Source organism: Chrysemys picta, chromosome 4 (genome assembly GCF_011386835.1).
Source record: "Chrysemys picta bellii isolate R12L10 chromosome 4, ASM1138683v2, whole genome shotgun sequence".
Lineage (NCBI taxonomy): Eukaryota > Metazoa > Chordata > Testudines > Emydidae > Chrysemys > Chrysemys picta.
In genome coordinates this window covers 26,373,301-26,495,784 of record NC_088794.1, presented here as the reverse complement: position 1 = coordinate 26,495,784, position 122,484 = coordinate 26,373,301, and the positions used below count along the sequence as shown (strand labels likewise).

The window sequence follows — 122,484 nt, the reverse complement described above, 5'->3', positions numbered from 1 at the left end:
ATGATGGCTCCTCCCCTCCTCTGTTCTCTTCCACCCCTTTATATATCTTCTGCATAAGGCGGGAACCCTTTGTCCCTCTGGGTTTCCAAACCCCCCCCCCCCCACTGGAAAAGCACCAGGTTAAAGATGGATTCCAGTTCAGGTGACATGATCACATGTCACTGCAAGACTTCATTACTCACTTGCCAGTACACTGCACAATGTCACATCCACCACTGTGAAGAGGGAGATGTACCTTCTGCGAGCGCCCCTCATTCCTGACGGGGAGCCCCTATTGCTATTCCTGCCTTGCCCCTCCCCATCTCCCTCTGTGCCAACACATCTCACTCCTGATTTGTTTACTTCCAACAGTAACTTGTGAAATGGCTTTCTGGGTGTGAGCCATGCTATCAAATCCTGATGTCTTAAGGAGGGTAGGACTGTTAATTGCTTATCACAGCAGGCCCCATCTATCCCCAGTTGGGCCTGGAGGGTGGTGAGGTCTGGCTCTGTAGCCTAATGACCTGACCTCTGTCCTTCCCTGCAGTTTCCTACTGAGCTATCTGCACTGTAGCGCTCCATCCAAGGGGCCCAGAGGATGCTCATTGGCTGCAATGATTCACACCCACTCATTGGATGTGCCTATCCTTCCATCTAGCACCTTGGAGCTGGCTGGGAGCTGCCCTGTTGCCCAGCGGTTGGTGCTGTGCAGTCCCTGTGTTACTCCAAAAATTGGATTTTGGGGCACTCCTAGAATAGCTTATCGCCCCCTTAATCTCTTCTTCCCGAGGTAAAGGTTTCTGGGATAGTTAAGGTAACATTTAAAGGACATGGATACAACCTTTCAATAAAATGAGTGACACAGGCAGTATTCTTTTCCAAAACCCGATCTTTTTATTAATGTAACTAGTAATCCCTATTGCGATATGATCTAAAATTAAAAATGAGACATGAATTCCCCTATTGCAAGTTAAAGATCATTTAAACCACAAGAGCATGCAGTTTAAATGATTCTAAGTGATGTGCTCTATTGCAGATGGCCAGTCTGCAATAGATCACTGACAGCAGTTCTTCAAATGTACTTTAAATTTTACATATTTAAACCACAATTAACACACTCATACATCCACATACTAATACCATTACTCTATCACTATACTAGCTTATGCCATGCGATACAATCTAACAGGCTTACGGTGATTTAATTGTATTGTCTCTGCCACTGCGGCTGCTTCAACTTTTTTGCCTGCTTGCTTTTCTCCACTCTTCTCCCAACTTTTCTCTCTTACAGCTGGTTCTTCCAATTGATCTTCTCTGTTCTATCTGCCTCAACTGTGTCATCATTTTATATTGTCCTGTCTGAACTTTCTATATGCTTTTTTTAAACTTTACAACTTCATTCATTTTTTTTTTTACTACACATTCATTGATGCTCACTGACACTTGTTTACTTCAGAGTTACTGGCTGCTGAGACATATCATGTGACCCTAAGCTTCCAATCGTATGTGGTCTACAGCTTCCGATGGTGGAGTGACTTTTGCTTATTTAAAAATGTAGGTCAGGAATACAAAATGTAGTCTGGGGAATTTCTGGTATCACCTGCTCTGATTCACGGTCGCTGACTGACAGACCAATTAAGGTCTGAGCCAGCGCCTAGTAAAGACTCCGATTGACTCCAGTGGGCTTTGGATCAGGCTGTTCTTTGCAAAGTCAAGTCCATTTCTTGCAACAACATTTCTTTGACCTGGTTATTGGCTATGCCAAAAATAAGTCTGTCTCTGATTAGTCCATCTGGTACTTGTCCAAATTCACATGACCATGTATTATATAATAGTCAGTGGTTTCAGATGGCCCCTTGTTCTTTGCAGAGAAAATGCATCATTCCCAGTTGACATATTTGTATGAATCACAGTATTCCTGGAATGCCTGATGTGATGTTGCACTCCATAATGTTTTATGGAAATATGCTTATGAGTGTGAATATAATGGAACTGAAATATGCTTGTCACACAAGGTCTCTTGTAAGGTATCATTACAAAGCTTATAATCTACTGAGTGTGGTCATCCTATTTGTATAAATGTATCATTCTTGTATCTGAAACTAGAAATATGAAATATAACTCTGAAGTCCCATTGTAGTTATGCAAAGTGTGGGCCATTAATGGTGGTTTGGAATCTTGATGGCTCCCATCAACTAGGACAGGGGTGTCAAACTCAATTGCACAGGGGGCCAAAACTCAAAACTCGCGGGCCGAACAGTATAACCATTTATTTAACAGACTAAATATTTATGTTTTTTAACCATTAATATGAACCAAAATACAGGATATCATTCCAAAATAAATACATTTCAACTTAAAATATTTTGCTCTTCATAAAAAAATATCCTGTCAATACAATACATTCAAAATCTGTACATGCTGGAATATTAAAAAATCTGAAAATATAAATAAAAAATTGAATTTAAAGCAAAAGTATAATCATAACAAATCATAACATTCCATTTTCTTGTCCTATTTAGTCAGAGCCTGATACTTGGAGTCTTTTCTTTGCAACAAGTTCGTTTATGTTTGGGGTTAGGTTCTGTGTTGTGAAGATTCTCAGGATCGATTGCAGGTGTTCATCAGTGAGGCGACTCCTGTGTGACGTTTTGTTAATTTTCATCACAGAGAACAGCTGCTCGCACAGATATGTGCTGCCAAACATGGACAGGATTCGAGCCGCATGTTGGCGGAGCTGCGGCATCGCTTCAGGAATGAAGCGAGTGAACTGTGCTGGCCCCGCAGTGTCGTACTTTGCCTTCAGTGTCCCGTTACACTGCAGTTCTATCAGCTCCATCTGCATTTCTACAGGTGCGGTTTCCACATCGACTGCAAATGGGTTGCGAAGCAGCTCGAAGTTACTTTTCTGTGCCTCAAAGTCACTGAAGCGCCGTGCGAACTCAGTGCGCAGCGCGCTGAGTTTTTCAGCAAAGGTGGCATTTGGGAAAACTGTGGCACTTTCTTGGTTCCGTATTACTTGGCAACAGGGAAAGTGAGACAAGTTGCATTGGTGCATTTGTGTCTCCCATAAGCGCAGCTTCACTTGAAATGCCTTCACTGCATCATGCATATCGGTTATTATGTGCTCCCGTCCCTGGAGTTGAAGGTTTAAAGCGCTAAGATGCGACGTTATGTCAGCCAGGAACGCCAACTCACATTTCCACTTTTCATCCCGCAGAACTGTGCAGTCTTTCCCCTTACTGTCCATGAACTGGCAGATTTCCTCTCGCAGCTCAAAGTGTCTTTTGAGAACTTTTCCCCGACTTAGCCACCGGACCTCCGTATGATATGGCATATCGCCAAACTCGCTATCTATTTCCCGCAGAAAAGACTGGAATTGGCGGTGATTTAAACCGTGGGCTCTGATAAAGTTGACGGTTTGTGTTACAGTGTTCATCACATGATCCATTTTTAGGACTTTAGCACTCAGCGATTCCTGGTGTATGATGCAGTGATACACTGTCAACTCACCGACACAGTTCTCCTCCCGCATCTTTGAGCGCATCCTTCCCACCAGTCCATTTTTTTCACCACACATAGCAGGTGCGCCATCTGTTGTAAGTCCAACGAGTTTTTCCCACGGCAGTTTCATGTCGGTTACACTTTGAAATACATTTCCAAAGATGTCTTCTCCTTTCGTTGTCCCGTGCATCGATTTAATGTCCAGTATTTCCTCTGTTACGCACAAATTGGAATCCACACCACGGATAAATATCGCCAGCTGTGCAGTGTCAGTCGCGTCAGTAGTTTCATCCACGGCAAGGGAGTATGCAACAAAATCTTTTGCTCTTTCAGTCAACTGTGTTTTCAAATCAGTCGCCATCTCACAAACCCGATTAGCAACAGTGTTTCTGCTGAGGCTTACATTTGCAAACGCTCGCGTTTTATCTGGACAAAGGACGTCGCACACTTTCATCATACAATTCTTTACGAATTCCCCCTCGGTAAACGGCCGTCCTGATTTGGCGATCTCTTCGGCCACAATGAAACTTGCTTTCACAGCAGCTTCACTTTGTGATTTTGCTTTGGTGAAAAACGTCTGCTGGGATGTCAAATTCTTTTTCAACTCCTCTACCTTTTGTAGCTTCTGTCCTGCACTCAGGTTTTTGAATTTGTTCTCATGTTTCGTCTCGTAGTGCCGTCTTAGGTTATACTCCTTCATTACAGCGATATTACTCCCGCAAAGGAGACACACTGGTTTACCTGCAATTTCAGTAAACATATACTCATTCTCCCACCGGCTTTGAAAGCCTCGGTTTTCAGAATCAATTTTTCTCTTGGCCATTGTTGGGGTCTAGCTTTGATTTGATATTAGCGTTGTATACATCAACAGACCGCGAACTTGAACCGCGGCTTGCCGTTGGCGGCAATTGCACTGCATCATGGGATTTGTAGTGTGTGTTATTGGGGCGTCATATCACAGGGCCATTAAAAACAGATATATAAAACGATTTCGCGGGCCGGATATAATTGTATGGCGGGCCGGATGTGGCCCGCGGGCCTTGAGTTTGACACATGTGAACTAGGACAATTGGTTGTAAATGGCTCTGTTTACTTGCAAGCCTTCGTGTGAGTCAGGCCAGGAAGAATGAAGGCTTGGGGGGTCTCACAGGACATGTGACCATGTCACCTGGTACAGGAATCCATCTTAAACCTGGGGCTTTTCCATTTAGGAGGGGTGGGGACCCAGAGAGACAAAAGAGTCCCGCCTTCTGCCAAAGCTATAAAAGGGGATGGAACCAGTAATTAGCTGCCAAAATCTTAACAAACGGTTCCCTCCTCACCCCACAAGGCGGTCGTGGCCCGCCCCCCGGGACTCCTGCCCCATCCAACCCCCCGCGTTCCTTGACGCCCCTCCTGGGAGCCCTGCCCCATCCAACCACCCCTTCTCCCTGTTCCCTGACCACCCCTGGAACTCCTGCCCCTGACTGCCTCCCACTGCCCCATCCAACCCCCCCTCCTTCATGACTGCTTCCCCAGGACCTTTGCCCCTATTCAACCCCCCTGTTCCCCGCCCTCTGACTGCCCCGACCCCTATCCACCTCCCCACCCCCGACCACCCCCTCGAACTCCCCTGCCCTCTATCCAACCCCCGCCCCCGCTCCCTGCCCCCTTACCGCGCTGCCTGGAGGTGGCTGGCGGTGCTACAGCCACGCTGCTTGGCTGGAGCTGGGCCACACCGCCGCCGCGCAGCGCCTGGAGCACGGGGTCAGGCCGAGCTCGCAGCCCCCCTGCTTCCTGCGATCAGCTGTTCGCGCGGGAAACCTGGGAGGGCTCCAGAAGCAAGCGGTGGCTTCGCGCTCAGGCCCAGGGAGGCGGAGGTGAGCTGGGGTGGGGAGCGGTTCCCCTGCGCGCCCCCTGAGTTACCTGCTGTGGCGCGGGCTGCCCCCCCCCCCCCAGCCCCAGCTCACCTCCGCCTCCATAGACCTGAGCATGAAGCTGCCACACCGCTTCTCTGCCCTCCCAGGCTTCCCGCTCAAACAGCTGATTCGCGGGAAGCGGGGGGGAGGGGGAGAAGTGGGACGGAGCGTTCAGGGGAGGAGGAGGAGGCAGAGCGGAGGTGAGCTGGGGCTGGGGGGCGGGACGGGACGGGGAGCTGCTGGTGGGTGCTCTGCACCCACCAAATTTTCCCAGTGGGTGCTCCAGCCCCGGAGCACCCACGGAGTCAGCGCCTAAGGCACCACTTTTGGATAATGTGCTCGGGGGAGCAGCCGCTCCTCCTGCTCCCACCCTAGCTACGCTCCTGGGTCATTTCAACTTACTGGTTGCTAAATTTAGAAGCCCTTTTAGAACCGGTTGTCCCGCGCAGGACAACCGGTTCTAAAATGGCTTCTAAATGTAACAATCGGTTCCCGCGAACCGGTGCGAACTGGCTCCAGCTCACCACTGGGTGGAACAGAACAAAAGAGGCTTCCAGTCATGAGAAACACTTAGTTTCCACCTAAGATGGCTGTTGGAACTAACAAAGACTGTACAGGGGAAAGGATTGGGCCCAGACTAGGAAAGAGTCTAGTCTGTGAAAGAAGTTTATTGGAACATCTCTGAGGGTGAGATTTTACCGCTAATCAGTTTCTTAATGTATTAGGTTTAGACTTGGGTGCTTTTGCTTTATTTTGTTTGGTGACTTACTTTGATTCTGTCTGTTATTACTTGAAACCACTTAAAAACTACTTTTTATACTTAATAAAATCACTCTTATTTATTAGTAAACCCAGAGTAAGTGAACAATACCTGGGGCAGCAAACAGGTGTGCATATCTCTCTATCAGTGTTATTAGAGAGCAGACAATGTATGAGTTTACCCTGTATAAGCTTTATACAGAGTAAAACAGATTTATTTGGGGTTTGGATCCCACTGGGAACTGGGTGTCTAGGAGATAGGTGACCTGCTGAGCAGTTTTTGGTTAAAGTCTGCAGCTTTGGGGGCATGGACCAGACCTTGGTCTGTGTTGCAGCAGGCTAGCATGTTTGGCTCAACAAGACAGGGTTCTGGAGTCCCAAGCTGGCAGGGAAAAGGGGCTCAGAGGTAACTTCAGCACATCAGGTGACAGTCCCAAGGAGAACTCTGTGACTGAACCCATTACACCTGAATAACTTTGTCAACAGTTTACAGTGTCCTTGGTGTTCTCATTTTGGAGATTTTCAATGCCACTGGGCCTGCCATGTAGAGTATTTCACCCTTTCTTGTCAACACCCCTTGCTTTCATGAGAATTTGCTCTTGAAGACAACAGAGTCAGGGGGCTTCATTCACTCCATTTTTGCCAAGGAGTTAACTTGGAGTTAACAAGGAGTTAATATTGGTCTAACACAGCGATTGTGGGAAGAAACTGATCTTTATTTCCTGGCTCATCATATGATCTGGGTTAACCAAGGTTATACATACCATTGTCACATGGTGGAGGTTGATATTCAGTGCCTACAGTGGCTAATGTTATAATTTATTTATATTGCAACAGCATCAAGATGCACCAGTCATGGATCAGGATGCCAATTTTCTAGGCACTTTATACCTATCCCCCCATCACATCTTTATCTAATTCCACCCCTCTAGTTCTATGCCTTCTATATCTTTACTCTCCATCTGCATCTCCATGCTCATTGTGCTTATTTTGCCCCAGGGCAGTCTCCTTTGCTGTTCTTCTTTGTTACTGACAGGACTGGACTTGGCAGGAATGTGTCTGATAGGAATTAGCTTTACTGAGTACAGAGGCATTGAACAAAGATGGGTTAATCAATGCAAGATGAACTGTGTATTGGGATTCACAGGGAGCCTCCTTGTTCTACTGGAAGGTCCCAGCATTGCGGGAAGTCATCCAGCTCTGAAGGGACACCAAAGACAAAAACCTTGCATATACTGGGGTTTTGGCTCAATTTCAGCCACCAGTGTAAAACCCTAGTGTAGACAAGCAAAACTGCTACTTGTACTGATGGAGCTGGAGTGGCTGGGCCTGACAGCTGTACCCAGAGCAAATCCCTACATAGACATTGATGTAAAGAAGGGGAGTGAAGAGAGTGATAGGAAAGCACCGACTGGATCTGCTATTGTTCAATTGTGCAGTGAGTCAGTTAACTGGGGAAGCAATTATATAGTGAATCAATTATGATCTGCAGCAATAACACAAGGAATCAATAATGAAACAATTATGCCGGGAGTCCATTAATGAAAGAGTCAGTTGTACACCAAATCAATTATGCAGAGGGCAGTCAAGGGAATGAGGACAACAGCCAGCTAGTCGGGAACTGATACAACCAAGTCTAGACGATCAGGGAAGGAGTGATGTCAATAGTCAAGTAAAGTTGTAAAGACATGACTACGACTCTGGTGTTGGTTGGGTGCCCGGTTCCTCCAGCCCAGCAGGAGACAGGGAGAAGATAGCACTGGCATGGTGATGCCTGGAAGAAGAGGTAGTGAGGGCCAACAGGGGTCTCATCAGCAACACCTTCATGATTGGGAGCAAAGGGGAAGGTTGGGAAGAATCTGGATTCCATGAAGGCTAAATCCACCAATTCTCCCCTCCCCACAAAAAACAAACAAAAAATCCTAGATAAACATTAAATGAGATCTGAATCCCAGGGTCCCTGTTTCCCTTGATAGTTTCTAACCACTTCTCCCAAAATCTACATGAGGAGGTGGGGATGGAGGCAGAGGTATCGTTCCCAGCTCCCTTTGTTTCTGCGGAGTAAACAGAAAAGGTCTGGGCCCAGGGGCCCGAAGCCTGTTAGCACTGCTGCTGCGCGATCACATCTGGTACTAAGAGTTTCCCAAATAGCCCCTGCCGGGCTAATCCATGTGCGGAAAATGCCTCAGCAGCAATACCGTTGAGTGGGGGTCCTGGCGGCAGCTCGGTGTTGCGTGTGCTATGGTTATCTCAGCATGATGGTGCTTGCTCTAGGTGCCACGGTTGTCTCCGGGTTCACGCCTGCCCACACCAGGCAGGGACTGTCTGGAATCGAATTAACTCTTCCTGTGCCAAGGCTACGCCGTGCCCAGGAGTTAACGAAGCAGGGAGTCAGCTGGGGCCTGGGAGGGTTGTGGCATATGCAGGAACCATGGGCAGGGCCTAGTGCTTGGGGGAAGGGAATGGAGGCGTCTCCCCACCAAACATGCTTGGCCCCTCAGCTCCAGAACCCCGGTGCTCTGCGCCAGGGCCGGATTAACCTTTTGTGGGCCTGGCACCAAACATATTTGTGGGCCCCCATGGTGGCAATGGAGCATGGCACGGGAGGGGTCAGTCCACGGAGCGAGGGGCCGACCTGGTGCCTAGCCTGGGCGGCCCTGCTCCGCCAAGCCCAGTGCAAGGGCACTATTTACAAACCGGCAGTTGCCAGATGCACAGTGGCCCACCCAGCCCTGTGCTGCCAGCATGTCCCTTCCCCATGGGGGTGGGCCCATGCCACACCACAGAGCCCCCCCCCAACACTGGAACAGCCCTCTGATTCCCTATGGCCAGAGCACCCCCAGACCCACTATGCCCAGCACCCCCCCACAAATGCACAGCGCCCTGCACAACACCACACCTGCCTAGCACCCCCTGCCCACAGCCCCACAACTGCCTAGCACCCCACACAGAACCCCCATTCCCTAGTGCCCCAGCACACAGATCTTCCCCACCCCCACACAGCCCAGCAACCCCCACTGCCCATATCCTCCAGACACTCCCTCCGCCACGCCCTGCCTCCTGGCCCTGCTGGGAGGCGACTATCTGCCGGGTTGAGTTGCCAGTGCAGGTCCCGGGGCAGGGAGTAGCTCCGGCCCCTCGGGAGAGGTGCGATCAGCCAGGCCAGGGCTTGCCCCAGCCAGCCTCCCTCAGGATCCAATTGCCTGGAGGGGCCCAGCCAAGACCCCCGCACTGTCATCCCCCCAACTGGCTGAGACTGGCCAAGCTTCTGCACCAGTCCCAAGTGCCTCAGCTCCAAGGAGACAGGTGGGGCCCCAAAGGTGGTGGGAAGCAGAGACTGCCCGGAGCCTGAAGTGCACTGGGGACTGGCCAGAAGGCAGAGAGAAGCCAGCGGGTGGGGCCAGGGGGCGAAGAGGAGCAGGGCCGGCTCTAGGATTTTTGCCACCCCAAGCAAAAAAAATTTTGCCCGCCTCCCCTTTTTTTTCATGCCCTCTGGCCCCGCCCCAAGTCCACCCCTTCTGAACCCCTTCCCCAAATCCCCAGCCCTGCCTCCTCCCCCAGGCGTGCCGCATTTCCCCCCCCCATTGCTTCCTGGGGGCCCCCCGCAACCTCCCACCCTAGCTCACCTCCGCTCCACCTGCTCCCTCGGGTGCGCCGCCCCTCCGCTTCTCCCCCCTCCCTCTCAGGCGAGGGAGAGTGGAGAAGCGGAGCAGCGGCGCATTCAGGGGAGCAGGCAGAGCAGAGGTGAGCTAGGGTGGGGGGGCGCAGGAAGTAACGGGAGGTAGAGGAACCGCTCCCCGCTCCAGCTCACTTCCGCTCCACCACCGCCGCCTCCTCCCCTGAGCGCCAGCCGCTCGGCTTCTCCTCCCTCCCAGCCTTGCTGCATGAAACAGCTGTTTCGCACGTGGCAAGCCTGGGAGGGAGGCGGGAGAAGCGGAACGGCGGCGGCGTGCTCAGGGGAGCAGGTGGAGGCAAGCTGGGGCGGCGGGGGTACTTTTTCCCCATGCCCTGGAGTCGGCACTTATGATGGCCGGAGCCAGAATGTGCTGCCCCAAGCACCTGCTTGTTTTGCTGGTGCCTGGAGTCGGCCCTGAAGAGGATCCAGAGAGGAGCTAGTGGTGGGCAGGGTGGGGAGAGCCAGCGGGCTGATGGGGTCTCAGGGCGCAGTGCAAGCAGCGCAGGCTGGGGCCCCTTCTGAGCATGGACCCGGCTCCATGGCACCACTGGCATAGGGTGACCAGATGTCCTATTTTTAAAGGTATAGTCCCATTTTGGGGACTTTTTCTTATATAGGTGCCTACTACCCCCCACCCCCTGTCCCATTTTTTCACGGTTGCTGTCTGGTCACCCTACACTGGCGCCATTGTAAACCCAGCACTGGCTCTGCCCCCACACGGCTAATGGTGGCAGCCGAGCCCTGGAGGAGTTCGGCCTGTTGTGGCCATGGGTGGTATTAGCCCAGGTCAGAGCTGGGCCAGGTCTAGGATTTACCCTCCCCCCATCCTGCGGGTGCACCGCATCCCACACAGGGCACGGGCTGTCGGGGGCAGGGGCGCTTAGTGACAGCAGCTTGAGGCCCAGTCCCGCCCCCTGGTGTGGGAGAGCGCTCGGATGCCTCCCGCCCCGCCCCTTCCGCAGCCTCACTGTGGAACAAAGATGGCGCGCGGCTGAAAGCGCTCTACACCGGGCCAACTGCCGGAGCGTACCATTCTCCCAGCGGATCATCTTCTTCCCCCCCCCACCTCCACAGCAATGGTAAGGCTCACTTCCGGACGAGGACCGGAACCCGGAAGTGTGTGGCACTGGAGGTTCCCCGGCTGCTCACAGGTGAGTAATTTCTTACTGATTATCGGCTCCTTATCGCTTAACCCCTTCCCGGTCTCGGTCTCGCGAGAACAGTGGGGATTGGCTTTCTTCCTCCCCTGCCCTCAGCTGGCGACAGGGGCGGGAGGCTTGATGGACTGTGCGCTCGACGATGCACCGACGTTCCATGCGCCCCGCCTTCCCCTCTCGCACGCCGATCTCTCTCCCCCTCCCCAGGTGGCGTGGCACGTGCATCAGCCCCAACTGTCCAGCCCAGCACGTGCCCTTCCCGCTCTACGCCGGCGGTAGGGGGAAGGGAGAGGGTGTTACGCTGCGAGGCTCCCTGACTGTCTCTGCCCACACCCCACCCTGCTCTCGCACCAACACCCCCGGGGCAGTGCCATTAGGGTGGGTAACTCGCCCCCGGTGTGCCCAGCGCTGGCCTGTCCTCGTGCGGGTGACTTGCATCAGTGTCCAGTGCAGTCCCCGTGTGGGTGAATTATGCTAACACACCCAGCTGCACCCTGTGTTCACGGCTCACACCATGCTCTGCCCGCCTGGGAGTGGGCTGTACCCAATGTGCCTAACACCAGCCTAAAGTGCCAACACTCCTATTGCTGTGGCCAGGTGAGTGACATGTGCCATTGCACCCAGGGCCCCATGCATGTGACTTGCACAAACCCTCCCAGACCTGGCCTGTGTGGGTGACTCATGCCAACACACTCTGTGAATCTGACCCCATGGGTTGCCCCATAAACCACTTGCTTTCACTATTTCTAATGAATGGCCCTCATCAGCTGAGAAATAATATTGCTACTCAGCAAAGGGCTTAATAAATAGTGCCTCCCCCTCTTCCCCCTCCCCTTCCCTTTCATACTGTGCTCTCCAGGCTTCTGATTCTAGGGCCTCTTCAGCAGAAGCCAGTTCTACCAGTGAACATCCTCTATTGAAATTATTCTGATATAGGTGTGGCCATACCATTAGAATTGCTTTTGTTCTCTAGGAGATTATAGATACACTGAAGCAGGGGGTAGGGTTTCCAGCTGCCCTGGTTCTGACTGCCCTGTCTCATTCTTCTTGTGAGTGTGGCTCGTGGGACAGGTAAGAGCCCTGAGTTTGTTTCAGAGTCTACAGCATGATGGCAAAATTTGCTGATGCACATATGCCTTCTGGTTTTGCAACATGATTATTAGATGGGTTTGGTTGTGAGACTGATGCAACATCTCCAGAGGCAGAATCTATGAGATGTTTCACTTGAACCAGGGGTGGAACAGACAGCCGCAGCTAGTACTAGGTTAAAATCTGCACTAGTTGTCTCATTGGTCCCTTTTCGCACCTCTGCAGGAATGTACCTCTCTTTTTTTTCCCTGTTTAGTTTTTATTTTGTTCACAGTTACTGTGTATAGCACTTTTCTGACAAAGTGTGACCTTACTGTGTAACAAAGCTAAATGGCACAAGACAGCCAGAGCATATATAAATGATGGAAAAGAGTGCTGCAAAGGGTTTATTCCACTGACCTCAGTAGAGTTAATCCTGATTTACAAAGGTGTGAGAGCCCATTGCATGGAAAAGATGAAAGTATTTATTCATAAAGGGAAAAGAAAGGAAAGAGAAATTCAGTGTGACATAGGCAAGAAGATAAAAACTTATTGTCAGACATAATTTGAAAAGGTAGGGAGATACAGGAAGGCTGTTCCAGGTGGCAGGAGTGCCAGAGTGGAAAGCATTTACATCAGGTGATGTGTAGAGGATTAGAATGAAAATGAGCAGGGAAGTGTGTCCAGAGATAGACGATTGGTTTTAAAAATAAAGGGGGATCATATTGAGCAGAATCCTGAAATAAACGGCCAGCTAGTGAAGTTATTTAAGAATTGTGTTGATATAGCCACACTATTTGATATGGCTGAGAAGGTGTTTTTCTCCACTCTTAAATGCCTTTGTCCTGGCACAGAGGAGGAATCACCTCCCTCTTTTGTCCCTGAAATGGAAATGCAATGTTGTTGTAGCCGTGTTTGTCCCAGGATATTAGAGAGACAAGGTAGATGGATAATATCTTTTATTGGACCAACGTCTCTTGGTGAGAGTGACAAGCCTTCGAGCTTACCTCTCTCGCCAACAGACATTGGTCCAAAAAAAGATATTACCTCACTCACCTTGTCTCCCTAAAATGGAAAGACAGTTGCCAAAATCAAAATGTCTAGATCTGCTGTGTTTTCTTTTTCTCTCTATCCTCAGACTCTCCATTGTCTGTAGTGTGACAGAACCCCTCCCCCCACCACTGTTGGTTGACATCATTTATCAAAGCCCCTTGTTAAGTCTGTCATGGGATTAATATCTATATATTGTCAATGTGCAGCTGGCTTTGTGAAACCTAGTAATTGTCCATTTACACTCCTCATCTCTTAGGAATTCACATTCCCCAGTGAAAATGGAGACATTAAGGGACCTATCTGTGAAGGAGCTCCAGGAGCTGCAGGAGAATTCTGAGGAGATCGAGCGTCTGGCACTGGAATCAACAGAGGTAAACATTAACATGCATGTTGCAGGGTGAGGAAAGTGTGTGGATGCAGATAGGAGGTGCTGCTCCTCATTGGCTGTGGCTTTTGATCTCCCCTCTCAGGTCCAGGAACTACAGCTGGAAAGGGAGATGGCCTTGGCCACAAACCGAAGCCTGGCAGAGCAGAACCTGGAGTTCCAGACGCCACTGGAAACTGGCCGCACAAACCTTTCCGACAGTTACCAGAAGCTGCAGAAGCTGGCAGAACAGTACCAGGAGCAGAAGGCAAAACTTGGTACATGTCTCTCAAACTACTCACCCTCCCCAGTGCAGTCAGGTTGTCTGTAACCAGGGCTTCTTCCCCATTCCCCCCCCCCCCGCCCCCCCATTCCTGCTCAGCAGACTGAGGAGCTCCCTTTCTGTACAGGGGGTCTGTATTCTGAATCTATCTTCTCCTGGTGTTTGTTCAGACTGACCTGGACAGAATAGAGGTGATTCCCTAGTCAAAAGAGACTGCACAATGTTGGTTTCTCCTTTGGTTTTCTTCCTATATTCAAACTTCCCAAGGCAGCAAAGGTTCCCACTGTGAATGTGAGGGGTTTAACAGAGTCTTGGTGGCATGGGGCAGGAAGGTGACATAGTTTCTACTTCTTTATGCTTTGCTGGGATCATTAGTCAGAGCATAGAGCTTTGGGATAGGTGCCTAGTATTGTCTCTGAGACAGCTGGAGACATGGTAATTTTGCCTAGTTTCTGTATGTCATGTTTTGATCATCGCATTTTTCCTCCCTAGAGAAATTCTCTGTGGCGATGCAGCCTGGGACCCTGTTAAATCTTCTGCAGGTGGAGGGCCAGAGGATCGAAGAGGAATCTGAGGTGATTCTAAGATTTAAGTCCAAATTAAAATAAAATTGACTAATAGCAATCTCCCTGAAAACTTGAAATTATCCTCCCTAACCAGCACCCTAAATTGGAGATTATCTCCCATAGATTGAAGCCATTGTCCTAAAGATTGGGATTATCACTCCTTTATGGTTGAGTGGTTTAATTGTTTCCATGTGATCTAGGCCATGTCTGAGAACATGGGGTCGGAGCTGGGAGAGAACATTGGAGGGGGCAGCAATGGTGTCAGTGGTGTCTTGTGTTTCAGACTATGGCTGAGAAGTTCCTGGAGGGCGAAGTGCCACTGGAGATATTTCTTGAGCAGTTTTCCTCCATGAGGAAGTTGTCCCACCTGCGACGGGTCAGAGTGGAAAAGCTCCAAGAGATACTGAGGAAGTCTGAAGCTTCACAGGAACCAGCCAGTGACTCTCATTTTAACCACCAGCCTCCTGCTCCTCACATAACTCCTGGGCCTGCTGACGAGCAGCAGCCACAGCCCTTCCTATCAGGAACACCATCCTTCCCTTTGCCCTATAGTCCAGCCCCATGCATGCCTGTAGGCCCTACAGCCCATGGAGCTCTCCAACCTGCTCCTTTCTCTGGAGCACCAGTTATAATGGGACCCCTCACCTCCTCTCAGCCAAGCACCCAACCCACATTTCCCTATAAACCAGCTCCTGGATACCCACCTGGAGGCTCGACACCAGGATACTCCCAGCCTCAGACAAGGGGCTCATCTTCGGCCCCAGGGTACCCTTGGTCTCCATGCAGAGGTCCACCACCTGCCTCAGGTTACCCTCAATCCCAGCCCAGAGCTCCATCTGGACTAGGGTACCCCCAGCCTCCCCAGCCTCAATATTTCCCACCAGGAGGCGGAAGACCACAGTGTCCATACCCCACCCAGCCACCGCTACCTAGTTTCCCAATTCCATCCCAGCCTCCGTATCCCCCAGCTTCACATTCTCCCTTTGGATATCGACCACCTCGAGGCCCTGCTTGGCCTGGATACTAGTCAGTACTTCTGGAGAGCTTGCTTCGTCATCCTCTCCTGTGTCATGGTCTGAGATATCGATACTTGCTGAGAAAAAAGCGAAAGAAGAAAGAGCTGGGAGTGTTGTCCTCAGACCCATACATATATAAGCATTATGTATGATGAGAGGTGTGGTTCTGGCGTCATATACACGCTAGCAGCATGAGATGTAAGACAAAGTGACACTATAACAGCACATCCGAGGATTGCACTATTTTAGGTTTTGGTTAATGAATAATACCGTGTGATGACTGCTGGCAATCTTCAGTGGCCACTTGTACTGATTGGTCATTCGAAGCCGTGTTAGAAAATACAAATAGTGGGCCAGATTCTCTGCTACTATAAATGGGCAAAACATGCACTGATTTACACCAGCTGAGGACCTGTGTGTGAGATGCCTGTGTGTATATGGATATATACCAAAAGAATTCTAAACACACAGGTGTGTGAGAGATGGAGTGAGAATCTCGAACAGTATTTGACCAGAAATGCTCATATTGCTTCCCAGGGAACTCACTTGGAAACTAGATTAGCAGAGTCAGCCAGATTCAGAATCAATGCATAATTTATCTTGTCAATGAGAAGCGAGTAGCTAGCACGTTGGGATAGGTCAGCCCTTGATATGCCCCATGTCACTGTAGCATAACTCCAAAACCAGCTCCAGTCCTGCCATTCCCAGCACATTGCAGGGCCAACGTTTCCTTACCACTACAATTTTACTGCAAAGCAAAGGTCTGTCCATTGCTGCCACTGTCTATCCACTTCAGCTGTTTCCAGCCTACTCGTGGGGAAAGGCCTCTTTAGCACTGGCCCCTTTTAGCTATGAGACAGGCCGAGCCCTCCTTTGCAGGATGTGGATTATCACAGAGAAGGCATCAGGGTCATGAAATATCCCTGGGATTCGATATGTGGAATATCAGTTCTACCATGGAGATAAAATGGGTTGGCGTGATGCTTCTGGAGCTGCTAGTAATTTGGAGGCAAGGCAGCATGTGTCTTGACCTGTAGAAATCTGGGTGACTAAGCCTTATTTGCTGATTGATGGTGGAAAACAACACTACTATCCAAACTATGGTAATGGTTCAGTGAAACACTGAGGCATGTAAGGCCGCCTGCAATGCCTCTTCCTCCTCTCTAGTGACCTGCGGTAGGGTTGAAGGTACACTGGATCACGAAGCATCTAGTATCCCTTGCATTACCCCCGCCCCTTCCTCCTATGTTGACCTGAGGAAACAATGGACCCAACAGAGAGAATGAAGGATTCTGAACATAAATGGTATTTTGCTTTGCTCTGCACTTACCTACCAAATTCTGTTTGCTTGCCTGTAAGTTATTTATAAAGATAGATGACTAATGGACTAGACCAGGTTGAATGCTTTTGGAATTCGATGGAAAAGGTTCTCTATCTGTGATTAATTAGAGTAATAAAACTTGATTAATTGCACACAGGGTTGCAGCTGTGATTGTTTTGGGACATGAAGTGGTGCCTGGTTGAAATTTTTTATTGATTTTGTTTTTTTGCCAACTCAGCATCCTTCCATTGATTTCCCTTTGATCATGTCCATATAATCTTTCCTCTTCTGTCTCTCACTGCCAAATTCTCTATGCATCATCCTTCCTGCCTTTCGGTCTGCAACCTACCCTAGGCGCCCATTTGTGCAATCCTCTTCTCCAGGGGCCAATTGATCTCATGCTTCAGGATCATTTCTCCTTTACCTTCCTCTTCTGTGCACTGTAGTTTCTATCCTCCATTTTCCCTTCCTGCGCCTCATTCCTTTGTCTCATTCCCTTTCTGTCTTGGTTTAATACTGACCTCCTCAACCCTCATTTCTGCAGCTTTGGGTGTCTCAAAGCTGACTTGAACGGACCCTCTCTCTCAGCTTGAATGAGAGGGTAATTCCCTCTCCATGGTTACACACACCCAGTCACAATTACAAACCCAGCAAAGACTATTGCCAAAGTTTAAAAAAATTTTTTTTTTTAAAGGGCGGGTCCTGTCATCTCCGTATTGTTTGGTCTGTTCCATCTACAGCACCAGCTGAGCAGTTCTTTAGCGCCCAGAATGCATGGTGTGACCTTCACTGTGAAGAGCATTCTGTGAAAGAATTAGTCATTGATCTTCTGGTATTGGTTTTGTGAAGTTTTTCTAACTAGTTCCCTAAATTCATGGAAATATAAGTTCTCTGTGTGTTCCCCCTTGCTCACTGTTTCTTTATCTACTGGAAACAGCAACAATAGCACAAACTCATATGTTTCAAACAGATGTAAGGAGTGAGTTTTTTCTTCATTTTGTCTGGGTAAGAAGAGCATAGCTGGGTTTTGTTGTTTATTTCACAAGTAACATCATATGCCTGTCTGTGACATAACAGCTGGCTGCTGAGGAGATAATGAAATTACAGGACAGTGAGTTAAAACAAAGAATGGTTGGATTAACTCAGAATCAGATGTGATAATCTGTTTTCACACAAATGTTCTTTAGTCATAGGGAAGGAGACAGAAACAGAAACCTAGAGTCATAGACCTTAAGGGCAGAAGGGACCATTATGATCGTCTAGTCTGACCTCCTGCACAACGCAGGCCAGAATTGGTTTGGTAAATTTTCTGCATGGTGTCACCATATATTTAATAGCACCACAGTGTGGGGTAGGGTGTGACGTATATTTCAGGAGTAGTCTAAAAAATCTGCAAGTATCTATCTTATTTTTCTAGGAACTTATACTGCATTCATTACAGTGGTCTCTGGATGAGACTGAGTCTCCTTTTAGATTAAATATATTAAAGCATAATTTTGCTGTGATAAGTGACTACATAAAAATGTTACTGCCTTACTCCACAGGCCTGCTCCCTGTGTGTAGTCAGAGTTGGCTCTGTTGATTTCAGTGACAAATAAGGCTTTAGTATTTTTGACTCCTTAGCCCCTATGCAGCTTTGGAAGAGTTACTTAAATTCTATTCTGGGTCTGGCATCATCAGCACACATGTCAGCTAAGTTCCAGGTGCTGAATCTTTATTTATTGTCAGCGTTATGCAAGTCATTAAGATCCCAGCTTAACTGTCAGATAACAGGCTGAGCTTGTGGCACTTAGTAGAAACATCTTTTCTCATGTCATCTGAGAGAACTGATATGAAATTCGCTGTAAGAAATAAGCATGGAGCTCGACAATGCCTTTTTGCCTTGTCACTTCAGAACCAGGTTTTAGGAAAATTTTCTTATTAATTTGTTTTACAATAGTGCCTGAATTGTGCTAGGCACTGGAGATGCACCAAGTAAGAGACAGCCCTGGCTCCAGAGGGCTTACTTCTCTTGTCTATTTATAGAGTATTATCATCCCCATTTTTCAGATGGGGAACTGAGGCCTAGAGAGAATAAGTGGCTAGCCCAGTCACCCAGAGAGTTTGTGGCAGAACCATGATGAAGCCAAGTCTCCTGAACTCCAGTCTAGTGCCTCAGCCTCCCCCGCTCCCCCCGAAGGGTATTGCTCATTCTGTTTTATTGAAAAAAGAAGCATAACTACTAGAAAAAAAGTTTTATTACAACTGTTATTGCTTATTAAATATCTCAGTCATGTTTGTGTTAAACATTAGCTCCTCCCACTCTCATCACACATCCAGCTTGCCTCGATCTTACATATGCCTTCTCTTCACAAACCTAGCCACGCACACCCCCACACATACACACCAGCCCCACTCACATACACATTACCACAGGATATTGTACTCCTGGGGTACTTCAGCCATCTGCTAGCCAAACATGCATCATCATAGCTTCCTAAGTGATGTAAGGAGACAGTTTATTCATAATCTTTTCCATGGTGCTTATTACTCTGGTATCTGAGCACCTCACAGACGTTAATTAAGTTAGCTTCACAATATCCTTAGAAGATAGTGAAGTATTCGACTGATTTAGAGTGGGAGAGCAGGCATGGAGACTCTGCAATCATTCCTCCAGGGACTAAGGCCTAGGGTGACCAGATGTCCTGATTTTATAGGGACAGTCCCGATTTTTGGGTCTTTTTCTTATAAAGGCTCCTATTACCCCCCACCCCCGTCCCGATTTTTCACACTTGCTGTCTGGTCACCCTACTAAGGCCTGGTATACACTTAAAAATTAGATCAACCTAGCTACATTGCTCAGGGCTGAGAAAAATTTTGCACCCCAAACACCATAGTTAGGTTGATCTAACCCCCACTGTAGATGTAGCTAGGTCGATGAAAGAATTCTTCTGTCAACCTAGCTACTGCCTCTGGGAGAGGTGGATTAACTGCATCAATGGAAAAAAACCTTCCATTAATGTTGGAAGGATCTACACTACAGCTTGTTATGTAGACATATCTTAAGTAAACAAATATCACCACTTCACAGCCCAAATGTAAAACACAATTCTTACACTTGCTTGCCCTTAACAAACAACAACAAATCAACTTAAACACACACACAAATTTCCTCCCAGTGAGAGGAATGGAGAAGAAACCACAAGCAATGAATGCTAGATGAATTTGTCATAGGAAGGTGCTCACATACCATAGTGATGGGCATAATACAAGAACCCGAATAGAATAGAATACAGAGGTTAATGACCAACATGTAAAATTAAATCCACTGATCATGGGTGCCCCAAATTTTAGATGCCTAGCATGAAACACACAAGCCCATTGACTTCAGCTGGAGCTGTGAGTGCTCAATACTGCTGAAAATTAGGCCCGGTGGGTCTGAAGCTGTACACCAGAAAATAGAGACATGCACAAATAGGGATGCTTTTGACATGTTGGGCCTAAGTGACTTGCCAAAGGTCACTGGGGGGGAAAAGAAGGCAGGCATCCTGATTCTCTTTGCCCCTATGCATGGAAAGGGATTTGTAATTTGGGGCTGCAGTGACTCCCCCATCTCAGGTCTCTGACAGTGTGGGAAAAGCCTTTACAGCTGCATGTAGTAACACGGAAATGATTCCAGTGCAGGATCGTCTCAGGTATTTTTTTTCTTCTCTTCTGTCAGTTTTTCCAGTTGCCAGATTCCCACCTCTGTCTGCAGGGCAAGAAAACGAACCACGTAGAAAATCACTTAACATCTGCCAGAGTTTGAGAAGGCAAATACAGCAATTGATTCAGCTCTCATGTGTCTCCCCTCCCCTCCTTGGGCTTGATGATGACATGATTTGGGAATGGATCATCCTGGCGATACAGTGCCCAGGTTAGGGAATGGCTTACCTGGGGGAAAGAGGCTAAAGTCGCCGAGCAGAATGCAAGTCATAGTCACTGTCGGAGGAGTTGTCTGGAGGGTTGGAAGATCTGATTGCCCCTTCCAGAGCTGTAAAAGGAAGAAACCATCACTCTCTTCACTACGCAGCCAGAGATCAAGGTGCTAATGACCTCTGTGAGGGGTTCCAGGGATGTAGGAATGAATATCAGGTCCTCCATCCACAGTACCTCTTAAGTCATGCAGAAATCATAAGAGGTAACAACTACATCATGCATTCACATAAGTGCCTTTCAGCCAGCTATCACAAAGGTGGTTATTCCCCCTCATTTACAGATGGGGAAACTGAGGCACGGAGAGTTTAACTGATCTGCCTGAAGCTACAGAGTGGAAGAGCCAGAAGAAGAACCCCTATAGAGTGATTCCCACTCTATTCTAGGGAAACACTGTAGTCCGTCTCTGCAAAGCAGACCTGACTGTCTCCCTTCCCTGCTCCCTTGTTCTTGCCTTTCCGCTTCTTTGTTTGTGCCATACCTGGTCACTATACACTGTGCTGTCTCTTACCTGGATAAGCCGAAAGGTAGGAGTTCTTCTTAGGGGTCTGAGAATAGTCGTTGTCCTCGCCCTGTGCGCCTTGACCTTCCTGACGGGGCCTGAGAGTGACAGTGCTGTTGCGGTGGAATGAAACTAGATGGCAGCACAATGGAGAATTGTTAGTCACTGCATCTTTAAGGTAGAATCATAGCAATGTAAGAATCTACTCCAGTCCCCCCACGCAGAGGCAGGATTAAGTGTACCTAAACCATCCCTACCCCCTCTCCTTTTGAGCTGCAGAATTGTCTTATTGTTTAACCAACATATTGAGTCTTCTTTCAACATTTTCCCCCAAAGCCGTGGTTGAAACTCCTCACCCACATTCGCCAACTGCCGGTAGCACCTCCCAAACCCAGACAGGCCAGCGTTTGTGAGTCAGCGGGGCTGAGTAAGAATGAACCAGTGCGGGAACGCGGTGGATATGTGTACTGTGCCACTGGAATTGGAGTGTGACTCAACTATCCCATCTGAGTCACTAAAGAACCATTGAGTCAGCATGGGCCCAGAATGGGGTGCTGCACTATGCGAAGTGATAGCGGTGAGTCATGCGTGGTGCTAAGAATTACAGTCCTGCAAGAAGTGATCAATAGGGGGCGTTTTTCCTTCTGAGCAAGTATGAAACTGGCCACTAGTCTGGTGACGAGGGGGTGTTGTGCTGCTGGAGGTGCTGCCTTTTGGTTGAGGTATAAAGCCCCAGTCCTGACCATTTGTGGTCATTAACATCCCCATGTCATTTAAGCTGGGTAATGACATTCTCCCTGCCTAAAACTCCCAGCAGTTTCAATGGGAGAGATTATCCTTCACTGCGCCTCCTTAAAGCTGTACAATGCTGCTGTGTTCCACCCCAGAGATGGCTGCATCTCAGAGGTGGGTGTATGATCCTTTTCTATACAGTGTTCTGGGATACTTAGTAACATTTCAAGGGATAGGATCTTTTGTCCCAGAGCCCTGTCACACATGATGTTCCTGAGGCCTCGGCTGTATTTTCCACTTCAGACACGACTTGTACCTGGGCTATTTTCTGGCCCTGCGAGCATTCAGACAGCCTGAATGAAGGTGGTGAAATAGTGGGACCAGAGGGAAACCTCAGCACTAGGGGTGGTTGTTGGCTGTAAACCACTTAACCCTCAGGCTGAACAGTAGCCATCCTGTTGCTGAGCTGCGGAGCCCAGGGGCCTTTGTGCTTGAGATCAAACTGACCGCAGCAGCGCATCAGATGCTTCAGAGGAAGCTGAAGAGATGAGAGTGTTAGGGGTGACCTGCAGAGACCTGCCTCTGTCTTGTGCTTGCTCCTTACCATTTTGCTGTAATCCAGTTGGGCCTATCCACTGGCGCTGCTGCTTCTTGGCGTCTGCAAGGAGAGGGAGAGGAAAGTGGGGTGGAGGAAGGAAGGGTGAAGTTAGATGGGCACAGACCTGTCTGTCATTTTAAATGCATCACAGAATCACAGGGACTAGAAGCTGGAGAGCCCCATTAGATCAGCTTGTCCCAGAGTTGTCCCTACAGTGCATTTTCTAGTGCTTTGTCCGTTTGGATTTCACACAGCTCCAGCAATGGGGATTTCCTTGGAGACTGTTCCCCATCCTGATTGATCTCACTGTCAGGAGCAGAGTTTTCTGGATGTTCTACCTTAATTTCCCTTTTGTCTCCTCCCAGCCACATGAGCCACATCAAATAATCCCTCTGCTTCCTGGCTAAGCACTTGAGGTGCTAGAAATAATTTGGATAAGACAGGGCCTGGCTGATCCTTTGTGTCATCTCCATGTTTAAGCCTCTCAGGAGCCTGTGAAATACACAACACTGGGTGATTCAAGAGGCTTTTCCATTCTGAACTCCTTTCTTATTTTGCCTGCATTGTGTGGACTAAACAGTTATGGATACCGAGGAGAAGCATTTGTGGTGTGTTTCAAAGAGTGGGAAAGGGACAGCTCCAAACCCCTCTGCCTCAGGAACTCACCTTCCAAAAACTGCTGTACAAGATCAACAGGTGCGTGTGTCTCCTGAATCCTCAAAGGGGACAACATATAAAACTCCTTTTATTTAAAAGCAATGCATCAGCCAATGTAGTTCCATGATGCCACCGCTCCAGAGGTGATGGAGTGGGAAAGAGGCCGAAGGAAGGAGAGGACATGGGAAGACAGCCAGCAGCAGAGCAGGAGGAAGAGAGAGAGAGAGACTAGGAGAAAAAGAGGGAGAGAAGAAGATGGGAAATAGACATAGGAGCTAGAGGCAAAGTGACTCCCAGCTGTGTGAGTGAGATGAGAACTTGCCCCAGACTCCTTGGAGGAGTGAAGCTGAGGCAGTCACACATGCTATGGTATAAGGGCAATAGGATCAGTGGTCTCACACCTACAGCAAGAGTTTGTCACGTACATTTCTTCTGTAGTTTCTTGTAGGCGGGAGGTCCACAGATAATGATGAGAACTCCAAGGAGGATCAGAGCCAGGAGGATGCTCACAATGGTTCCTGCTCCCACCCCAGCTGAGCGTGGCTTGAAATTCTGGCCTGGGAAAAGGAGCTGCAGTTACTGATTCGTTCCCATACCTCCAGAGACATGCCAGTGCTTTGGAAAACGTTTGACAGCTTAGCCAGACTCTGGTGATCCCCAGGAGAAGAGTCCCACCTTAAACCCCAATCCCTCCACTCCGCCCCAAAGACTCAATTACAACCCAAAATTCCCATACCAAGCCGTTCCCAAGCTCACAATCTAGATCGCAAACCTCACTCAACTCACATCTTCTGCCCCCCAAACATCACCTTCTACCCAATTTCCAACCCCAGCAATTTGCAAAGCTTGATTGTAGATCAGGCAAATTTCTCTTCCTCCCCATTTCCTTAGTACATCAGCCACATGTGGGTCTTTGTCCCCTTTGAGTGGCTGGTCCATGTAAAAGATTTATGAGTCTGCTACTGCTGCCAGGCTAATGGCATTAGTTCTTTAGCTTAAGAGTAGCAGCTCATGTGAGATCCAGAGATCCTGTGTTCCATCCTCATGGATGACCGAGCCAAAGGGTCACCACCGGCCTGTTTCCTGATGTAAAGAGGTCCCATCCCGTGAGGGACAAGCGCTGCTCTAAAACACAAGAGAACCTGTTGGCTTACACGTGACTCTGGTTTTGAAGCACTTTACTCTTTGGAAAGTGGAACACTCCTGGATGTGCTGCTCACTACAGGACACTCCCAATGTCTCGGCACCCTGGACTTGGACGCTCGAGAAGAAGTTCCCGCACTGCAGCTCTTGGCACACCTGCTGCCCTCTAGATTCCCACAATGAACTGGAATCGCACAGGACTTTCCATTTCCCCTCATGGAACACTTCCATGACCCCTTCGCAGGGGCTCTGGCTGTCTCCAAGCCTTCGCATCATCCTTGGCTGGGAACCTGGGGAGGAGACAAGAAGGGATTGGTGAGACCCCTTGGCGAGTGGATGTCTGAATGACCCAGCTGACTACAGGCAACGTGGCCTAGTGGGTAGAACATTAGCCTGTCACTTGGGAGACCTGGATTCTGTTCCCATCCCTGCCGCTAACCTCGTGGACAAGGTACTTCACTTCCAGGTCCCCTCCCACCATTTGTCCTTTGCAGTGAGAATGGAAGCTCTTGGGGGCAGGAGCTGTCTCTCATCATGTGTCTATACAGTGCCTAGCACAATGGGACCCTGATCTCATATGAGGCCTTCAGGTGCTGCTGTTATACAAATAATTAATAACAATGGGCAGCCTGATGGGGTTCCAGTGCATTTGATACCTAATGTTGCTAGTTAATAGTGTTTTGTGTGGCGTACGTGGCCATGAAAACCACCCCATTCACTGCTGCATTTCACAGCCTGTGGTACTGCACTAAATTCCTATCCATTCCAGTGATGTCATGGTCTGTTGGTTAGACCCCAGCCTGGGGTGGCAGGTGCTCCAAGTTCTAATCCTGACTCATTGTGTGATCCGGGGCAAATCTACAGTTTTGCCTCCTGTAAAATGGGGACAATAATCACGACTCATAGGGAAATTATAAGGATTAATGATTAACGTGTGAACAGTGGTTGGAAATCCTCATTTACAAGCGGCTAGAGAAGTTCAGAGTATTAGTAAAGCAGTATTGTACTGCATCATATGGGATATTAATTGCACTGTATTGTATCATATGGCCTTGCATTGCAATGGATGCTATCTATGGTACTGTGTTTCAATGGCATTGCATTTCCATGTGTTGTGCTGCAGAGTATTTATATTATATTTGCATTGTATTGCATTTTAACCTATAGCATTGCATTTATACAGTGTTGCATTGCATTGGCTTGCACTGTTCTTAACCCAAGAGTCTGAAAATTCTCGGTCAGAAGTAGTTGTTACTAGAAATAAACTCGGTAATAATTTTGACTGACAGTTGGCATTTCTGAGGCTAATGCAGAGGATGCCGTTGTGCGGAAAAGTGATGCCAATCTTGACACTTTTAGATTTGCAGATTAAGGGATGAGGAGGAGAAGAAGAGCTGAGGGTCAAAATTGCTGGCAGTTACAGGCAGCAGAGGCCAGCAGCAGGCGTGGAGATAGAAGAGAGGGGGGTATTTTTGAGGAGTTTCCTTGCTATTCTAGAAATATTGTACAACAACCTCTTACTAGGTTCATGGCCATGCAGGCTGCCAGTGGAGTGAGTCCCCTCTGCTCACCTCGTGTAACAACTGGGCTGCTGGGATGGATTGGCCTCTTTAGAGTGCACAGGAGTAAAGGTGAAATGTGGCAGGAGAGGAAAGCAAAAAGGAACTTGACTTGGCTGTCCTAAGATGGACTCACTCACCGGAGCAGATGACAGAGGCTGGAGTTTTTTTCTGAGAGTTCCTGGTTCTGTTGAAACAGTCTGGGATAGAGGTACTTCTACATGATGCCACCATCTCCCAATGGACTGGTAGATGCTGCTTTTCATTTTTCACCAAGAAAGACCGATTTTTCTGGTCTAAGGCATCACCGCAGCCCATCTTCTGGCAAACCCAACTGTCCAGCTTTGTCTTGTTTTCTGGACTTGATTGGACTGTTCCCCAGTGGCCTCCCATGTAGAGCTCCACAATCCCTGAGCAGTGGAACCTCCCATCTACCAGCCGCATCCTGGGGGGGCCTGGGAGAAGGACAAAGAGAAGGGGATAGTATCAGAGGGGTAGCCGTGTTAGTCTGAATCTGTAAAAAGCAACAGAGGGTCCTGTGGCACCTTTAAGACTAACAGAAGTTAGTCTTAAAGGTGCCACAGGACCCTCTGTTGCTTTTTAGAGAAGGGGATAGTTACAGACAGTGACATCATCATCTCACATAACTCACCGACATTGCCTGAGATAAAGGTCCTGGGATGCCTTTCTGTTACTTTTTTTGGTCACATTGACCAGGGGAGTATTTTGGTGTTTTCTCTCCCTAGTCATTTGATAGGCATACCCTGGTAGACTCCAGCTGTGGGTGATTGTTAGCTCGGGCCTAGTGGGTAAGTGAAATCCCACTGGGGGCACATACCTGCATTGATAGCATATCCCCCCCCACTACCTTCCTTATTCCAGCTTCTCATCTACACCTGACACAATGGGAACAGCTATTGGGGTGTTTTCCAGCCCGCATCTGCTCAGCCTTAGGGGGCTGTTGTGACCCTGTGGGGTAGTTCAGTTCCTGAGCAGCGTTTTCATCAGTAATTGAAATTAAATTACCCAAATGCCCATTACATTGAAACTGTAATGGAACTGTCTATCATCACCATACAGATCTATCTATCTAAATCAGAGTAACATAGGATTTGCCATACTAGATCTAATTACTGCTCCCTCCCCTGCTTTACCATAACAGACCATTGGCCCATTTTGTCTCATATCTCACCCCCTGCCAATGCTATACTAGATTAGACCATTGATCCATGGAGTTCAGTATCCTGCCTCCTGCTGCACCAGTTCAGACAGCTGTCCACCTAGTCCAGTATTGTGTTTCCGCTAGCAGCCTGTACCTGATGCTTCAGGACCAGGTGTAACCCCCATAATCCATCTTGCCCAATGTGAAGTGCTGTTCATTGGGGTGGGAAAGGGGAATTTTATTCCAGCCCCAGGAGGGATCTGTTTATGTCCCTGAAGCATGAGATACAATTACCACATTTTAGCTGGCCTCCCTACAAATGTTATTATCCATCATAAGATCATCTGTCCCTCTTAAAAACCCATACACAGATGGCCTCCTGCAGCAATGAATTCTACAGGTAGATGTCTCACTGTGCAAAGAAGCATTTGCTTTGATTTGCTAGATGTTAATTTCAGTGAGGGACTCCTTTGATTTCTTGCATCATCTCTCCTAATGATCACCTTTAACTGTGGTAACTTGCAACCATTTCTATCAGAAGAGTGAATGTGGATCTGAATGGATTTGGTGAACCTGGATGTGTGGAGTTTCCTTACCGGTGGGTTCTGGTGCAGTTGTTGTTGTTGGTGCAGTGGTGGTTTTTTCTGGTTCTGAAATGATAAGGATGTCCAAAATGTTTTAGTAGGGTGCAGACCCAGCCCCAGGCAAAAGTTCTAAGGGAGGCAGTCAGGAAGGGTGTTATGTTCACTGAATAGACACAGAGAGAAATTAAATAAAAAAGATAAATCCCCTTGCTGGAAGGTTGCAGTGTAATTCTACTTTATTTCTTAGAATTCAGAACAGTAGTACACAAAAACACAAAAACACACAGAGAGAACACAGGCTGCTCCCTAAGGCAGCGAGACACAACTCACCCACCTTGCTTTAAGCTGCCTCTTTCCTGCCTGACGCCGGCTGCAAACAGGACCAAGAACATCTGTTCTTCTGCTCTTAGTGGTAGCTTGTAATTCCAATTCAGTCCTCAATACACCATAAAGGGGAAGATGAGACCTACCTTTGCAAACCACGGTGATATCCTGTGTGCAATTGGATTTCTCCCAGTGGCAGTTCTTCAGGGTAGTCCCATTCCCCTGGCAGTTCGGCTTCATCCTTTCCATGAATTTCTGCTCTGAGTCTAGTTTGAGAACGTCATTGGAGGGGGAGCCACAGCCCAGCTCTGCACAGACCATTTTTGTGACCTTCTGGTTCCAAACACTACTACAAACTCTTGCCAAGCTGCCCCCAGAGTTAACCTCCAGCAGGCCTGAACATCTGCAGCCAGAGCCTGTGAGTCTCATGCTCCACTCTGCTGAGAAAGTAAAACAGCGCGTTAGAGAGAAGAGCAGTGTTTAGGAAATCTCTCCTCTCTCTCCCCTTGTGTCTGTCTCCCTCTCTTTAGCTTTGTCTTCTCTGCCACAAAAAAGTGTGTTTTATGGCAGGATAACTAGTATATGTTAGCTCCCCTGCTGTACAATTCCAGTGGAGACAGGGCACTGTAGTTTTTAAATATGCAAGACAGACTGAGGCTGAGCAAATAATCGATTTTTCAGTTTGTGGGTTGAACTGAAACATTCAGGAAAAAATCAGTTTGGTTTGAACTGAAACCAAATTTTGTTGTTTTTTCTTGCTGAAACGAAACAGCAACAAATCTTTTCAGGTCATTCGAAATATTTTGTTTGACCCCAAATGACATTTGTTTTAGTTTTTGTTTCATTTCAGGTTAAACTAAATGTTGCATTCGATCCCAAATGACATTTTTTTTTAAATTTTCCTTTTTGAGTGTTTTTTACCCTTTGTTTTTAAATTTAGCTAAACTTTGAAATGCAACAAGGGGGAGAGGTAATATCTTTTCTTGGACAATTTTCTGTTGGTGAGAGAGAGAAGTTTTTGAGCTTACACAGAGCTTCAGACTTGAAGAAGAGTTCTGTGTGAGCTCAAACGCTTGTCTCTTTCACCAACACAAGTCGATCCAATAAAAGCGATTACTTCCCCCACTTTGTCTCTCTAATATCCTGGGACCAACACGCCTACAACAACACCGCAAACAATTTGAAATGAAACATCATTTTGAAATGGCTAAAATGGACTGTTTCGACATTTTCAAAAAAAAAATCATTTTTTTCAGCCAGAGCTATTTACCAAATGTGACCCAATTTTGTGAATAGTTCTGGTGCCTCGAAAAATGCACTTTTCTGCAAATTTACTAGTGCTGACCTGACCCTTGTAAAAGCTACGGTGCCTTGTCTCCACTAGGATTTTACAGTAGGCTAGTGAATGCATGTTAATTATCCCTATATAAACCCCCACTTTTTCTGCAGTGAAGTCAGCCTTCAGCTCACTCTGTCTCCTGTTAGTTCCCTTTGCTCCAGTGCTGTCTGAAATATCAGCAGGTGTTTTGTGAAGCAGAGCAGGAAGGAAATGGTGCTCGTTTGTTTGTGTGACTCTCAGATGTGTAGTAGTGCGTGTGTGTGTCTCTGAGTGTGTAGACACACTAGTATGCATGGGGAGATAGCCTGCCTGTCTAGCTGGTCTATACTAGAGCAATGTTGCCGACGCTGTTGCAGCTCCATGATGTTAAAACACTGGGAGCCTTGGGATAGATGGGCTGCCAGGTGGATTAGCCTTGGGCTGATCAGCGATAGAAGACATGATGCTAAAAGCCCCGTGGCAGTTAGCAGTATGTCTGCATTAGAGCTCCCAACATTGCTAACCTCAGTGAAGCTGTTTGCAATGATGGGAAATTTTTTGCAAAACTTCCCTTCTGTAGCTGAGGCTTCTGTGCCCCGGAGGTGTTGAGGGGTAAGTATAGTCATCGGAGCCCAAGTTGCTTGACTCAATCCCCCTGCAAAGAATTCTGAGGCGTCCCAGGGGAGCTGTGCCTGGTTGGCTAACCCTTGCTGCAATGACATCCTGGGGACATGTCCACACCAGGGCTGGGAACCCAGCATAAGTCTCTCTCACGATGCCGCAGAACACTAAACTGGTTGCTGACAAGTTAAGTAACTGACGGCTGCCTGATGGGAATGTATTTATATCCAAGATCAACATGGCTTGAAAGAGGCTTCAATAGATGCACTGACCTGCAGGGTTCTGGCCTTCCCCACCGTGGCAGGAGGTCACTGCAAAGAGAAGAGACTGTCAGGAGAAGTGAGGTGGGCAGGGCAGCCATTACTTCAGTTCAAACCTACTTCTCATTAGGAACCAGGCAGCTAATGCTCCACCATTCCCCTTGGCCAGGGAACCTTGGCACCTGGTTCTAAACTGTGCTCCCACTGAGGGACATTTCCTGCTAGAAGCGTCCTCTGCATCTTCTGTCCATCCCTGCAACATTTTTGGAAGAGACTTCGCTATCCTTCGATAAAACCATCACACCACAAACTATACCCTCTCACAACGGAGCTAAGCACAGACTATCAGGCCTCAGCAAAGGATTTCTTAGGGCCCAATGAGGCCAGTACAGAATTGTTCCCTATATCAAGCCTGTTTTAAATGTCCTGAGTGATAGCTGTCGCTGCTTCCATGTCTGGGGCCTTTTCTGATCCACTGTTTAATTATTATTATTTATATTACAAAAGCACCTCAAGCTCCAATGGAGACTGGGCCCTGTGGTGCATGGTACAAACACATAGTGAGAGACAGTCTCTACCCCTGAAATGCTTACAGTCTAGAGAGACAAGACAGACAAAGTGTGGGAGGGGAAACTGAGGCACGAGAGGGGAAAGGACTTGCCCAAGAACACGCAGCAGGTCAGAGCTGGGGATAGAAGCCAGGTGTGAGGCAGCGACCTCTTGATGCCCACTGGGAGAGCGCTCGGGGTGCATAAGGGCTCCAGGAATCCCCTGGGTCTGGTCTCTACATAATAGTTCATCAAAGGGAGTCATGTAAGGGTTCTGCTGAAAGCTTGTGTCATGCTGATCAGCATCACCACTGTGAAATGTAGGTGTAGATAATACACAAGGTGCTGTGTATATATTCTGAAAATTATGCTCTTCTGGTTTGTGAGTTGGGGCCGGTCACCAAAAGGTGACAAACAATCTTCTTTCCAGCAGGAGACGCTTATCCATCTGGCTACATGCAAATTGGATATTGTTTGCTTCCCAATGAACAGCTATTTACAGTCTGAAACGAATGCTAATCAAGAGATGGCAAAGTCTCCAGGGTTGATTCTAGATAGGAAATAACAAGTAGCAGGGGGGTACCCCATTTACAAGCGAAGACACTGGATTGTTAGAACTTTATCTGGGAGTAGAGAGGTACCCCCCCCCCCCCCCCCCCCGTTATCCATCACCTAGGGGACAAGCCTCCAACATGCATGTTTAGTTGGCCTGGCTATTGGGTGCTGTGAGAAAGACTTTGGGTGAGCTAAACTTCGTGAACCAGAAAAGTGTCTTGTTAGTTAAGTCTAGTCCTGGACAGCAGGAGGTGGTTTTATTTGACATGTAACCAATTGTTTCCAATATTTCTACTTACTTGCTATGACTTGAACCTCTGTTCCTTGTTAAATACACTTATCCTTGATTCCCCTATAAACGTATTGACATGCTGTGAGTTGAGCCCAGGGCCGTCTCCAGAGTTTTTGCCTCCCCAAGCAGAAAAAAAAGCTGCGATCACGATCTGCGGCACTTCAGCGGCAGCTCTACCGCCGCTGCTTCAATCTTCGGCGGCAATTTGGTAGCCGGTCCTTTGCTCCGAGAAGGAGTGAGGGACCCGCCATGGAATTGCTGCCGAAGAGCTGGATGTGCCGCCCCCTCTGTTGGCCGCCCCAAGCACACCTACTTGCTGAGTTGGTGCCTGGAGCCGGCCCTGGTTGAGCCGAGCGGTGATCTGAGGTGTAACTGGGAAGCTATGGGGTACTGTTCCTTTGGGAACAGCAGCTGTGTGAATTCTGTGACTGTCCAGTGGACTGAGGACTGGGCCCTCCAGGGAGATGCTCACAGGACTTTGGGGGTGGATTGTGCCAATTGCTAACCTGCAGAGGGACAGTGGGGCTGTGTAGACTGAGAGGGCAGTGCTTGTGTTGCCTGTGGGTGGTGGAGTCAGGGGGCTGATCCCCGGCAGGCACAGACAAGGCTCCCTCACGCTAAAGTCAGGTTGTGGAGAGGTGCCTCACAGCTCTGGAGACCCCCCAGGAAGTGTCACATCAGTTCTCCTGAGTCCCCGTCTGGGGCCCTATCCACTAGCCCAACCTGCCTCTCAGTGTGTGTGACACATGCCCTGCCAATGGCTGGCCTACAGACCTTTATGAGTCTGGCCCTGCTTCTAGGGGGAGGAGTCACTCCTGCAGCTCCTGTCCTTAGTGCTGCCGGCACCCCAGTGAGATCATGTTCACACCTGTAAACCCCATTTTAAAGGAAATGTGTCCCAGCTTGCTTGAAAGCATTCGGAGTGAGATGGTAGCAGCCCCAGCACCTTCAGCGATCACCAAAGGCTGGGTGCCGGGGCAGCTGAAAGAAGGATGGTGAGGCTCCAGCAAAACTAAATGTGTTCTCTGCCTCACTGTGTGCTATTGAAGCTGTGCAGTGCAGGCGGTTCCTACCCCAAGGGCTCTTTCTGGAAAATCACCAGGAAGCCCTCACCAGCCGTGATCTTGAGGAGGGAGTGGGCAGCGAAGTAAGGACATCTGCAGAGCACACAGACTTCTCTGGGTTAGTACAGCTGGTGGTGGTGCACCAGGAGCTCATGGAAGTGGAGGAAGAGATCAGGCTCGGGGAGAGGAGTCTGACTACATCTAACGCACGACAATGCATGCTGGAAAGAATGGTCAGAGTGACTCACACGTGCGGCTGGGCTCCGGTCTCATGGGCTACTTAGGGGAAAAAGACATGGGGCCAGAGACAGGCTGTGGAATAAGAAGATACAAGTCCACTACTGAGATCAATAGGATGATCTACATCAGCTGGGGATCGGGTGCATTGTCTTGTTGATTCCCATTGAGCTATGGCCAATTTACACCAGCTGGGGATCTGGCCCATTATATCTATATGGTCACTTTTCAGAGTAAACCTGTGCTTTTAAACCCTTATCAAAACCAGCTCTGTATTCTGCAGTGAAGGCCTGACAGCGGCACTGTAACGCCAGGGTAAGCTGTAGCTGTCGGGCCCAGCACGGTAGAATATTGTCATGTATTTTTATAAGCAAATATCATCAAGCTCCTGGCTCTTGTGAAATTGTTGTTGTTATTATGATCCTTGTATACAATCTAGAATTATAATACGATGCAATCAGTGGATTGACAAATAGGGGAGGGATTGGGTAGAGGACAAGATATCAGAAAAAGATGGATCCATGATACAGAATGGCTGTTTGTACCTGATCCACAGCCGGTGTAAATTCGCATTAGTATTTAGGACCGATCGACTGGTTGAATTCACAGCTAATTTCTGTTTGGACACACACTAAAAAATCACTACCAGACCTCACTCCTAATTGCTGTGAGCTAGTCTGTTAGTATTTCAGATTTCTGGAGGAAGGATATGCTTTGATCTCTTGTGCATCCTAGCCTTCCTTTCCCTAGCTTGACTTGTAGCTCAAGATTTTTGCTATTGATATAAAGACTCAGAGCCAAAGCCCTAGATGGTGTAAATCAATGTAGCTCTATTTGATGTTAATGCAGCTACATCAATTTACGCCAGCTGAGCATCTGGCCTTCAGTTTAATTAAATGTGTAACATGCTTAACGGCTTTCCCTGTTGGCACATCAATTAGTCACTCCCCCTTCCCTTGGGTGATGCTAAGTTAAAGCCCCAGTGGAAGACATTGCTGCTAGTATTTAAACTGTGGTTCTAGTCAGTCTGTTCCAAAGAGATCATGGGGCTCCACACAGATTCCCACCTGTGAGTCTACATATGATGTGCTCAATTGGCAAATCCACAGCGGATTTTTCTAACCGCTGTAAGTGCCACAAGCTCCCTGCGGGATCTGGAAATCCAGCTTAGCCTTTCCTGACTCCTGCACCATTGTCATTGCCAGGAATACAGAGTCCAGAGCGGGCAAGCCTGCTGATGTTGCGCCTCCCCCTCCCCCGCTCACTCTCCCACAGCTGTGCAATGCTCACAGGACTAGTGCAAGGACAATCTGTGGTGATTCAAAGACACCGTGAGGAAGGGGCCATGTTTCCATGCACTTTTCCGCTCATGTCTCACCTGAACATTGAATTTTGGGATATTTTTAAATATTTGGACCCAGATCTCCAGCTAGTGCAAATCAGCATAGCTCCATTGGAATCAATGGGCCAGATCCCCAGCTGGTGCAAATCAGCATAATTCCATTGGAATCAATGGGCCAGATCCCCAGCTGGTAGAAATCAGCGTTACTCCAATGGAATCAATGGATCAGATCCCCAGCTGGTAGAAATCAGCATAATTCCATTGGAATCAATGGGCCAGATCCCCAGCTGGTAGAAATCAGCGTTACTCCAATGGAATCAATGGATCAGAACCCCAGCTGGTGTAAATAGGCCCTAGCTCCATTAGAGTCAATGGGGCTACATCAGTTTACCTCAGCTGAAGATCTGGCCTATAGTATCCTTAACACAGAATGTAAATAGGACATGGGGTCTTGGGCAGGCCGTCTGCACTAGCGTGACTTTATAGATTCACTGGTGATCAGTTAGTCTGACCTCCTGTACAACACAGGCCTAGAAAATAATTCCTAGAACAGATCTGTTAGAAAAACATCCAATCTTGATTTAAAAACTCTCAGCGATGGAGAAATCCACCACAACCCTTGGTAAGTTGTTCCACTGGCTAACTACTCTCATCATTAAAAACTGACACCTTATTTCCAGTCTGAATTTGTCTAGCTTCAACTTCCAGCCGTTGGATCGTGTTCTACCTTTCTCTGCTAGACTGAAGAGCCCATTCTCATGCTGGCAGACCAGGTGTCAGTGCTTGCCAAAGCCCCAGGCTTCACTGAACACTTACAAATGCAGAACAGGAAGCTAGGCCGACTCACTTATGTATTAGTATAGATCAAAGTGATTGTTAAATGTATAAGAATGTCTTTGGTGTTTGAACGTCATGAAAACGAATGGGATGCTGCATGCATTGTTATCACTTATCTGTATCCTGTTATAATGCAATGGCAAACATTTACATTTTGTGCATCCATGTAACTAAATAACTAGGACTGTCAAGCGATTGAAAAAATTAATCACGATTAATTGAGTGATTAAAAAAATCACGATTAATAGCACTGTTAAACAATAATAGAATACAATTTATTTAAATATTTTTGGATGTTTTCTACATTTTCAAATGTATTGCTTTCAATTACAACACAGAATACAAAGTGTACAGTGCTCGCTTAATATTTATTTTTGATTATGAATATTTGCACTGTAAAAAAACAAAAGAAATAGTATTTTGCAATTCACTTAATTCAAGTACTGTAGTGCAATCTCTTTATCATGAAAGTTGAACTTACAAATGTAGAAATATGTACAAAATAAACCGCATTCAAAAATAAAATAATGTAAAATTTGAGAATCTGCAAATCCACTCAGTCCTACTTCTTGTTCAGCCAATCGCTCAGACAAACAAGTTTGTTTACATGGGCAGGAGATAATGCTGCCTGCTTTTTGTTTACAATGTCACCTGAGAGTGAGAACAGGCGTTCTCATGGCACTGCCGTAGCCAAGGTCGCAAGATATTTACATGCCAGATATGCTAAAGATTCGTATGTCCCTTCATGCTTCAATCATCATTCTAGGGCACATGTGTCCATGATGATGATGGGTTCTACTCAATAAGAATCCAAAGCAGTGTGGGCTGAGGCATGTTCATTTTCATTATCTGAGTCAGATGCCACCAGCAGAAGGTTGATTTTCTGTTTGGTGGTTCGGGTTCTGTAGTTTCTGCATCGGAGTGTTGCTCTTTTAAGATTTCTGAAAGCATGCTCCACACCCCGTCCTGATCAGATTTTGGAAGGCACTTGAGATTCTTAAATCTTGGGTCGAGTGCTGTAGCTATCTTTAGAAATCTCACATTGGTACCTTCTTTGCATTTTGTCAAATCTGCAGTGAAAGTGTTCTTAAAATGAAACACATGTGCTGGGTCATCATCCGAGACTGCTATAATCTATGGCAGAATGCCGGTAAAGCAGAGCAGGGGACATACAATTTTCCCCTCAAGGAGTTCAATCACAAATTTAATTAATGCATTATTTTTTTAATGAGCGTTATCAGCATGGAAGCATGTCCTCTGCAATGGTGGCTGAAGCACAAAAGGGGCAAACGAATATTTAGCATAGCTGGCATGTAAATACCTTGCAATGCCAGTTACAAAAGTAGGAGCGTTGCCAGCAGATCGAGGGAAGTGATTATTCCCCTCTATTCAGCACTGATGAGGCCACACCTGGAGTGTTGTGTCCAGTTTTGGTCCCTCCACTACAGAAGGGATGTGGATAAATTGGAGAGACTCCAGTGGAGGGCAATGAAAATGATTAGGGAGCTGAAGCACATGACTTATGAGGAGAGGCTGAGGAAACTGGGCTTATTTAGTCTGGAGAAGAGTGTGTGTGTGTGTGGGGGGGGAATTTGATAGCAGCCTTCAACTACCTGAAGGGGGTTTCTAAAGAGACTGGAGGTAGGCAGTTCTCAGTGGTGGCAGATGACAGAACAAGGAGCAATGGTCTCAAGTTGCAGCGAGGGAGCTCTAGGTTGGATATTAGGAAAAACTACTTCACTAGGAGGGTGGTGAAGTACTGGAATGGGTTACCTAGGGAGGTGGTGGAATCTCCATCCTTAGAGGTTTTTAAGGCCCGGCTTGACAAAGCCCTGGCTGAGATGATTTAGTTGGGGTTGGTCCTGCTTTGAGCAGGGGGTTGGACTAGATGACCTCCTGAGGTCTCTTCCAACCCTAATCTTCTATGATTCTAAGAAGAGGGTAGCATTATCTCCTGTAAATGTAAACAAACTTGTTTGTCTTAGCGATTGGCTGAACAAGAAGGACTGAGTGGACTTGTAGGCTCTGAAGTTTTATATTTTTTTGTTTTTGTACACTTTTTTATTTCAGTTACAACACAGAATACAATATATATGAAAATGTAGAAAAACATCCAAAATATTTAATAAATTTCAATTGGTATTCTATTGTTTAACAGTGCGATTAACACTGTGATTAATTGCCATTAATTTTTTTGAGGTAATTGCATGAATTAACTACGATTAATTGACAGTCTTATAAATAATCCTTCAAACGAGAAAGAAGCCTTGTAGAATGCAAATGAAGAACTTTAACAGGAAAGTGCTAATTTCAAAGCAAGTGGTCACTGTATGTGATGATCAGAGATCAAAGACTCTGAGTGCACTCCTCACTCTCCGGCACCAAAGAAAGAGCCCATGTGTCAGCTTGGTTTCTGTGAGAAGCTATAAGTATGGACACAAGGAAAAATTCTTCATCTCTGGACTGTTTAGATTCTAACAGGGCAGAATAACTGAACAAGAAGATGGAGATCCCCAGAGTTATTCTGGGTAGCCCTGAGAGACTTTTGGGAAACTGACAGATTACTACATCTCTGCTACCATTTGGAATTATAGACTGTACAGATATTTTCACCTGCTTTACCCTCTCAGTAACTCTAATTCCTTTTTCTTAGCTAATAAACCTTTAGTTAGTTTACTATAGAATTGGCTACCAGCGCTGTCTTTGATGTGAGATCTAGGACACAAATTGGTCTGGGTGAGTGATTGATCTCTTGGGACTGGAGGTAACCTGGATATTTTGTGATTTATTTATTTATTTATTTATTTTGGTGTAAGGGACCATTTGTCACATAGTCCAGCTTGCCTGGGTGGCAAGACAGACTGGAGAGTCTAAGGGGACTGTCTGTGACTCCATTATAAGACTATTGTAGTACTCTGGTACTGGGTTGGTGAAATCTAATTATAGACCATATCACCAGTTTGGGGTGTCTGCCCTGTTTTTGACAGTTTGCCCTGAACTGAGCACTCATAATCACAAGCTACCCCAAACAACATAACACCCATTATTAAATATTTGTCCCTCATGTAGGTACTTATAGACTGTAATCAACTTACCCCTTAACCTTCTCTTGTTAAGTGAAATAGATTGAGCTCTTTGAGTCTATCACTATAAGGCATGGGTTCTAATTCTTTAATCATTCTTGAGACTTCTCTCTGAACCCTCTCCAATTTATCAACATCTTTTTTGAATTATGGACACAAGAACTGGACATAGGATTCCAGCAGCGATCATGCCAGTGCCAAATACAAGGGTAAAAATAACCTCTCTACTCCTATTTGAGATTCCCAGCTAAGCATCCCAGGATAGCATTACCCTTCTGGCCATCGCATCGCATGGGAGCTCCTATTCAGCTGATTATCCACCATAACCCCCAAATCTGTTTCAGAGTCACTGCTTCCCAGGATAGAGTCCCCCATTCTGTAAGGATGGCCTACTTCCTTTGTTCCCAGGTGTATACATTTACATTTAGCCATTTTAAAACACATATTGTCTGCTTGCCCCCAGTTTACCAAGTGATCCAGATTTCTCTGTATCATTATTTACCACTACTGGATTTTTATGTCATCTGCAAATGTTATCAGTGATGATTTTACATTTTCTTCCAGGTCATTAATAAAAATGTTAGTAGCATAGGGCCAAGAACTGATCCTGTGGGACCCCACTAGAAACATATCCATTTGATGACGATTCCCTGTTTGCAGTTACATTTTGAGACCTATCATTTGCCAGCTTTTAATCCATTTAATGCGTGCCATGTTAATTTTATATCTTTCTAGATTTTTAATCAAAATGTCATATGATACCAAGTCAAATGCCTTACAGAAGTCTAAGTATATTACATCAACCCTATTACTTTTATCAACCAAACTTGTAATCTTGTCAAAAAAAAGATATCAAGCTAGTTTGACAAGATCTGTTTTCCATAAACCCATATTGATTGGTATTAATTATATTACCTCCCTTTAATTCTTTATTAACTGAGTCCTGTATCAGCCCCTCCATTATCTTGCTTGGGATCGACGTCATGCTGACAGGCCTATAATTACTCGGTTCATCCCGTTTATCCTTTTAAAATATTGACACAACATTAGCTTTCTTCCAGTCTTCTGGAACTTTCCCTGTATTCCAAGACCTACTGAAAATCAGCATTAATCATCCAGCAAACTCCTCAGCCAGCTCTTTTAAACTCCTGGATGCAAGTTATTTGGACCTGCTGATTTAAAAATGTCTAACTTTAGGAGCTTTAACCTGAAGAGATCTGTGAATGGGACTATTTCAATGAAGGGCAACTCTGAAATGATTTACTGTTTTTAACTTGGTGGCCAAGATTTTCAGGAGCGACTAGTGATTTTGAGTGGCCAATTTGAGATATCTTAAAGGAACCTTATTTTTGGAAAGGGCTGAGCGCCCATCCTCTTGCAATCGGATCCCTTTTGGTCAGCCAAAAATCAAGGCATCCAAAAATCACTTTGCAAATTTTGTCCAACAAGTTAAATTCCTCTCTGGGAAGCTCTAAGTCAGTGAGGTTCCCGCCCTCACCCCAAGGTTCTGCTGTCTGTTGCCAATATCACACTGGTTTGACTTTATGATTCCTCACCTGATACTTTGTCAATGTCGAGAAAACCCATGGACACAAAGTTTAAGAATAGGAGGCACAGTGAGGAAGACAGAGCATGTTTCAATGACAGTATTGCAGCCATCTGGGGGATAATGTCCAGCTTTAGCTGCTTCATTGTAAGAAAGACAGAGCTGAGGTGGAAAAAGTCCAGAGAAAGCAAAAAAGTTGAACTAGTTTTCGCAGCCCTTTGGAAATACAGAATTAGGGTGACCAGATGAGAGGAAGAAAATATTGGGACACATGGGAGGGGGTTGCCATCAGAGCAAAAAAAAACAATGGAGTGCCGCCGGCAGAGGGGAAAAAAACAACAACACTGGAGTGTGAAATATCTGGACAAATTGCTTCGGTCGGGACGTGGGACAAACGCCTAAATATTGGGACAGTCCCGATTTTATCAGGACGTCTGGTCACCCTACGCAGAATGCTCTGTAAGTGTTAAGTGATAATAGCAATCCCTAGCTCTTATCTAGTGCTTTTTTATCCGTAGCTCTCAAAGTGTTTCACAAAGGAGGTCAGTATCATTATCCCCATTTTACAGATGGGGAAACTGAGGCATGGAGCGGTGACATCCCCTATGTCACTAGCAGACCAGTGGTAGAACTGGGACTAGAACCCAGGTATTTTAATTGCAGCATTATTTATTATTATTTGATTCTATTTATTTATTTCATCATTATCATTAATTTTAAGGTCAGAAGAGGGCCATTATAATCTTCCAATATAACAGAGGCCATGGAATTCACCCAGTGATTCCTGCATCAAGCCCATATCTTGTGGTTGAGCTAGAGTGTAATTTTAAGACAGGCATCCAATCTTGATTTATTATTGTGAGTGTGGCTGCTATAACACTTACAGAGCCCAGTCAGGGATCAAGACCCCATTGTTCTAGGCTCAGTATAAACAATACAAAAGCAGCCATTGCCCCAGAATGCTCACAGTCTAGGATTTAGACAATACTTAACCTTGTCTACACTAGAAAGTTGTATCGCTTTAACAATGCCAGTTTAGTTAAAAGAGGCACAATTCCTCTAGTGTGGACATAGTTATATCAGCATAACTGTGCTTATACCGGCATAGCTTATTTCCTTATGAGAAGGAGAATAAAGTACAAACTGGTATAATGTAACTTGATACTGGTATAGCTGTGTACACACTGCGGGTTGTGCTGGTAAAAATCACACCTCTAAATGAAATAGATAGACCAGTACAAAAGCTGCCTGTAGACCAGGCCTTTAGGCAGGAGCCCTTTGTTTGTTATGCACGTCTGTACAATGCCTAGCACAGCGGTGCCCTGATCCATGACACACAGCAGGAACGTGAACAGACAAGTGGTGGGGAGGACAAAGTGGCCTCCGATGGCCAGGACTGTGTTTTATTAATGGAACTTCGCAGACTTCAACTCTTCCAGCACCAGCGATTGTGGTTTTTATTTTAGTTTTCTGAGGTGAGTCCAATAGAGTTAGATTTCTCTTTCTCATTGCTCAGGGCCGTGAGCAGATTTTGTGCCTGGGTTGGCAAATGTGCCTGGTGGTTTTTTGCAAAGCTGGCTTAGCTACACGATGAGGTTTGGAACCCAAATTGGTTTGCATCACTGGCACACGCAGAGCCCCACTGATCCCTTTGGGCACCTCTAGGGTGAGTAAAGCGGGCAACGTATGGCCCCATGCAAAGAGATTGCTGCCTCCAGGGTAGTTGAGCACCAGTGGGAGAAAAAATTCAGGGGGAGAGGCCTAAGGTGTATCAGATAAATGGGGGCAAGAGGGCAACTGGACTGAGCCCTAGGCTTACTTGGTCCTGCCACAGTGCAGGAGCCTGAAGTCGATGAAGTCTCAATGTCCTTTCCAGCCCTACAGCTCTATGATTCTATGATCCCTCCTTGATCATAGAATCATAGAATCATAGAAGATTAGGGTTGGAAGAGACCTCAGGAGGTCATCTAGTCCAACCCCCTGCTCAAAGCAGGACCAATCCCCAACTAAATCATCCCTGCCAGGGGTTTGTCAAGCTGGGCCTTAAAAACCTCTAAGGAAGGAGATTCCACCAGCTCCCTAGGTAACGCATTCCAGTGCTTCACCACCCTCCTAGTGAAATAGTTTTTCCTAATATCCAACCTAGACCTCCCCACTGCAACTTCAGCCAAGCTCCATCCTCTTTGGAACCCCACTTCAGGTAGTTGAAGGCTGCTATCAAAACCCCCTCACTCTTCTCTTCTGCAGACTAAATAAGACTAGTTCCCTCAGCCTCTCCTCATAAGTCATGTGCCCCAGCCCCCCAACCATTTTCATTGCCTTCCGCTGGATTGTCTCTCTAATTTGTCCCCATCCTTTCTGTAGTGGGGGCCCCCAAACTGGACACAATACTCCAGATGTGGCTTCACCAGTGCCGAATAGAGGGGAATAGTCACTTCCCTCGATCTGCTGGCAATGCTCCTACTAATGCATGCCCTTGTCTACATGGGTTTGACTCCTGCTTCTGGCACAGCCCTTCCTGAGCCATGTCAAGGCCTTTAGATCAGGGGTTCTCAAACTGGGGATTGGGACCCCTCCGGGGGTCATGAGATTTTACATGGGGGGTTGTGAGCTGTCAGCCTCCACCCAAACCCTGCTTTGCCTCCAGCATTTATAATGGTGTTAAATATATAAAAAAGTATTTTTAATGAATGAGGGGGGTCACACTTAGATGCTTGCTGTGTGAAAGGGGTCACCAGTACAAAAGTTTGAGAACCCCTGCTTTAGATCTTGTATTTGGTGCCTAGATGTCATGGTGATTGGCAGACAGATGCATTCGGTAGGGGAAAGCATCTTGCCTTCCTCCCAGGCATTGGGTCTCAGCTGCAGACTGGCTGGGCCAAGAGCCTGGTTCAGTACAGCAGTCTAATTTATCAAGTCCTGTGTCTTCTCCCTTTCCTTGCTCTCCCAGAATCCCTCCTCTGCTTCTTCTTTGGCTGGTGTTGGAGGTGGGGAGGGGGGCTTATTACAGGCCTGAAATTACTATTCAGGCCAAACGCCCATTGAAGTCGATGGGCTACATCCTGACAGGTGCTGTGCTAGCCCAGCAGAAATTTTGCCCAAACAGGGACTAAATAAAGACCTAGAGCCAGGTTGTCTCAGAGAGAGAAGAGATGGAAAAGACCTAGACATTTGCCTCTTCTCAAGTCAGCCTGGGCCAGAGTAGGATTAGTCCCTCAGCTGTTGTTATCAATGAGGAGGTTTGTTATGCATTTGTTAAGCACCGACAGTGCAGCGGGCCCGGCGCAATGCCTCCAGAATATGTGCTTCTTGCCCTAAGGTGCTTACGACCTCAGTTAGACTGACCATGCAATCTGGACCCAAGCCGTGGGCTGTCTGGGGAACGGGGGGGCCGGTTTTCCAGAGGCACTGTGGCGAATACGGCGCGCCCTGTAGCGATTATATATTAACCTGGTTATTGGGATGGTGTTTTCTGCATGGACATTTTGGTCTGAGTGTTTCTTGTGCGGGTCAGGCAGGAAAGAGGAGGTGTCTTGTGATGGTCATTATGGGACAATGCCGAGCAATTAGCTCCAGTGGCTCTCGCTTGATCCCCTTTGAGCCTTCAGGATTGGTTTAGCCAGGAGGGGCCAAAACCCACCAACCCTGGAATAAACCTTCTGAGGAGCAAAAAACCTTGGCAAGGTTTAAAAAAGGGATGTCCGAGGGAACCAGATTGAGACATAGGAGCCTGTGGGGTGTTTGAGGAAACGTGACCTCTTTGGTCACCATGGTGGGATGGCAGAATTTAGGTAAGGGCTTGTCCACACGTGAGAGTTATTCTGGATTAATAAGGTAGGGTGTGAATTTGAGGTGGAATTCCCGATAGCTCCCTGTAAGCCCTAAATTAGACACGCACGAAGGCTGGCTGTTGATTTCAAATCCCTTTTTCTCTCATGCTTTGTTCCAGCTGCTAAATAAAAAATCCCATGTTTAAGGCGGCTGTTGGCCGCTATACCTGGTCATAGGTTTCCCAAGCCCAGTGGGGCCTGCAGGATGGTAAGTGGTTTGTGTAAGCAGAACAGTGTTCCTAGCTCCTGGCCTAAGAGTGGAAGAATTGCGAGATCCCACCCTGGGACGAGGGCAAGTGGTCCAAAACCTGCTGTAGGTGCACTGAGAGAGACCAGACAGGGAGACAGAGGGGGAACCAGCCAGCCCGCCCCTGTGTTTGGGACACGTTCATCAGTACATTCTCAACAGAGCTGGGCGGGAAATTGTTTTCCTGTCCTGCAACAGTGTTTGAGATTTCAAAAAAAGCTCCTGTGATGCACTGGGACAAAGCTGAGGTCTTTTCAAATTTTTTTCAGAAAAAATACAGGGAGAGAGACCTCAGAATAAGCCAGTGGTTAGGGTATTCACCCAGTGTATGAGAGGTGCCGGTTTAAATCCCTGCTCTGCCTTGTTCAGATAAAGGAGTTGAAATCAGCTGTCTGGCATTGCAGGGAAGTGCCCAAACTGGAAGGCTATTGGCTATGCCCTGGTGGGGCTCTATCTCTCACTTTGACCAAAAATTTCATCCTGGACCTGAGCATCCACCCCAAAGAACGTTTCCTTTCCCGCGTAAATATTCGGTTTTGACGAATCAGCATTTTCCGGTGAAAAACCACTTCGGCGAAAATCTCCTGACCAACTGGAGCTTGGCCCATCCAGTTTGAAATGACTCAAGAGGAACTGATGCTGCTTTCCCTTAGTTCGAGTCCTCGCTTGCACCCTCTTTACAGGGCTCACAAAATTACCACTTTGCATGTTGTTATGCTTCTTATTTGTATAGCAGAAGTGGCTACAGGGCCCAGTCAGTGAACAAGGCCTGTTGTATTCAGTGCAGAACAAACAAACAGAGAGAGAGACTAATTCCTGCCCCAGAGAGCTCCTTATCTAGGATTACAACAAGATGCAATTGGTGGATAAATAGACAAACGGGAGGGATGGAGGACCCGGTAGTTGCACAAGACGGAGCCATGGCATAACTGCTTTTTGCACCCGATCCTCAGGCGGTGTAACTTTGCACAGCTCCATTCCAGTCAATGGGCCAGATCCCCAGGTAGTGCTCATCGACTGTAACTCCATTGAAGCCAATGCCCTTTTACACCTGCTGAGGCTCGGCCTCATATTTCTTCATGGTTTAGAGCCCTGCTTTATTTCAAAAGGTGCAGTGCTAAATAGCAGGTTGGTTTCATTTATGGGGCTCTGCTCATTTTATTGGCTGATGTGTTGACCATCTATGTTTGGTTTTTAGTCCTTAATCAGCCTATGTCGAAGAGTAAATCACCAAACACACTTTGGCGCCATGTAAATATGACGTATCGTTATTATGTTAAACCCGCTAAGCACACTGCCCGACCGAGGCAGCAAATACAAAGACACAGCAGAAGTTCTTTGGAACTCCTCATCTGGTGTAAATCAAGCCCAGTGGAGTGAGACAGATTGACCCCAGCTGGGGATCTGGCCCATTGACACCAATGGAGTGATGCCAGTTTACCACAGTTGGGGCTCTAGCCCATTGTTTTAAATTCCTGAAAATCAAAACTAGGACAGGGTGAAATCTACCACACCACCTAGGGGATCTCTGCATTTCTGCACCAGTTCTGTAGGTCCTCATCTATCCTGCCCTGGTTCCCCTGGCTGGACACCTGCCGCGGCAAGAAGATGTGTGATTGCCGCATGCCCTGACTGCAGAGGGAAGGGCGCTCACACACACGGGGACTCCTCTGTAGATCAGGGCAGCCGCGCTGAATCCCTGAATGGCAGAGGCCAGTTCGAGTACTCACCCCACATCCCCACCAAGACCAAGGAGATGAATGCTGGCTGCTGGACTCCCATCGGGCTGGGTCTCTCCCTCCTCCTCCCTGTCTGAATCTGTGAGCTCGGGGCTGAGCGAGCCGGCGTTTGCACCCCAGCCAGCTCTGCTACCTGGCACGGGGAAGGGGAGGGGGCCGGGAGGAAGAGGCTGCTTTTCCTCCCTCTGTGGTTCTCTGCGTCACGGCTCGCTGAGTTGAAGCCCAGCCTGCCAGCTTCCTTGACAGAGCCTGTCGAGCACAAGAGAGGCTCAGAGGTCTCGCAATGAAGTTCATGCTCATGTCTCCTCACAGCCAGTATCCCCAAGGCCCAAGACATGAATTCCCAGGGCCTGGGTGGGGGGGGGAGAGCACTGTGTGTGTCACGAGTGTAGACTGGGTATCTATGGAGCCCACACTCCCCTCTGAGCATCAGGGAAGGGCCCCACAGTAAGGGGCTGGGCTCCCATTGGAGGGGAGCGGGGCACAACACAGCCCAGGGCTGAATAAACCTAGGGGCAGAATCCCCCTCCCACTCTAGGAGATGGGGACTCCTTCCCATGTCAGGGACTGGGGTCCCACTGGAGTGATCAGTGTAGGAGCCCTCAAGACTGAATCACCATGGAGACTGAATTCCTCTCAGAACTGAGGGGCAGTTATGGGATCTCACTTAGCAGGGAATGCAGGGGGTGACCCAGATATGGGGGTGAAGAAGGGGCTGTGGGTGACAGGGGAGACTAAAGATTTAAAAGTGCCAGATCCCCAGCTGGCATCAATCAGCTACAGCTCCATTGGAATCAAAGGGCCAGATCCCCGTCGGGTGTAAATCAGTGTTACTCTATCGGAGTCAGTAAGCCAGCTCCTCAGCTAGTGTAAATCAGCATTGCACTCTCAGAGTCAAAGGGGCAAGCTGGTGTAAATCAGTGTCACCCTATTGGAGTCTATGCTCCACATCTTGCAAAGGTGTAAATCGGCATGGCCCCTGCTAAGCATCTGGCCCTTGTTGTCAGTGGAAGAGCCATTGCTGAGGAGATACTGATGTGGTTTTTACGTAACGCCCAGCCCCGACAGAAATAACCTGATCCATTTCAATAATAACCTCCCCTTGTCCCTGAGGCGGTGTGTTTTTTTCTCCCTGCTATATTTACTCTCTTATCTCCGCCTGTGGTCGCCGTTTGAGGTGAGAAAGTTTTCTGCTCAGTGGCAGGAAATTTGCAGCCAAACGCGCGGTGCAGCAAAAGTCCCAGAGCGGGGAGTGAACGGCGCTCCCACTGCTCAGCGCCGAATCGCTGTTATCTGCACAGCGGAGACACTCGGCGGGGACAGGACCCTGCAGGCACATGCATGAAAACCAGCACCGTTATCTGCACAGGGCCACTGCAGCAACCGACGCACGGCGGCAGTTTAGCTTCATCTTGATGATTTGCGCACCAGTCCCCTCCTCTGTGCACCACCAAAGGTCACTGAGGCGTTGCTCACCTGCGCCGCCTCGACTGGCGCCAGGAACTGGCTTTCAAATGGCAATTACTGAGAAACAGGCATGCAGAATTCCTGCGTTAAATGAGAAGGTGAACCACAGCCAGGCAAGTCGGGCAGTTCCTGGAGACATCCGAGACTCACGCGGAATCCGGTTCATGTGCCCATGATTTCTATAGCCTGGGGCTAAACACAGGGGCCAGGTCCTCGCTGGTGTAAATCCGCATTGACACAAATTGAGCAATGTTGATTTACACCAGCTGAGGCTCTGGCTGTGGACTCCAATGGAGCTATGGCTGATTTACCCCACTGCGGATCTGGCCCATTGATTCAATGTAGAGGTGTTGATTTACCCCCAGCCGGGGATCTGGCCCATTGACTCCAATGAGGCTGTGGCTGATTTACCCCAACTGGGGATCTGGCCCATTGACTCCAATGAGGTTATGGGTGATTTACCCCAGCTGGGGATCTGGCCCTTTGACTGCAATGAGCCTATGGCTGATTTACACCAGCTGGCACCCGTGCTGCCAAGGCCCCCCTTGACCCAGATAGGAGCTCAGTCTCTATGGACTGATCAGCCCTCTGCTTCTCTGAGGTGGTTGCCAACAGCTGGCTTTGGGCTTGATCAAAGGCCGTTGGGGCCAGTGGGATTCTGTCCATTGTCTCTGGCCCATCCTGCCCGCCATGGACCTGCACTGAGTCTCCTGGTTAATTTCACATGGGGTTGTTGTGGGGAATGCACCCTGCAGGTACAAACCTCGGTCTCCTATTCACACTGCGATCCCAGGGGCAGCTGTTCTGACCCGAGCTGTGACATAGGCGCTGGACTGATCCATTCTCCCCAGGGCACAGATCACCCCAGAGACACTCCCCTGAGAAGGGCACAGGCTGCTATTGCCTGTAAGGGGAGTAGAGGGGGGGGGAGGGCGATCAATCATCCCCTAATTAATTTTCTGGAATTCAGCTTAAGTACGTTAATAAAGGAGGTCGTTTCCCATCGACCGGCAGGCACTTCCATTGCGGGGAGAATTGCCCATCCATTCCTGGGTGCTACGGCCACTGGGGTGTGTTCCAGGCTCTCAGAAGGCATCCCTCATTGACTGGCATGGGCATTGCGCCCTGGCTGGAGAGAGCAGGATTTGACCCCAGGCAGTGTCTGTTTTAATTGTCTCCTCTCCTAGCTCCCTTTGCCTTCACACCTCTTGCCCCGCTTCCCTCCGCCCTGATCCTGCTTCCAGTGGAGTCAGCAGGAGCTTGGCCACCGGCTCCAATTCCTTCTCCCCCATGATACAGAGATCTAGGCATGCTGAGCAGGGCTGAAATCAATGCCATTACCACAGGGAAGGAGCGGGCCCAATGGGCCTGATTCTGATCTCGTGTGCACAGATAGGGCCTGATTCTGATTGCACAGCAGCTTTTCTCATGTGCAGGGGACTGGATTTTCACTGGTAAACATGGGATTAAGAATCAAGCATATGGGACCAGATCCTCATCGGGTATAAATGGTTATAACCCCCCCCCCAAGCTTAAATAAGTGACACTTATTTACACCAGCTGCAGATCTGGCCCCTTGAAGGGCACAAGGGTGTACCCACAATCCCCCCACCGCTGTGACATCCTGGTGGCAGTGCAGCAGTACGTGTCCCGGGTGCCCTACTCTCACCACATGCTCCATCCCTTTCGGGCATTTCCTGCAGTCACAACTATTGACAAGCTAAAGATTTTCCATGACACAAGAGGAAGTTTGCTTGCACGGGCCGGGTGTGTGGTACATGCCTGTCAGCCGGCAAGGTCACGAGCTGGGGTTTGGAGGAGGGGGACAGAGAGAGCTTGATATGGAGCTGCAGGAGACACAGCCCTGCTGAGTGCCTCCGGCTCCTGGGGCCAGAGCAGATGGGAAGTGGCACCTTGGAGAGGTTCCAACGAGGTAAATAACATTTTGAGCTTATGCCTCTCTGCTCCTTTCACTTCTCTCCCCTACCCAGATCTCCTCAGAAAGCAGAGCCAGGCCCTGCCACCCCATGGCCTGGGCAAAACCTGCAGGGGTGGGGACGGGAAGGAGATTGTCCGGCCTGGCAGCTGTGTAGGCCCAGAAACATCCTGTTCCCAGGAATGGTAGGGAGTGCTGGCCTGCGGCGTGACCCAGGCTCTCCAGCCCCACAGGTGTCAGAAGCGCCACAGGGGAAATCCCTCGTGGCTCGATTCTTGGGCCATCTGCATAGAGGGCTGGGATACACTGGTGCCGAGGGGCTGTCCCTGTCTAGCACTCCCCCTGCCCTAGTCCCAGGTAGAATGGCTGCAGAGCACCTAAGCCGGATGTTGCTGACTACATCCGCTGCTTCATGACTGCAGGCCGATTCTGGTCTCCCCACCCCACACGTCCTGCGGCTGGGTTGCTTCACTCCAGCATGGAAAGTGTGGCTGAGGTGCAGCTGTGCTCGAGCTATTCCCAACTTCAGCAAGGGCCCTGGGAGCCATGGGCAGCTGGGCATACATTAGAGCAGCCACACTGAGGGCCAGATTGGTGCTTGGCCAGCCAGAGGGTCTACAAAAGGCTGAAATATAAAATCTGAGAGGTAATTTCACATGTGGTGGAAGATCACAGAGAAAGGCCTGTTGCCTTTGTGTCTAGCTCAATGCAGAATGTAACTTTGCTCAGGTTGACATGGATGCTCCGAGTTTAGTCTGGGGAGCTAAAAAGTATCACCGCTATGTGGATGGGAAGCAATTTCCTTTGGTCATGGACCTTCAGCCTCCAGTTTCAATGAACAACCCGCAGAGCACAGCTCGGACGATGGCTGCGGCTCGGTTACAGACAGGGGCGGGGTTCTCGGGTGCTCACTGGTAGGCGGTCAAGTTTGAAAGCACCAGCTGCCAGCCCAGCACCACAGAACAGTCATGACTGAGGGCCAGCTTTTCCAAGCGATTTAGGCCCCTAAAGATGCAGCTGGGTGCCCTGCGGGATTGCCAAAAGCCCCAAAGCAGGGTAGGTGCCTAAGTCCCATTAAAACCCTTTGTAGGGTTTACCAGTCGTGCACTTTAAATCCACCTTTGGCCCCCAGGCTGGGCCTGGGCCGAGGGCAGCTGGGCCGGAGCAGAGAGTCTAGGCCTTATTGCAATGCCACAGAAGCACGAGGCAGAAGGGCGAAGGTTAACGGTGCAGCCTGACCATGCTCTGACTGCAGTTGTTATTGCTGCATGGGACGGACGAGGCGCCTTTAAAAAAGAAACGAGATAAAAAGCAGGCGCTTCCCTCCCTAGGGCTCTGCAGACCGGGCCATCGCACGGGGCAATTCTGCAGCCTAGACACGACGACCTGTGCCCATCCACCTTAGCAGGACCCCTCCCTTCTCCAAGCCGTAGGAGCTGCAGAGCTCCCTCCCTCCTGTGAAACCTCCTGGGTATATTGGGAGCAATCCCCATCCCTTTTTGGCCCTCTGTCAACCTGCCCGTCCCTTCTGTGCATGGCTCACTCTGCACAGCCGTGGGCGACCTCAGCCTCCGGCGCTATCCATGCTGGGAGTTGAGTGAAAAAGCCTGTGCCAAACGCACTGGTTATGAGCAGCATGGAGAGAGAAGGGAGCAGTCGGGAGGTCTGATCCTAGGCTGGGCTCTCTGTAGTGTGAATGACAGGACAAGATAGATCTACCCCTGCTGCCCTCGGACAAGTCAGTTAGGGCTGGTGGTTAGCAGCTAACCCCCTGTCCAGGCAGAGGTTAAAGCAGACTGGAGAGGGAGGGGGAGCTCCTGCCCCACCAGCCCAAGGAGGAGGGTGAGAGTGGAGGCCCAGGGAGAGGACGGGGAGCTGTGTTCCCCTTCACCCCTGTATTTAGGGATCTAAATAAGTGGCCACGTGGTCAGAGGTGCTACAGCCCCAACTGCCCCCACTGGTTTCTATAACCGATTGCACACCCAGCGCTGGCATTCGTTCCAGTCCACCCCCTCCAGAATGAAAGCCCAGGGGCCACGCGCATGTGAGATGGTGTAAGGCAGACCCCCTGCACTCCGCAGTCTCCCCTCAGACCTGGTTGAGATTGTGCGTGAGCTTCCGTGCCAAGGAAACAGACAAAAGTGCAATTGAAAGCAGGGAGGGGGCTGCTCGGCTTTGCCCCCACATGGGAGTGGCTTTCCCTGGGGCACTCCTCTCTCCCAGTCCTTCAGCACCAGCGAGCCCCTGGACTGGGGCGGGGGGGCAGATTGTGAGGTGATACTGTGTCAGAGGGGATGAATCTAAGTGGGATAGGACCAAATCCATCCCTTGGGGTAACTTCCCTGAAGTCAGTGGAGTTACCTTGGGGAGGGTTTTGTCTCAGGGAGTCTAATAACATGATTAGCGATTGTTATTATTTCCTGTAGTACCAAAAACCTCATGAGAAATCCGGGGCCTGTTGTCCTAGGCGCTGCGCACACACATACACACTAAGAGACGATCCCTGCCCTGAAGCGCCGACACTCTAACTGGACAAGACAAAGGGAGCATTGTTATCCCCACATGGAAAATGGAGGCCCGGAGAGACTCAGTGATTTGCCCGGGGTCACACAGGGAGTCTGGGGCAGAGCCAGGAATTGAACCCAAGTCTGATGTGTGTGTGTCACCCACTGTCGCACCTTCTAGGCTGACCTGAGACTTTCTTCAAACTTGCTCTGCGTTCAGCCCAGCGTCTGTATTTCAACGTGTGCTGAAATGGGACAGATCCTGCTCTCACTGCCATGTGAACACAGTAAATCCAGATTAACTGCACTGATGTTAATAGGGTTACTCCTGGTTTACATCAGGGCAATCAAGAACATGATCCACTCCCTCCTGCTTCTGTGTCTATCTCCCTGGAGCTCAGGGCCTTGTTTGAAGTTAAGAGAAAGTCTCAAAACATGTCTAACTCTGTGGAGTCCTACTAAGGTTTATCTACACTACCAGTGCTATGGCGGCACTGCTGTACTTGGAGACACTTGCTTAGAAGGGGATTTTCCATCACTGTAGTAAATCCAGCCCCTTTGAGAGGCAGTAGCTAGGTTGGCAGAAGAATTCTTCCATCAATCTCCCAGTGTCTACACAGGGACTTCGGTCGGCTTCACTATGTTGCTCAGGGTGTGAATTTTTCAAATCCCTGAGCAACGTAGCTAGGTCGCCCTACATTTTAGGTGTAGCCCAGGCCCTAGAGATGGGAACAATCTGTTAGCATCAATTTAATCCCTTGGGGTCTGGTGCAGGCTTGTCTGCCACACTGGGCCAGATCCTTGGGGTCAATGGGTGAAGCTCCATGAAGCCACTGCAATGGGCCGTGGAGACCCAACTCCCCTCTGGCTCCTTATCAGTGGCCCTCCAGAATAGGGCTGAGATCTGCACCTTACTCCCCGGGTGGCCCTGGCTGGCAATCGTTTCACCTCCCTGCCTGTCTGTTTCCCATCATCGTATATGAAGACACAGGCCCTTCCCCTAAGAGTGTACATGCTAAATAGCCAGCAACAGATGAGGGGTGTGAGGAAGGGGATGTAACACACAAGCAAAGTGATCACGGTCTTGTGAAATCGAGCTATCTGTGTTTGTACGTATTCCCATCCATCACCATCATAGCTGTCCGGCAGATGTTGTAATCCATCTTTCTTTCTTCCCTCCTAAGGGACAACACACACCAGAGTGGAAGAATGGTAAAACAATGCCATAGCACCCATGGGCCAAACTCAGATCTGGTGGAAGCAGCTTTGGTGGGGTTTGCATGTAAAGGACAGCAGAATTTGATTCTGTGGGACAGATCCTGAGCTAGTGTAAATCAGTGTCACTCTATTGACATCAGTCAATTTGGATCAACTGGGGATTTGGCCCATTGATCCCAGTGGAGCTATGCTGGATTGACACCAGCTGGGGATCTGGCCTATTGACCCCAGTGGAGCTGCGGCCAATGTAAACGATTTGTGGATCCATCCCTGTACAATTAGTGGCACGTTCCAATGGGATGCAGCGTTGGATCCTTAGAGGGAAGGCAGAGGCTGTTTTCGGCCCTAATGTTCTCACTGCATTGCTCCTATCTCTATGTGATCTGTTGCTGAATTGCCTTTTATGAAGAAACAGAAAACCGTCACAATTGGGCTCAAACTCTTTGATCTCTGCAATGCATGAAGCACCTTAGCCTGCCTGCTGTGTCATTCTCGTCCTTCTCACACACCCCTTTTCCTAATAAATGAAATAGTTAATGACAGCCGCAGAAATCTCCAAACAAATCTTTCACTCCCACTTCCTTGGCTGGGTCTAAATTTAGCAGCAGCTGCAGCCGCTCTAATGAAATCCAGTGGGGTTGCTGGGGTGACGGCTGCTCACAAATCATCCTACCAACAAATCAAATCAGCAAAAATCCAAGACAGCACAACACAGGGCTCGGTGCCACAGCCTGAAGCCCACTGACTTCAGTGGGAAAGGCTGCAGGATTGGGACCCTTTACTCAGCTCTTTTGAAGTTGGGATCTGGCAGTTTCTACACAGCCACAGCTCCATATTTGACCCTTAAGACCTTTGCCTGGCTGCAAGGAGACTGGGGAGCACAGTTAAAACATGGGCTGGTCCCATCAGATGCACATCACGTTGTTAATTGTAGCCAGATCCCTTGACATGGTGGAAATGACCTTATTAGGCTGGGCTTTAGCCTCAGAAAATGGGGAGGAGGTGAAAGTTCTAGCTCTGGGGAATATGAATGGGTTAATTATCCCATGGGGATAATTCCATGGGACGTTAGTCCCAGAAAATCAGGGCCGAAGGAAACTCAAAGAGCTGATACTAAAAGCTGATCCCCAGTGGACATAGAGAAGATGCTTTTTTATTTGGGTCATAGAATATCAGGGTTGGAAGGGACCTCAGGAGGTCATCTAGCCCAACCCCCTGCTCAAAGCAGGACCAACCCCAACTAAATCATCCCAGCCAGGGCTTTGTCAAGCCGGGCCTTAAAAACCTCTAAGGACAGAGATTCCACCACCTCTCTAGGTAACCCATTCCAGTGCTTCACCACCCTCCTAGTGAAATAGTTGTTCCTAATATCCAACCAAGACCTCTCGCCACTGCAACTTGAGACCATTGCTCCTTGTTCTATCATCTGCCACCACTGAGAACAGCCAAGCTCCATCCTGACTTGTTTTTCATGTGATCAGTAGAGACGGATTCATGGGGTGGATCCCCGACTGGTGTAAATCAACATTGAAGTCAAGGGTTTGTACACCAGCCTGACCCATTAAAAGTGAAACGAGAGAAAAGCTCCCACCTTTATATCAGGATCGTATAGAACACTGCGCTGAAGTTAGGGCCCGATCCTGAGAGAGTCAGGGCTTCCTTGACTTTAAAAGCAGGTGCCGGTCATCGACATGTGTTGGGATTGGGCCCTTAGAGCATTAAACAGAGAGGGGTTGTTATTGCACAGCTCTGGCTGCACAGTCATGCCTAAGCTATTCACCTAATGACTGATGGGTGTTAGTAACACCACTGACCCCAAAGGATTTTGCAGCGACAGTGTGCTTCGGGGATGCTGCTGTTTTTGCACGCCTGGGGGGTGGGCGTGCGGGTATTGATTCTTTGCAGCAGCAACTGCTCCGCCGCAGGAAGTGGCTCATGACAAACCCAAGCTGCAAGAGGTTTTTAACGATGCAAAGCCTGCAGAATTGGGGACAGATTTCCCCCCACCCACGCTTGCTCCCCTTTCCTCTCAGCTCTTTCTTCAAGCACGGCTGAGTGACAGAGTCACAGAACTTAAGAGAGACAGGGAATAGATCCTCTGGGGTGATTTTGTCTACCCACCAGAGTCAATGGGTTTGTTCCCGCGCTTGTCCAGTGCTTTGGCGGTTCTAGAATTAAATTACTCTGAAGAGGAAAGTATTTGCTGGAGAAAGAAAAAAAATAGATCCTCAGCAGGTATAAACTGACGCAGCTCTGTGGAAATCCATAGGTGTTACCGGGTAGATGTATATACGGCCAGGCTGGTTTGATACTGCGTTACTTCAGTTGTACACCTGGTAACGCCACCGAAATCAGTGGAGCTGCACCCATTTATACCAGCCAGGGATCTGGCCCACTGACTCCAATGGACTTATGCCAATTTGCACCAGCTGGGGATCTGGCCCTAAATCTATCAGGGCTTTTGTAAGAAGGCAGTTCAGTTCCAGAAATGCTGATGTATCCAAGTGCTCTTCAGAGCCTGATCCAATAACAAAACGGACAGGCACCTAATCACAATGGCTCAATTCTCCTCTTGCCTATTTTGGTGTAAAATTGGAGTAACTGGTGTAAATCCAGAGTAATTTGCACCAATGAGAAGCTGGTGCAAGTGAGTGAACGTCCAGGGCCTGATTTTGCCCTGTGTTCTACCACTTTTACACTGGGGTAACGCCATGGAATCCAGTGTAAAACTGGAGTCATACAATAGACTGCCAGACTCACGCTGTATCTAGCTGCTCTCTGAGAGGCTCTGCTGGCAGCCCTTACTCATGCGAGCAGGCTCAATAAGTTGGACTCTGCTCTCACTTACACCAGTGCAGGTCAGGAGGGCCTGATTCCGAGCTTAGTTATGTAAAGCCAGATTGGCGTGACTGGGTCAACTCCCCAGCTGGTGTAAATCGGCAGAGCCCCATTTAAGTCAACAGAGCGACATGCGACAATGACATACACCAGCTGGGGATCTGGCCCACTGATGCCAACAGCCTTACTCTAGATTTATACCAGTGTAACTGACACATTGGACCCACACATTGGACCCATTGACTTCAATTGGACCCAGTCCAGAATAAGGGTCCTTATTCTTATTTTGATAGCATTATTCTCTCCCCTGCCCCAATATGATTTTCAGGTGTGCTGGTCTGAGCTGCTAACAGGCTGCACGGGTGGTTGATTCACAAATGCTGTTCTCTGAATTTTTACTAGGTTTAGTAAAAGCCTAATCTCAAGATTGGAAGCTTAAATTCATAATTTTGCTGGACACTAAAAATCACAGACACAATCAAGACGCTGGATTTATGGTTCATTATAACAATCTGTAACCCCCTAACCCTGCTTTGTCCTAAAACAGCAGAGGTGTTAACTGCCCACGTCACCTTGAATGATCTCTTACAAGGTTTCAGAGTAGCAGCCGTGTTAGTCTGTATCCGCAAAAAGAAGAACAGGAGGACTTGTGGCACAAGTCCTCCTGTTCTTCCTCTTACAAGGTGTTAACTACTTGTGCTAAACAATCTGTCCCACCTGGTATTTATTAGCTGTGACACGCTGAGTACCTTTCCTAGCCCTGAAGAAGAGCTCAGCATAAGCTCAAAACCGTGTTCTTTTCACCAATAAAAGATATGAGCTCACTCTCCTTGTCTCTGTACTATGTTTAGATCATTTGATCGTTTTAATCTTATTGAGCTGTTACCCTCAGAATTTTGTACTGATTTGGGTACCAGCCCATCAAAGCCAGTGGGAGTTTTGCCTGAGTAAGGACTGCACAACTATATCTTATTTAAAATTCCTTTGCTTATTTGTGCATTGAGGCTATTGGTCCAGATTAGAGCTGGATAAATAATTTGTAACAACTTCTTCAATGATTTTTGCCTATTTTCCTGTTCACAATTTTTCTGCAGACAGATGGTGAAATTCTCAGATGTGTTTGTTAGCTGGAATCTCATTCACAAGTGTCTTCAGCAAACAAGTCTCAGCCTGCAGATTGCAGATGAAATGTGCATTGCAAAGATTCAAAAGGAGTACAACTTACCCCCACTAAAGTGTAGGCATCACCTATGTGAGGGAAAATTAACCCTTTAGCACAAGGCTTATACATCAATGTCCCACTTCAGCCCTGCATAAAGGTGAATTTCACACATTAGATGCCTACATAAACACCTGATCAAAAAATTTCAGCTGAATTTCTCCCTCTTCCCCCATCAGAAAATATGGTTGTGTTGAAATTAACGTGTTCCATGGGAAGATGTCAGTTCAGATGTGATTTTTTTGATTTTCTGATAGAGAAAATCAAAATGAAAGAATTTATTTTGAATCATCATTTCAAGATTAAATGAATTTTTCATTCTGATATGTTGATTCAAACTGAAAAAAATTCATTGTGAAAGGGCAGTTTGACTCAAATTTAGCTGCAATTTAATATGAAGTTTTGCTTCAGTTTTTGGAAAGAGAAAATTTTTGAATAAGGTTATTTTCAATTTTGAGGTTTTCAGGGTTATCCCCCCCCCCTTGTCCCTCTATTTTATCCCAACCTCATTCACCACCACCCCCCCCCCACACACACACACTGTAATAAGGAGTAAAGGGTAAGAATGTGTGTGAAAATGGGGGAAGGTTAATTTTTCACACCTTTTCTTTTTTACTATTTTCCACCTAGAAAAAATTGGAAAACACTAAGAAAGTATGCATCCGAAGAAGTGGGCTGTAGTCCACGAAAGTTTATGCTCTAATAAATTTGTTAGTCTCTAAGGTGCCACAAGTACTCCTGTTCTTCTTTTTGCGGATACAGACTAACACGGCTGCTACTCTGAAACTAAGAAAGTAGGTTTCCCACTACTTTTCATGCTCTTACTATTTTCAATTTTTTCCAGTGGAAAAAAGGGTGAAAAATAAAAAAGGAAAAGAAAAGGGGAAAATATATCCCCAAATCCTCAAATTTGAAATGGAGATAAAAATCTTTCTTTTTCCATAAACAGTAGTTTAAGTCAAAATGAAATGGAAATTTTCATTTGTATTCTAAATGTAAATTCCTGTGGAAAAGCCAAAATATTTTCATTTGAAATGAATTTGAATGATGATTCTTCCTGAGGAAAATTGTTTAGTTTTCTAATTACATAATCAAACCATGTTTATCCTTTCTGATCCCTTATTTGTTAGTTCGGGGTACATTATTAACGACAAAATCCTAAGTAATTCACAATTTAATATATGGAGATATACCTATCTCAGAACTGGAAGGGACCCCAAAAGGTCATTGAGTCCAGCCTTCACTAGCAGGACCAAGTACTGATTTTGGGTCCAGACCCCTACCTTTACTAGCAAGACCATGTACTGATTTCATCCCAGATCCCTAAGTGGCCCCCTCAAGGGCTGAACTCACAACCATGGATTTAGGAGGCCAATGCTCAAAGCACTGAGTTAACCCTCCCCCAATTTGTTCTCTTATTGGATAGTTATATACACTTGGGGTAGATACTTGAAAATTCAAGTGATATGCTCATTTTGTAACTATTTGAGCTAGCAAAGCTCTAACATTTTAATGTTTGATCATACTTTATAATAAGGGGACATTCATAAATAATTTATAAAATTAAATAATTAATAGATCCCATAAGCATATTAGAGATATGAGTAGCATGTGTTAGAGATGGTTATAAGTACATCAGTCACTCTTTATATTATAAGCAATCTATTGAGCTAGAGTGAGCAAATGTTTGCATTAAAAGGTCAAATCGAAATGTCCTTTCAAAGTCATTAATAATTTTCAATGCTAGTCATGTGTAGCATGCCCAGACCAAAAGAATTGCTTGCTTTTTTTCTTGTGCTCCACTCTGCATCAGTGACGCCTGAATTATTGGTTTGCCCTAATTATCATCTAGAAATGCTGGAAACACTTATTTTCTGCATTTATACCCTGTAACTATGGCACTGCCTTTTTATGGACCATCTGAAAGCTGGATCTGTTACAGTTTTCAAGTCAACACTGAAAAGGTTCATGTTCAGTTGTGCAGTTCAAGTAGTTTAAGACCAAAATTCAGCTTTGGTTCAAAATAAGTGTTTTGCAAACCCCTGTATTAATAGCAATGTTCTCATGAGGCAAAAAGAACCCAAAACAAACCACTTCATTGAAAACAGGATATTTTTGCCTTAACTTTCCCCAGCAGTGTTTTCAACCAACCTAAACCGTGTGATGCTAGCTATGCCAAATGCACAGTGAAATCGACAAAAAACTGACGTCCTCTTTTCATTGTACAAAAGAGTGAAAAGCAAAAATTAAACCAACAGACTAAAAGGTGAATAATGAACTGAATATTTTAAATTTCTGTAGTTGGAATAATGCAAGATCCTAGTAAGGAAATGGGCCAGATTTTCAGATGGTGTAACAATCCAGCTCCATTGATTTCCATAGAGTTATGCCAGTTTACACCAGCTGGGGCTCTGGCCCCAAAAGTATTTTAACAACTCATTCTGTAAATGTCTGAGGGGACCTCTGAAACCTGGAATATTTGGAGTTCCACAAACCACTGGAAGTTAGGAGCTTAAATACCTTTGTGGATCTGGGCCCAGGTGAACAAAATTCACTTTGGATATGAATTTCAGAGTTGGAGAGTTAATACGAACGTTAGGTGATCTGAAATCTAGTTAACCAGGGTTTGGATAAGGTTTTACCTTATATGGGTTTGAATGTTACAGTGTCCCTTTCAATTGGGTTTGAAATGCAGATCAGCTTATTTCTTAGGGTGGATGGTATATTTATGTATTATGTGATATTATTATTATATCTTTGTTGAGCCTGATTAGGGTGGATGGTATATTTATGTATTATGTGATATTATTATTATATCTTTGTTGAGCCTGATTCTCATGTACAATAAGGCAACTTTACACTGCTCTTGCCGCATAAAGAGGCCTTAAACCCTTTCAATTGGGTTTGAAATGCAGATCAGCTTACATAACTTCACTCAAAAACAAAACAATGTAAAACTTCAGAGCCTACAAGTCCACTCAGTCCTACTTCTTGTTCAGCCAATCGCTAAGAGAAACAAGTTTGTTTACATTTACATGAGATAATGCTGCCCACTTCTTATTTACAGTCACCTGAAAGTGAGAACAGGCGTTCGCATGGCACTGTTGTAATATAAATTCAGTACTGTACACTATGTATTCTGTGTTGTAATTGAAATCAATATATTTGAAAATGTAGAAAAACATCCAAAAATATTTATAATAAATTTGAATTGGTATTCTATTATTGTTTAACAGTGCAATTAATTGCAACTATTTTTTAAATCTAGTTAATTTGTTTTGCATTAATCACATGAGTTAACTGGGATTAATTGACAACCCTATTATAAACATTTAGCTTTTTGAATCTCAACATCTACTGTCATAAATAATTATTGTGTGACCCCCCCATTGTCTGACTCCCCCATAATTTTCTGTAAGTGTGAAAATTTTAAATTGATAAGTCAGAAAAAATGCTTAGAAATGAACATCGATATCTGTCAGAATTATAAACAAAAAATGGAATTCTGCCACAACTAAATATTGTGTGTTGTTAGTATTTTTTATTATTTGTATATCCATCTGATTCAGCATTTAGCTCCTGATTTATACCACTGTGAATGAGAGGAGAATCAGCCCCATGATCAAAGTTAGGGTTGGGGTTAAGGTTAGGATTACAGTTAGATGACTGTTATGCAGATAGCAAGACAAACGTTACCTGACTGTGTTAGTGTCTGTATGGGATCAACAGCTATTAAATCATCATCCAATAAAATGTACTAACAGGTACAGGATAAAGGTCAGAGCATGGCCCGGGGAGGGAGTTTGCCTCCTATGTTACCAATAAGGTCTCAGCTTCTGTCCTCTAAGCACCTGACAGACTGGGATCTTTCTAAATCTTTGCCACAAATAAGCGCCACAATTTCAAGGGTTTGGGAAGAATTTTGCCATCCATCCATCCCATCTCATCCACCCATCCCACCCCATCCCGTCTATCCCATTTCATGAGACAAGGTGGGGGAGGTAGCTCTTCTTGTAAGCTCAAAAGCTTGTCTCTCTCAACTACAGAAGTTGCTCCAATGAAAGGTATTACCTCACCCACCTTGTCTCTCTAATATCTTGGGACCAACATGGCTACAACATCACTGCATATCCCATTTAATCTCATCCATCCTTCCACCCACCCTCAGCCTATCCAGCAATTCATCCATCCATCCATCCGTTCCACCCCATTTCATTTCATCCACCCATCCCTTCCCAGTCCAGCTGATCATTCCATTTGATCTCATCTGTCCATCCATCCATCCTACCTATTCACCCCATCCACCCTGCCATCTTTCTTTCTTTCTTTCTTTCTTTCTTTCTTTCTTTCTTTCTTTCTTTCTTTCTTTCTTTCTTTCTTTCTTTCTTCACTGCAGGCTGCTTCAGCTTTGTTGTTATTCTGGTGCTTCCTCTAGCTTTGCGGTGTAGGGCAAAATCTCCTTTGTTCTGGGGCTGCCAGACCCTCTTTGCGTTGGTAAACAGCTGAAGGATGTGGCAGAGAGTGAATTTTCCACTAAGGCTTGTTTGAACTAGTCCCGTCAAGGCAGGTCTCCCTCACTCACCCCCCACGTTGCTTCTTCCCCTCCCCCTTCCCCCCCCCCGTCCCCGCCCAGCAGAGCAACCCCAGTGAATGTTAGTGCTTCAAAACAGCTTGACGGGGAGAAGGGTCTAAGCAAGAGGAAATGAACTCCTCTCCCAGCACACACAACAGGGGGATGGTACCACCGGGGAGGGAAATGGAAACCCACAGATGGAGCTGATAAAAGAGCTGAGGGCATGGAAAGGGGAGATCCATATCAGGGCTTAGGTTTCCAGTGGAAACAGCTCCCTTGGCCTACAGCACTGTGATGTATTCTGCTGGGTGTGTAGTCTTATGTGCTCAGGTGCCATAGTGATGGGGCTGGTGGAAAATCCTGGACAGAGAGCGAGCTGGTCATTGATTCTAATGCACTGCATGGTACTTTGCTGTATTGCACTTGGCTGCAGTTCATTAGCATGCACCGCCTTAAGGTGAATATGGTGTTGCTATAACGGGGCATTGCGTGCCACCTGCCATAGTTAAGGCTGCACAACAGTTTCCATTCTAACCCCTAATTAATCCTAACTACTCCGGTACAGTAGATGTCTTCAGTGAGGGCTCCACAGGCGTCAAGGGGGCGTTAATTTATATGCTTTTAAAGAGAGCAGCAAGTGACGCCCGTCCCCCTTAGCAGAAGGGGAGCAGAGAAAGATAGAACATGATCCAATATCTGGAAGCTGAAGCTAGACAAATTCAGACTGCGATTAAGGAATACATTTTAAAGTGGGAGTAATTAGCCACTGGAACAATTTGCTAAGGGTCGGGGTGGATTCTCCATCACTGACAATTTGTAAATGAAAATTGGATGTTTGTCTAAAAGATCTGCTCTAGGGATTATTTTGGGGAAGGTCTGTGTTATACGGGAGGTCAGACTAGATGATCACAACAGTCAGGGCCGGCTTTAGGCCAATTCCACCAATTCCTCCGAATCGAGCCCCGCGCCTAAGAGGGCCCCGCACCCAGTGGCAGGGCTGCCGGGGAGTGGGGGGGAGGGGGAGAAATGGCCGAGAATCCCTTCCCTGGCTAGAGGCTCCTTTTTAATTTTTACTCACCTGGTGGCGCTCCGGGTCTTCGGCAGCACTTCGGCAGCGGGTCCTTCAGTGCCGCTGAAGACCCGGAGTGAGTGAAGGACCCACTGCCGAAGACTAGGAGTGCCGCCCAGTGAGTACAAGCCCCACGAGTTTTTTTACCGGGGCCCCGTCAAAACTGTTCAAATTGGGCCCCGCACTTCCTAAAGCCGGCCCTGACAACAGTCCCTTCTGGCCTTTGAATCTATGCAACTCCACAGCTGCCTGATGTCAACCTGTGTGGAACTTGATGGGAGAAGCACAAGTTGCAGGAGGGAAGAATTTTGGAGGAGACACCAGGAAGTTGGGTCTGCATGCACATGGTTGGAATACTAGCTGCAGTAGCAACATTTCTGGAAGTAGTTCTCTTAATAAAGACTCTCTTTAGTTTTAGAAACAATGAGTCCTCTCCTGTTATTATCCAGCACACGGTACATGAAACACCTGGGACAGCTTTGCTCAGGCGATCACAGAGCTGGGTTGGAGATCTTTCTCCATTCTTCCTTTTAAGGCCTAGTGCAGGGGTTCTCGGGATTGGGACCACCCCACTAGGGTTGTCAACTTTCTAGTCACACAAAACCGAACATCCTAGCCCCGCCCCTTCCCCCAAGGTCCTGCTGCTTCCCTGAGGCCCCGCCCCCGCTCACTACATTCCCCCTCTCTCACTCTCCCCCACCCTCATTCACTGGGCTGGGGTAGAGGGTTGGGGTGTGGGAGGGCGTGAGGTCTCTAACTGGGGCTTTGGGATGGGGCCAGAAATGAGGGGTTCAGGGTATGGGATCGGGTTCTGAGCTGGGGCAGGGAGTTGGGGTGCAGGAGGGGGTGAGGGCTCTGGCTGCCGGTGTGAACGCTGGGGCGGGGTTGGGGATGAGGGGTTTGGGGTCCAGGATGGGGCTCCAGACTGTGAGTTGGGGCCAAGGGATTTGGAGTGCGGGAGGGGGCTGCGGGTTGAGGCAGGAGGTTGGGGTGTGAGACGGGGTGAGGGTTCTGGGGTGGGGGTGCTGGCTCTGGGGTGGGGCTGGGGATGTGGGGTTTGGGGTGCAAGAGGGTGCTCCCGGTTTTGGGGGGTTTGGGGCTGGGGCAGGAGACTGGGGCTCAGGGTTGGAGCGTGGGCTTTCCTTGGGCGGCTCCTGGTCAGCAGCACAGCGGGCGGGATAAGGCAGGCTGCCTGCCTGTCCTAGCACCGCGCTGTGCGTTCCCCGGAAGCAGTCAGCAGGTCCGGGTCCTAGCCGAGCGGGGGAGGGGTGAGGAGGCTCCACCTGCCGCTCTTGTCCGCAGGTACCCTAATCCCACACAATGTGAGAAATAGTCTGTGATCCTGGAAATACAGACCATGCTCTAATGTGGCAGATGCATGGGTGGGGTGGGAGGAGTCAGAGTTAAGATTACACACTCAACCTTAATGTTGGCATAGCTTTGCCATGTAATGCAGTTTTCTGTACTGGATCCTGTATTACAGGGCTCTGTCTTGTAGACAGGGCCGGCTCCTGGCACCAGCTTGGCAAGTAGGTGCTTGGGGCGGCCACTCCGGAGAGGGGCGGCAGGTCCAGCTATTCGGCGGCAATTCGGCGGACAGTCCCTCACTCCCGCTCGGAGTGAAGGACCTTCTGCCGAGTTGCCGCCGCAGATCGCGATCGCGGTTTTTTTTGTTTTTTTTTTCACTGCTTGGGGCGGCCAAAACCCTGGAGCCGGCCCTGCTTGTAGATCAGTGAGTTTGATGGTGTATATGGGAAAACATATACACCATCTGCCCTGGATTAGAACACTAGAATGTGGTGCAATAGAACACATTACTGTGTAACGTATCTTTTCAATGCATTGGCTTGCACTATGCTGCAGTGTATTGCGATGCTTTTGATCATAATCCATTATAATGCAGTACATTAGATGGTGTTAACGTGTATTGTGGCAGCTGTAGTGCACTGCATTGTATTGCAATTCTGCTTTCTTCCCCTGCTAGTAAAGGCTGGAAAGGAATGAGATTAGGTTGCTACAGCTGGGCTGGAAGGATTTTAAACAGCATAGCTACAAGCAGAGGGCTGAGGTTGCACTGCCATATTTCTTACAGCCTCCGCAAGTATCAGGTCAACTGCTGGTCTTTTTACTGCCATGTTCTTCAACCCTGCTTGGGGCAGATAGACAACATGTGGGTAAAGCACTGGCAGATGGGGAGGGGGAGTGGAGCTCACACCTAGCAGAGCAGCAGGGATAGGAAGTTAAGGTTATAATGCCAATCCAGGCTCAACCTTAGTGTGTGAAAGCATAAAAGGGATGTTGCTTTTTCTTAGCTTGGCCTGTAGATGGCAGGAACGGCTGAGGGAATTTCTGACTGTCATGCTTCTTCTGAGAGGCCTTGATCCTAATCCCTTTGAAGTTGATTGGATAGACTCCCATTGAGTTCAGTGTTGCTTTAGATCAGCCCCTAAATTGCTAATTCCACAAATGTGCAGCCAGATCACCTAGGAGCAGGGGAGGAGGGGACTCCTCCAGGGCAGGGCTAGTTCTGTAGAGTCATGGTAGAGCCAGAGTAATGCCAACCAGGGGGTTAACCCTTTGAAGCGCTGAGTGCCCTCAATTCCCATGGGCAGGGCCGGCTCCAGGCACCAGGCAACCAAGCACATGCTTGGGGCGGCACCTGGTAAGGGGCAGCCAATCTTGGGGTGGGGGGGCAGCGCGGCGCAGCATTCCGCGGGGCTGGGGGGCGCTCCGGCGGTGCGGCGCTCGGCAGGGGGGCGGTGGGGGGGGCAGCGCTAAGGGGGGAGGTTCCAGCGGCACGGCGCTCGGCGGGGGGGCGGCGCGGGGCGCGGCGCTCGGGGGGGGGGGTTTCCGGCGGTGCGGCACTCGGCAGGGGGGGCTCGGCGGGGCGGCGCTTTTTTTTGCTGCTTGGGGCAGTAAAAAAGTTAGAGCTGGCCCTGCCCATAGGTCCCAGGGAGAGATGAGAGGGCTCAGCAGCCCATGCACCTTGCTAATTTGGACCCTGGAGGTGCTAATACTGATCAACATGAGAGTCTGGATCTCCTTATTGTCCCTAGTCGGGAACAGACTCAACCAAGCTTCTGCATGGCACAGCACAGCTATTACACACGCTGGCCGGCGGGCGACAGTGAAAGTGGAAACCGCATCCTGTGACGGTTACACAATGACTGGGGAGAGAGGGGGGGCTTCGTGTGTCTATGTGGAGGGGGATAGAGACAAGGTAAAAACTAGCAGTGCACATTTCATCGTCTGCTAAATGTTCAGTGCATCGCTGGTAAAGGTGACTCTGCTGTCTGATGGCCTATGTTTTCCCCTGTAATTCCGCACCTATGCTTTGCATTTAATAAAGGGAAAGGCTAGAAATGGAGCTGTGTGTTGGCAACGAGTCCTTGTTTGTTGAATTGGGACCCATCTTCTGGTTCCTTGCCATTAACACTCATTTTGGTATTACATTTCCGTGGGGTGGGGGGATGGAATTTGAGGAAAAAGAAAACCTTTGCTAAATGCTTGGGAACAACCTGAGTGCTATCAATCAATTTAGCAACAGTCCACCCTGAACAGAGGCCTTCTGTCCTTAACCATGGTATCTTTAACTCAGGCAACCTTTGCTATGCACATACTAGGCCAGATCTCTGGTGATGGCTGAGCTATGCACAGCACTATTGGGTGGGGGAGATGAGAAAAGGTGGCTCTAGTGTAAGCCATCTTTCTGCTCCAGTGATCCTGGGACCAGCTGCTGGTTGTGGGGGGTTGTTTAAGCCCCTTGTGTAGCTTGGAGCAGCCTAAAGGCTGCTCTAAATGACACCAGTAAGCAGGGCTGTCCCTACGGGGGTGCGAGGCCCAGGACATAGGCATCGAGTTTCTATCTGCTGGGGGGTTCTCCCCCAGGCCCCGCCCCCACTCCATCCCTTCCCCCAAGTCCCCACCCCCGCCCCGCCTCTTCCTTGCCCAGTTCCACCTCCTCCCCCGAGTGCACTGTGTCCTTGCTCATCCCCCCCTCAGCACCTCCAGACACCACAAAACAGCTGATTGGTGGTAGGTGCTGGGAGGGAGGGGGAGGTGCTGATTGATGGGGCCAACAGGCAGGCAGGAGGCACTGGGGGAATGGGAGGTTGGTAGGGGGGCTCCTCCTTGCTCCCCTCACTCACCTGCCTGTCTCCCACCTCACCTCCCCGCCCGCCTCCTTACAAAGTGCGGGCCCCCACAAAGCGCAGGGCCCAGGGCAGTTGCCCCGATTTGCCATACCCTAGGGATGGCTCTGCCAGTAAGAATGGTCCTCTACAGAGGCTATTGGTCCCACTGTCTCCTATCCCTATCAAGACCGCTTCGTACCTCTAACATGGGGAACAGGTGGGGAGGAGCTGGCATGGCTGATTCTTTGCCACCTGGGGTTTCCCTTACAGTACATGAATCCCTAGCTCCTCCTTTAAGGCAGGTTTCTGGCTTCTTCGCCTTGTCTGAGCAGGACAAAGGGCCAGGGATCTGGCTCATAGCATTCCAAACTGCTTTAGATAATGGTGCCACCATAAACCAAAAATCTCCAGTAGGAGTAGTGAGGTTATTTAACCTCTGTATTTGGCACTGTGCAACTGTTGCTGGAATAATGGGTCCAGTTCTGGTGCCCACAATTCAATGGATATTGATAAATTGGAGAAGGTGCAGAGACAAGCCACAAGGATGATTAAAGAATTAGAAAACCTGCCTTATAGTGATTGAGGTCCTTGAGTCAATCTATTTAGCTTAACAAAGAGTTAAGGAGTGACTTGATTACAGTCTACAAGTATCTACATGGGGAACTAATATTTAATAATGGCCTCTTCAGTCTAGCAGATAAAAGTATAACATGATCTGATGGCTGGAAGCTGAAGCTGAATAAATTCAGACTGGAAATAAGATGTAAATTTTTAACAATTAGTAATTAACCACTGGAACAATTTAGCAAGGACTGTGGTGGATTCTCCATCACTGACAATTTTAAAATCAAGGTGGCATGTTTTTCTAACAGATCTGCTCTAGAAATCATTTTGGGGAACTTCTATAGCCTGTATTATTCAGGAGGTCAGACTAGATTATCACAATGGTCCTTTCTGGCCTTGGAATCTATGAAAAAGAAAAAGTCCCAAGCAGCTTATCTTTACACTCTCAGAACTTTAAAGCTGCTGATTTCCTTCCAACTTGGATTGTTTTCCTTTCTCCAGTGAGCTCTCTAAAGCAAGCCAAGTTTGAAGCTAGAATAAGTCATTTTTTATTTTTCTAGTAGGAACATCTGGGGAAAATGAATTCCTCCCTTCCACCCCATCAGATAATTTAATGACAGCACACCAATTTTTCCATTAGCTTTCCAGAAATATCAACCTTTGGACTGAGCTCAAACAAAGAAAATGCCGGCCGCAAGGAAATCAGAGTGTGAATGTTTACAAGCAACTCACTGCTTCCTCTGGGGCGGAGGGCAGAGAGGAGGGGGAATCCAGCCCTGCCAAGCTTAATTTGCATCAATGATATCAGCTTACCCATAATTCTACCTGCTGAATGTTGTTGTTTTTTTCGGACTTTGTCTATGTTTTGATGTGTAAATGTGATAATAGAATACTATCAGTATTGTGCTCTTACCTTCTCCCTGGTTGTCGGCATCTCTCTCGGGCTGCAGGCTCCACAGCTCCTGCCCTGGAGCTGTCTCCTCACACAGCTTCTTCCCAGCCAGCTGCTGAGGAGCATCCTCAAGTCCACCTCTCCGGTGACTGGGCTGCACTTCTGGCAGTTATTAGCTCTCTCCTTAGCTCAGAGCTCCTCCAACCTTCCTGCTAGAGCTGGTTTCTCACTGAGGTCAAGTGCAGGCCTTTAGCCAGCTTCTCCTCCAGCTGGCCCTTCTGTCAGCCCTTTCCCCTTCAGGCTTGTGAGGTCCAGCACACCACCCCTCTCCTACCAGTGTCTCCCCTGCTGTATAAGGGAAGAGGCAGCATACATATTGGTCCCCTTCCCAAAGCTCATTCCAATTGACTGGGAGAGAGGGGTGCTATGCCCCGTCTACTCTGAAAGGTCCTGGACCCTTAAAGAAACAGTAACAGGATTTCCTGCTAAAAGGGGTGCTACTTGGCCAGTTTTTGACCAGCCTGGCTGTTTTTTCTACTGCCTTGATGGTTTCTGGTTGTGACAGAATGTATCCCTGTGTCCCACCCTACACACTATTGTAACAATATTCGTACAAAGTATGCCTTATGAGGTATCATTTGAAAACTCATAATTTGCTGGTCATTATTGTCCTCATAAAATGTGTGGGGCAACATTGTACATGAAGTTATAGTATTCCTTTCTATGATGCTCTTAACACATGTTCCAAACAGAGGTTGGCAAACAAGCCTGTCTCAAACAGTGTGCTCTGCTTACTTTGTATTTAAACAGTAACAAGAATAATCAAGCAGGAAGGGAAACAAGACGCTCCAACAGGTGAGGAAAAGCAGCAGGGAACATCCTTCCCTATAGACTCGTTGTCTCCTGAAGCTCAGTTGGAAATGTTTTTTAAAAGCAGGACAGACACTATAAAAAGGAGGGACAAACACCCCAAGACATCCCCCATCTCTCTTCCTGCCCATTGCATTCATGGTACCAGAAGTGACAAAGAAAGCAGCCATTGAACTGGGGAAGGGATCCTGAGAAGTTCCTAAGAAGTTTGGTCAGTAAGACAGCTGAGAGCATGAGGTGAGAAAATTTTACTTTGAATTTAACATAATTTGTTGCGTTAGGCACTAGTTGCATTTCATCTTTATTTTTCTTGTAACCATTTCTGACTTTTATGTCTCATTACTTGTATTCAAAAAATCTCTCTATGTAATTAATAAACTTGTTTTATTGTATTATCTAATCCAGTGTGTTTAAATTGAAGTGTTTGGGAAACTCCATTTGGTGTAACAAGATGTGTGCATATTATTTCTATTAAAGCAATAATGAACCTTATATAAACTTGTATTGTCCAGGAGAGGGTTGGACAGTACAGGACATATAACTGGGGGGAAATCTAAGACTGTGAATGAGTTGGGGGTCGTCCTGCAGTATAACCCAGGCTGGTAAGAGCCAAGGTGTGACTGCAGCACACACACAGCCATAGCTGGAAGTGACTTGCATGAGGGAGACTGTTTGTCAGCAGTCCAAGATGGAGGCTACCGCAGCAAAGCATTGTAACCCCAGGCTAGAGGGCAGGAGTAACACCGCTAATTATTAGTCTGTATTGTATCCTGGTATGTCACACTGGTCAAAAGATCTAATGCGCTGGTTTTCTTGCTGCGTGCATGTGGGCACGTGCTCAGTGGTCTTAACTATTGGCTGCGCATGTCACGGCTGGGGCATGCCCTGGCCCAGCCAGCACCTGGGTCTCATTCTGCGTGTGTGCAGCATGCCAGGCCTCTTGGCATTGGGGACCAGTTGGGAAATGGGACCCAGAGGGCAAGGCTCTCCCTGCTGGTGGAGAGTGTTGTAGAACACAGGGGCTCCTGAGAAGGGATGGTAGGGGGGCTCCCTCAAGGACTGAGGCTCTTGGGAGGGGATGGGTGTAGGGGTTCATGGGCCAGAATGGTCAGACTGCTGGGGAGCAGAGCCTGAGAGGTCAGGCTGGGGAAGTGGGCCAGAGCCAGTGGCCAGTTTTTCTGTGCCTCAGAGGCGGCAACCCTGCCTTCCAAACACTACTTTCTCTCTATCACTATCTCTTAGGTCCTTGTCTGCCTTAGACCTCCCAAAATCTTAAAGGGCCACTCCCTATCATGGGGGTGGAGCAACCCCTAGGCCCCACTACCCATATCACAAGATGTTTGTCAGCCTTTTTGAGTTTTATTTTTTTAAACTGGCTGACTGTACACTGGAAATGCTGTTTCAACACAAAAAGAGTGAAACAAAACATTTCAACGCATCAAAAAAAAAATAATTCCCCATTCGAAACTCTCTGTTGAATTTGAAGAATAGCGTTGGACCCTGAAAAATGCATGTTTGGGCAGAAAAAAAAAACTGGAAAAAAACCCACATCCAATTCTAGTTGTGTGGTGCATTGTTGCACACACATCGTTGTACTTCATTCTGAATAGGAGAGATTCAGATCCTGCCCACACATCAGCTGAACATACTCAACTGGTGGACAGCCCCTTCGGCTGACATTCAGCATAAGTCCTACAAGCAAGAGATGTACTGTACGATATCAGTCTGGCCCCACGTGGACACTCCTCTGGAGCCTGGGCTTTCTCTGCTAGGTGACTTGACGTGCAGTTCTGTTGTAAAGCGATGATATAAAACCGGCACGTTCATATTGACGAGATCTACGACCCATGTGGCAGGATAGCCCATGTTTGTTAAAGCCCCTTTCTCTGGGTCCCCATGCCACATGTCGTTTATACCTGAGGTGAAGTCTCTTCTTACATTTATTTTGCAGAGACTCAACACTGAGAGGAAGGGAGATGGGAGTGAGCTCTGCAAACTGGGTTTGTATCTTGCTTGCAAACATTCCCTGTTCTAGCACATCTGGTAGCTTGGATATTGCCTGTGAAGGGATCATTCTTCCCTGAGGATGCTAAAGCAGTAGATCAAATCAGACAGTTTAGGAAAGGACTTGAACATTTGGCCTCTTTCTCTCTCTCTCTCCAGGGAGAGTTGGCTATACACCCAGGAGGAGTTCAACTGCTGTAGCTCAAACCACTGGGGAGAAATTAACAAGGCCGAGCTGCAATTACCTGAGCTGGCATCTGACCACCTCTAAGTAACAGCTGGTAGCTGTTCTCCAGTGGATATCCCTACAATGTGTATAATGATGAGCAGGACTATTTAATCCTTAACTTTGATAAGCCGAGATCTCCCTCTGGCAGAGAGAGCATGGCCAACCCCAAGTGTTCAGCACATCATGAGGCAGGCTCCAAAAATAATCACAAGATTTTCTTCTTAGATCTCATGATTTTTAAGCTACTCTATTAAATGTTGGCTTCTTTTTCTTTGCCTTCTGCTTTCTGAGCCTTTGGGATTCCTCTAAGGTTTTCTCCACACCCAAGAGGGCCAAAGACCTACTTTTATTTGTAAAGAAAAGCTGAGACACTCCCCAAAATCACATGAGACCAGGAGCTTGGAGGAAAACCCCACACAGGGCCGGCGCAACCCATTAGACAACCTAGGCGGTCGCCTAGGGCACTATGATTTGGGGGGCGGCGACCGCAGCGGTATTTCGGCGGCGGGACCTTCCGCCGCCTCTGTTAAGGGGGGTTGGCATTTTGGGGTGGGACCTTCCGCTGCCTAGGGCGGCAGAAAAGCTGGCGGCGCTCCTGACCCCACATATTGTGAGACTGAGGCTGAAGTCCTGGAAGTTGGTGGCAGTAGTGGGACTGCCTTGGCCTCCATTAGCAGAGAGAAGCTGTGGGCTCTGGTGTTTATTCTAAGCTCAGTATTAACCGATTCACTTCAGAATGACCTTGTTGGTATCAGTCACTGCTGGATTCGCTGTCAGGCAGGGGGTGGTAAGGGAATTAGTGCTTGGGTGAGCTGAAGGGCCTCTTTCAGGGTAACAGTACCTCCTTTCTGTTACCGCCTAGAAGCTATTTTTATGGATCAAGCCCTGTTCCCAATGGGAAGTGGAGTTAGCCCAGAGGATTGGATGGCAAACAAGTGCATCTTCTCTGAGGCAGAACTTACCTGGGCCCAGTCCTGCTCAAACACGGCGCAGCTCAGGAATGAGGGTGTGACATTATTGACATAATATGTAACCGTATAGATCACTGTTGCGACCACAGTTATATATTTGCAGAAAATACTGTATAAAGGTTGTCGTGTAAGGGGTCTATGGAGAGGTTATGATTTCTGGGTATGATTATGCTGTCTATATGTGTGTATCATTTTTGTAGTTGAAGTTATGAATATTGGCTCTATATTGTCTGTATTTGGAATTTAAGCTATGCTTCTGGGTGACACCCCAGACAAGTTGGTGTCAGCTCTGCCTAGCCTGCTTGATGACCTATTAAGGACCATCAGCTATACAATTGACCCATTGAGAGAAGGCAGATACACCTTGTGACTCAGCAAAGTATGCAGGGACTGGCCCATGTGACTCCAAACTCCATTTTGCTGTAATTTTCCACAGTAAGAACAAAGAGGTTTTCTTACACCTGGAAAAGACTATATAAGGTTGATGCCTCATCTCCATCTTGTCTTCAATCCTGCTTCTTACCTCTGGAGGGACTTTGCTACAAACGGAAGCTCTACACAAAGGACTGATGACCCATCCCAGTTGTGGATGTACTCCAGAGACTTGATTTGAGCCTGCAGTTTATTCCATCACTGCTACAAGCCTGAACCAAGACTTTGCCATTACTGTATGTAATTAATTCCATTTAACCAATTCTAGCTCTCATCTCTATCTTTTTCCTTTTATGAATAAACCTTTAGATTTTAGATTCTAAAGGTTTGGCAACAGTGTGATTTGTGGGTAACATCTGATTTGTATATTGACCTGGGTCTGGGGCTTGGTCCTTTGGGATTGAGAGAACCTTTTTTTCTTTTACTGGGGCATTGGTTTTCATAACCAGTTGTCCCCATAACGAGTGGCACTGGTGGTGATACTGGGAAACTGGAGTGTCTAAGGGAATTGCTTGTGTGACTTGTGGTTAGCCAGTGGGGTAAAACCAAAGTCTTCTCTCTTTGACTGGTTTGGTTTGCCTTGGTGTGCATAAAAACCCCAGCCTTGGGCTGTAACTGCCCTGCTTTAAGCAATTTGTCCTGAATTGATGCTCTCAGTTGGGTCCCGCCAGAACCAGCATTGTTACAGTTACATTCTGTGACCCCAGTCCCTGGTGTAATGATCTGACAACCCAACGCAAAGGTGACACAGGTCCAGAGGTCTGACCCAGAGTGAATCTGGGAGGAGCTCCAGGGCCTGGTGCATGGTGATGCCCCTGGGGTATCACAGGCTGACAGGCAGCCTGGCTATAAATTAGGCTTCTCTCTCTCACAAACACACTAAGGGCCAGATCCTCCACTGATGGCAATTAACACTGCCCATGTGGGATCTGGCCCCATGGATTCCAATGACGAGACACCGCTTTACACCAGCTGGGATCTGGCCTGGAATTTTACTCTGACCCCACAGCCACCATTCTTAAAAGCTTAAATAAAAAGATTCTCCTTCCAGCCCCTCTAGTCAAAGCCTTTTAATCTCACAACATGCCTTGCAATGATGCTGCCGCACAGGAGAGCGAGGGAGCGGCCGCACGCGGCAGCCACATGCTGCTCCACTATTTACGCAGTGCTTGTGCTCCCAGATCCTGGAAGATACATTCATTATTGCCATCCTTCCATGCAGCTCTCCTCTCCTCTCCCCCCACCCCGCCCCCACTCCAGGACTGGAGGGGAAGGTTCCAATTCAGGGTCCCAGTCCACGTTGCAGGAAATTGTTAGCTAAATAAAATGCCCCCGCGCAAACCACAGAAGCAGTGTCCCAGGGGGCTGGAGGAACAAGCATAGGGCTAGGAGCTGCAACGGACTTGTTGGGTGTCCTTGATCAAGTCATTTCATCTAGCCGTGCCTTGCTTTCCCCCCGTGAAGAATGGAGATCGGACTCCTCAGCCACCTGGCAGGGCTGTGGGGAGGATCAACAAGTAACTGCAGGGAACCTTTACAGTTCTGGCCGCTCGGGGTTCCCCAGTGAAAGCAACCCAGAGCCTCTCATTCTCACTCTTACAGCTGCTCAGAATTCTCCTGTCAACACGTTTCTTTTGGTGCAAAAAGGGCTTTCCCCCAGCAGAGACCGGTTCTGTTGAAAGGTTTGGGGTTTCGTGAGGGGAAAGATAATGATTCTGTTCAATGAAAACCTAGGAAGATCTCAGAGAAAAATGTTGATGAATTTTTTTTTTCCATTTTCACCTACACTTTCCAAGGGAAAAAAAAATCCCTAAAAGCCTTAGCCCTCCATAGAAGGTTGGAGCCAGCCTCTTCTCTCCAGTGACAGCTTTGGAGGCGGGTACAGCATGGGCAGTAGCTGTGAATCCGCTGGCACTGCCAGCAGCCCCTTGCTTGGGGGAGAGGGAAGAACCATCCTCCATGGCCTCATCCATCACCCACAGTTCTTCAGAGGATATTTTGCCCATTGACAGCACCTTCTATCTCAGGATCTCAACGCTGTTCCATTAATGCAGACTCGCACGGGGCACCATGATCCCCATCTCCAACAGGGAAACTGAGGGATGGGGGCGGTGACTTGGCCGTAGGGTGACCAGCTGTCCCGATTTTATAGGGACAGTCCCGATTTTTGGGTCTTTTTCTTATATAGGCTCATATTACTCCCCACCCTTGTCCTGATTTTTCACACTTGCTGTCTGGTCACCCTACTTGGCCGCACTCCAACAGCGAGGTAGCAGCAAGGCCAGGGATGCAACCAGAGGCTAACAGAGGGAGTTTGCCTGGGAGCTGTCCAAGAGGAGGTACGCTAAGTGCTGCATTAGGGGGGCTGTGTTGGTGAGTATCTGAGTGCCTGCTGCTGGGACAGTTGGTCAGTTTGACCGTGTGCCTGATTGCTTGCTTGTTTGTTTGAAAAGTGTGAATTGGGAGTGCTTTGTTCCAGGTGGGCCTTGAGTGGGCCTGACTGGTATATAAGGGCAGTCAGCAGCGAACCAGCTGAGCGGCGAACAGCAGAGGCTAACAGCAGGGGTTTGCCTGGGAGTTCGCGTGGGGAGAGCGCACTGAGGCTTTCATCTGCAGGTTTCTCTGAGTAGTTCCTGCAACAGCTGAGGAAGCTCTTAAGAGGACGGTGATATGGAAGGTGAGTGATCAGCTGTTGTAACCTGCACAGATTGTGCCATGTTTGTCTTTCTTCCACAGGACAGAAGCGACTTTGTCTGTACAAAGTGCAAGCTGGTCTCCATATTGGAAGAGAAGGTTCGAGGGCTGGAGAAACAAGTATCAACTCTGCGTTGCATAAGGGAAAATGAAGATTTCCTGGACAGACGTCAGGAGATGCTTCTACGGCCACAATGTTCTGAAGATTCAGAGCAGGCGCAGCAGAGACAGAAGGATTGTGAAGAGGTTTGGCAGCATGTGACCTCCAGAAGGAGAAAGAGGAGCGTCCATGCACCAGCAATGGAGATACACGTGAGCAATCGTTTCCATGTTCTCTCTACAGGTACTAATGCGGAGAGTGGACTAGATGACCCATCTGAGGGAAGGGAGCAGAAGGAGACTCCACCGATTGGAAGGCAAAAGATGCACTGTCCTAGGGATGGGGGTTCCACGACCACCACTCCCAAGAGGAGGAGGAGGGTGGTGGTGGTCGGGGACTCCCTCCTCAGGGGGACTGAGTCATCTATCTGCCACCCCGACCGGGAAAACCGAGAGGTCTGCTGCTTGCCAGGAGCTAGGATACACTATGTGACGGAGAGACTGCTGAGACTCATCAAGCCCTTGGATTGCTACCCCTTCCTGCTTCTCCACGTGGGCACCAATGATACTGCCAAGAATGACCTTGAGCGGATCACTGCAGACTACATGGCTCTGGGAAGAAGGATAAAGGAGTTTGAGGCGCAAGTGGTGTTCTCGTCCATCCTCCCTGTGCAAGGAAAAGGCCTGGGTAGAAACCGACGAATCGTGGAAGTCAACGAATGGCTACACAGGTGGTGTCGGAGAGAAGGCTTTGGATTCTTCGACCATGGGATGGTGTTCCAAGAAGGAGGAGTGCTAGGCAGAGACGGGCTCCACCTAACGAAGAGAGGGAAGAGCATCTTCGCCAGCAGGCTGGCTAACCTAGTGAGGAGGGCTTTAAACTAGGTTCACCGGGGGAAGGAGACCAAAGCCCTGAGGTAAGTGGGGAAATGGGATCCTGGGAGGAAGCACAAGCAGGAGAGCGCAAGAGGGGAGGACTCCTGTCTCATGCTGAGAAAGAGGGATGAGTTATCTTAAGTGCCTATACACAAATGCAAGAAGCCTGGGAAACAAGCAGGGAGAACTGGAAGTCCTGGCACAGTCAGGGAACTATGATGCGATTGGAATAACAGAGACTTGGTGCGATAACTCACATGACTGGAGTACTGTCATGGATGGATATAAACTGTTCAGGAAGGACAGGCAGGGCAGAAAAGGTGGGGGAGTTGCGTTGTATGTAAGAGAGGAGTATGACTGCTCAGAGCTCCGGTATGAAACTGCAGAAAAACCTGAGAGTCTCTGGATAAAGTTGAGAAGTGTGAGCAACAAGGGTGATGTCGTGGTTGGAGTCTGCTATAGACCACCAGACCAGGGGGATGAGGTGGACGAGGCTGTCTTCTGGCAACTAGCAGAAGTTGCTAGATCGCAGGTCCTGGTTCTCATGGGAGACTTTAATCACCCAGATATCTGCTGGGAGAGCAATACAGAAGTGCACAGACAATCCAGGAAGTTTTTGGAAAGTGTAGGGGACAATTTCCTGGTGCAAGTGCTGGAGGAACTAACTAGGGGCAGAGCTTTTCTTGACCTGCTGCTCACAAACAGGGAAGAATTAGTAGGGGAAGCAAAAGTGGATGGGAACCTGGGAGGCAGTGACCATGAGATGGTCAAGTTCAGGATCCTGACACAAGGAAGAAAGGAGGGCAGCAGAATACGGACCCTGGACTTCAGAAAAGCAGACTTTGACTCCCTCAGGGAACAGATGGGCAGGATCCCCTGGGAGAATAACATGAAGGGCAAAGAGGTCCAGGAGAGCTGGCTGTATTTTAAAGAATCCTTATTGCGGTTGCAGGAACAAACCATCCCGATGTGTAGAAAGAATAGTAAATATGGCAGGCGACCAGCTTGGCTAAACAGTGAAATCCTTGCTGTTCTTAAACGCAAAAAATAAGCTTACAAGAAGTGGAAGATTGGACAAATGACCAGGGAGGAGTATAAAAATATTGCTCAGGCATGCAGGAGTGAAATCAGGAAGGTCAAATCACACTTGGAGTTGCAGTTAGCAAGAGATGTTAAGAGTAACAAGAAGGGTTCTTCAGGTATGTTAGCAACAAGAAGAAAATCAAGGAAAGTGTGGGCCCCTTACTGAATGAGGGAGGCAACCTAGTGACCGAGGATGTGGAAAAACCTAATGTACTCAATGATTTTTTTGCCTCTGTCTTCACGAACAAGGTCAGCTCCCAGATTGCTGCACTGGGCAGCACAATATGGGGAGAAGGTGACCAGCCCTCTGTGGAGAAAGAAGTGGTTCGGGACTATTTAGAAAAACTGGACATGCACAAGTCCATGGGGCCGAATGCGCTGCATCCGAGGGTGCTAAAGGAGTTGGCGGGTGAGATTGCAGAGCCATTAGCCATTATTTTTGAAAACTCATGGCGATCAGGGGAGGTCCCAGATGACTGGAAAAAGGCTAATGTAGTGCCCATCTTTAAAAAAAGGGAAGAAGGAGGATCCGGGGAACTACAGGCCAGTCAGCCTCACCTCAGTCCCTGGAAAAATCATGGAGCAGGTCCTCAAGGAATCAATTATGAAACATTTAGAGGAGAGGAAAGTGATCAGGAACAGTCAGCATGGATTCACGAAGGGGAAGTCGTGCCTGACTAACCTAATTGCCTTCTATGATGAGATAACTGGCTCTGTGGATGAGGGGAAAGCAGTGGATGTGTTATTCCTTGACTTTAGCAAAGCTTTTGATACGGTCTCCCACAGCATTCTTGCCGCCAAGTTAAAGAAGTATGGGCTGGATGAATGGACTGTAAGGTGGATAGAAAGCTGGCTAGATCGTCGGGCTCAACGTGTAGTGATCAATGGCTCCATGTCTAGTTGGCAGCCGGTTTCAAGCGGAGTGCCCCAAGGGTTGGTCCTGGGGCCGGTTTTGTTTAATATCTTTATTAATGATCTGGAGGATGGTGTGGACTGCACTCTCAGCAAGTTTGCAGATGACACTAAACTAGGAGGCGTGGTAGATACACTAGAGGGTAGGGATCGGATACAGAGGGACCTAGACAAATTAGAGGATTGGGCCCAAAAAAACCTGATGAGGTTCAACAAGTGCAGAGTCCTGCACCTAGGACAGAAGAATCCCATGCACTGCTACAGACTAGGGACCGAATGGCTAGGTAGCAGTTCTGCAGAAAAGGACCTAGGGGTCACAGTGGACGAGAAGCTGGATATGAGTCAACAGTGTGCTCTTGTTGCCAAGAAGGCTAACGGCATTTTGGGCTGTATAAGTAGGGGCATTGCCAGCAGATCGAGGAATGTGATAGTTCCCCTTTATTCGACATTGGTGAGGCCTCATCTGGAATACTGTGTCCAGTTTTGGGCCCCACACTACAAGAAGGATTTGGAAAAATTGGAAAGAGTCCAACGGAGGGCAACAAAAATGATTAGGGGTCTGGAGCACATGACTTATGAGGAGAGGCTGAGGGAACTGGGATTGTTTAGTCTCCAGAAGAGAAGAATGAGGGGGGGATTTGATATCAGCCTTCAACTACCTGAAGGGGGGTTCCAAAGAGGATGGAGCTCGGCTGTTCTCAGTGGTGGCAGATGACAGAACTAGGAGCAATGGTCTCAAGTTCCAGTGCGGGAGGTCCAGGTTGGATATTAGGAAACACTATTTCACTAGGAGGGTGGTGAAACACTGGAATACGTTACCTAGGGAGGTGGTGGAGTCTCCTTCCTTGGAGGTTTTTAAGGCCCGGCTTGACAAAGCCCTGGCTGGGATGATTTAGTTGGGAATTGGTCCTGCTTTGAGCAGGGGGTTGGACTAGATGACCTCTTGAGGTCCCTTCCAACCCTGATATTCTATGATTCTATGAACCCAGCTTTCTTGAGTGTCAGGCACTGCCTCAACCACAGGCTGACCTTCCACTCAAAGCCAGGGGCTTGGATCTCATAGGCTGCTTGGCCTGTGATGTACAGTCTCCCCCGACAGGAAAGAGTCATTGCTGGAACCCAGCTATGGAACATCCCCTCCTAGCTGCTTCTGCCCAGTGGGGATGAAGCCAGAGGCCTGGGGGAGGAGCTACCCCCTGTGCATTGAATCTGAGCACCCCAGTTCCTGTCTGCAGGTTAATCACTGGGGACTGGTTATTGCCATGGGGAATCTATATACCAAGGATTGAACCCAGCCCCATAAGTCACTGTCCGAAAGGGAGCCAAGAAGTCTGGCTGCTCCCCTAGGACTTCTGACCTCCACCTTATCATCCCTAGGGCTCCAGCTAGGTCTCTGTGCTGCGCCCATCACCGTGTGTCCAAGCACCTTTCGCGGCTGGGAATAGAGCCCATGACCCTGGCAGCCATCCTGGAGAGCTTGGCCTGTGTCCTGAGCACTGAGGATGGAGTCCCGGACACTCCCCAGACACCAGGGGTTCACTTATGGCCTGAGTGGTCAGGGCTAGCTGGGCATCAGCAGAGAATGTGGGCTGGGAAGGGGATGTTCTTGGGAAGGACTCCGTGGATTTCTCAGGGTCAGAGCTGTCAGTTGGTAGAGGAGTGCAGCCCCTTCTGGAGCCACAGGGTCTGCACTGGGAAATGCTGGTCAGTCCAGGCCTGGTTCTGGGACCCGCTGACAAACCTTCCCCCCAAGCCTGACCTTGTGCTAATCAAACACATTCAGTGCAGGGATGTGAGGTTCAGTTATCACCCACTGATTTGCTGTCACTGTATTGAAGGCAGGAGGGAGGGCTGGAGGCACAGACTTGCAGTGATGTCCCTTTCCTAGTATGCCAGGCCTTGGACATCATCGTAATCGCTGCCCTCCGAGTCGTTGCTCCCAGGCTCACAGCTCCCCAACGGCTGGGAGAGAGCCGGCCACTCTGAAATAACGGATCCCATCAACTCCCGTAGTTCATCGCTGCCTCCTTCCATCCCCACAGCCACTTCTCCCTCCCTCCTTCCACAGCCACCTCTCATCCCTTCCTCCATCCCCACAGCCATGTCTAATCCCTCCCTCCATCCATCCCCACAGCCACCTCTCATCCCTCCCTCCCTCCATCCCCACAGCCACCCCTTAACCCTCCCTCCCTCCTCACAGCCACCTCTCATCCCTCCCTCCCTCCTCCCCACAGCCGCCTCTCATCCCTCCCTCCCTCCCTCCATCCCCACAGCCACTCTCATCCCTCCCTCCCTCCATCCCCACAGCCACATCTAATCCCTCCCTCCCTCCCCACAGCCACCTCTCATCCCTCCCTCCCTCCATCCCCACAGCCATGTCTAATCCCTCCCTCCATCCATCCCCACAACCACCTCTCATCCCTCCCTCCCTCCATCCCCACAGCCATCTCTCAACCCTTCCTCCCTCCCTCCACCCCCAGTCACCTCTCATCCCTCCCTCCCTCCATCGCCTCAGTCACCTCTCATCCCTCCTTCCCTCCATCCCCTCAGTCACCTCTCATCCCTGCCTCCTTCCATCCCCACAGCCATGTCTAATCCCTGCCTCCATCACTCCCCACAGCCACCTCTTCTCCCTCCCTCCCTCCCCTCCCACAGCCACCTCTCATCCTTCCCTCCCTCCCGCTCTCCCCACAGCCACCTCTTATCCCTCCCTCCCTCCCCTCCCACAGCCACCTCTCATCCTTCCCTCCCTCCCGCTCTCCCCACAGCCACCTCTCATTCCTGCCTCCTTCCATCCCCACAGCCACCTCTCATCCCTGCCTCCCTCCTTCCCCACAGCCACCTCTCATTCCTCCCTCCCTCCCACTCTCCCCACAGCCACCTCTTATCCCTTCCTCCCTCCACCCCCACAGCCACCTCTCATCCTTCCCTCCCTCCCGCTCTCCCCACAGCCACCTCTTATCCTTCCCTCCCTCCACCCCCACAGCCACCGCTCATCCCTGCCTCCCTCCTTCCTCACAGCCACCTCTCATCCCTCCCTCCATCCCCACAGCCACCTCTCATTCCTCCCTCCCTGCATCCCCACAACCACCTCTCATTCTTCCCTCTCTCCCTCCCTCCCCACAGTCACCTGTCAACCCTCCCTCCATCCCCACAGTCATCCATCTGTCCCTCCCTCAGTTACTCACTCTCTCTCTTTCTCCATCCCCCTGTTGATCTCTATCCATTCCCTTTCCTATTCCCCTTTTGCATTCTCTTTCTCTGTCTTTCTGAGTGGACTGTAACCTGATCTGAATCTGGTTATCTCACATGAGCCCCCATAATTAGGCTCAGCGCTGTTGGGAACACAGGGCCACTGCCTGCTCCCCAAGCAGTAGGTCTGCAGCTCCCTTCCCATGCTCCCTCCATCCTCTCCTCACCCGGCATGTTTCCCGGCTGGTCTCCCTGGTGCGCTGTGCTGTGGAAGTTTTCATACCATTCTCCGGATGAGGTGCTGGAGCTGTCTGCTCCATCAGGCCCTGCTGGAGACAACCCCGGACACGCTCACCCTTCTGGTGCAGAGGGTGAGGAGCATTTCCAGGCTTCTGGTAGGGGAATTGGTGTGACTATCTATACTGGGAATCCAGCAGGAAGGGGACAGAGGTTGTCTCCCATCAGCTGTCTCAGTCCAGACCAGGTCATCAGCCCTGATGTCCCCAGAGAAGAGGTTCCCCGACACGCAGGTCAGGGCGTTGTCAGAGACTTAATGGCCAATGGGTGACCTTTTCCTGTCCCACCGATGCACAGAGAAGGGTCTGGAGGGTCCGTGGAGGCCTTTCTTCATGGAGATTGTGAGGGATGGCCAGGGCCCAGTGCACATGGAAGCCCTGCTGGGCAGGTTGGGGTGGAATCATTGCTCCTGGGATGATTTTCCCTTCCATGAACACAAGGGGTTGGATTTTCCAGCCTTGGATCTTGGGCCCAGCCCAGACTTCCCTCCCCTTCCCTCTTCTGGGGCAGGAGAGGACGTGCTGGGACGTTGCTCCTCAAGGGCCAATGCTCAGAGATGGTCCCACTGGCTGTCAGAGCCAGCGGGCGCTGGCCCATCTTTCTAACCTTGGAAGGAGAGCTGGGAGCCACCATTGCTCTGGGCAGGAGGCGCTGGCATTAAGAGGCTGCCGGTGGGAGGAGGGGCCGGGTTGCCCCACTGTTGCTGCTTGGTGGTGCTGCTGTTGTAGTAGTTGTCCTCTGAGGATGAACTGGACTCAGCGGGGGGCTCTGCAAGAGAAGCAGCCTCTCCATTAACGCAGCCTTCCACCGACCAATGCTGGCAGTGCCCGAGCCTGCCCCATCCAGGGGGCTACAAATCTACAGAGAGCCCCTTGGAGCTAGATGGAGGGTTTGCAGCACGGCCCTGTCCACCTAGCCCCAGTGCCCGGGGTGTGGGGAGAGTTGGAAAATGGCCCACCCTTGCTCTGCCCCAGCGAGGGCCCATCAGCATAAACTCCGCTCCACCCCATGCACTGGAATAGACAGACGGATGGGGACTGAGGACAGGCAGATGGAGAGGCGAACACCAGGGGAGCTGGGGCTTTGGGGCCCCTTTCCTGATACTGTGCTTCCCATCTCTATCACTCGCCCAGTCAGCAGCACCAACTCTCACCCTCGCAGGGCCTTTGCTCTGGCTGGCCCCAGGGCTCCGGGCCCTCATTCAGCACCTCCTGGCTAGGTGCCGGGGGGAAGCCGCTCGCAGGGAGAGTCTCGTCCTCTGCTCGGTGACGAAGTGAATCTGCAACCAGAGGCAAAGGGTTCCAGCAAACCTCGCCTGGCCCAGCATCACAGCAGGGTGAGCTGGCAGATCACCACTAACAGTACTCCCTGACCCCCCCCCCAGTTCCCCTTGACCCCAGCCAACCCCATACCCCCTGATCCCTGGATCCCCTCTGAGCCCAATCAACTCCTGTACCCATTGACCCCGCGATCCTCCTGACTCCAACCAACCCCTGTGACCCCTACCCACCCATCCCCAGATCCTTCTGACCCCACCCCAATACATCCCTGTCCCCAATCCCTGTTGGTCAGGATTGAGGGGCTCTAGGGGAGCTGTGGGGTGGGGAGCCCAGGGCTAGGATAGCAGTGGCTGTGGGTCGGGATGGAGGGGTATTGGCAGAGCAGTGGGGTTGGAAGCCCAGGGTTGGGACAGCAGGGATGTGGGTCAGGATGGAGGGGCACTGGCAGAGCTGTGGGGTGGGGAGCCCAGGGCTGGGACAGCAGTGCTGCGGGTCAGGATGGAGGGGCACTGGCAGAGCTGTGGGGTGGGGAGCCCAGGGCTGGGACAGCAGTGCTGCGGGTCAGGATGGAGGGGCACTGGTAGAGATATGGGGTGGGGATCCCAGGGCTGGGATAGCAGGGCTGTGGGTCAGGATGGAGGGGCACTGGCAGAGCTGTGGGGTGGGGATCCCAAGGCTGGGACAGCAGGGGCTGCAGGTCAGGATGGGGAAGCATTGACAGAGCTGGGGGGGTGGGGAGCCCAAGGCTGGAGCAGCGGTGGCTGCAGGTTGGGATGGGGGGCCATTGGCAGAGCTGTGTGTGCAGGGGCAGCCCAGTCTGGTACAGGGCAGTGTGAGGGAAGGCAGGGCCCCATGGGGAGGCAGAAGCCCCAGGCTGCGAAGAGCCCACATGATGCAGGTGGTGTGGGGGGTCGCTCACTGTAGAAGGTGGAGAGCGCGACGGGCGGCTTGCTGCTGAAATCATAGTGTTCATAGTCGGAATCAGAGTCCTCGGAGCCAGGAGCGGGCACGGCCAGCGGCTCTGCTAGGGGGGCATGAAGGAAGCGGTTACTGGGGGACCTGTTTGGACTAGGGCTTGCCAAGTGTGCAGCAGTGCCTGCCGGTCCTCCCAGAACCCCCTGGGGCCACACAGCCATGGCTCCCAGCCCAGGTCCCTCAGTGCCTTCGGGTGAAATGGAGCAACTGGGAATGGTGCTGGGGTGGGGCCGGTGCCATGTGAGCAGTCGGCTCTCCTAGCCCACCAGCAAGTGCCCCATGGACCAAGGACCGGGAGCCTCTGGAGGGGGAGGAGCAGAGAGTATGGAAGGGGCTGCGAGGAGAGGGGAAGGTGGGGTGGGGGCAGAGAGGTAGGGTATGGGGGAGGTGGGGGCAAAGAGGTTGGGTGTGAGGAGGCAGAGTGTGGGAGGCTATGGGGGAGGAGCAGGTTGGTTGTTCAGAGAGGTGGGGTGGGAGGGAGGGGCAGCGGGCGGAGGGGAAGGTGGGAGGGAGAAAGAGATAGGGTGTGGGGGAGGGGCAGTGGGGGCAGGCCAAGCAACAGCTGATACCTTCTGCTTTGGAGGGGGCTTTCCTGTAGTCATTGGCACCCCCTGCGGGCGACTCCGGGCCCTGCGCACTATGATTCACCAGGACCGGGGTGGCTAATGAGGAAGAGGACACGGCGTGGGCTGCAGACGGAGAGGGAGAGAAAGGAGACAGGTTGCTCCATGAGGCCGTACAGGGCCTGGCACAGCCAGGCCAGGGCCCACCCCAGGCTGGGAGGGGGTCCGCACTAGTCCTGCATGCTCCGCGGGTCCCGTCTAGTCCTATGCTCTGGTGCTGGGCTCGCTCCCCCTTTCATGCTGCAGGCTGCCATTGCTCTGGGGAACTGTTCAGCAGAGCATGAGCGACACCCCACGCGCTGCCTGGGCATTCGGGGACAGGACAGAAGCCGCGGCGAAGCAATCCTAAGCCCCTGAGCGGGTAACCAGGGCCAGATCCTGGTGTAGATCAGAACAGCTCCACTGATTCCAATGGAGTTACGGCCAATCGACACCAGTGGGGGATCTGGTCCCGTTTCATGTCACCCCATGGCTGGGTGCTGCCAATGGCCCCACCCTGGACCAGTGCTTTGGCCTGCTGCAGCACCCGTGATGTCACTCCCCCATGCAGAAGGGCCTGTCTGACGGCTCTTCACGGCGGGCCATGGCTCTGCCTGGCCCCCCAAGTGCCCAATCTCACTCTGGCAAAGCCCCAAGCAGCAAAGCTACCGTGTTTCCTCCTCATCCTCAGAAGGGCGGTGGTGAAGGTCAGCACGGTGACCAAGAGGAGAAAGCCCAGGACGACACAGAGGAGGAGGAGAGTCCAGTTCGAGAGGGCCTTGGCTTCCCAGCACAGTGGCGCAGCTGTGCCTGGCAATGGGGTGAGGGGAGAAAGGGAGGGACAGACAGATGGACAGACAGACAGACGGCAAGTCAGAGAGGCGCACGGCACAGGGGAACTGTCACTAGGGCCTGGCATAGGGCCCCATCCCTGCTGATGTCAGGGGTGTTCCCAGCACCGTGCAGGCCCCTAGCTCGGAAGCTCTCTGGGGGCAGGCCATGGGCTGACCCATGAGCCCCTTCCTGGCCCCCCAAACTTGGCATGGGGGAGGTCACAGGAGGGTGGCAGGTCCAGCTCCCTGGAGCTCTCCCTGCAGCCCTGACCCTGCCGGTGGTGCCATAGTGGGGGGAGGCCTGTGAGTGCACGCCATGTAGGGCTGTGCCCGGGGTGGGGGCGCTGGGTGGGGCAGAACGCCTGGCGCGCTGACAGCAGGAACACAGGAGGAGCTCAAAGCCAAGACCTCGGCTCTCGGGGGGGATCCTGCTGAGGGGAGAGGGACCTCTTTGGCTGCCCCCTCTGGAGAATGGGTGCCGCCAGAGGAGAGCTGCCCACGGTGCAGTGACCCTGGAGAGGTTTGCCCTACAGGCAGGGGTGGCAAACATCCCCTCCCGCTCCAGTGGGGGAGGGCTCGTCTCGGATCCGGAGAGAGGCACTGCAGGAAGGAGGGGAGGGTCTGCCCCCCAGACACTCACTTCTGGCATCTGGAGTCATCATCTCCGTGGAGGGCACAGCAGACGTGTTCAGCAAGCCCAGCGAGCCTGGGGAGTGCCACAGACAGAGGAAGAAGAACAGTCAGTGGGGCTGGAGGGACAGACCCATTCTGGGGTGGAGACCCTCCCCTCTCTCACTGCCCCACCTGTCCCCTGAATCGCCTCCCATGTCCGCCTCCTTCCCTCCCCTCTCCTGCCACCCTGCCCATGTCCCCTGGATCACCCCCCACATCCGCCTCTTTTGCCCCGTCCTACCGCCCCATCCATCCCCTCTATCGCCCCTCATGTCTGCCTTCTTCTCCCTCCCACCCCCCGCTGCGCCGCTGGCATATGTATGGACATGTCTCCTTCATGGTCTCAAAGATTACAATGTGATGTTACTCTCTTCTCCCTAGCTCAAGCCTTAGCGGCGTGTGTTTTTTCTCCTGAGAGTTGCAGGTTCGATCCCTGCTCGGGTCTGTCTGGGTGCGGGTTCAGTATGTGACGAGGCAGCGTTACCATTGCAGATCACGCCGGCAGCCTGGGACTGGTGGCACAGGTTAAAGTTGTTGTAGTGCCATCGGCACCAGGACAGTGAGGGCTCAGTCCCTGAGCACTGGTAGTTCATCCTGCCCTCCTGTGTGTGGTTGAAGCTCAGCTTCCGGCCAGAGGGGCTGCACCCCAGCCACTGGCACAGCACGCTCATCTCCTCCTCGTACCAGGTCCCGTCGCACACCGTGTTCCACACACCACGGTAATAAACTTCTACGCGGCCAGCGCAGGCGTCCTTGCCCCCCGACAGGCGCCACTTCTGGTGCTCTGTGTGGGATTGGGGGGCAGCAGGTCAGCAAAGAAGGAACAGCCTCGGGGTCCCCACTCTGATGCAACACAGACATTAAGGAGCTGCCCACGATGGAAGTTTAGATCCTGCTGGAGGCAGGAGGGATTTACCCCTTCCCCAAGCTGCCAGAGTCTAATTTCATTGCCCATCCCAGACAGACAGAGACCGGAACAATCAACCAGACAAATGGACATATAGGAGTGCTCTAGTGGACAGACAGAGAGGAGCTCTCCACTGGATGGACAGACACACAGGAGTACTCTGACAGATGCACAGGAGCTCTCTAATGAACACACAGACAGACAGAAGCATTCTACCATACAGAGAGACAGAGACGAGCTCTCCAATGGATGGACAGACAGACAGGAGCACTCCTTCAGATGGACAAGTGGACAGACAGATGCTCTCCATCAGACAGACAGGAATCCTCCCCTGGACAGAGATGGACAGTAATGTTCCACCAGACAGACAGAAGGACAAGTGCACTCTTCTGGATAGAGGAACAGACCTGAGCACACCACACTGGCATCTTCCTTGTGGCCGCAATCATGGCTCCTCTCAGCTGGACAGTCCCACAGTTGGGATTCATTCCCAGCACAGCTCACCTCATCCAGGTGGATGGGGCCTGTCCCTTTGTGGAAGGAGGAGGCCACTGGAGCCTGGATGGCCCAGCCGCACTTCAGCTGCTGACATACCACCCTGGCGTCATCCAGGTCCCAGGCGTCATCGCACACTGTGCCCCAGACACCGTCCACCTCGATCTCCACACGGCCCTCACAGCAACTGCCCCCGCCAACTAGGCGCACAGAATGGGAACCTGGCAGAGAGGGCAAAGGGGGAGTGAGCACAGCTCAGAGATGGGCTCTGGGAATGGCAGAGAGAGAGACAGGCACAGGGAGGGAGAAAGGGAAAGGATGAATGGATGGATGAAGAGATGTGTATGGGGGGTGGATCTGCTCTCAATGGATGATAGGTTATGTATGGGGATTCATAGATTCATAGATTCCAGGACTGGAAGGGACCTCGAGAGGTCATCGAGTCCAGTCCCCTGCCCACATGGCAGGACCAAATACTGTCTAGACCATCCCTGATAGACATTTATCTAATCTACTCTTAAATATCTCCAGAGATGGAGATTCCACAACCTCCCTAGGCAATTTATTCCAGTGTTTAACCACCCTGACAGTTAGGAACTTTTTCCTAATGTCCAACCTAGACCTCCCTTGTTGCAATTTAAGCCCATTGCTTCTTGTTCTATCCTTAGAGGCTAAGGTGAACAAGTTTTCTCCCTCCTCCTTATGACACCCTTTTAGATGGATGGATGGAGCTGGTGTCGATGGATGGATGAATGGAGCTGGTGTCAATGAATGGGTAGGTGGATGGATGGATCCATGGAGCTGGTTTCAGTGAATGGGTGGATAGATTGGTCTCAGCTCCATCAGCCATTTAATTATCAGGAATGTAGCACGCAGGGGCACTCACCTGGGATGCTGCGATGGAGCTCACAGGCGGAAGGACCTGCTGGCCCCCTCATTTTTCTAACCTGCAAGGTGTGGAGGGGCAAGACTCCCTCATGGGCCAGAAACAGGCAGCTGGGAGGGCTGGGGTTTGGCCAATGGGCAGGGGTAGAGCTGGACTGGCCTCACCATGGAGTACGGATGGCTGATGGGGATAGGGCAGCAGCAGCGAGAGGAGAGCAGCCAGCGTGCATGGATGGTTTCCCATTAGAAGCTGCTGATGGCTAACCTGGGCTCTGCGAGACACGGGATGGATCTGTTTCTTACCTGTGCAGGTGACGCTGGCCGGCTTCCCATTACAGCACAGCTCTGACACATTGCACTGCTTCCATGTGCTCTCCAGACCCACACAGTGGATGTGCAGGAAAGGGCAGAGGTTCTGAGAGGACAGGGTGGCTTCCTTTGTGGGTGTTGACCTAGGCGGGCACACAGGCCTGGGGGTGGGTTCAGCTTCTGTCTCCTTTGCCTCCCCACAGTGCAGCTGTCTGCAGACCACGTGGGAGGCCTCCTTGTCCCACATTTCCTGGCAGATTGGCATCCACCGCCCATCATGATGGACCTCCACGGTACCACTGCAGCGGCTGCTGCCATTCACCAAACGGACAGATCCCTCTCCCAAGAGGCCTGCAGGGCAGCACACGTTATTTCAGAGATAATCCATGGGATGGGCAAGATGGGTCAGAGCCATATGGGATCCTGCATAGCGGGGTGGCTGCCCATAAGGGGTGGGGCAGAGGGCTGGCTGCTCATAAAGGCATGGGTCAGCGCTCGGAGGGGCATAAAGGCTGGGTGTGGGGCCCATAAGGGCCTGGTGTGGGGCAGTGCTGTGGAAGCTGGTGCAGAAATCCCCAGCTCCGGCAGAGGGCGTTGGCTGGGCTAAGCCATGTGACTAACCCCTTGCTCTTTGTGAGCGATGCTGAATTCTTTACAGGTGGGATAGGTGCACCACACGCTGCCGCCCACGCTGCTTCCTTCCTCTTCAACCCAAATGTCACAGACGAGCGCGTGAGCGCCCCACGGTGATCTCAAAAAAACAACTCTGAGCTACGGCTACAGGCCAGCTGGTCTCAGCAGTGAGGAGACCCACCGAGGGACAAGGAGTGCTGGGCGGCTGTCATGCATAACCTGAGCACCCCCACCTCCCCACTCTCCCTTAATATCAGGGGGTCACTGTGCTACTGCACGTCCTAACCTGGGCACCCCCATCTCCCAGTGCTGCTGGAGCCGCTTACCCATCACAGCTTTTGCTCCATCTCCTCGCTATGATGGAGTCAGTAATCCCACCCTTGGCAGACCCAGCCTGGGGCTAGAGATCCAGGAGACTACAGAGTCTTTGTGTCCATCACCTTGATTAAGGACCCACCCTTGGTGTCTTCTGCCCCAAGTCCTGTCCTTTCCATATGGAGAGGGACACACTGAGCACAAGGGGGCTTCCCCCAGCCTGCCCGCTGTGTCCTCACCTGGCTCTGCAGACGTGTTCCTGTGTCCACCATGTGTGATGTTCCAGGGGACGGCAGGAGACGTTGTATTTGCCTGGACTGGAACAAACATGGAAACTGTTAGAATGGGATGAGATCTCTGTCACCGGGGTGACTACTGAGATCCAGAAGAGGAAACCACCCCAAGTAAATGTCTAGGCCTGGGCTGAATGGCTCCATTCTGGAGAAGCATCCACAGACTCTGGAAGCTGATCTTAACGTGGGGCCAGTTCTCCAGGTTACTCAGCGACGCTAGCGATCTCAGGAGACCAAGCAGTCTAGCTGAGAGCTTTCGGGGACCTCTGGCCAATGTAAGATTCCTAGCCATGAAAAGAGCTGAGGGATCTCTGGGCCATGAGCTATGCTAGAGAAATGAGTGAGGTATAAATGCCTGGATAGATGGCTGGACAGACAGAATCAAGTGCAATAGAGTAGATTGCTGCAAATGTGGAGCCAATCTGAGGGTATACACCACCATAGTGCTTTAGCGTAACCACTCACTACGCCAATGGGAGGGGTTCTCCCGTCGCTGTAGTTAATCCACCTACCAGAGAGGTGGTAGCTGGGCTGATGGAAGAATTCTTCCATCGATCTAACGCTGTCTAGCGCTGTCTTAGCTATGTTGATATATGTTTTCAGAGGCCTGTCATTTCTTTCTTGTTCGGTGGGAAGGTCCCACGCAACCAAATGCATCAAGATCCAATAATACTGTGGGGGAACACATCAGTCTGATGAGCCCCAGTTAGCTGAAGGTCTTGGAGGACACCTGAAGCCTTCAGATGATCATGGGACTCAGATCACCTGAAGAGCTCCTAAACTTCATAGAACTATGGATAAGTTCCCAAGCTCACCAGAGCAGAGCTCTCTGAAGCTAATGAACCCAGCCCTGGGCTATTCTTGAGCTTCGTAACAGGAGTTTGCTTGGTTAGGGCTCACCTCTGTGCACGTGTTATAGGGAGCTCGTGAAAAAAACAACAAAGCCCAACTGGGGCTCTGAATTGCTGGGAAAGTCACGGCAGTCGAATGGCACAGCTGTGGTACGGGGAAGTGACATGGCAACCAGCTCCCGGAAAAGACTCAGCCACTAAATGTCTGTCGATGTGGCTTCCCTGAGAAATGCTACAGCGAGCCCTGTGCTGACACAGCCCGCACATCTACACCCCTGCCCTTGCGCTCCAACGGCACCACGCCAGTATAAATCAACGTAGTGCCATTGACTTCACTAGAGCAGTGATGATTCACACCAGGCAAGGACTTGGGCTGGCATCCCTTTCCCTCTGTAGCTCCCTCCAGCTGGGATGGCCTCCTTCTTTCCAATGCACCCAGCAGCCGGGCTCTCCTTCAAATCCCCCTTCCCAGGCCTCTCCCTTCGGCCCTGTCCCGCACTCACCATCCTCCTCACTCCTCTCATCATCCTTCGACTGAGCTCCCGGTGCGATCTCACCATAAACAAGCCTGTTTATGTGAATGGACAATGGGATTCCTCCCTATATCAGCTCTAGCAAGCCTCCTGCCAACCCCCACCATTTGGACCAGACTGTGGTACCCTTTATTCCCACTGAGGCATACCTTGGATGGCCCACTGACAACGTATAGTGACCCAGTGGGAGTAGGGGCATCAGGACCCAACCCTTTGCTTTGATATCCCATCCCTTCATTCCCCCATCCACTCCAACCATTTGAATTTTGTCCATTTCAGTTGTAAGCTTTCTGGAGCCGGGATCATGCCATGTCTGCAAAGGGCCTTGCACAGCAAGAGAACAACGTGAGGAATAACAGCAACTGTCAATGTCTCATCATCATAACAGCCCACTTTACAACGACACAATGACAGACAACCTGGTAGAATCTTTCTTTTTCAGACTAACACGGCTGCTACTCTGAAACCTTTTCAGACTATTTCCTGATCTGCAGAGCGTCTCCTTGTATCTGTTTTTGCTGCCCCCCCTCTGACAGTGTCCACCGGCTCCTGTTTGTACTGCACCTACCACAATGGGCACCTGGTCTACGATTAGGGCCCCTATGTGCTAGGGTAACACAAATAATAATCAAAATAACAATAATTATAGCATGGAGGGAGGGGCCTTCCTAACCAGATCTGGGCAAATAATGGATTTTTTGATTTTCTGGAAATTCTGAATAATTGGACCCCGGGGGGTGGGGTGCGGGTGGGGGCAGGGAGGGAGTTGATTCAGTTTGAACCAAAAACAAAAAAATTCTGCAAATCAAAATATTCACACAGAACTATTTTTCATAGAGTCATAGATTCCAAGGCCAGAGGAGACCACTATGACTATCTAGTCTGACCGCCTGTGTAACATAGGCCAGAGAACTGCCCCAAAATCATTCCTAGAGCATTAAAAAAAAAATCCAATCTTGATTTACACATTGCCAGTTTGGGGTAGAATGAAATGTCTGGATCATTTAAAAATGGTTTTGATGTTGTTTTTTTTTTAAACATAAAATTAAAGGAAAGTTGGAAGAAAAAGTCATTTTGAACCAAAAAATTGAAACGTTTCAATTTTCTCTGAATTTTTAAAGTGTATTTTTTTCCTGACTGAAAACGATTTGGTGAAAATAACATGAACTCATTAAAGGTTTTGGAGTTACTGAATTTTCATTGTGTGCCAGAAAAAGTTGCCAATGAATAATTTCACCCAGTTGTGTTCCTGACCTGTGCTGGTCACCAGTGTATGCCCTGGAGCATGAGGATGGAGACCCACTCCTCAGATCATTTCATCCTAGCAAGCAGCACTGCAGATGCTATTCTAACTCAGACAATCCTTCTGACAAACTGGGGTTAGACTTTAAAGGATGCAAAAGTACCTGGCAGAGACCAGGGAGATGAAGTAGTGGGTGAGCTCTGGGGTTTATAGGAAATAACCCATCTTCACATTGACTGGAAATCCAGTCCGTGCCTTCCTGTTTGGCATCTATTGCTATTACCCTCAGTCTCCTGTGAAGGACTTCTCCCTGATTTCTAGCATTTTAATTATGTTCCTCTACCCCTTTCTCCCATCCCAATGCTCTGGCACCTTGTTTGTTTAAAGATCGGGGCCAAAGTTATCTTCCTTATTTCTAAATTGTATCCACATTGTGCCACTCCATTTCCCTGCTTGTTCTCTCTGTTCTGGATGCCTCACTTTCTTTCCCACAATCTCCGAGTGAGAGCCTTCTCCTTTGCATCTGCTGCCAGCTTTCCTATAACTCTCCACTGAATCATCTCTTAACTGAAAGCGCTTCCTTCCCCTACCATACTAATGATAAAGGCTCTGGGAAACCAGCACTCAGGACACTGAAAACCATTCTAAGGAACAAGGTTATTAGAGAAGAAAGGATGGAATACGGGGATAAAAACCTTCCTTTCCCCATCTGGTCTGTCAGTTCTTCAGGGCCGGAAGTGTCTCTCACTATGGGTTTGTGCAGCACCTAGCACAATGGGGATACAGAACACAAATACTAACAACAACTTATTACACACCTTCCTGGCATCACATAGTGAGTTTCCTGGCAGCAAGGCATGAACTGCATGCGGTCAACAGCCCTGTATAGAACAAGAATCGTTCCTGCACAAATGCAGCCCGAGCCACCCAGGTGGAAATGATCATTTCTGAATCTTTGAGATTCACGACCTCTCTGAGTTGACTCTACAGCATGGAACAGAATCTGCTCCTGCCTCCCCGGAAACATGCTGCACTCAACAGGGGGTTGCGTGCACACATGGCAAGGTAGTGTGAGCACCAATACATCTTTGAGGATTAAAACAAAAGCAGGGCTCTCCCAGTGCCTCGCCTCTTTGCCCTGGGGGGGAAGAGGGACAAAGACAGCAGCGACTCGGGAAATTGTTCTGATTCTGCTGATGAGGAACTGAGACCTCGCGTTGGCTTAGCCTGTCTGTGTCCCTTTGGGCAGAATTCGGAAATAGAGTGCACAACTATTCTTGGCCTTGTTTTCCTCCACACGCCAGGCCTGACGATTCATTGCACACACAAGAATTTCCTGAATCCTCATAGCTGGAAATGACTGATCTCTCTTTTCAGCTCCACTTAGCTTATTCTGGGGGTACTGTGTCTTTCATTTTCTTTCCCTCCTTGTTATTCCCACCCGTAACAAGACTTTCCCTTGCTAGGACTTTCGTCGCCCAAAGATCTTTAAGACCGCAAATGCATAAAGTCCTCCCACACGCTAGGATAAGTGTCATTATCCCCAGGCAGGAGGCCAGGCACAAGAACATAAACTCACTAATTAATTAACTAGTTAATAATTAAGAGGAGCTATAACTGAGTGGTTAAGACGCTTGATTACAACCCTCAAGGACATGGGTTTGAGTATTGCTTGATCTCACTCTGAGAGGCCACCTCCAGTTCATCAAGCTGCAAAATGGGTAGCTAGCCCATTGGGTTAAGGCAGCCAAAGGCAATTGGACATGATCACTCCTTTGTGTGTGAAACTGACATGCTTTAACTGCGTCAGCCTGATGAGCCATTGACTCAGGGGAACTTTGACTGTGCCGTGAAAACAAGCCTGGAGAGGTTAAAGGCCTGTTCCAAAGTTCACTACAGTCAGTGGGAGCCTTTCCATTGACTCCAGCGAGCATGGGATCATCTCTTAAGTATTTTGCCCAAGGCCTAACTCCGAGCGAGCTCCTGACTCCCAAGCCTGGGATTTCATTCAGCCTCTTCAGACCATTCTGCTTCTGCTGAATGGCATCCCAGCGGGCTCAGCAGAGTCTGAGGACTGAAGGGGCATTTGCACCAGCTGGGGATCTGGCCTATTGACTCCCATGGAGCTGTGGCTCATTTACATCCACTGAGGATGTGGCCCATTGACTCCAATGGAGTGACACAGCTTTACATCAGCTGGGGATCTGGCCCACTGGGCTTACACGGGACTGCAGAAAGGTGCTACTCAGCATGAGTAAGTCTATGAGACGCTACCTGTTTTCTGTAGCTTAGCAGCACAGCCCAGAGTAGATCCTATTTCCTGCTGACTTCCCTGCCCTCCCCCATATCACCTCAGTTCTCCAAAGCCTTAATCTCTCTGCACCTGCATCTCTGCATAACGGCCCCTCGAGCTCTGTGCGACAGATCAGCTAGGCGCAGACAGAGGCTTCTTTTTGAGAGGAATCTACAGGAGCTGGAGCAGGGCCAGGCTTGAAAAACCATGGCTTGGCTTTGACCCATGATCAGAAGTGGGAGGCGGGATGTGGACTAAACCAAGGTCCAGGGAATGGAAAAAAGGAATCTTAATTCATGAATGTTCATGATGTGCTTGGATATGATGAGTGACAGAGAAAAGCCAGTGAAATAAACACATGCAGATGAACATCTGCAGGGAGGACGTGTTTACGGCATATGCCCCATGGAGCTAATAGATCATTATCATCATTATCCGCACTTCTATAACCCTTTTCACTTAAGGCTGTTGTATTGCTTTATGTTTTTTGTCTTATTACCATGATAATTTATTATTATTATTGCTGATGATTGAAAATTTCCCACTGAAATGTTTTTCAAATGGAAAACTCGGTTTCTGACTGATTAATTTGTGTGTGCATGGAAAGTCTCTGCTTTCCTTTTTTTTTAAATATCTTGTCATCAGAAAACTGAATTTTTTTGGCCAAAACCCAAAATTTCATAGATTCGTAGACTCCGAGGCCAGAAGGGACCAAGATGATGGCCTAGTCTGACCTCCTGTATAACACAGGCCATAGAACTTCCCCAAAATCATTCCTAGAGCAGAGTTTTTAGCAAAACAACCAACCTTGACTAAAGAATTGCCAGTGCTGGAGAATCCACCACGACCCTTGGTAAATTGTTCAAATGGTTAATTACTCTCACTGTTAAAAATGTACCCCTTAGTTCCAGTCTCAATTTTCCTAGCTTCAACTTCCAGCCATTGGACCGTGTTCTACCTTTCTCTGCTAGACTGAAGAGCCCATTATTAAATATTTGTTGTTATAGACTGTGATCAAGTCATCTGTTAGCCTTCTCTTTGTTAATTTAAATAGATTGAGCTCCTTGAATGTATCACTATAAGGCATGTTTTCTAATCCTTAAATCATTCTCGTGGCTCTTCTCTGAACTGTCTCCAATTTATCAACATCCTTCTTGAATTGCGGATACATGAACTGGGCACAGCATTCCAGCAGTGGTCACACCAGTGCTAAATACAGAGGTAAAATAACCACTCCGCTCCTCCTCATGACTTTTGGCTTATGGTGGCAGCCGCACTATCATCTCAAGTAGTTTGGAATGCTGTGAGCCAGATCCCTGGCCTTTTCTCTGCGCTGTTCAGACAAGGCAAAGCAGCCAGAACTTGCCCTAAAGGAAAAGCTAGGAGATTTATCTAGTGTGCAGGAACCCCCAGGTGGCAAAGAACCACCTGCTCCCCAAGTCAGGGGCAAATAGGGGTCTTGCTTAGGGTGGGAGGGAATAGGACCAGGAGCATCTGTAGAAGTTGACTCTTGTTGGTGGGCACACAGAGGTTCAGAGATTAAATGACTTGCTCAAGGACTCATAGAGAATTAGTGGCAGAGTTCAGAATCAAGAACTCTGGATATCCAGTCCCTGTTCTATATGCCAGACCAGCAACTCTCAATTAATTTTTTTTGGGGAGGTCGGGGTCTGTGACCCATCAAACAGCTGAAAATTCATCCATGTTTCAAAAGTGATTGTGACTTAGATTTTAACCAAACTACAGGTGCAGCATGACCAATCCAAGTGTTCAAAAAATAATACCCCCCATCAAGAAATTGGCCTAAAAATCATGAGATGTAAAAAAAATAATCTATTTTAGGTTCTTTAGATTTGCTATCTCATTTATGAACTTTTTGGTCACATTTTCAAGCTTTTCTCCTCAACTGTGAGCGTTAGCAACTTATTTTGCAATGAAAGCTGAGATTCTCCCCAAATAACATGACTCCAGGAGCTCGGAGTTGAAGAAAAACAACTAATTTTGCAAAACTGGCAATCAAATCATGAGAATTGACAACCTCACTAGAACCATAGAGTTTAAGGCCAGATGGGACCACCAGATTATCTAATCAGGCCTCCTGCAGATCACAAGCCACCATCATCCCCTACCACCTGCACATTAAACCCAGCAACTGGAATTGGACCAAAGTCTTACAGCCCACAGGAGACTAGTCTGTTATGTGCCACAGGCAGAGAATAGGAAGGACCGAGGTGCCCCAGTGTCCAAGGCCCCCGCAGAGGCAGGGAAATGATTAAGTGAGATACACCCAGATAATCCTGGCAAGTGACCCCCATCCACGTGCTTCAGAAGAAGTTGAAATCTCCACGGTCACTGCCAATCTGACCTGGAGGAAGACTTATTCCTAAACCCACAGGTGGTGATCAGTCAGACCCTGAGCACATGAGTAAGCATGAGCCAACCAAGCACCTGAGAGAGAAAATGGTAGGTGCCACACCTCATAGCCCTCTGAACCCAATGTTCCATCTCCAGCCATGACCATCCCTGATGCTTCAGAGGAAGGAGATACAAAACCTCCCAGAACACACTATGGTGGGATCCCTTCCTGCCCCCTGCAGGTGGCTGGCTGAAACCCTGAAGCATGAGTTTTAGGAGCAAAAGACATAAACCGAAGTGAGACCCAGAGCTCAGGAGCCAAGCCCCACACCACCAGGCAACCCTGTCAAACAATCACACTCATACATTAGGCCAGCTCTCTCTTAAAATGAATTAAGAGGTTTGCTCCCACAACTCCTATGGGGAGGCTGTTCCAGAACAACACCCCTCTGATGGTCAGAAACCTTCTAAATTCTGGCCTGAATTTATTCATGTCGATGAGGCACATTGGGTCAGATCCTCTGCTGTGGTGTTGAACTGCATAACTCTGTTGAAGTTGGTGAAAATCAGCTGAGGATCTGACCTTGCATATATTCGTTAGGTTGTCAATTCCTTTCACTTAAACGCCACTAGAGATGTTGGAGAAGGGGGAATCCATGGATGACTTTCTTCCCGTCTTTCATCGAAATGTTGAAATTTTCCAAGCAGGGACAGTGTTTCCCTTTTCCGACCAGCACTCACCCATCTTTTGTCAAAATCAAAATCAGAATTTTCCACCCGGTTCTAACCACAACCCAGTTAGGATGGGTCCTGACCCACTTCTGGAGGGTGTCTCACAGGCTGAGAACCTCTGCATCTGGTGGTAAGCTACTCCCTGGCATGCAGCTAGCTACACTTGGACCATCACTATATAGACTAGGTTTGGGGGTCCCTTGCATTTTCTCTGCTCTGTTGCCCTGTGTAATCAAAGTGACCAAATAATTGACACGCCACAGGCCCTGATCCCACAAACACCTAGTATGGGCTTCACATTAACCATGGGACAACTCACAAGCTTCAAGTTAAGCGGGCGCCTGTTTGCAGAATTGGCACCTGGTTTGTTGTGACTCAATTGCCCTTCATGCTCAGAGTGTTTGCCAGGGGGAGGACAAAGAAAACAGCTATTTAGGTTCCTAATTCCCATCAACCTAACTCCCAAGGTATTTAGGGGCCTGATCCTCAGCTGGTGTGCATCAGCATTCTTTGGTTTACACCAGCTCGCAGCTCTGACCCACGCAGGCAAAGCCACATGGAGGGGCTCCAATAACCCAGGCATTGCATCCACACAAGGCAATTTGTGCGCCAGGCTACAGACACACTCTGGAATCACACTGGAGCCCCTGCTGGGAAGCAGAGTGAGACTCTCCAGCATGTTTAGTTTAGTCCTCCTCCTCGGGGAATCACAAGCGCTAACCCAGTGAGTCGCTCATCAGGGAGAGTGGCTACAATAACCCAGTGACACAAACAAGTCAGCAAGCTGAAGAGTGAACTGGGCAGCCGGGCGCCCCCCATTTAAAACGCCCTCGGGTAACAGTCCCAAATGGGGCAGTGGCACAGTCCTGTGTAGCCTGGCCCCCCTGTTCAGGGACACTGTCATGTGTTAGATACGGGCTAATGACGCGATAAGAGTCTGGAAGGATGGACAAGGGGTCCCGTGGATGGGGGACGAGGGAGTGGGAGAGATTGCTTCCAGAAGTCAGCTGTGCTGAGACAAGGAGTTACGGCCTGCCACTGAGAAAGGAGACATTGCAGCTACGGGTATAAAAGCAAAACGGACTTTAGAATGGTGAGGTCAGCTGGGCAGTGGAACTAACCAGCCACCCAAGCACGGAGGAGGTTATCCCAGTGGCCCATGTCGGTCAGAGACTGCCTAGGTTATCCACTCCCTCCTCCGACTCCTATCCAGCATCAGGTGCAAAGACCCAGCTCTGTCTGCTGACGGGTTTCCAGGAGGAGAGGCATTTCGGAGGTGGATCCATGGGAGTATAAGCAGTGTCACATTTGCTCCTCACATAACAGGACCAGAACCTGTGGCAACAACTTCTGTGCCCTGCAGCAATATTAATGTAGTTGATCACCATGGGACACCCGGGGTTCCCATTCCCCACCCCCACACAGACAGACATCATGGTCTCTGTCCTACACTTCTGGCTGCCCCTCTCCCTAGCTACTCCTGGACTCTGGATCCCTGACCCCCTGCTGCTTGGCTCCATGGATCCCGTCCTGTCACCCAGTTAACTCCCCCTTGTTGGGAGAGCTGCTGAGCAACAGGCAGCTGCTGGCAGGTCCCAGCTGGTCAGGGAGCCAGAAAACAAAATGCCGGGCGCGTGGCTGCAACAAAATGGCCGACTGCACAGAGGAAATTCTGAACTCCAGAATCCCTGAGGCCTGGCTGAGGAGGACGGGGCAGTTCACACCACGTAAAGCTATTTTTTCAGGCTCTGGGCACACTCAGGTAAAGCCTTCACGTGCCATTTCTTTTCTCCAGAGCCATCCAGTCTTTAGTTCTGATTTAAGCTGTTGCCAGTAGCTTCGGGTCACAGAGCACTGGGGGGCGGGAGGGCGGGGGAATCAATCACCAGCCATAGAGAATTCCACTGAGATACTGTCAAGCAAGGAAACTGACTGGCAAAAGCAGACTGACTAGAAGAACTAAAAAGATACCAGACAGTAATGTCCATCTCTGCAGTAACTGTAGTGAGTACGTCACACTGCAAAAAACCCCAGCAGCCACAAGTCTCAGAGCTCGGGTCAACTGAGTTGGGCTCACGTTAGGGGGCTAAAAATTGCAGTGTAGATGTTCCGCCTCGGGCTGCGTCCCAGGCTTTGAGACCTTCCCTCCTCTCTGGGTTTCAGAGCCCGGATTCCAGCCCGAGCGGGAATGTCCACACGCCTATTTTTAGCCCTGAAGCATAATTCCAAATCAGTTGACCCTGTAGTGTTGAGCCCTGTGAGCCTGAGTCAGCTGCCTCGGATCTTTTTTTGCAGTGTAGATTCTGGCAGGGATTTCTGCACTGGTGACACTCAGTTCCCATCGCTGGTGTTATTCTCATGACCCAAAGGGTTAGAAACACTCTTCTTTTTAAATGACAGTCGTGATTCTGGAGCAATGGGGTGAATGCCGGGACAGCGGAACCCTGGGATGCAAGCAGGGGCTTTGGTTGTAACCAGGTGAGACAGGACCAAACACAGCAAAGCAAAAGCTAGGCTAGAGAGCAGGAAATTGCCTGCTGCAGGCGAGATCTGTACAACTTTGCAATTACCCTTCAAGCAAAGTTCAGTTTATACTAGCTGAGGATCTGGCCCATAGTCACAAATTTTCAAAAGCAGCCACTGACACCGAGTGCCCAGTGTGAGGCTGTGTCTTAGCTGCCACAGCTCCAAGGGTCGTCCGAGCTCAACAGTTCCAAACAACAGGCCTAAGAGGTGCCCAGTCGGGCACCCAAAAACGGAGTATGTAGCGGCCACTTTTGCAGCTGTCAGAATCCGAGATGGAAGAGCACTTGCACGCCTAATTATTAAATTCACCGATGCCGACAGACTGTGCCCTTAGAAAATGGCAGGTGGATGCCCAGCTGTCTTTTGGTTTGCCGGCAGCTGCTCTAATTCGTGCCCGCAACTGATGGTGCATTAAAAACTGACAGCACCACCAGCAAGGCTGGTTTTAAAAAATCGGGTCACTTCATCCGTTTCCAGACAGCTCAGGACTAGCCCCTGCTTCCTTGAGCGCTCTGTTCACTCCAATTATTCCAAGCAACAGGACTTCCCCTGGGAGGCAATTCCACAGCTTAATAGATCTCATTGTTAACATCGCTTTATTTTAGGCTAAACACTCTTATCTCATTCCCTCTGGGTAAGTTATGCCCCTGGGGCCTTGTATCCTTTTAGTTTTGTCTCTTTCACTCTAACCTTGCTGGCTTTCCCAGGATCTTTGTTGATATAACATATACCAACAGACCATTTTATGGAGGGTTTTTAGCAGGGAGTAGACAGTCTGGCTGAGCTACAGACTCTCCGCCTGTGAATGCTTTGATGTTTATCACTAGAAATGCTACGCTGTCTGAATTAATTATTCTACTTCCTCACTGCAGGGGATATAGGCCGATGGCTAAAGTCAGGGTATTTCCATGGGAGTGAAATGGTTTTCTTTGGCTGGGGAAAGGACACAACACAGAAAAATCGCCTGCCCGTGCCTGGTGTCTGAAATGGATTGCACACAGCAAATTTGATCTGATCCTTATCCCCCTATTACCACCCCATGCTATCCACATCAGGATGGCCAGTGCTTAGGCTACTAGCCTGTGACTTAAGAAACCCTGGTTCAATTTCTTATTCTGCTACAAACTCCCTCAATGACCTGGAATAGGTCACTTTGACTCTCCATTCCCCTCTGCAAAATGGGTACAATAGCACATCCCTACCTCCTAGGGTGTCTGTGGGAATAAATATATTAATGACTGTGAAGTACCCAGATGCTATGGTGATGGGGGCCGTATATACATATTTAATCCACCTTCGCTATACCTGTCAGCCAGAGGAAGACATTCAGCATTCGGCGCCTTCTGTATATATGGTGACATATTTCTGCTCTTGTGCTAAGATGGCACCAGTGGACAGATCAGAGGGAAGGTTTTCTTAACGCAATCGTAAAGAACAGCAAACAGTATGTAAAGGTCAAAGGAAAACTGGATCCCTGGTATAACTGTTGACTTCAAGAGGTTTCTATAACCTGCTGTTAATTTGAGAGATTGTGCAGAAAATGCATAATGTACTGGGTATATTCCAGAATGCAAGATCCTTTCCATATAGACGAATATATATTGAAATATAGATACATAGTATTGTTTTATAATATATTTGTTATTATTCATTGTTTCTAAACACATTGAGGAGCATATAATAAGGCTAAGGTCCATGGGAATTAGGTGCTTAAACACCTTAAAAACCTAGCCCTAAGTGTTACCAAGTGTTATGTTGTTAGGGATATAAAATGCATTTAAAAGTTAGAATTAATCCTTCTCTTGCCAAATATAATACCCAACTCAACAACACCAATTATACAGAAGCAGGAGAGGGTAGGTGATTTTTCTACAAATGACTAAAATGGACATCACGCCTGGCGTTAATCTCACGGGGTGATATTTAGTTTAATAATGATTTGAGGAAAGAGAGCAAGTATTATTGTTGCTAATCGTTTCCATAGCGCTGGAGTTTTATACGATGAATATCCCTGCCCCCAAAGCGCTTATTAATCCGATTGTTGATGTATCGATTTTGTTAAATGAGTGCTGCCATGTTTACATCGGGATACCTTCATCGAGTGCGCCAAAGTCAATAGGACAGGCATGGCCAGTCGTTTCTTACTCTGAGATGATTTCATGGAAACAGATGATCAGAAGAAAATAACGAGGGAAGTGTTGCCAGAATTGAATCCTATTATTATTTCTTAAATATCCGATCATAGCTTTGCTGATACAGTATAATGAGCCTGATCCTTAGCGGGTGTAAATCAACACACTCAATGGAGCTAGATCAATTTACACCGTCAGACGATTTGGTCCCTTGAGACTTTACTGCATCAATAAAGCCATTGCAGGATAGTTAAGAAATAACAACAGGACTGGATTCTAGCAACAATTTCCCGCATTGTTTTCTTCTGAATGGTCTCCAGTGATTAAGTGATTAAGAATAAAGGACAGAACTCAACAGGCACATGGTGATCTGGGCGGGGGTTAAAGTTGGGCTATTAATAATAATTAATTCATTGTGAATTTAGTGCTGGGAAAAGGCTCTAAATGTACAGCCTTGGAGACTGAATTTGTCTAGTTATGCAGGTTCAGTAAGGATGGCAGCAGAGACCAGCAATAGGGCTCAGTGCTGATCTTTAGGGCTACGGAAGTCCAGGCTTCTTTCCATCCTAGGTCTCTCTCTACTGAGCAAGGGGGAGAACCAGCAGCAGTTGTGATGGGGCGGGGGGGAGTAGGTTGTGAAATGGAAACTGTCTCACTGGGAAGTGTGATGAGACTCTCCCTCTCCAGCCCGTCCAAAAAAAATAATAAATTCATTCCACATAAAATCAGCATCAACATTCATTTCCCAGGGCCCCGCTCGCAGATCCCTTTAAGAGGAGACTGCTCTAAGAAAAGGCGCCATTCCCCCTATTACACACAGGGCTGCAGCGAGCAGCAAAGAAACCGATTAAGAAATAAACAGGCCGTGGCAGCTGGCACAGTTACACAGGAAACAAACAGTACCACAATAATAGGTCAGTCAATAAGAACAGTCAGAACAAGCGGATTTATATGCTGGCTGGGGCGGAGATCTGTTTCGTATAAAGTGCCACACGCATTTGTGGGGCTGGGTGAATAATAAATAATGACGGTGATGCTATATGATGCTTTAATTAATTTAATTAGGGGCCAGATCCCCAGCTAGTGTAAATGGCCGTGGCGCCAGCTCTTCGATAGAGATATGCTGATTTACATCAGCTGGGCGCCTGGCCCTTCATCTGCAAAACCCTTCATCCTCTCAGCCTGAAGGGTGCCCAAAGGGACTGCGGTGTGTGGGGAGCAGGAAGGGCTTCCCTGAAGCAATCAGCTCTGCACTGGGGCCCCCCGATAGAAATCGCTCAGGTGCCTTGTTCTCACTGGATCGCGCTACGGGGGCGGCCGGCTGTTCTAAGCTTAGAAGCATCTGAAGAAGTAGGTTTTTTACCCACGAAAGCTTATGCCCAAATAAATCTGTTAGTCTTTAAGGTGCCACCGGACTCCTTGTTGTTTTTGTGGATACAGACTAACACGGCTACCCCCTGATACTTAAGCTTAGGTGGTGTCTGGAGAAGAAAGGGTGATGGCTGTTCCTGGGGGTGCTCTGATATTGATAGTGAGACCCCCACAGCAGAGCATAGCAGTAATGTAACACCTCTGCACCTCGCCCGAGTCCTCTGGAATGTGTCTCTCTGCATGAGAATGGCCATTTCTAGAGCCACATCTCTCTGGCAATCCCCACTCCGAGCCTGCCCCTCTGCCCGGGTAACCGTCCCGGGGCCCCTAGCCTCGCCAAAATGGCTCTACATTCAGTCTCACCTCCCTCTGTGCCAGACGGATCCCCCCAGTTCCACCTCAGGATCCCATGGCCGCCCTTCCCTATCCCAGCTCTGTCTCCAGGAGTGGGGGGGGGACAGGAGCTTATCTGGACTGGCTGCCCCACACAGGTCAGGGTTAGGTACCACGCTAAGCTGGGCTGGACAGCATTTCTGCAGGCGGGAGAGAACAGGACATCCCCGGCCAGGTCTCTTCCCTCCCACTAGCCTTTGCTAGGGTGTTTGCTGCGAAGGGATGAGGGGCTGGCTCTGCGGGGTGCCATGTGTCCTGGGAGGCGGTGGAGGGGATGAGGAAGTGGATGAAGAAGAGGAGATGGGGCCTCACATCTTGTCCACCTGACGGCAGCCTAGAGACCTTCCTTCCGCTGTGCCCATGATGTGGGAGAAGGGAAGACTTCAGTCCCCAGACCTACACCAGCTGAGGGCCTGGCCCAGAGAGTGTGCAATGCAGAAGGCTGAGAGGAAGGGCCGGATCCTACAACAGTGCTTTGGCTGGAGAACTCAGCCGAGAGGCTAAACCCATAGGGACCCTGGCCAAGAGAGAAGGGAACAAAGAGGGGATGGAGAGAGGGTTGGGTACCTTGTCTGGGCGCCATCAGGAAAAGAGCCACCAGGGATACCCACAGCACGTCCATCGCTGTCACTGGCACAGGCTGCAGCGTGATTGCATTGTAGGCTGGGAAGGGAGGGCCAAAACCAGGCTCTTTCGCTCTCTATCTGGTGTGTGGCTCCCACACAAGAGTCTCTCGTTCTTGTTTTCTGGCTTGTGGTTGCAGTCTCCAGGAAGCCAACTCAGCATCTCAGGGGTGGGGAGGGAGCCCCCAGCCCGGTGCTGAAAGGCAGCAGCGGCCGCCACCTCTGCAAAGTACAGCAAGCTTGAAAGCAATTGGGCCGGGCGAAAGCAAAACTAGCTAGTGGAAATGGGTTGCAGGCCGCATGTCAGGAGCCGACCCCGGGATTCGCAGGGACTCCATGCCCAGACCACATGTCAGGATCCATCCGGATCCCCAGGATCCCCCACACAGGCCGTGCATCGGGATTCGCACCAGGATCCCCCAAAACCCATGCCCAGAATTTGAACTAGGATCCCCAAGGACCCTGCGCCCAGATTACGTGTCTGCATTGGACCCGGGATGCCAAGGGACCCCCTTACAGGTTGCATGTCAGGATTCACCCCAGGATGCCTAGGGACCCTGCACCCAGGCCGTACCTGCGGATTCGTCTCAGGATGCCCAGGGACCCTGCGCCCAGGCCGCGTGTCCAGATTTGCCCCAGGATGCCCAGGGTCTCCATTCCCAGACCGTGCATTAGGATTCACTCCAGGATCCCCAGGGACCCCACTTGCAGGCTGCATGTCAGGATTCACCTCGGTATCCCCAGGAACATCCTCAGGATGTGCCCCACGATTCCCAGGGACCCCATGCGCAGGCCCTGTGTCAGGATTCGCACCTGGATCCCCAGGGACACCATGATAAGACCACATGTCCGAATTCGCACTGGGATCCCTAGGGACCCCATGACCGGGGCAATGACTTTCTGGTCACATGACCTATCTTGTCTCAAAGCAGTTCCATCTGCCATGACCCATTCAGCCTCTAGGGCTGGGGTCGGCAACCTTTCAGAAGTGGTGTGCCGAGTCTTCATTTATTCACCCTAATTTAAGGTTTCCCGTGCCAGTAATACATTTTAACATTTTTAGAAGGTCTCTTTTTATAAGTCTCTATAAGATATAACTAAACTATTGTTGTATATAAAGTACATAAGGTTTTAAAAATGTTTAAGAAGCTTCATTTAAAATTAAATTAAAATGCAGAGCCCCCCGGACTGTTGGTCAGGACCCAGGCAGTGTGAGTGCCACTGAAAATCAGCTTGCGTGCCGCCTTTGGCACACATGCCATAGGATGCCTACCCCTGCTCTAGGGGGAATCCTTCCCCGGCGCTTGTGTTTGCTGCTCCTGCTATTTCACCACATCAGCGGCTGGGTGGGCATATCGCTCGTGCCGGTGAGGTTTTGGGCGTCCCTCAAGAAGCAGAGCCAGTGCCCTCCTAGGATTGCTGGTCCTGCGGGACTGACCCGAAGGGGCGCTTCTGACGGCTCTTTGGTGTGGACGGCCCAACAGTGAGCCTAGCAGGAGCCCTGTTTGAAACCTGACATTCTCCCACTGGCATTCCCAGCATAGCACTCCTCCTGTTCTAGCTTCCGGCATTCAGCACCATTATAGCCACTTCTCGGTCTTCCATCCACCAAGCTGGGCAGACATTGGCTCTAGGGCTTCTTCTGCCCTTCTGAGCCAGCGATCCCAGTGGAGCATCGCGAGATGCACTGTGCTATTTTGATGCTAAGCACGGCTCCTTCCACTCCCCCGGAGCTTTCTGCTATCGAGTTTGTTGCTATTCGCTCTGACGTTCCTGCTCACCCATCTGACTGTGGCTAGCCAGGGCTTGATGTGGGGCACGGGAAGTATCTGTCAAAGGGAACTGCTGAAATGTCACATGCAGGACACCTGGGTCATCGGCGCCTCCCTCCCCCCGCCGTGCCTCAGATGGCATCAAAACACATGCTCTGTTGAGCTTTATCGGGCTGCCCTCTCGAGGAGGCTCACCGACATGGCACAGAGATGCCAGGGGACCAGGGCTGCCTGTCGCAGCTGGGAGAGGCGTGGTACAGGGGTGGGGGTTCCCCCTGTGGGCTATTTACCACTGCCCATGAAAGAAGGAACTCCACCGCAGAAGAGCGATTCACCGGCCATCATGCCCCCTTGTGGCTGGGTGCAGGATAGCAGGCTCTCTTCCTCTGCCACCCTTTATCCACAGCTCTGCGGTGGCCTGCTTCTCAGGACTCAGACCTGCAGCCAGAGGCCCAGAGCACATATAGTCCTCACCCCTTCTGGGGTAACAGTGGGTCCAAGAAAACCATCACCCGACTGCCTCACGCCAGGTCTTTCACTCTAGGCTTACCTGCCCCTTGTGTCAGGGGGTTTCACACCAGCTTCACCATAGCCAGTGGGAGAACACCAGGCCCCCCTTCTACTGCAGGTGCCAGCCCAGGGCCCTGGAGCAAGCAGCTCACGTCTGCTCCCTCAGACCTGCTGCTTCCTCCCTGGACTACTTCCTAGTGGAGCCTGTCTCGAGGCCTTTCCCAGCCCTGCTCCTCTGCCCATGCTTCCCAGGCTCTGCAATGTTCTCACCTGCTCTTGTAGCGAGCGACACCTCCCGGGCTTTCTCCCTGGCAGCCCGGCTCCTGTCTGCCTCTCCCCAGGCTTGCTGTGTGTCCATGTCTCTCTCCCCCGCTGCCTTGGGCCTCTTTGCCTGCGATCAGCCATCCAGCTCCTCCCCAGTGGGTCTGCTAACAGAATTACCCCACCTTCCCTCGAGGTGCAGCCAGGTTGGCTAACTGAATGCCCATGCTCTCATTAACCCTCTCTCTGCCATGGGAGAGGGCGTACACCCCATCACACCCACAAACCGCCCCAAGCCAAAGCCTGGGGAAGTAACAGGAACCTGTCCGTTGAGCTCAGTGGACTTTGGATCCGGCCCTGAATACCTAAAGGGTGTGGGTTGCCATTGTGACAGTTACCCTCCTGGTGGGCACACCAGGAATTGAACCAGGGAACCTCTAGAGCGTTTGCAATAGGTGCTATAAAGCAAAGGCTCCCAACTGGGGCTCTAACAGACTCACAGCGGCTAGAGCTCAGGCACGGGGGGGAATATGTAACCCACACTCACCCACAGGTTACATCATGTTTGGCTGAAAGTGACACTGTGTGAGTGGGGAGGGGGATGGCTCCCACAGATGGGTGACATATTCCATCTAGTAAAGCTGCATTAAGCCCCTGGTCCTGCTCCCATTGAGGTCAGCTGCTAAACTCCTACTGACTCCAGTGGTGCAGGATTGGGCCCTGAGAAAACGTACAGGCTGAGCGCTCGAAAGGGAACGTGATACACATCTATCGAACAATGACTGGTCTCGAGAAGGGAGATCAGGCACTTCTGCTCTCCTTGCCTCCTAACATAAGAACGAAGGGACACTAGATGAAAGGGGGCAAATTCAAAGCCAGTGAAAGGAAATACTTTTCCACACAATGTGCAATGAGCCTGTGTAACTCACTGCCACCGGAAGTTGTTGAGGTTCAGAATTGAACAAGCTTCCAAAAGTGATTGGAGATCAAGAACTTCCAGCGTTATCATAATTAACGATAACAGAAACGTTGGCAGGGTATGTTTCAAGGTTTAAGCCAATCTCTATTAAAGACCAGGATGAGCCCTCCTTGGCGGCAAATTATCCCACCTCTACCCCCTGCAGGGTTCTTTTACCTTCCCCTGAAGGGACAGGACAGTGGATTAGAAGGACCGTGGCTCTAATCCAGTCTGGCAATTCCTCTGTTCCTAGCTGTGGCAAGCTACAGGAGAGTTTGCTGTCTGCCTTCATGTCTCTAACTAGCGTCAGTTCCTGCTGCTCCGTGGGCACCAAGCACTGGTTTTTGGGCTGAGATCTCTGACAGAAGGGTTTGCCCGCATGTTGTTTGTGGCCGCCTCTCTTCAGGGACTGGGGTATACAAGCTGTACTAATAGCCTGCACTTGCCTCATTCGAATGAGCAGCTGAGCTGCAAGGCCCTGAAACCTAGGACTGCTCAGCAGAGGGACAACAAAATCTTTTTCACAGGGCATTCAATACTGGGCCAAATACCTGCCCTCCTTGAAGCAAATTAGAGGAGACGTCACAAGACAGATACTAAATAATTCCATGCTCCGTAAGAGGCAGCATCAAAAGGAGAAATCACAACATATAGCAACTGGTAATAGAAACTCTGGGGGTGTATTTTTTATAGCAGCTGCTGCTGAAATACCAGCGCGAGAGATGACAGCTCCGAGGAAGAGCTGTCTGCCAGATGTCAATCCACATGACCATATTGCCCTACAAACCAACGGGGATTAATTTGCAGAGTGAACTTTCCCGAGGCACGCTGTCAAAAGGGAATGGATAACTTTGCTGACGTTTTGCTGGCGAGAGGGGGCTCCGGCTGCACTATTTACCCATGGGTGGAGGGGGAAATCAGGCAGGATGGGAGAGGTTAGAGTCGGAAGGACTTTAAAAAAAACACAAGGGCCTGATCCTCAACTGGTGTCAATCAATGTCATGGCACTGTCTTCAGTGGAGCCATGCTGATGTGAAGCCATGGAAGGTCTAGTCCTGGGCTTGCTGCTTCAGGGCATAAGCCAACCTCTAATGGGGCTGGGAAGATGGTGGTCCTACAACTATCAGCAGTGAGGGTCTTGGACCTTCTGAAACAGCTGGCACTAGCTGGAGGCAGCACAGATGGCTCCCCGCCCTGATCCAGCGTGGTGATTCTGGTCCTCCTAGAGAGTCTTCTGTCCATTGGCAGGGGAGTTTGGAACGGTGGAGTGCACTGGATTTCCACGAGAGGAAGGAGGTAGGAAAGGCCCTTTCTGAAGAGCCAAAGCTAGGGGCACTGGAGAAACATACAATCTGCAAACCCCATAGGGGCGGAAGGGAGGAAAAGGGTTTTATGGGAGCTGGAAGGCCATGCTACGCACCGCAAGGCTTTGGGCAATGACACCTACCTTGTGTTCTTACCAGGATGGGGCCGTGCAGCATTCGGGGCAGAAGCCCCATTGCAAAAGGCTCATCTGCAGCTCCATCGCCACCTAGCTGTAATGGAGCTGCGGATGGAGCTGAAGGTCCCGTCTGGGCTGAAAATCTATGGATCAGCTTGTCACCTATTCTCTGGCCCCTCCCCCAGGGCTCTCCAGAACTCCTCTGAGACAACTGGGAGTGACTCAGGATGGTTTTTAGTTAAATCCCTCTCATCAGGAGCCCATTGTTTGCACAGGAACTGGTCTTGGGCAAGAGCTACTAGAACGAACTATTGCTTCCTGTTTGCCTGCATTTCCTTTGCTACAGGAGGGTTTCTTTGTTTTTTTGGAAAAGGAATTTAAAATCTCCGCCGCGATGAGCTATTCATTTCATGTTTGGGATGGGAGACCCTGTCCTCTGACAGTCTCCCACCAGTGCTTCCACCCTCTTGGCTTTAAGCAGGCCAGCTGCTCTTGGGGGCAGTGGGGCCTAGTGGAAAGAGCATTGGACTGGGACTCATGAGAGATGGGGTCTATTCCCAGCTCTGCCACTGGCCTGCAGGGTGACCTTGGGCAAGTTATTTTGCCCATCTGTGCCTCAGTTTCCCTATCTGATGCTAATGATAGTGAGTGCCTTTGTAAAGAACATTGAGATCCGCTGATAAAAAGTGCTAGATATGATTATTAGGCAGAGGGAATCATCTTGGGAGAAGACTGGAGCAGGGGAAAGGAGAGTAAAGGGAAACTTTGGGGAAGGGCTGGAAAAGCATGAAGAAGGATGTCACTCAGGGGGAGAGGGCGGGGCAGCGATCCCCTGAGAAAGGGGAACCATGGAATGGAAGTTTCATTTCTGGGAAGGGAGATGTCATATGATGTCTCTGTTCAGCAGAGAAATGGGGAAGTGGGAGCTGGCCTGAGAGATTGGAGAAAACACGCCCAGGAAGGGTGAGACAGAGAGAGTCTGCCAGGGCAAGAGACGGAGCAGGGAAGGCAGAGGCAGCCAGAGCTACAGGCGGCCAGAGACTGAGAGGGGAGGACGGCCAGACAGAGCGTGGGAGGGGAAGGCTCAGGACAGACGGAGCAGCAAGGGCAGACAGACAGAGCACAGGCTGAGAAGGCCAGGGGGAGCAGGAAGACCCGTGCAGTGCCCAGGCAGGGCGGTGCATGGCCCGGGATGGTACCAGAGGGGAGCGCCGGCCCCTGCTGGGGCAGGAAGAGGCCCCGGCCGGGGGCTTATGGGATGCCTTCGAGGGCCGGAAGGCAGCCTGCGCGGCCGTGCTGCTGGTGGAGATCCTGGAGCGGGCAGCTTTCTTCGGCATCGTCTCCAATCTTGTTCTCTACCTCAACAGCAGCAACTTCAATTGGGGGGGATCGCAGGCCTCGCGGGCCGCCCTGCTCTTCCTGGGCGCTTCCTACCTGCTCTCGCCCGTCGGGGGCTGGCTGGCTGACGTCTACCTGGGCCGCTACTGGACCATCACGCTAAGCTTCCTGCTCTACCTGGTGTCGGCCTGCCTGCTGCCCGCCACGGCCTCGTCGGACGGGCGACTCTTTCTGTGCGGGGACATGCCGGCCTACCCGCTGCAGCATCTCTGCCGGAACCAGAGTGGGGAGTGCCAGCAGTCGGCACCCGGCCACTACTGCGCCCCTCTGATGTACACTGGCCTGCTGTTTCTGGCACTGGGCATCAGCTCCGTCAAGGCCAACCTCACCCCCTTCGGCGCCGACCAGGTAACAGGCACGCCTTTCCCCTCCATTCCCCCAGGGTCAGCAACCTGGAGAGCAATACGTCCAGCACACAAAGGGTTACACACACACACACATATACACCCCCCAAAGAGATTCCCTTGGGCAGGACCCTCGCCCTAGCTAGTGCCAAAGGGTTAACATTGCACACACATGCATGAGTGCGCATGTGCATACACAGGCAATGCATACAATGCGCGTGCACAAACATACACAGAGGCAATGCATGAAATGCGCACCTGTGCGCACACACAGGCAATTCATGCAACACGCATGTGCACAGAGGCAATGCATGCAACGCACGTGTGTGCACGCACAGAGGCAGAGGCAATGCATGCAGTACGTGCGCGCACACATACACACACAGAGGCAATGCATACAAACAGACACACACAAGTTTACACACATGAATACCCATGTGCATGGGCACACACACGCAAATGCATCTAGCACACCCCTGCACACGCACAGAAGCAAAAGCATATCCACGCAAGCAGCCATGCAGACAAGGGCACACGTCCTACCCACGAGCTTGCACACGTGTCAGAACACATTTACACAAACATGCACAAGCATGCATGTGCTTACATACACAGGCATGCAAAAGCACACACACGTGGAAATGCAGGCACAAACAAGTCCCCAGTGTGCATGCACAGATTAACGCTTGCACACATGCACACGGGAGGTGGGGGGGGGGGGGCTTTCCCTATCATGCCGTGGGGGAGACTGTGTCTCTTTCCGCCCCAGCAGATGATGGGGTAAAGTCTCCTCTCTACCACCCCAGACTCCAGGAACAAGCCAGAGTTCCCAGGCTTGGCTGGGAGCAGGGAGAACATCCCTAGGGACGATCTCGTCTCCCAGAGCACAAGGGGTTAATCTTCCCTGTCTCCCCCCGGGTGTGAGGGAGTTCTGTCTAACTGGGGTAAGGGGATTGTTTCTCTGGTCCATAGGAAATGGGCTGGGGAGTTAACCTCTTACGGGCTGTAGGGGGAGAATGTCTAGACCTCTTTCAGGGGCTGCCTCCCATCTCTTCTTCCCTCTGGAGAGCCAGGCAGAGCCTCGGCCAGGCAGGGGGGCCATCACCCCCCACATCCCCAGGGGGTGCTGTTGCAATGGGGCACCCTGATTGGGTGGGTAGGCAAGAGGATGGGAAGGGCTGGGGAACGGATGGAACAGGAGGTCGGGAAGGGGGGAGAGGATAGGAAGGAGGGAGGCTGCGTCTAGGTTAAGGAGTGGGAGGGAGGGGAGATAAGTCCCCGCCCCTGTGTTTGTGGCTCAGTTTTGGCCTGGCGCTCTCTGCAGGTGGAAGTCCCTGGGGTGGGTGGGGTGGTGGTGAGAGTCCCCCTGCCAGGCCGAGGGTCTGCCTGGCTCCCCAAAGGGCAGGAGAGATGGGAGGCAGCCCCTGCCAGGGATCTAGAAATTCTCTCCCCATGGCCCATAAAGGGTTAACCCCCCCATTTCCTTTGGGACTCCCACTTCCCACAGTGGGGACAGGGGACGAGGCCCCGACTGGACACAGCAGAGCACAGCCTGGCTCACGCCGTCCTGCCTTGTGCTCCCTGCAGGTGACGGACCGTGGCCATGATGCCACACGGCGCTTCTTCAACTGGTTCTACTGGAGCATTAACATTGGGGCGGTGATCTCGCTGCTCGTGGTGGCCTTCATCCAGCAGAATGTCAACTTCTTCATCGGCTACACCATCCCCGCAGCCTGCGTGGCCCTGGCCCTCCTCGTCTTTCTCCTGGCTGCCCCCACCTTCGTCACCAAGCCCCCCGCGGGCAGCCAGGTCTCTGCCATGCTCAGGCTGGCCTTCCGGGGCAGCTGCTGCAGCCGAGCATGCTGTATCAGGTAGGGTCAGTGCTGGTGGAGCGCAGCTGCTCCCATCCCCTCTGGGGCCATGCCCACGCTGGCCTCCTCATGCCATCTGTGCTCTCCCCTTTCATTGAAGGCCGGGCGCTCTCCAATCAGAAGCCCAGGGAGCGGATCCTCTCCCTGATGGCAAATCTCAGCCCCGGGCTCATTCACCCGAGGAGGATCTTGCCAACTTCCAGGTGATGGCGAAGATCCTGCCGGTGCTACTGACCTTCATTCCCTACTGGATGGTCTACTTCCAGGTAGGGAGCCGGTGGAGCAGCAGCACCGGGCGTGCTGATGCATAGAGGGGTTTGGCAGTGGGGTCGGCATCGAGCTGTTCTCATGGAGCTTGGAGTTGAGGATCGATACCATCAATGCTTGTGAGACCCTCAGATCCTAGGGTGGTGGGGGATGTCAACAGGGATGCTGCCTCCAGAGTGCCCCCTCGTGGCCAGGGGCAGCTCTGCCTCAGTGTCCCTGAAATAATCCACAAAGGCTTCCTCCGAGCTTTTACCCCCACCCCCGCGAGGCTGGCTTCATCACATTAGCAGCGCAGAACAATCCATCAAGTCCATCTGCACAAGAGCGCCTCAGCTCTGGCATCTGCTGCCGATCCCATTGGTCTGAGTGTTCAGCCAGCAGCTATTCGCACCCCTCCCTAGCCCAGGATTGGTGCCAGGACTCTCCCTGAGTTATCCTCTCTCGGGCTCCGAGAGGCCAGCCTATCTCAGGAGTGGGCAATTTACAGCTCGGGGGGGCGCATCCGGCCCTTCAGATGTTTTAATCAAGCCCTCGAGCTCCCGCTGGGGAGCAGGGTCCAGGGCTTGCCCCACTCTGGTGCTCCAGCCATGGCGTGGGGTCAGGGGCTTGCCACACTCTGAGCGTGGGGTGGCTCCTCACGGCTCCCAGAAGTAGCGGCATGTCTCCCCTCCGGCTCCTACACGTAGAGGCAGCCAGGGGGCTCCGCACGCTGCCCCTGCCCCAAGCGATGCCCCGACATCTCCCATTGGCTGGGAACCAAGGCCAACGGGAGCTGCAGAGACGGTGCCTGCGGACCGGGCAGCGTGCAGAGCTGTTTGGCCATGGCTCTGCATAGGAGCCAGTGCGGGGACATGCTGCTGCTTCCAGGAGCTGCTTGAGGTAAGCACCACCCAGAGCCTGCACCCCTGACCCCCTTCCGTGCCTCAACCCCCTGCCCCAGCCTTCGAACACCTCGGTCCCAGCCCGGAGCACCCTCCTGCATCCCCAACCCCTCATACCCAGCCCCACCCCAGAGCCCGCACCCCCAGCCGGAGCCCTCACCCCCCCCCCTGCATTCCAACCTCCTACCTCAGCCTGGAGACCCTCCTGCACCCTGAACGCCTCATTTCTGGCCCCACCCCAGAGCCCATACCCCCAGCCGGAGCCCTCACCCCCCCACACACCCCAACCCCAATTTCGTGAACATTCATGGCCCGCCATACAATTTCCATACCCAGATAAGGCCCTCGGGCCAAAAAGTTTGCCCTCCCCATCTCCTGCTCTCCTGGCCCGCCCTGTTAGCTCAGCATCTTTCTCTCTCACTCCCCAGCCCTCTGCCTTGTGACTCCCAGAGGGGCCACATGGCCCAGCTTCACACCTGGAGCGGGGAGTGAACCATGTCCCAGGTGGGGCTGAGACCCACTTCTCCTTAAAGGACCAGCCACCTGGGACAGGGACCATGTCCATTCCTTCGAAAGATTTCTTCCTCATTTCCTTCCTCTTTGGTTCGCCACCTCGGGGCAATGCTAAAGAACAATAGTCACTGGCTGCTGGTATGACCCAGTAGGACCCTGCTCAAAGCAGGACCCATCTGGGGATTGGTCCTCCTTTGAGCAGGGGGTTGGACTAGATGACCTCCTGAGGTCCCTTCCAACCCTGATATTCTATGATTCTATGATTAACCCTCTCTCGGGGGCCACCCGCACACTGCTCCCCCAGTCCTGGCTTGGCAGAGTTTCTTGGGGTAGGGTGCCGGGGTGTGTGTGTCTCTTCCCTATCTTGGTGGGGTAGGAGAGAGGTTCAGTTCCCATGGGGACCAAGGCATGCAGTGGAGATGGCAAACAATGACCCCAACTCAAGGGGGCAGAGGAGGGACAATGCCCCTGGCAGGGGGTAGGGGAGGCTGAGTGACGTCACTGGGGTGGATGATGATGTCCCAAGAGGGGTGACGGGGGGAAGAATGTCCCATGGATCTGAACCCTACATTGACCTCCCTGTTACATTCCAGATGCAGTCGACTTACTATCTGCAAGGCCTGCACCTCTTCATCCCCAACATCTTCCAGCACAACAGCACGGGCAATGGCGTGGGCAGCAGCTACACGGTGAGAGGCATGGCATGCAGCGGGGATGGCAGGCAATGACATCGCTGGGGTTGGTGATGACATCCTAAGAGGGGGTGACGGGGAGAGGGCTGGCACCAGGCCAAGAGAAGAGACCATCTTGAGCAGCATGGGTGAATCTTGCTGCCCATTCGAGTAGGGTGACATCTCCAGCCTGGGCAAGGAGGCGGGTCCAGGATATCACCTGCCCCTGACAGCACAATCCCTTCTTTATGAGAGGCCCAGCGTGAGCGGCATGTGATGCTGGTTGTGGTCACCAGCCTGTCTGGAGACAGAACAGAAACTGTCCCAGCTGCTTCCGCGTCTCCTCAGGCCCCAGGCAGCTGGAGGGGAGCAGGGGACCAGGAACAATTTGTGTAATGGGGGTGTAGAGAGCCATTGAACCAAACTGTAAACCCTGTATATGATGGAAACCACTTCCAGCCAGAGGGTGCGGCAGCATCCTCAGCACCCCTAGTTCCAGCACCTATGGCGGGGAGGGGCTGGGAAAACAGGGGGAGAGTCAGGGCTGGGAGAGGCAGGCGATTCAGAATAAGGGTTTTCAGTTGCTGTAGAGTTATTTCTCAAGGGGGTGCCTGGTTCTGTTAGCCCAAGGACTAGTTCTGACCCAGTTCTCTCGCCTTAGATCCCCACTGCCTGGTTCTGTTAGCCCAGGTGCTGGTTCTGACCCAGTTCTCTCTCCTTAGATCCCCACTGCCTGGTTCTGTTAGCCCAAGGGCTAGATCTGACCCAGTTCTCTCTCCCTAGTTCCCTGATGCTTGGCTCCTGTTAGCCAATGTGGTGGTCCTGCTGGTTCTGGTCCCACTGAAGGATCGAGTCATTGACCCGTTCCTGGTGAGGCGGAAGCTGCTGCCCTCAGCGCTGAAGAGGATGGCTCTGGGCATGTTCTTTGGCCTCGCCTCTATCATTGTGGCAGGTAACGCCTGATGCCCATGGCTAGGGAGGCCATGGCTGGTGGGTGGGAGGCTACTGCCCAACACAAGGGCTGGAGCTGACCGGCATTGCGGGGGGATCCCAGAGGATGGCCGATAGACTCTCCCTGCCCTGAAATCAGGGACCCATGGGGCCTTGCTCAGATGGGGCTGACCCCTTCTGAGCGTGTGTGGGGGAAGGTCACATTGATCCATCCTGCCCCTCCTCGGCAGGCGCCCTGGAGACCAAGAGGCTGCAGTATGTGAAGAACAACCAGACCATCCCGCAGCGCATCGGAGAGGATGTGTACTCTGCCGCCACATTGCCCATCTGGTGGCAGATTCCCCAGTACCTTCTCATTGGCATCAGTGAAATCTTTGCCAGCATTCCAGGTAACTGTGCTGGGATTGTGCAGCGCTTAGCGCGATGGGGTCCAGTAACAATTAGGCAGCACGGGTGAGGTGTGAAGCGCCAGGTGCTGGGGTTAGACTGAGCATGTGCAACGGGTCTGACTAACAGCCCCTAGCACCATGCTGGGTGGGGCCAGAGAACATCAAATACAGCTGTATCTAGGAAGGAGGTGCCTCTGATTTCATGAATCTAAGCAATGCAAGGCTTGATCTGTACATATTGGGTTCCGGGCAAGGCTTGATCTGTAGGTGGATAGGTGACTGATAGGTTCAAGGCAAGTGCTTGGGTTGGGGCTGCCAGCTTATCAATCAGCTGGCATGATAGCAAACAGCCTGTTGTTTGATCCCATCACCTGGTGGCTAGAAGCAGTGTTTGTTTGCCCTAGTATTACTGAGGTCCCTCAGAGCTCTCTGCTCTCCCCTAGGGCTGGAATTTGCCTACTCAGAGGCCCCCAAGTCCATGCAGGGAGCCATCATGGGGCTCTTTTTCTTCATATCCGGTGTGGGCTCACTCCTGGGCTCTGGGCTGCTGACTCTCCTCTCAGTACCGGAGCATGGCTGGATGCACTGCCCCAAGGACTACGGTGAGTGAGGGGGCCAGGGGAAAATACAAAGCAGAAGAGAGAGAAGCAGCCCCTCAGCAGAGCTGGGGGTGGGAAATGTATCCCTGGGGCCGACAGGGGGTGCGCGAGGGAGGTTGGGAGCTAGGTCTGTTCTCCACTCTCAGGCCTCATCATCCCACTGCCAGCAGGGGGAGCCCTCCATGGAGGGGGTTCTGCTGACAGTGCCACGGGGGACGGGTCCCTGGGGCTAGGAATGTGGTGGAAGATGGTGTCTACTTGGTGCCGGGTTGTAGTGACTGTGTAGGGAGAAATGTGCCCTGGGGTAGGGTTGCTGCAGGGGCTAGAGTTGGAGGGGTCTGCCTGGTACCAGCAGGGGATGCTCTGACGGCTCACCCCTTGTTTCCCCAGGGAACATTAACAATTGCCACATGGACTATTACTTCTTCCTCCTGGCTGGGATCCAGACTGTGACCTTCATGCTCTTCTTCTGGATCTCTGGCCACTACGAGAGACAGCAGCAGCCCAACTGCCACGCCTGCGTCGGCCGCGAAGGGGACTGAGTGGACCTTGCCCCCCTCCAGCTGCCCCTTTCTGCTCAGTGACTTGCCCGGCTTGGGCTGGTGGGTGGAACTGCTCCATGGGTCAGCAAACCTCCCCGGGGAAGGGGGAGGAGGGATGCCCCTAGTAGGGCACCAGGGACTCTCACCCCTAAGGCACCCACAGGAGGCAGAGACAGACTCAAGGGGGAGGGGGACGCCCTAAGGGGCGGAGCCTCCTCATGGCTCACTTAGGGGCTTGCTCTTTCTCCTTGTCGGAGACCCTTGGGAAACGTTGTCCTGCCTCCTTGGCTACCCCCAGGCTGTAAGATCCACCCTCCAGTAGCCAGAATTCCTAAGGATGCCCTCTCTTGCCTGGGTTTTGCTATCCAGCAGGGTCCTGAGATGGCTGATCTCCTGGGACGGGCACCAGTAAGGGGTTAAATCAACAGGCAGAAGGCACTGGAAATGAGGGGGGGGGGATGATTCCCAGAGCCTAGGAGTGGGTGGAAGATTTGCCCCATCCTATGCAAGGGAAAAATCTCCTTCTCAACCCCTGCTAATATCAGGGCTTAACTGGGCAAAGGCTGGATACGATCTCATAGAGTGGCAAACCTGCTTGGCACCACTGGTGGATGGGCCCTCAGAACTGCCATGATCTGTGTTACTCTGTAATGCTAAATGGGCTCTGATGGGGAGAGGCCAGCGGTGGTGGCTTGTGCCTGGCTGTTCTCTGGGGGTTGGTTCAAGTGGAGGTGTTTGTAAAGATGGAATTTTAGAGAGTGGGGGCTTTAATTTATTCCGGGGGTGGGGTAGGGTGGTTAAAGGTGCTCCAAGCCACCAGCATGCGGTGGAAAAGACAGAGGGGTGAATGCAATGGCCCTTAAGTGCCCAGCCGGCATCTATGATTTTATGACGAGTGAAAATAATGCAGGGAAAAGCACAGCAGATCTCAAAGCAAAAAAGTGTTCCTGTAAAAAAACAATACTCCAATGAAAAAAGATTTCTGCAAACGAACAAGACTTGCCCCTGGAGCCTTTGCAACCCAAACACTGCAAGAGAATATGAAACAGAATGACTGTTATCAATGATGGGGATTGCATTTCACGGCAAGGGTCCATTTCCAAACAGTCTATAAAGGGTTGATACGTGATGGCTGGCTGTTCTAAGCAGGTTAAAGACATGACCAGTGTGTGCCAGAGCTGCTCATGAGCACATCAGCAGAAGGTACTAGAGCTGGTTAAGTGGTTAGTAAGATTATTATGAGTACTGCTGTGTGCCGTTGCAGATGCAGAACAAGGTGCTGGTCCCTCCTCACCTCACCTTCATCTAACTCCTAGACAACAGACAGCTGGAGGAACACCAGGAAACAATGAGGCAATATTGCTCAGTGGTCTCAGCGCACCAGTTGGCAAGTTTGTGGTAGGCATCCCCGCAAAGCAGAGTTTGAAAGGGGGATAATGCAGATGGTTATGACTAGTAGCAGCCTGGGAGAGAGCACAAAAGTGCTTGTTTGAAAATTGACCAAGTGGGCGATTGCTGCCCACTGGCAGAGCAGCGCGGGACAGAATGGACGAATGATCTATAACAGATTAATAGGGCTGTCAATTAATTTAAATTAACTCAAGCAATTAACTCAAAACAAATTAACTCAATTTAAGAAAATGTGATTCATCACAATTTTAAATCACACTGTTAAACAATAACAGAATACCCATTTAAATTATAAATATTTTGGGATGTTTTTCTACGTTTTCAAATATATTGATTTCAATTACAACACAGAATACAAAGTGTACAGTGCTCTCTTTAGATTTTTTTTTTACTGTGCAAATATTTTTAAACAAAGTTTTAAATTCACCTCATACAAGTACTGTAGCCAGCGCAATCTCTTCATTGTGAAAGTGCAATTTACAAATATAAATTTTTTGTTACATAACTTCACTCAAAAACAAAACAATGTAAAACTTTAGCGCCTACAAGTCCACTCAGTCCTACTTCTTGTTCAGCCAATTGCTCAGACAATGTTTACATTTATGGGAGATAATGTTGTCCTCTTCTTATTTACAATGTCACCTGAAAATGAGAACAGATGTTCGCATGGCATTTTTGTAGCTGGAGCTGCAAGATATTTACGTGCCAGATCTGCTAAACATTTGTATGCCCCTTCATGCTTTAGCCACCATTCCAGAGGACATGCTTCCAAGACTGACTGGACTTGTAGGCTCTAAAGTTTTACATTCTTTTATTTTTGAGTGCAGTTATGTAAAAAAATAAATATTTCTACATTTGTAAGTTGCACTTTCAAAGAGATTGCCCCACAGTACTTGTATGAGGTGAATTGAAATACAATTTCTTTTATGTTTTTTCCTGTGCAGATATATGTAATCAAAAATAATAATCTAAAGTGAGCACTGTACACTTTGTCTTCTATGACAAGTGGCACCTTAAAGACCAAGAGATTTATTTGGGCATAAGCTTTTCTGGGTAAAAAACCCACTTCTTCAGATGCCTGGAGTGAAAATGCATCACTCCATGCATCTGAAGAAGTGGGTTTTTTACCCAGAAAAGCTTATGCCCAAATAAATCTGTTAGTCTTTAAGAAGAACAGGAGTACTTGTGGCACCTTAGAGACTAACAAATTTATTAGAGCATAAGCTTTCATGGACTACAGCCCACTTCTTCGTTATGCATCCGAAGAAGTGGGCTGTAGTCCACGAAAGCTTATGCTCTAATAAATTTGTTAGTCTCTAAGGTGCCACAAGTACTCCTGTTCTTTTTGCGGATACAGACTAACACGGCTGCTACTCTGAAACTTAGTCTTTAAGGTGCCCCCAGACTCCTTGTTGTTTTTGTGGATACAGACTAACACGGCTATCCCCTGATATTTGTATTCTGTGTTGTAATTGAAATCAAATCAATATATTTGAAAATGTAGAAAACTGTGATTAATCGTGATTTTCTTTTATCTCACAATTATTTTTTGTATTCATTTGCCAGCCCTACAAATTAACCATTTATACAAGTGTCTCAGCACTTGGGAGCCCCATTTGTAAATGGAACCTTTAGAGCAAGGTTTATAAATTGTGGGTATTTTGGGCTGGTCTAGCAGCTGAGATCAGAACCCCTGTGTGCCAGTTGCTGCATGTACACCTAGTAAGAGACAGCCCTACTGCCAGTTGAAGGCCATTCCTGCAGTACCGAGCACCCTGTCCTCTCCACAGAATTCACCCCACCCCACCTTACCCCACAGGATCATGGCTGCATGGGCATGAGGTTAGAGGGGGGGGGGGAGGGCAGAGTTAGAGAGCCAGGCTGGCAGGGATCTAGCTCTCCATTCGGAGATGCTGCCCTTGAGGTGCATGTCATCAAAGGCCTCTGCAATGGCAGGGAATTGATGAAGTGAGATCTGTATATCCAGCTAATCCTGCCCACAGACCCCATCAGGAACTGAAACTGCTAGATTTCAAACAACTCTACTTTCCACCTCACTGACAAACCTGCTGCTTTCCGAGGGAACCTAAGGTCTCGACAACCTAAACTCTCGGCAGAGTCAAGCTGAGGAGTTACAGGAAGAGGAAGGTGAAAAGCTCCCAAGGTCTCTGCCAAGCTGAGTGGGGAGCAAATTCCTGTCCGTGAAGAGAAGTTTTCGGATCCCCATTTTACAGACAGTGATCTGTGACACAGAGATTAAACTCCCCTCCCCCCCTCCGAACATTTAAGCATAGGGTGCACAAAGTTAAGCATGGGCATTTGCATGAGTGGGACTTTCCCAAGGTCAACGCCGGAGCCAGTGGGCTGGGCTAGGAACAAAACTCATATCTGAGTCCCAACTCCTAGCCCATCCTTCCTGTCTAGTTTCTCTGTCTGAGCTGAAATGCAAACAGACAAGCAGCAACAGGGAACAAAAGAATCCATCCGATTGTCCAAATTCTTTCAGCGTTCTAAAACCACAGCAAGTCAAAAGGTGGCAGCCTCCCTTTAAGCCAAGCTCCTAACCCTCAGCAACTGTGGGCTGGGCCCACTTTGGAACCAACTGGCCATCTCTCCCATTTGGGATCCCTGCATTTGCAGGTTTAAAAGCATAGATGATTCCCGCGCGAGATGCCTCTTCTGCTGCTTTTCTTGGCAATGGAAAATCTAATTATAATCGATCTGATGGTCTGTGGGCCGGGCTGTCAAACAGGCTGAAGCTGCTGGCAGTGGGGAGGGGAGGCTGGGACAGCAGGGAGAGGGGAGCCCTGCTGCCTGGCCCAGGCCCCGAGGGAAACTTTCCCTTTTAGATGAAGGCTGTTCTTAAGCGGCCCGTTCTCACTGTGCGGCTGTATAGGGTGTGAATCGAGTGCGCACATGTTCCCGCTGACCTCACACGCAGCATGTTACTCTTCATGGAGGCACCTCTTCGAGCCTCCAGCATGGGGCTGGTGTTAAGCCACCAT

The 122,484-nt window shown here is 49.9% G+C and overlaps 4 protein-coding genes and 1 long non-coding RNA gene across 15 annotated transcripts; 3 read left to right on the top strand and 2 right to left on the bottom strand.

The window, feature by feature from the left end:
- The first annotated feature begins 9,828 nt into the window (after positions 1–9,828).
- VPS37C (VPS37C subunit of ESCRT-I) lies at positions 9,829–16,796 on the top strand. Of its 2 annotated transcripts, XM_005309637.5 has the most exons (6): positions 10,781–10,967; positions 11,947–12,044; positions 13,351–13,465; positions 13,565–13,736; positions 14,234–14,316; positions 14,591–16,796. In XM_005309637.5, the coding sequence occupies exons 1-6, from the start codon at positions 10,893–10,895 to the stop codon at positions 15,332–15,334; spliced, it is 1,287 nt and encodes a 428-aa protein (XP_005309694.1). In that variant the 5' UTR covers positions 10,781–10,892; the 3' UTR covers positions 15,335–16,796. The 2 variants fall into 2 exon arrangements, with proteins under 2 accessions (XP_005309695.1, XP_005309694.1); XM_005309638.5 differs by lacking the exon at positions 11,947–12,044 and having other exon boundaries at positions 9,829–10,967.
- Positions 16,797–18,863: 2,067 nt separating this feature from the next.
- On the bottom strand, positions 18,864–45,548 carry CD5 (CD5 molecule). 2 transcript variants are annotated; one of them, XM_065591776.1, is made up of 11 exons: positions 45,370–45,548; positions 30,071–30,109; positions 28,006–28,299; positions 27,548–27,601; positions 25,930–26,244; positions 24,242–24,520; positions 23,513–23,644; positions 22,437–22,490; positions 21,110–21,232; positions 20,557–20,656; positions 18,864–20,374 (listed from the first exon to the last, which is right to left on the bottom strand). In XM_065591776.1, exons 1-10 carry the CDS (start codon positions 45,419–45,421, stop codon positions 20,571–20,573), a joined length of 1,428 nt encoding a protein of 475 aa, XP_065447848.1. In that variant the 5' UTR covers positions 45,422–45,548; the 3' UTR covers positions 18,864–20,374; positions 20,557–20,570. The 2 variants fall into 2 exon arrangements, with proteins under 2 accessions (XP_065447848.1, XP_065447847.1); XM_065591775.1 differs by having other exon boundaries at positions 28,006–28,296; positions 45,370–45,524.
- A 3,090-nt stretch (positions 45,549–48,638) lies between these two features.
- LOC122174358 (uncharacterized) lies at positions 48,639–72,582 on the top strand. 3 transcript variants are annotated; one of them, XR_010600431.1, is made up of 3 exons: positions 48,639–48,778; positions 68,602–68,898; positions 70,825–72,582. It is a non-coding gene; the product is annotated as an uncharacterized LOC122174358 (long non-coding RNA). The 3 variants fall into 3 exon arrangements; XR_006176067.2 differs by having other exon boundaries at positions 70,613–72,581; XR_006176068.2 differs by lacking the exon at positions 70,825–72,582 and adding an exon at positions 69,067–70,593.
- Positions 72,474–105,264, bottom strand: CD6 (CD6 molecule). Of its 5 annotated transcripts, none has more exons than XM_065591785.1 (13): positions 104,646–105,263; positions 89,596–89,673; positions 88,403–88,759; positions 87,127–87,435; positions 86,297–86,596; positions 85,781–85,846; positions 84,977–85,117; positions 84,275–84,394; positions 83,650–83,754; positions 82,604–82,729; positions 82,057–82,218; positions 81,381–81,482; positions 72,474–79,943 (listed from the first exon to the last, which is right to left on the bottom strand). In XM_065591785.1, exons 1-13 carry the CDS (start codon positions 104,698–104,700, stop codon positions 79,846–79,848), a joined length of 2,019 nt encoding a protein of 672 aa, XP_065447857.1. In that variant the 5' UTR covers positions 104,701–105,263; the 3' UTR covers positions 72,474–79,845. The 5 variants fall into 5 exon arrangements, with proteins under 5 accessions (XP_065447857.1, XP_065447858.1, XP_065447853.1 ...); XM_065591786.1 differs by having other exon boundaries at positions 81,381–81,479; XM_065591781.1 differs by lacking the exon at positions 72,474–79,943 and having other exon boundaries at positions 81,109–81,482; positions 104,646–105,264.
- A 5,352-nt stretch (positions 105,265–110,616) lies between these two features.
- Positions 110,617–119,472, top strand: SLC15A3 (solute carrier family 15 member 3). 3 transcript variants are annotated; one of them, XR_006176066.2, is made up of 9 exons: positions 110,682–111,389; positions 112,973–113,256; positions 113,357–113,522; positions 115,511–115,606; positions 116,372–116,540; positions 116,770–116,928; positions 117,372–117,530; positions 117,918–118,129; positions 119,334–119,472. XR_006176066.2 is itself a non-coding variant. In XM_042857166.2 (8 exons), exons 1-8 carry the CDS (start codon positions 110,826–110,828, stop codon positions 118,067–118,069), a joined length of 1,749 nt encoding a protein of 582 aa, XP_042713100.1. In that variant the 5' UTR covers positions 110,617–110,825; the 3' UTR covers positions 118,070–119,117. The 3 variants fall into 3 exon arrangements, 2 of the variants coding, with proteins under 2 accessions (XP_042713100.1, XP_042713101.1); XM_042857166.2 differs by lacking the exon at positions 119,334–119,472 and having other exon boundaries at positions 110,617–111,389; positions 117,918–119,117; XM_042857167.2 differs by lacking the exons at positions 117,372–117,530; positions 119,334–119,472 and having other exon boundaries at positions 117,918–118,217.
- The last annotated feature ends 3,012 nt before the right edge of the window (positions 119,473–122,484 follow it).

Coding starts and splice junctions, on each gene's coding strand:
- VPS37C (XM_005309637.5), top strand. CDS start 10,893: ATGGTAAGGCTCACTTCCGGACGAGGACCGGAACCCGGAAGTGTGTGG. Junction 10,968..11,946: donor GGTTCCCCGGCTGCTCACAG/GTGAGTAATTTC, acceptor TTTGTTCTCTAG/GAGATTATAGATACACTGAA. Junction 12,045..13,350: donor GAGTGTGGCTCGTGGGACAG/GTAAGAGCCCTG, acceptor CTCATCTCTTAG/GAATTCACATTCCCCAGTGA.
- CD5 (XM_065591776.1), bottom strand. CDS start 45,421: ATGGGAGTCCAGCAGCCAGCATTCATCTCCTTGGTCTTGGTGGGGATG. Junction 28,300..30,070: donor GGAAGGCCAGAACCCTGCAG/GTCAGTGCATCT, acceptor TTACTTTCTCAG/CAGAGTGGAGCATGAGACTC. Junction 20,657..21,109: donor CTACCTTTCGGCTTATCCAG/GTAAGAGACAGC, acceptor TTCCTTTTACAG/CTCTGGAAGGGGCAATCAGA.
- CD6 (XM_065591781.1), bottom strand. CDS start 104,700: ATGGACGTGCTGTGGGTATCCCTGGTGGCTCTTTTCCTGATGGCGCCC. Junction 84,395..84,976: donor GAGGATGAGGAGGAAACACG/GTAGCTTTGCTG, acceptor CTCCGTCTGCAG/CCCACGCCGTGTCCTCTTCC. Junction 82,219..82,603: donor AGAGCAAAGGCCCTGCGAGG/GTGAGAGTTGGT, acceptor CTTCTCTTGCAG/AGCCCCCCGCTGAGTCCAGT.
- SLC15A3 (XM_042857166.2), top strand. CDS start 110,826: ATGGCCCGGGATGGTACCAGAGGGGAGCGCCGGCCCCTGCTGGGGCAG. Junction 113,257..113,356: donor AGCCGAGCATGCTGTATCAG/GTAGGGTCAGTG, acceptor CTTTCATTGAAG/GCCGGGCGCTCTCCAATCAG. Junction 115,607..116,371: donor GCGTGGGCAGCAGCTACACG/GTGAGAGGCATG, acceptor CTCTCTCCCTAG/TTCCCTGATGCTTGGCTCCT.